Consider the following 144,179-nt stretch of genomic DNA (forward strand, 5'->3'; position numbering starts at 1 on the left):
GGACATTGATCCACCGACTTAGATTGGAAGTAGCATACACAAACAGCTTCCTGCACAAGATACATCGATCCAACTCACCAGAATGCCATTGTGGTCATGCAGAAGAAAATGTTCGTCATATTCTTTTGCAGTGCGTTAAATACGCGAATGAAAGAGAAATATTAAAGAACAAATTAGCAAGTTTGGACAGACAGCCCCTCACAATAAAGAAACTACTTGGACCATGGCCCGAAATGCATCTCCAGAAAAAGGCAATAATCTTCCTGACAGACTTTTTAGTGGAGACCGGACTGGACAAGCGCCTATGACTGATAGCCAGAGATGGGTATTATTTAAAATGTGGTCATGTATACACTGACATTAGATTAGTAAGGTGTGCGTGTAAGTAGTTTATGACTGTGTGAACTGCGCGAAGAAAACTGTGTATTGGCATAATATTTGAGCTGGTTTCAGTGTGCTATTATGTATTTCTTTTCTGTATTGTTAATTTTTGGGTACCGTTGTGTGTTATTATTTTATTTTTCGCTGTAGAACTTTGTGATATGGAGTAGCCGAGGCAAGAGGCACCTCAACCTCTCCACAGCAAAACAGCTAAAAGAGAACAGAACATAGCAGAACAGAACAGAGGATGTGAAAGTGTGCAAGTGTTTGTATGGAGACAACTCATATTATGCCGAGGGAGTTTGTGTCTTTGAAAATTGTTTTCCAGTAGTGCGGTTATGGTCTCTGTGTGCCGTGATTTTCATAGGATGAAAATAATTGACATTTCAAAGTCTATTACCATTGAAAAATGCCACATACTTGCACTTGAAAACAAAGGGGCTGTGATGAAAAAAGAGCAATCATGGTAAAGGCCCAAGGCAAGTAACTTTCATGTACAGCAATAGTTCTTCCTCAGAAGCATACATCAAAATCATAGTAAATATCAACAAAAAAATCACACCTACTTGCTGTGCAACTTTAAGGATCCCTCAGTAAGTACTGCAAAATTCATAGTCTGGTATGCTACAGCGTACGCACAAAAAAAAGTATTCGCGTGCGTGATCTCTTACTGGTATAAACCTGAAAGCGCATGCTTTCTCAATTCGAACAATATTTAACTTTTTCGAGGCTTTTAGCATGCAACAACAGAGACAAGCGCAAAACGATCTTACATATGTTCCCGTGTACACCTACCATTTCAGCCGTAAGATCATAAAGATTTTCTACTATATTTATGCACTCAATAGCTCAAATAGTAATGCCACTGAAGTTCTACGGCATTATTTGTAATGCGCACATTTCGATACGATACACTCTAGTTTCAACCGATCTGCGTTCCTGCAATTACGTATTCTAATCATGCCACCTACACAACAAGTATACAGTTGTGTAGGCATCAACAAGTATACCGAAAGTGCATGAAGAGCTTACAGAATAGAAAGTTTATTCCGGAGTGTGAAAAAGGTGCTGTGGTGCATTGTTCGGGTGCTATCTGGTTCTGAACCAGTGTTGTTACGCAGACACGGTACTGGGTCTTACACAGTCGATGAAACGCTTCAGCGTTTTCGCGATGTCTACAACAGCTGCTGCAGTACTCCATCACGAACTAAAAATACAGGCTGGCTGTTAAGCCGAAGCGACTAGAGTTTCTCCGCTTGTTCTTTTTGATGGCGTTACTGCGCTGGGAAAACAAGATTTGGAGAGGCTTAATCACGGCGTAGGCGCGCTGAATGTGGAATTCTAAGAGCATGAGACACCTGCGAAAATATAGAACTTGCTAAACTTTCGAAATATTTCAGGTGTTTTACGGCCGCCACTTGCACTTAGAAATAAATTCATTTCAAGGTGATGATTTACCCACCGTATGGCCTTAGCGAACGTTTTGGAACAGCGTTTTGAAAACATCGCATTCAAGAGAAACGAGAACTACGAAATACAATATCTGTTTGCCACATTTCGCGTCACTGAGGAGGACTGAGAGCGACATCCTATACAGGATACTTGCATTCCGAAAAAAGAAACACTAAAAAATATACGGGATGCATTCAACTTTTCTAGCATCTTTAAACATTGCAAAGCGTCTTAAGTTCAGCACCGGGTATAAGGGGTGTGGTGTCGAGCCAAAAACAAGGTGCAGCGGAAAAGTCTTGGCACCGCTTCAATTTAACTGCACTTTATTTAGCTGCCTTGTAGAGTAAACATTTATGTCGCGCTCACGGTTTTCCATGCGTAGCGATGCTTTGTTTGAGTGTTCAGAAACTATGACGTCTGAATTTTCTTCTCGTAGGAGATGTCAAATGCACATGCGTAAATGACAGATTGTGATTGATGTTTTCTGAGAACAGTTCTGCTGAAGACAAGTGTTTTGTCATGCATTTATTGGCCTTTAGGGTTACGGTGCACAACGAAGATTACCAGTGCAACGAAGTGCAAAGACTGACCAGTAAACTACTGCTTTCTTGTTCTCTCTTCTCCAATAAAAAAAAAACTTCACAACAAACAGTCCTTGCGAGATACGTCGTCTTGCATATCATCTAATTCAGTCTGCAGTACACACAAAACATGGTAACCTCAGAGTGCAGTTGATTGAGTTCACGACTGACATTTCAATAAATGAAAAGAGCAGATATTTCAAGCAACATTAACAATATCACCATTACATCACACAATAGATTGTTTCAGAAAATCACCAACTAACAAACGAATGCCTCTTCACTGGGACTTCTACAGACTATTCAAGATTTTCTAATGGAACACTAGGACAGCAATGAAACATGACCCTTGAAATACGTACAAGTTTGAGTTGTTTTGGGTCTGTCCTTGCGCAAAACAGTCCACTGCTCAGCGACTAAGCGCTTCATGGGAGCGAAATTGAATTAAAAAAATAAACGCTTAATATCTCGAAAGTCTTCCGAGCTCGTGAGTTCTGGGTCACCCTAGCTGGGAGGGTCCCTCATTGCAGGAATTCTATGGATGTGTTCACTTTTCTGGTGGCGAGTGGTATTTCAATGCCTGTAGAACACTCCACCGGACATCTTGACCTCCCACGTTTTGAAGAGGAGGCACTGTGAGTGGGCGTTACGGGATAGCGATTGCCATCATCGTGGCGTCGTGAGCCCTCGTGTGCCAGCGCGTATTGCACGTCGTACGTCGAGCTGTTGTATGCGTGAAGAGTCGGATAGGTTCAATGGGGCAAGATACCGTGCGTGTAAGTGTTACATTCAAGTCTCCGAAATGCTGAGGTTTCATCTTTAATCATCTTGGTGTGAGGTAGCCGGAACACCCTGCTTGCTAGGTGATGCGTATAAGTGCAAATGAAAGGTATTACATAGTAGATGGTTGATGTTTCCTGCAGCACCACAGATTTCACACGCCGCACAGTCTGTCTTCATCGCGCATAAATACATACATACATACATACATACATACATACATACATACATACATACATACATACATACATACATACATACATACATACATACATACATACATACATACACACACACACATACATACATACATACATACATACATACATACATACATACATACATACATACATACATACATACATACATACATACATACATACATACTGTGTATTCTCTCGGAATGTCAGAATTCGTCAGAACAAGTATATTTGCTTCGGATTGAAACACAACACGGAGTATATCTATGGTGTCCCTCTGCACAACCTTTTTATCAGGATAGCACAAAGAGTTGCAACAACATCCCACACGTACAAAGACGCTATCTTGAAATGGTTTGAAGCTTACTCTAATAACCCACATGGCTATGCGCAGACGTCTGAGGTGTTTCCTGATTTAAGAACAGCAAATTCTACTGTTTTCAGCAAAGAAGTGAAGTTTAACGCTGCTTTGCTCTTCCCGAGGTAGAAAACCCTAAAGCATGGATAATAACAGCTCTCTTTTTGCTTTTTCGTACGCTTATAAGGTTGAAGGGTTTGTGCCTGGGACACTGGAACACCCACAAATCTTTTACTCTGCCCATAAATGGAACGTTGTCAACACAGGGCATTATTATTCAGTTGTGAAAAGCAAACACGCAACTGCTTGCTTATAAGAACAAATTGGCGTTGATCTTAAGCTGGCATCGCTGATACATCGCTTAAGCCTGCTTAATGAGGGATTTCGGTGATAATTGGGAGAGCAGAACCATTCATTTGCATATACTCGTAAACCTGCGCGTTTAGTGCAGACCTGGCCATTTTTCATGCCAATGCCAAGGTTTTGTACTTTCTTCGCTTTATTTCTTGTGCCTTAAAGACACCGTAGCTTAATCAGAAGCGCCAGACCTAGACAAAGGACAGAAGGTGGGGGAGATGATCAACAATACCGCCACTTTATTTCATGCCGGCAGCCATGGACAACGAGTGCAAAATTATTATCACGGTCTCTATTATATTTTCATTTTTTTTGCCTCAGAGTGGCTAGTAGAGCACCAATGTAATATGAATGCAGTCTTCACGTTTTGAATCCTCATTTCGTTGCTGCCGCTCGCGAGAATATATACTTCTTTTGCTTTTAGTTGCGTGTAGTTTACCTTGAACTAGGTTATATTGATGTCTTTATTTTTCTTGCAGTTTTTCTATATTTTCTCTGAACTTTTCTCTAAATCTTTTTTTTTATTTGAGTAACATTTGTATTTTACTTTAACACTTTTGAAGGTGCTTGATGAATGTTTACTCCATCACGCATTTTCGTGCAACAAACTCCACATTTTTATATCTTTGCTAACTAATAAAACACGCTGCAGAAAACTTGAAACTTAGTTTTCTAATTCGAAAGTTTGTATATACTGAAATTGTGAATGTATAAAGGCAGGGCTAATGAAGCTGCAAGATCATGGCATAAACGAGACCCATAACGATAATATGTAGTATAATCACGTCCAAGAACCATGATCTCATTATGAAAGATGCCATAGTGAAGGGATATGAAAATTTTTACCATCTGGTATTCTTTAACGTGCACTACACCGCAGAGTACGTGGGCCTCTACCATTTCACCTCCATAATGCGACCCTTGCGGCCGGCATAGAACTCACGGCGTTCCGGTCAGGCACTGAAGGCTGACTATTCACTATGAAAAACATTGCTACAAAATTTTTTATTGGGGGATATTTCACGATTGCACAACCACTGATACTGGTGCTTGTACGTAGCATTACGTCTTTAACCAAATGAAAGAGAGTAGCTTGGCTACTTTTTAATATTTGTTTTGACTATTGTCTATTTGTCTTGACCGTATTGACTAGCCTTTCCTGAATAAAATATTAGCCATAGGGAAGATTTACGCTCAAGTTTTCGCTAACACTGAAGTGTTTATCATGCCGTAATGCCAGAAAAACAAAATATAGATAAGAAATGTTGTTTTTAGGTGGCTGAACACTTTTTCTGTAATGTCTAACAGAGTGGGTGTTCGAGCTAGTCAGTACTCGATAATCAACTACTTGCAGCGAACATTCTTTAAAACCCACAAAACAGACTCGTACAGGCGCCCCTCCATGTCTGTTTCGTAAATTACCTAAGAAGTTTGGTGGGAGAAGCACACTAATTCGTCCATGTAGAGGGCCACATTCAAAGAAAAGACAGTCACCTATTAGAGACGAAATGTAGAGAAATGTCGAACAAAAACGGAAAGGTTTATAAAAAGATTTCACATACTTCAGTCGGGAAGAATAATACTGACGAAATCCCAACGAATTGACGAAGAGAAAGATTGTTGTTGGAATTAAAGATGCCTCCCGGTGTTTTTTTTTTCACTACTTTCTGTGCTTTATTTCATGTTTTTTTTTCACCGATGAATACTTCAGCGGCGTTCTCCAATAGTTGTTTTTCTGTTCAAAGTTTTAACTTTTGCACAGGCTATCCTTGCTGAAAACGAATGAATCTCTAAATACTTACCAAGCCATGTCATTTTAAGGGCTATCGTGAACACTAATTTTTTGAACTAATTTTATTCGATGAATGCTGCTTTAAGGAGAAAAACAGAAAAAAAAAACTTCCTTTATTCGCCTACAGAGCAACAAAATCGATCATGTCGCGTTTATAGCTTGAAGCTGGTAGAAACAAGAACATACTTCAAATGAGATACGACTAACGTTGATATATTAGAGGTACTAATGATAAATCCACGCACATAAACGTTTTCGACACACGGTGCTTTCAGAAAAACGATTCGATGTTGAAACATAAGCATGTACAATTGACTGTATGCTTTCTATAAACGTGTAGGCAGCTTGTGGTGATATGCTGTATTTTAGAAGAAGTGTGTTAGAAATTTATCGAACGCTTCCTCAGTGATACACTGAAAGGAAAACTAAACTGAATAAAGTACCGTATTGTAAATCATAATACGCACGCCATAAAAAAAACAAATGGCAGTCCGAAATCTGAGCGGATGGGTTCACTTTTTTCTTCCAACTCCTTTCAAGCGAAGCACGTGAGGCACGATGATGGCTGTCATACTTCAACATTACCCTGTAGACTTCCCTAGAACGAGTTGAGACGGGGCGGCGTATTTGCTCTATCAAGCTGTTTGCAGCATCTGTTTTTGCTAGGCTGAGTGTCCGGAAGCTAAAGCGAAGACTGGGCAGTCATGAGGCGTCCTTTATTCACTCCTCGTTCCCAGTGCTGAAATATAACTGACGAACGGGAAAACAAACGGATATACTACCCACGCCTCGATGCTCTCTGAGGCACAGAGCGCGAAATGTAAACAAGCAAGCCGACGGAGAACGTCTTACATTGGCACGTCGAAAGAGGAAATCGTCACTACATTTGCCGGTTCCCTGCCGGGGGGAGTCTATTTTCAACATTTTTGGGTATATCCTGTTAATTCTTACTGTAGATGGTAGTGTTGGCATAAATTTTAATGGGGGCGAAATGTGGACCTGTATGCGGGGCCATTCTACCACTGCTTGACCAATGTGGGCATATCAGTAGGGACGAAACATTTGATTGATATGCGAAGTTGAACGTCTCAAAACCAGCATACGATTATGAGAGACGCCGTAGTGGAGGGCTCCGGAAATTTCGACCACCTGGGGTTCTTTAACGTGCACCGAAATCTGAGCACACGGGCCTACAACATTTCCGCCTCCATCGGAAATGCAGCCGCCGCAGCTGGGATTCGATCCCGCGACCTTCGGGTCAGCAGCCGCGTACCTTCGCCACTAGACCACCGCGGTGGGGCAGTAGGGACGAAGCATATTTCGAAAAGTCTGACCATGTGATTGCGTACACAGGGTAAACTGTACAGTGAGTAAAACAAGCGTAAAGTAGGCATAAAAATATCGCCCGTTAACAAGCCACTCAAAAAAAAACAACGCATAAATAAAGCCTACTGAAAACACTATCCTAGAAAACGCGCCAACTAATTCATGAATGACCTTTGATTTCAACTTCTGGCATAAATAAACAGGAAGAAAACTTTATGGGGTGAAAAAAAAGAAAGGTCATGCTTTAAGGCACCATAATTTCTAAACATCTGCATTGATGAAAATCTCAATGAAATAACATATTCTTGTGCATACTTTTAATGGAAATATTTCCATAAATCAGACCTTTTGAGACGTGAAAAAAGCAGCCATAACGTGTTGTGCTTAGTCACCTATACCATTTTGACTTGGAGCTTCGTATTTCGGTAGTCACATGAACTTTTTTAGTAAAGTGTTTGACGTTGAAGTTGTTAACGTGTCTATTGTTCTTGCTTTTTCATTGCGTTATTTTTTAATTTTGAGGCGTGAACAACAATGTCTTGCTATAGATATTTTGCTAAATTTGCAACGATGGTATACAACTTTCTGGTATGTTTATTCGGTGTCGTCTGTTTTAAAGGCTTCCATAGCCTCATTTTGAGCCGAAAATACGAAAAATACGTTGTTCTTTTCTGTCTCAAGTACGGTTGGGGCAATGTGGCCGAAACCCTCTGAAGCTTCTTGATTGAATTTCTATACCAGTGTGTACAATATTAGTAGCTATTTATCTAGTTTGGCACGTTTCTCACTTGAATGTAGGTTGATAGTTGAAAAATCTGTAAACAGGATTTGTGTGCTCGTGTGGACGTTTCGTCCAGTTGCCATGTTTTTTCAAGGATTGAAGAATATAGAGGAACACAAGCCGACTTGTCGAAACGACGGAACCAACACAAAACTCCCTGTTTACGCATTTGCTTTATTCCCTGCATTAGGACATTTACGAGAAATCAGCGTGGCCTGCCTCGAGCTTTATACAACGCAGTGAAATGCACGACGACTGTTGAGCTAATACACATAGCGGCTTTTTCGAGGTCGTTAGAAAATTACCACAGTATTGACACATACACATACGGCATACTTACTTCAATTCAAACGTATATAGAAGAAAACCAGAAAAGACATATCGTACAAACTCACCGGGAAGCACAAAACTTGCGCGCAAAAATATAACTGAAAGTTTAAATTATTTTAAAGAATAGATAGTTCATCTTTCAGCAGATAGGAGTCTACAACTTTAGCAAAGCAATAGTTGAACTTCCCTTTCATGATTCATTTCGCTTCTGTTTTCATTATTGAAAAACCGCTCGAGGAGTTGCAGAAACTGGTATTTATTATGCGTAACGTATGTACCAGTTTAGCCTGACACCTCAAATAAGAAAAAAACTTGTCCTTCATTTCTATATATATATATTGGAAGAAACAACTAGCAATCTAAATGCGAAGCATTTTTCAGTGAACTTCAGCGAACACAAATGTCATGAAAGAACATGACTACGTTTAACGCTCATGAGGCGCTGGCGACCGTTTCACTGGCGTCACATATACCGAATTCGGTATTACCGTACTTGAATGGATGACGAAGGTATGTGACTGGTGCAAACATAAAAATCATGAGATGCGTGTCAAGTGGAAACGTGACTAGTGCTACAGTCAAGGCACCAATACGTTTCGACGGGACGCGGTGCGCTTGCTCACCTGCGTTCATTTCGTCGCGTCACGCCTAGGGAGCCTTCATGTGCGCGCGTCTCCGTGTTTTAAGGTGATGTCAGCCTTTGACCCACCACTCGCCACCACCCGCTAAAACACAATGTTGCCAGTCGGAGTTCCTGTGGCAACAGGCGCCATGCCATGTTGGTTCTTGCGGCCAGGCGTTCCGGCTCCGTCGCACTGCACCAGCTGCATGCTGGCGCGGGTGTGCAAGCTGTGGTATGAGCTGCGTTTGATTACCCCATAGACGTAGCTTCCGCTACGAGACCATCCTCGCGCTAAGCGCACCTACAAGAACTTTGAAGCGTAAATGCCAGAGGGCTGCGTGCCACAATGCAAAACCATCTGGAGACCTTCCCGCTTCCCAACTTGCTCTAGCCAACGGAAACGCTGGGCTACACAAGTGAAGTGAGACTGCGTGGAGGCGACCACTTCTCGCCGTGTTTGTGAGGTGAGTACCCGTTGTATTGCGAGTGGGTTGAGTATATCACCACACATTTCGTGAAATGGTTGACTTAGCCATGCAACGAAAAGCAGTTTGAGCAAAATAAGCACGACAATGTGCACATTATAATAATGAATTAGGCTTCGTTCGGCTACGCTGTGCGAGCGGAAGATGGTTGAGTATGCTTGTTTATCTTTGTAGTCGAAGCGCAGTTCCTCAATCGAATGATATGACTAGTCGAATGTGTGGTCCTGCATGCATTCACTATCTGCACTTTGTCGGTTTTCGAAGCCGTCACTGCATTCGTCGCGGAAAACGCCAGGCCCGTAAACCACCTACAGACGCTCCCGTTCGCGTCTTCCTTTGCTGGCAGGAAATGTGTATGGACTCCGTATACGTGGTCGGAGCCGTGTATGATTTTTCGTCTTATTGCTTTACTCTAGGCCCACTGCGAGGACACAAGCTTCCAGCAAAGGAGGCAGGATGTCATTTAACCATATGGTGTAGTAGCGCAAATTCACGGGGATGAAGAGGACAAGAAGACACGACACTCGCTAGTCGTGTTTTCTTGTCCTCTTCGTCCCCGTGAATTTGCGCTACTACACCATATGGTTAAATGATGTCTCACCAACTAGCCCAGCTCTCAACCCTACTGAGGCAGGATGGTTTGAAGACACAAGGCCAGATGCCGTTTGGATGCTGTTTGCAATAAAATCTAGCCTGGAAAAACTAAATTTGTTCCTCGTTGCTCCCCTTTCCTTTTCCTCTAGCCTAATATACAGGATTGTGGGCACAGGGGGAGGGCGGTATAATGTGATTGAGTGCCCTACTTTTTCGGGCAAGGCTTACTGCTTATAAGATTTTTAAGCAGTCATTGTACAGATTCGTTCGCAGGAATTAAAACTTGTTGAAGGAAATTATATTACTGAGAAACTCAAAGTTTAGGGTATGAGAAGCAGGCTAGCTGAGCTATTCGGTTTACAGAGAACATCGCGAGCTACCCGGTTGTTTGTTCTGCCTTCCCTGCCGTTACGAGTTCCATCATATAAACAGCACGGTTTCGAGCCTTGCACTAAGAGGCCTTTGAGGTATTTGCAGTGCTAAGGTGAATATGCTTCCTGAAGGGCACGCAGACATTGAAGTCCATTCATAGTGACATCGAGGTTCTCTCCCTCGCAAATATAGGCTCCCTAAATAACCTCCCTCCGCCAATGCAGTGGGTCTACCAAGTGGGAGAAACGAACTGTTTTAACAGTATTTATACAAACTCGGGTCACGAACATGTCTTTCCTGTTCTACCAAACCGCGGCTAACTTCAGAAAACAACCCTTCATCCTTCAGCACTTGCTATATAAAAAATACCCTCTTTTCGTTGAAACCCACGCCGCCGTCAATGTAAGTGAGCGACCACTCAGAACCAACATGGCGGCCCATCAAGTATGGGGGCTGTTTTAGCCAGTTGTAAGCAACCATAATTGGAGTTCTCACCACCCTAAAACACGGAGACGTGCGCACATGAAGGCTCCCTAGTCACGCTGGCATTGCCACGCCAGGCACTGGTCCTGCCATATACTCGGAGGCCCGCGCCGCGCTGCGTTGCTTTGATGCATGCGCGTTTCAGCACGTCCGGCGTCCTTCGTCACAAAAAGAGGGATAGGCAGGGTTGTCTAGGTAACGCATCGGCTTAAAATGCAGCATGTCGTGTTTCCCACTGGTTGCCGTGGAGCGGCGCCGAAGGACGCTGGTCGCGCCTGCCGTGAGACTCTAAGTGCTCACGTTTTGCTCACGTAGTGTCGATGTGCCCAGTGTGCGCGTGCGTCAAAACAACGTTGGAGTATATAGGGCGCTTTATGATGCTCTCATGGCTGTTTTGCTAGCTCCACGTATGCCAAAGTTGGTGTTACTTGATGTCAATGGGTGATGAAATATACGACTGGTGCAAGCGTGATAATCCTGACATGCGTGTCATGTAGGAACATGACAACATACCACGTTCTTAGCGTGCTCGCAGCCATTTTGCGTGCTCCACATATACTAAACTTGCTATAACATTACGTGAATAGGTGACGAAGGTAAATGACACATCCAAACATGATACTCATGACACGGAAGTCATATACGGCATCATTTACCTTCACCTCGTAACGTTGTGCTGATTTGAAGCGACATATGATCATTTCTCATTCGTGCCTCGCGTATCACGGATTCCCAGTGCACGTGGGGTCTGCCAATTTTTGTCATTGCAATAACTTTTCTGCTTTTAATAAAATGAGTAGGGCCCTGGAGAATGCATGACGCAAAAAAAACACCCCACAAATTGTCTCCTTTTTCTTTTGAGTTTTCCATTGCGCTGTTATTATATAAGAAGTGATGGCCTACTTTATTAAGCAGCTTACGCAGTCGAGTTTTTCTTCCATGCAAAATATGTGCTTCAGTTGTTCTTAAACCAACTATTTGAGGCCTACTTGCTTCTATTTTCTGGTCAAAAGAGCTTCAATGTTATTTGGTTCACATTCACCTCATTGGTCTTGTGGTTATGGTGTTCGAATGCTGAAGCGAAGGTTGCGAGATGGAAGGCCAGCAATGGCGACCACGCTTAGGTGAAAGCGGAGTGTTATCGGTCTTTGTATTTCAATATATATGCATGGTAAAACCTTCAAGATGGACAAAATTCATAGAATTCCTTCGCTACGGCGTTCCTGATAATAACAATGTAATCTTCGATTTTAAAGCCCCAACAATTATTATGATTGTTTTGTGCACAGGTGTCGTGTATGACCACGCCGGCTCATCTGAAGAAGAGAAACTCTTGTGGCAAATGCTCGACCGAGTCAACCTGAACGCCAGCGACGATGGAGAGAAGCCACCGTCAATGGCTGGTAACACAGGCACCCACAAGTTGGTCGACTCTTCTAGCAGAGCACCACACCTCAGCCTGGCCATTGAGAGACTTGATCCGGAAGACACCTTCCAATCGGCAAAGAAAGGTGAATTCCCGTAGCATCACTAAGTTTACCGCAATAGTAGGCTAAATAGCCTACCACTACATTTAACATACATTGGTGTCTAAACTTCAAAAGAGGCGTGTCGAATGAACCAAGAGCAATGACGGAAGTGAAAGCACAGCCGCATATACTTTGTCTACGTGCAGAGACATTTCACTAAGACGGAATAAATATTACCTTTGTAAGCAGAGTTCACGTCTGCACGTCGATATCTGCACGTCACGTGATGCATCGATTGTGCGCGTCCATTTATGCACTGTTAACTGCACTCTTAGGTATGTCTCATGCAAGGAGCTTTGTAAGGCTTACCATTTGATCATTTGCTATCACTGGCATACCTGTTGCTTTTTAGTTGAAATTTAGACAAAAGAAACGTATATAATTTATACAATAAATCTGCGAAGTTGAAAAAATTCTCGTGCAATTAACCTAAAAATTTTGCATAGATAAGCACTTTTGCGAGCTTATCAGCTGGGCTCGAAATGTCAATAAAAAGCCATATTTTTAGAACTGTGGCCACGGTTTTAGAGCGTAAAAGGAAGGCCTGATGCAAACATCACTTCATTTGTTCCTCTGAAATAATTAGGAAGAGATACTTTGAGTTTGATATCTCCGCCTACTTGCATTTAGCACTCGGAACTCCGTAACACACAATTAGTATTTTTTTATTTTTTTCAGTTGGCGTCATTAGCTGTGTGGCGGGCAAATATTCTTTTATTGCAATGATGAGCAAAGTTAGCCCGACTCAATCAGAAAAAAATGCGAAAAATTCAAGTGCACTTGAGCATCGTGGGACATAGGGCGATGCATAATGAATGAAATAAAGAAATGTTCAAATTTATGTTTACTTCATCGCTATATACGTCCATCGAATAGCGTAATATTTTGAGGGGTGTTGGTTGAAGTTGCATGATATAGGAATTTTCATTTTAAAAACGTTAAGTTAGATTTAGAGGGCATGGTTGAAGGGCTCCTTAACCATCGCGAGTTCAAGGGCGAAGCAGTTGTGCCTGTCTCGCCTTCACTTTCCTTTCTACAATCGCTACCTCTCCTCGCCACGTATTTATTATAAAACACGAAGAATTTATTTATTATAAACCCGAACCACACGCTGCTACCTGTGCTTGCACAGCCGCAAACGCAGAACACGAAGTGAAATCGGTTCATCGCGCGCTATAGTCAAGCAATACAAGAAAGAAATAGCACGTGACATCATTGTAAACCATTGTATGAAACAATTCACAGCAAGCACATCTCTTATATTGAACAATCGAGAGCTTATTTCACCCTAACATCACGTGATCAAACTGCAAAGGTCGCGAACCGTGCCGCGAAAAGGGCAACTATGGTAGATAATAAGATCATTTAACCATATGGTGTAGTAGCGCAAATTCACGGGGACGAAGAGGACAAGAAAACACGACACTCGCTACACTCGCAACTAATTTTTATTTCAGAAGCAGCACTTCATATATATCCCATAACCCTAGCGACACAGAAAGGAACTACGAACACTGAATGGTTAAATGATGTCTCACCAACTAGCCCAGCTCTCAACCCTACTAGATAATAAGACTATGGTTTGATATTTTGTTAGAGGCTGTTTAGAGGTCCTCTAAATATTCTCAGTACAAAAATAGGGGTATGTCTCACTGCATATTTGAAATGTTCTCTATATTGACGCATAAAGTTTTTCGTGTATTTATTATGGCTATATAAATGAAACAAGCGTAAGCGTTTACAGTGTAGTTCACAATCTTCCCTTGGGCATACTAACATTTGTAATCACCATCATCGTGTTCCCTCGCCATGTGTTCGGTTTTCGGCTCACGCACCTTTGCTGTAATTACAATAATCGTTTTGTCATACCTGACGTCTTCTCACAAGTGGTGGAGGTTCGGGGATGGTAAATAAGGGCTGTGAAATCGAAATAGCGAAAACTTCTCTGACATGAGGCGTTGCTTCAAGATCTAGAAAGCAGCTTCACAAATGAATTATTCCTACCATGTACGCAAATAATTTTCCATACTAATGAAAAGGAAGCTGCCGCGCTAGTCGAATCGATATAAACATGTGTATTGTATATAGCCATCCACTCTTTTCGGAAGCTTAAACGTAAAAAGACACTAAAGGCAACTATTAAGTCAACGTTTATTGTTGAAATGGTGGTCCTGAAACCTCGTAGTGTTACTTTTGTGCCAATTGATTGCTATGTGGGGTTTAACGTCCCAAAACCACCACATGATTATGAGAGACGCCGTAGTTGAGGGCTCCGGAAATTTCGACCACCTGGGGTTCTTTTACGTGCACCCAAATCTTACTTTTGTGCCAAGAAAAGGCATATTAAAATAAAATCTCATTTTGGAGTTCCGCATCGGGTTGGCGCACTTCAAATCACTCGCCTGAAGAAACGGAAGGCCGGACCTTCTCACTGTCACGAGGCCGTTTAACGGGCATGCACTCGTGTAGGTTCGTGTAAAAGCAAAAACCACCGACGACATAACCATCATCGGGAAATGAGCTGACGAGACCATTTGCTCCCACCCAAATCTCCAACAGTCAATATATTTACAAACCCCTAAATAACAAATAGCAGACAAAGAACAAAGCATACATAACTAGAAAGAGGTTGGCAAAAAGACCAAACGGCTAAAGACGTGAACAGTGCATTACATAAATGTTCAGTTCAAAATAAACTTTGTCACGACATAGCTGGAAGAGGTGCTTGCAGCGAAAGCTGTGCTACCAATGCATGGACGCACTCACGTAAACGACGACAGCGGGGATGCGGGGCTTGCAACTGATGCGACCGAGTAATGGTGAAGACGCACTTGTGCAGTAGGTAAAGAATGGTGATTAGCTTGAGACGCTCACGTGGTTGACTGGCACGGCAGGATGCGTCGGGCTGGTCGAAGTCAGTGACCTTTCGGCGTTCGGCAACCGCAGCTCGCACACGAAGCCGGAGACGTTTCTTGGCCAACGCCAGAAGACCAGAACAAGCCTGGCCCACGTCAGGTGACAAGAAGAAGCTTAGTGTCCAGGTGGGAGCCCGCTGGGACCTCGATGCAGGAGCTCTGCTGGCCGCCACTCCCGCGCCCTGGCCACCTTCTTCACTCGGTCCCGACTCAGCCACGCCTGCCTGGCTTTAGGACTGTGGAACCGTCGGTGACGAGAGAACGCAGGCTGGTGGCGACGCGTCAGCGAACCAGGGTCAACCTGGCCAAGCAGCTGGGCGCACAGCTCAGGCCCGTAGCCCGACGGCTGTTGCTCGCCTGTTGAAACCAAAGTCCGCAGGTCCTAGAAAGGAGTTCAGGACCGGCTGGCCACGGTCCTCTCAAGCGGGAACACGACGGCAGGAGGCCCCGGCCGGTCGAAGTCCTGCAGGCTCGGGTCTGACGCCCGACGGCCCATCTTCAGCGCCTGGTCCGGTGACGACCTTCCGCTTGCCCCGTCTTCTTCGAACTCCCCTTGATCTGCCCTGCTCAGGCTTCTGCTGCCGCTCTCGCCCACTTGTCTCGTCCCGATTGGAGATTCTGTACTTTCGTGGTACCCAGCCATTGGGCCTTGAAATCTCCGTGGAAGGACCTCATTGAAGCAAAATTTTCACGCCCACATGTGCCACAACCGAGCGTTATCTTCATCTTCTTCTGGCTGATGGAGTGGCGCACTTTTTAAACGCGCGCAATCACATCACAAAGCCCCCCTTTCGAAAAGTTTTTTCCCGTAATGAAAAAACTGCAGATAAGTGCACGTTTCACCACACACAACACATATGCTGTCCAACGTTCACTGCCATCTTGCAATCAATCCACTTATTATACCTTGTGCGTTTGGACCGAATTTCCTTAAAGCCCAGTGCAGAGTTCACAGCCAAGCTACGGCGTGTCCTGCCCAAAACTAAGAAAATCACACTCCTTGTGAAATAAAGTTTTAAACACAGCATATTTACAACCAATGTAAGTCCTTGTGCAAGTCGTCTAAATCTAGATGTAGCGACCGGTTATTTAAACTCGACTCTCAGATTATAGCATCCCACACCAGACGAATAGAATGATTGTTTCTTTCATATGAATGCAAAACGAAAACCTTGCACATTTCCGATCAGAGATCTGCCTGTACTTCTGCCTCAGAATTTTATCCACATGGACATCAGCCCTGCCAGCGGCATCTGTCACTACAGCTGGCGCCATGCAGACAGACGCTGCTACAGACCCCTCCGAGTTTTTTATTTGGCTTGCAAACAAGTCACATGCTCCTTCATATAACTTCTTTTAGTTTTGCAAACTCAATGATTTCGTCGTCGTTTCCTGCTCTTTGAACGGAACGCTACAATATTTACTTTGACATGACGTAATCATTACGCCATGCTGAGGCGAGATAACTATGTTCCTCAATCTTGCCTGTGCCACTGCTTACATCTGGAAGTGTTACGCAGGATGACTCTACGGCTACCGCCTCAGAGTTGTCTACAAGGCATACGCTTCTTGCTATGTCACTTGTCTTACTTCGTGCACTGGAAGAATCGGCATCTCGTCTAGAGACTGTTACTTGGTTTTCGGATGTGCACTCTTCGTGAACATCAACCGCCCTTTCGTCAGGGTTGTCTAGAGGACTCCATACCTCTTCTATTAATGTGCATTCCGTTGCACCGGTTCGCGTAGCCATTCGACTATACAATAAACTTGACTGTTCCTTCTCTGACACTTCCTGCGAAGCCATGTTGATCATGGTCACCAAACCTTTACTGGTCTCGCCCTCGCTCTTCCCTTCGACTCTGCCATCCACTATTAAGAAATCTGCACCTAAGGTTTCATCACAAGCGTTCTGAAGACTGCCGTCGAAAAGAGAGACAGAATTACGCATAAAAGTGCTTGCATTTGAGAACAAATAATTTATCTGCTGTTTGGAACTCAGACACAAATATTCCTCTCGCCAGTCTCTATCTTTTAGTGTGCTCACTTCGGCAAGTCTAAGACGCAGTTGCAGGTTTTGGTTCTGTAATTCAAGCTGCTCCTTCTTCGTGCGTGTCTCCAGTTCGAGCTGTTTTTCTTTCTCGCGCGTCTCGAACCCAAGCTGCTCCTTCTTGGCCTGCGTCTCCCGTTCCAACTGTTCCTTTCAAACTCAATCTCCGCCTCCCTCTCTTTGCGAATGCGCCTCTCGCGTTCCTCACACCAAGCCTCCATTTCATCGCCTTTTAGACCCATGCGTCTTGCTAACTCCTCTAGGTCTGCCCTACTCATGGTCGTGTTCTAGTCTGGAGAGGTAAGTGGTAAAAATGGTCTCGTCCTGTCGCGGACGCCAATTTGTGACAGGTTCAGTAAATAAAGCTAGTCGAGCTAGCTGTGAAACGTTATTCTCTCACGAGAAAAGGAAGTGAGCGTTTGATTTGCAAAAAAAAATTGTACTTTCACAAACACACAAAAAAAACACAAAAAGGAAAATACTAAGATCAGAAAAATGTTAACTAATTAGCACTGTCAGCTTCGTTAGCGAGCGGAAACCTCTAAGAGTCTAAACAGTCCTTTTCGTTAATGTCCTCGTGTTTGAGTCCGGACGCGAAAGAAGACGGATACGGCTCACCAGCGGTTCACGCCCTTCAATGGTCCATTGGGGAAGCTGCCGTGGTGAGAGTGCATAAGCTCGGGCCCGTAGCCCGACGGCTTGCTCCCGCTCTCGGTAGACGTCATCTGCTGCGCTGTCTTCCGCTCGAACATCAGACCAAGGTCTTGCCAAGGATTCGCCAATAGCCGCTGCGGTTGAATGGTCACCAGGGCCCCGTGGAAACAGTCGCCCGCTAGGTGGATGCCCTGACGCCCAGGAGGTACTCGCACCCGACGAGGTCGCACGCCGCACCCTAGCCTTCTTTTTCCAAGCACGAGCCCGAATCTCCTCTTCCTCGTTCTTCGATGCCCTGGCTCTGGATTTTTCTCCCATTTCCTTGAATTTTCTTCTTTTTCCAATCGCCAGTGTTCGCCGCACTGGCGCAATACGCCATCTTGCACACATTGTCAGTAGTTCATCTTACGCGCCAAATTTGAAAGTCACTTGACTCGCGCACTTCACTCACAACACTCACGTCACTGTTGCCGTGCACAACGTCGCTCGGCTTGACTGCGCTAGTAGCAGCACACCGAAAGCAGCGAGAGCCACAGCAGAAATATATGCCATTGATCAATTTGCCGCCGTTGACTTCGAGATTGCAGACGCCTTTTTTTAACTGCGCCCCGCTAGATGGCTCCACTTGTGTCGTGTAACCACGCGAAAATTCATTTTTGAACCACTCGCAGCATTCCCAATACTAACGTCCAGTAATTCTTCTTTTCATGAATCAAACAAAAATGAAGAAGCAGCGTTTTATTGGGTCTCTTGATGCACAAAAGGTTCTTTATTTAGATCAGTTAAATCAATTACTAGTGTATAATTGTATGCTGGCCGTCTGATGTGATCGGGCTCATCTTGAGGATGTCCTGCAGCGGCACTTGTGCTCTTGTGCATTTACCTAATTTCTTGGTAAATAGGGCACTGCTGTTGATAATGTTGTCGTTTTAGATGTTGTCATACATTGTGGTTTCACTGTGACATAAATTGTTATTTGACTTTATTGTCCCTTTAGGCAACACCGTAATATCAGGGCATATAGGTCGACCGTGACGCAATGGGTTCTTTGTTTACACTTCACAGGGCAGCAAAAGAACACTTCCCTGCGGTGCTGTTTTGTAAACGTTCAATACAGAACATGAGAGAGATCAAACAAAATGACGCAAGAGACCAAACAGCAACTAGGCGACCTGAGAGAATGCAGAAATGCTTTCAATGCATGAAGACATATACAAATTATACAGCTCAACATAAATATCGACAGGCATTTCTTTCAAAGTTTGAGATTACAGAGCGGGATGGCCTTAAGAATTTATTTGTTGTGATGCTTTGAGTGCACGTTGCTGTGAAAATTTGTTGAGCCGTTCGGTGTTTTTCGACATGGGTAGCACGAGATTGGAGTAAGCCAGACTCAAAGCAGGACTAAATTGATTATCTGCGTTGGAGCATTTACGTTCCCATAGAATTCACGTAATCCAAGAGACCGTTTCTTATCCGTACTAGTGATAGAACGGGGCCTCGACCCACTCTATGCACATTCTATGGCTATTTTCATGCCTTGACCGTCCGAATGGCCTCGATGAATTCCGTGTGTTTGCCTTTCATCCCTCTGTTTCATACCACACCCAACAGAACGCTTACAAAATATCACCCCTGCTTTATCGACACACTTCCCCCTTCATAGGGTTTACTGAGCACCGGGCTGATTCTGCGACTTCCTTTTTAGAGATTCAAGTGGGTCCCTCATGGAAACCTATTCTACGTTTGTAAACAGCTGTAAGCACCGTCGACATATTAGGGAGTTTTAGTGCTGTGTACCCAAGCGGCTTGCGTACCCAGGACGTTGGGGCGGCGGATTTGCGCATGCGCGAAACCCCGAACAGATGCGGCGCAAGATCGCTGGGGCGATGGGGCCATGCGTCCGCGTGGCCATAAACAACGCTGCCACCACTGGCCTCCTAGCGAAGATAAGCTGCTCCGGCGCACATGCTGGCGCATCATGTTACCTTCACGGCGAGCAAAGCCGAGGCTGGCCAGAGCCACCACTTTGACTTTTAAGTTTTAAGCGCAAATATTATAGTGGCTAGCCACTATACAAATTACATGGCACAAAGGCGCGAAATCTCAGACAGCGTTGATCGGCCGCCTTGTAAGGTCCACCTTGGCAAGAACTGATGGTATCCGCACTGCGGATACTTTAGCCGTCGAGTTAAAATAGGCCAAAATGGGAGCACTTATAGCGATTTTGGCCAGATTAGGTTTTGGCCAGATTACCAAAGCTAGAAGGGCCTGCAACATAGAAACTAAAATTATGCCAGCCCCTGACCAGCTGAATACGTGACGCCATCTAGTGCGGTCATAGTGAAACAGACAACCATAACATTGTTATTGCAGAAACATTGTGCATGGTACATCTGTTGCAAAAACTGCTCAGCGACAAAATTACAAGTGCATAACCTTTTTATTCATTTTCACCTCAAAAAGATTACGCGTGAGCTAACACGTTCCTGACTGTGATTGCACGAAATGTCACAAGATGTCGACACTGTCGTTACAGTAACCTTGTATTTTTCACTTCTTTGCGTATACCAGGATACTGTACACGAATTTTAAGTCATAAAAAGAATTAAATAATACTTACGCGACAAGACGCTATGGCACTGCGGCGCGTGTGACTTTCATGCAGCTTGCGTTTGCGTGCGCGCCTCTATAAGGCATTTCAGTTGGGTATGGGTTGGGTACGCAACGCCACGCGCCCTCAAGCCTGCAGCGCCCCAAGAGCTTGCTCTGCTTGGGTACCCAGCGCTAAAACTCTCTATTTAGGCATTTGTATTGACGCCTGAATCGTAGGCTCCGCCCAGCTCGATGCTCGCCATGATCACTAGACTACTGCATGGCACAGCAGCTGCAAAGCTGCCTCTGAACTCGGATACAGCTTAGAAGCTTGGCGACATTCTGAGGCGTTTGTAGCACGACGTTACAAGCTGCTCAGTGTGTCGCCGGCGCCAAGCGCTGTTTACAAACATTATTAGGTCTCTAGAAAGAAAACAGCGCAGTGAGGGACGTACACCTGAGACTGTACGAGAGCCTATGGGCTGTTTCCGGCAAGTGTTACATGAAAGAAAAAAGATTACACGATCTCCCGCTAAATAGAGCCATGTGTAGATACGAACCAGCGGAATCACACTGGCGGCGACGTTGACGCGGGCGCTCATAGCGGCGTCGCGCAGGAGAGCAACCTATGGAAGCGTAAAACACGCAATGATGGACCAGTGTTTCCAGCTGAAACATTCCAATCGCTGACAATGTGCTATAAGAGACAGAAGACTCGGATTGGTCACAGAGACCCGCTGTCCGCTATTTTCAACTCGCATGCTGCAAATTTTTATTCTTCAGCAAAGTACAGGAGAAATTTAATCACCATACATTAAGGGTCAAGATGAAGTGCCTATATATATACGGGCGTTGCGTGAACTGTTGTGGAGCCCGAACAGTCAGGTTTTTCAATCAAGAAACTCGCTAGCAGACGCTACTTGCGTCGGCATTGCACGGCGAGAGAGGAGAGAGCGTAGTGGAGATATAGAAGAGGAAGGAGGGGACGCACAGGCGCATGGACGTGTATATGCCGCGCCGACGCATGCCAAGAAGAGAAGACAAGGCAGTGAGCGTTGGTTAGCAGATGCTCCCGTGCATCGGCATTGTGAGGCGGAACATGGAGAGCAGAAAAAAGGAGGGACGCAAATGCGCAAGTGGGGTGGTCATGCAGCACACCGGATTGAGCTCGACCCTAAGCTACTTCCCATCTAAAGTATGTAGTGATGAAATGAAGAATATAGCACACTTCCACTATATCAGTGTTTATCGCCGGTGTGTTTTTGCATCGGTTTGCGGTAGTTCTGAACACCTCTGCATCAAGATCCTCGGAACAACGAAGGACACCGAAAGAGGTTGTCATGGGCCAACTTGTGAAAAAGTTTTGCTCTGGCACTTTGAGCAGAGAAGAACGAAAGATTGGTATACTGATTAAACAGGCTGCGCCACCTGAGAACGCTGTCTTTCAAAGAGTGCGCTAAGCGCAAGGGCGCCTGCGGGTCGGTATAGTGGATGTTAGCAGCGTAGCGTTTGTTCGTTCACTCGTTATATTTTGTTTTACCTTGAAGCTAACCGACCCTTAAAATAGTCTACACGAAAAGCGCAAGCATCTTTTTTTAATGCGGAGTGTTTTTTTTTACTGCCACGATGTCGCGCTTTGGCGAAGGCGGCGCCATCTGCAGCACCACTGCGCATGCTCGTGTCTCGGAGCACTTAAGGAGCTCCGAGAAGAGGAGCAACCTTGAAGTTCTGACCTAGTAGCCATTGTCCGCGTGGCGTTACACTTTGTCGCAATTATTTTGTCGCCTTTTTGCTGAAAAAAATACGAAAAAATGCTCAACCACTTCTCTGAAAACGAGGCCAACGATTGCTCTAAGGTGGCCACGTCGTGGTTCCTTAACGCATTGAAAAATATTGCAGTTCCCCGATTGGAAAAGTGCCGTACGGAAACGATGCATCGATGCACCACGTTGCATGACCTAGGAAGCTCCAGCCATAATGAACCAGTTCACGTTATCGCTTCTAGAGGTCGACAACACCCTGTGACTAAGAGCGATGATGATTGATTGATTGATATGCGGGGTTTAACGTCCCAAAGCCACCATATGAATATGGCAAACAGCATAGCGCATGGCTTCAGAAATGTCGACCACCTGGGGTTATTTAACACGCACCCAAATCTGAGCACACGGGTCTACAGCGATTTTGCCTCCATATAAATTGCAGCCGCCGCAGCCGGGATTCAATCCTGCAAACTGCAGGTAAGCAGCCTAGTTCCTTAGCCACTAGACCATCACGGTGGGGCCCGCAACCAAGAGCAATCCCAGAGAAAGCAGTGAAACACAAAACACAGGTTTGCGACCACGGTCCAGTGTATAGGGTGCTGGACATACATTGTGATGAATTGCGAGGTGGTGTGTTCAACTGACATTGGTGAAATTTTGTTTCAAATGCGAAGGATTTCTTGGCAAATTTCGGCGGGTTAGACCGTATCTATCTATCTATCTATCTATCTATCTATCTATCTATCTATCTATCTATCTATCTATCTATCTATCTATCTATCTATCTATCTATCTATCTATCTATCTATCTATCTATCTATCTATCTATCTATCTATCTATCTATCTATCTATCTATCTATCTATCTATCTATCTATCTATCTATCTATCTATCTATCTAAAGCCTACGACTTTTAGCATTTCTGGCCGTTTGGATGATGAGATGTTAACCGAAATCGGTATAACATAACATGACGATACAAAGTGCATAGGTGACTAGTCATGACATGGAAGTCAGGACATGTTTCTCAGGAATGTCACGATTCACATGTCACGGTCTTGCTGCTCCTGCGGTGCTTCCATTCGCAAGACATATTGCAAAGCTGGTGTAGCATGACATGACTGCATGGCGAACACAAGTGGCAGGCCTTCAACCTGAAATCATGACATGCGGGTTATGTAAGAACAAGACTACATGCCATGCTGATGATGGCCTCGTGGTCCTTTTGCTGGCTTCACATACACCAAATTCGGTATTGCGGGAAGTGAATGAATGGCGAAGGTATAAAACTGATGCAAGCAAGATAATCATGACATGTGTGTATAAAGTACATGACCAGATATCTGGTTCATGATGCATAAGTGGCCGTTTTCCTAGCTTCACATACAATAACTTTGGTATTACGTGAGGTGAATGAATGAAAGAAATATGACTGCTGCTAAAATGTTATACATGACAAGCATGTCATGTAAGAACATGACTACAGGCCACGCTCATGATGCACTCGCGGTAGTTTCGCTAACTTAACATGCACCAAATTTGATATTACGTCACGTAAATGGAAGATGAAGAAATATCACTGGCGCAAACATGATAATCCTGACATGCGTGTAATGTAAGAACATGACTACATGCCACGCTCATGATGCGCTGGTGGTCTCTTCCCTGGCTCCACATACGCTAAATTTGGTAATGCGGGAAGTGAATGGATGAGGAAGGTAGAAAAATGGTGCAAAGGTGGAAATCATGGCACGCGTGTCAATAAAAAGCATGACTACATACCACACTCATGATGTGCTCGTGGTCATTTGGCTACCTTCACATGTAGTAAATTTAGTATTACGTGACTTGAATAAACGATGAAAATAAATGACATGCGCAAACAAGATAACCATGACATGCGTATCATGTTTGGCTACATGTCGCGGGTTCAAATCCAGGCTGCGGCGGCTGCATTTCCGATGGAGGCGGAAATGTCGAGGCCCGTGTGCTCAGATTTGGGTGCACGTTAAAGAACCCCAGGTGGTCAAAATTTCCGGAGCCCTCCACTACGGCGTCTCTCATAATCATATGGTGGTTTTGGGACGTTAAACCCCACAAATCAATCAATCAATGTTTGGCTACATGATACACTCTTAGCACGCTCGCGGTCGTTTCGCTAGCTTCACATATGCCAAACTTGGCATTACATGACGTGAAATGGATGACGAAAAAAATGCCAGGTGCAAAGATGATAATCATGGCATGAAAGTCATGAATGGCATAATTTACGTCCGCTTCGTTACATCGTGCTGATTTTAAAGTGACATATCAACCTTTCCCATTTGTCCTTCGCATATCATCGATTCCCACTGTACGTGGGATCTGCCATATCTTTTCATAAGATAATGTGCCTATTTTCTGGCCTTGTTTCCATGACGGAAATATGTCACCGGGGTATTGGTACACCCTGGCAAACAGTTTTTTTGTGTAAAAAAGTGTGGATTGCTGCAACTTGTGAAAGTCAGCTTTAATAAATGTGTTTTTCTTGCGGTACCTGTCATAACTGAGCCACTATTGCTATAAAAGCAATCACTCTTTCTCTTGCGTCGCCATTTCTACGGTTTACAGCTGGTCCCAGTGCCGTGGTGTGCGCCTGATGAGGGCCAATTGAAGAGAATATAAAAAGGGGCAACGTCGATGGGAAGTAACTTGCACTTTAATGACCAATGCTCACATCAGCGCTGGCGAATGTGATACGTGTAAGCTAGGCCCAGTAATAGAGACCTGATCCACGAAAGGGCATCGGCACTTCAATTTCTCCCTGGTTTATCCTTGTAAGTTTTGCGATAAAAGAGGCCGTGTAATCGTAATGTTGGTTTTGCTGCCACTGCCAGTCTTTCGCAGTTACCTTCTCAAGATTTGCGACAGTGTTTACTGCGGCATCATAAAGCAGCTTTATTATGGCCACGCCATTCGTGACGATGCTGATATATTTTGTTTAGATGGCTATCGTTACTACAACTGCGCTTCTGCGAATTCCACCAGAGCAAACGAATTTATGAAAGAACAAGTGCAACGAGTCCCTTTGCTCTTGTTTTCTCGTACCGTCTATCGTGCTGATGAAATTTCCAAATCTTGCAGCAACTTGTCGAGGCAAAAATATTTTAAGCAAATATAAGTTGCACACCTTGCGGCCACTTGCGCCCCTTATAAAGTATATTTACACTTTGAAAGAATATTCTTGGTTTCTAGTTGAATTACATGAAAGACTGTCACAATGTGGTCAAAATTTCAGTGGGGAAAAACAGTTTTTTTCTGAAAATATTGTTCCCTCATAGTTCGCCACTTGAATTGGTGATTCCAGAAATACACACACACATACATACATTGTGGTGATTTGTTCTTTCTTGCGTTCGAATGAATCACGAACATTGTCATGTTCAAATTTTTGACACTGCAATACACAGCAAAATAGACGATAAATGTTACTGGTGGAGCAGCTTCCAAAGAAGACCATATAAGTGGCGGCTCATGAGCTTCTGATGTAGCTAGCATCATATGTTTGAAGAGCGAAGCCTTCCGATGCAACAAGAAATACTGTGGATGTGGCACTATATCTGGTAAAGAATTAACGTGCTTTCGTTGGGACTAGCGTGAAATTTGATGTAAAATAGTTTTGGCGGGCCCCCTAATGGCGAACAACTCACAATCAGACAATTTCTTCAAGACTGCGCTTTAAGTGAATGCAAGCTAAACTGGCTTTCCTTTGAAGCTTAATCACATTGAGCCGTCTAAATCTAGCTTAGTGTGGTTAGGGGAACGACCTCGTAAGACTACTCTCGTCAACGTCTCTATAGTCCAGTGTACGACATGTTAACCTGAGTTTAGGAATGTGTCATACGACAATTGCATGCTGCCAATATTGTATTATTTTGTTGTCTCGGGGCAGTGTGCAGACTCCTGGAGAAAGGTGTTGTCGCAGTGCTGGGACCACGGAAGCCAGAAGCGGCGTCGCTGGTCGGCAGCGCTTGCGCTGGACAGCGTGTGCCACACATCTTCTTGTCTCAGGAGTTTCAGCCCAATGCCGGCGTCAACGCGGTGTCGGTGTCTGTTAGCTTGGCACCTCCTCACAGCGAGTTAGACAAGGCACTCCAAGATTTGGTGAAAGCTCAACGTTGGAAGAGTTTCACGATTGTCTACGAAAAGCCAGAAGGTGAGTACCGAGTCGCATAGTTTTTAGGGGCGAAACGCCTTATAGCGGCACTCCATCGTTCCTCGTAGCCGTTGTAGTGTATAACAAGCATAACATTTTGATATCCAAGATGGTGCCGCTGAGAGATTTCTTGTGTGCGTTGTTGAACAATAAAAAATAGTGCTCAATGTACATGCCAATGGCTGCTAAGGGGGAATGAGAGACAGGAGCATTCGGCTTTTAGTTAACGCGCACGCTGCGATCCCCTTTAGCAGCCATTGGCATGTACATTGAGCGCTATCTGACAAGAAGGGTTTGCTACGTTATACTCGCTGGGTGTAACCTCCTTAGTTTTAGAAAGGTTTAGCGAGCGTTGAGCTGCAGTGCCATGAATAAAATGAACTAGTATATACCATGAACTCGATGTGGTTAAAGGTGGAAAGTAGACCGGAAGCGCAAGCCGTAAGAAAGTGTGCGTGTGCCACCTCTCGTTTAGTCCTTGGAATGTCCGCTGGATGGCGGTGCTTCTATATGTAGAATATATGATGAAAAGATGCGAGATGGTGGTACTTGAAGTGTCGAATAGATGGTCGAACGGACACACAGACAGATGCATAGATGGACGCATGAACGGATGCATGGACGAAGGCAGGGACGGACGCACGAACAGACGCACGCACAGACGGGCAGATGGACTCATAGGCGGTCACACAGACGGACGCATGGACGGACGGAAGCAAGAACGACTGGACGGATGAATGCTTCACCCCACTCTCCATCATTCACTCCGTCGATATGCTGCCATGTTTTCGTTTTCTTTTTATTGGTGAATACTCATGGGCAGCCTGCCCACGTGTTCCCGTGAAATCTCAGTTTTTCGCAACACTTCCACATCACCGTGAGCAAATATGCTGCCATATATGCATACCGGTACAATGCCCACAATAAAGGGCGTCATTATTTTAAATTAAAGAAGCACGCCCCGCCGCGGTGGTCTAGTGGCTAAGGTACTCGGCTGCTGACCCGCAGGGCGCGGGTTCAAATCCCGGCTGCGGCGGCTGCATTTCCGATGGAGGCGGAAATGTTGTAGGCCCGTGTGCTCAGATTTGGGTGCACGTTAAAGAACCTCAGGTGGTCTAAATTTCCGGAGCCCTCCACTACGGCGTCTCTCATAATCATATAGTGGTTTTGGGACGTTAATCCCCACATATCAATCAAATTAAAGAAGCTAATGTATGCTTGCAATCTGGGTACTCGATTTTTTTGGTTATAGTTCGCCTGTCTTTCATCGGGAAAACGCAGTTCTGTATTTCACTATATTTATCTGCTCGCTCATGCATTCGCCTCATATCGTCCTTATGTAACCAGATAAATGACTGTTAACATGTGCGACGAGACACTGCCGGTCACAAAAATAGGTATTACACTCCGTCTGAGCAACTGAATTGCTTATCTATGAAGGCTCACTTTCAGTCCCTGTTGCTAATGAATAGAATGAAGGGCTGAAACATGTCGCTTTCACACCGAGTTCCGAAAGAAGAAAAATGTTTCTTGCGCAGAGCGTTTCAGAAGTCAGGTACACTCTTAGTCGAATCCTGGTAAGATAATAATTGTTGTGGTTTAACATCCCAAAACCATCATATCTTTATGAGAGACACCGTATAGTGGAGAGCTCCGGAGTTTTAGACCACCAGGGGTTCCTAACATGTGCCAAAAACCAAGCACATGGGCCTAAAGCATTTTCGCCTCTATCGAAAATGCGGCGGCGGCTGGGATTCGATCCCGTGAAGATCAGCAGCCGATTCCCTTAGACCATGGATCACCGTAGCGGGTCGATATGGTGACTAGAATACACGCCAGCAAGCAATAAAGCCAGTCAAATTATGGCCATTTCAAGTCAGTTCGTTGTCCAGAGGAAGCGGCCCGATATTAAATGGCCTTCGATATAGACGTGAAGGCACTTGGTCGGGATTTTAAGTCAAATAACAAAGAAATAAAGGTTAAGGATATCATATATAGAACTGAGATCAAGAAGAAGAAATGAACATGAGCCGGGCGCGTAGCACGTAGCCAGGATCACCACTGGTAACTTGTTCAAATCCACGGTCGCCTAGTGCAGACTTCCCAGTGCAGACCATCCACCCGTTACAAACGTCTCGAGCGTGCATTTGCTCTGCTTTTGATACATGTGATTTCTTTTAAGAAGAAGAAGAAGAATAAGATTTATTTGATCTTGACAACTTCAAGAAAGGTACAGGAGCTAAAGGCGAACAACGCCTGACAGGGGCCCCGGTACCCGTAACATGTTACAACATCATATTACATGGCATAATAGTAGTTCATTGGCAGTAAACAAAAATATAAAAAAATCGTTACACATTTGATATACAATGCGTTAGGAATACAAAGTCTTTCGCATTCGTACGTCCACATAGTTACTGTGCTATTTTTTTTTTTTTTTTTTTTTTAATAGACAGAGGCATAAGATAACAAAAGGAGTATTGATATCAGCACACAATCAAGCTCAATCAAACGCATGGAATGCAATAGTATACATAGATACATACACATACATCCATATATATATACATATATATATATACATACATATATACATACACATATATATACACATACACACATATATACATACACACATATATATACATACACACACACATACACACACATATATACACACATATATACACCTACATACACATATATACACACATATATATACACACATATACATACACATATATACACATACACATATATACACACATACACACACATATACCCACACACACATGTGTTGCAATAGTCATTCTCTCAAAGCCTGTGCAAGTAACAGTTCCTTCACCTTATTTTTAAATGCATTTCTAGTCGTGAAGAATTCAATATGACCTTCTAGCTTATTCAGGATCATTAGTACTTGGTGGCTGGTTGTTTGTGTACCATAGTTAGTCCTGGTTTTTAATGTTCGTCTTCTCTTCAGTCTCATGTCGTATGGGACTTCATTACTGCTGCTGTCGTCTAGATATAGTGCATTGGAATGTATATACTGCAGTAGTTTGAAGTCATAAACTTTGTTTGCTTGAAGCATTTGATATTTTAAAAATAACGGTGACGTGCTTAATTGGTACCATGGCCCCTGATAACTTTCATAAATGCGCAGTATCATTTTTTGTAGACGAATAATCCTATTGTAGTTGGTTTTTGTAGTGGTACCCCAGACCAGTATTCCGTAGCATAGTCTAGAGTAGAACAATGAATTATATAGGTTTTGCTTCAACCAGATAGGTATCAAGGGTGCAATTTTATACAAGCAGCCAACAGCTCGGGAGAGTTCAACGACTAAATTATTAACATGAACGTTCCACGAAAGATGCTCTTGGAACCAGACACCAAGAAACTTTTGCTCTTTAACCCTGGTTAACTCATGCCCTTGGAAAGTTAGAACTATTTCCCGGCTAAGTTGTTTGTTCAGAGCACGAAATATGACATAGTTTGTCTTTGCTATATTAAGCTGCAGTCTATTTTGGCCTAGCCAAGTCGAGAGCAACGCAAGGTACTCGTTGGCCTTAGTTTCCAAATCAGTTAAGTCTGTGGATTTAAAAAAAACATTAGTGTCATCGGCATACATAATAATTTCAGGAGAGTTTGCTATAGTTACAATATCGTTAATATAAACAAGAAATAAAAATGGCCCCAGTATGGACCCCTGAGGAACTCCTTGTGTTAGCTTTAGTTTCGATGATTTTGCGTTTTGTATTTGCACAATTTGAGAACGGTGACTCAGATAGTTTTTAATGAGCTCTAATGCTACTCCCCGCACCCCATACCTAGATAGTTTGTCGTATAAAATATTATATTTTATGGAATCGAAAGCTTTCTTCAAATCTAGAAATAAACCAAGTGTGAAATTTTTGCTATCTATGTTCGTAAGTATACTATCTTTGATGTAGCACAATGCTTTTTCAGTTGATCTGTTTTTCCGAAAACCATATTGGCTATTAGAAAGAATTTTGTGTTTGTCAAAGAAAGAAACCAGTCTTTGGTTAATCACACTTTCAAATATTTTCGACATAATGGGGAGGACCGATATCGGTCGGTAATTTGATAAATTATTTCTAAGGCCACCTTTAAATATAGCTGTCACCCGTGCTACTTTGAGTTTTTGTGGAAAAACACCAGTTGACAACATGAGATTAACAATATGAGCAACTGCCTCCGAAATAAGGTGGGATACTTGTTTTAATTCTTTCGCACCAATCTCATCAATGCCTGGTGCGACATTACTTTTCAGTAGCCTTATTGATGCCTCCACTTCAGCAGGAGATGTTGGTTGTAAGAATATTGTGTGTTCTATCATAGGTGTATCCGGGATATTAGTATCACGGTCAATGTCATTTGGCTCTTCATAACAACCGGCATTTATGAAATGTGCATTTATTGAGTTAGCCAAATCTTCAGCATATATAGTTGTACCGTTTATAGTCATTTCTTTTATATCACTGCACTGTTCCATTCTATTAGTTAGAGCATTTACCATTTGCCATACCTTCTTTGGGTTATCGTAAATGCTCTCAAACTTTGCTTTGTAGTAATTTTTCTTGGCTTTTCTTAAATCAGCATTCAGAGTATTTCGAATTTTTTTGTATCTACAAAACACTTCAGGGTCCCGACAACTAATGAATTCGTGGTATAATTTATTCTTAGCCTTTATGCGTTGATATAGACCTTTGTTTATCCATGGTTTCCTATATTTTTTGTTTCGCTGCACCATGATTTTCTTGAGCGGAAATGCATTGTCAAAACATTTATGGATCATCTCGAAAAACATGTCATAGGCAGTGTTGGCGTCTGCCTGGTCTAATATAATGCTCCAGTCAAGTCCTTGGACTAAGTTTCTAAATACTTCGCGCGAGATGTCATTTAGGTTACGTCGAGAACACATTTGCTCTTGAGGCTTATTTTCATATAAGGTGGCCAGTAAAAATACCGGCAGGTGGTCACTAATATCGGAAGAGAAAACGCCCGTTTTTATGTAGTCTGTGCAAAGGTTTGTAATGCAGACGTCCAGTAACGTGGCACTGTGTGTTGTGATTCTAGTGGGTATATCTACGTAATTTTTACAGGCATACGTGTCCAACATGGTAGTGAATTCCCTAGAGTACGTGTGTGATGATTTCAGATCAATGTTTATGTCACCCATAATAACAAATGAACCCAAAGTGAAAGAATTATCACACAGTAGCGTCTCGAAGAAATGAAGAAAGTTTACTTCCTTTCCAAGAGGTGGCCTATACACAACCACTGCGAGCACCTTGCCAATGCGTAGAGCTAAGCACTCGACGTCATCATTTATGACGGAAAGGTGAGGCAACTTTTCACAAGTAAGCGTGTCTTTGAAGTATATAGCAACGCCCCCTCTCTTCTTAGCGCTGCGGCACAGGTGCTCAGAATGGTACCCAGATATATAGGGCACTTCATTTCCGTGAATCCAAGTTTCTGAGAACATTATCACGTCAAATGATACGGTACAAGAGTGAAGAAAATTGGTAATCGCGTCAACTTTGTTCTTAAGGCTTCTGCTATTGATATGTAGAAGCGAAAAACGTTTTGCAGGAAGTGAGAATTCAGAATTGAAGGCATCAGTCGTGTAATAGTTTGTACCATGTTCTAGCTCAGGCATGGTGAAATGAGGGCAAAGATGTTAAAAAAGATGTTGCGCTAGGAAGTATGTCACTAGGCATTCAAAGCAGTATCAGCGCATATCTGAATAAGATCGGCCTGTGTGGCGATACGAACTACAGATGAGCCTTCATCCTTTCTAGCCAAAATTTTTCCGCTGTTCGTCCAGACGAATTTCCAGTTGGCAGCTTTCTTTTTTTGAATTGCGGCTGAAAGCAGTGCTTTATTAGCCTGTGTGAGATTCTCGTTTACGTAGATAGGCGTCTTCGCCTCACTTCCAAGCACTGAACTGTCTATCTTTTGTTTTCTGCATTTTGACAGAAACGCATTTCGTTTGCTTCGTCGCACAAAACGAGCGATAATGCTTTGCGCATTCTGCTTTGAGCTACGTACCCAGTGACACGTGTCGAGATCAGCTGCTTCTACAGCCTCACCCACGCTTTTCCCAATTTTTTGTATTGTAAGTACTGGATCATCTTCAGCTGGCACTCCCTTTATTTCTACATTATTGAGGCGCTGGTATTGCTCTAATTCTTCACACTTCTGCGCAAGCCTTTCATTTTCTGCTTTGAGTGCTTTGTTCTCGTTTACAATGCCATGCATTTCCTGTCTGAGCTGTTTTATGTTTTCTGCTATTCCCTTTACGTCATTACAAATGTCCGTACAGAACGACACGCTGTCTTTTAGTTCCCTCATGTCCGATCGGTAGTCTCGCTTGAAAGTGTCGAACGCTCTAATTAATTCCCGAAGGTCTTTACCATCCAACATATCCTTATCAGCATCACCACCAGTGTCTTTTGCAGCCCCCTTTGGCATCACAAACACTTTGCGCTGAGTTCGGCAGCAGTGCTAAAAAACTAACACTAAAAAAAAAAAAAAAAAAAAAAAAAACTCCGTGACACAAAAGGTCTCACCTGTAAGACAAAGTGAATTTCCCTAACGTGTGCGTCCTTCGAAGCACCGCTGCCGAACTGAGCGATAGACGAGTTGCTGCAGGTATATATCACAGACGGTTCCCTGGTGGCGTTTATGTCCGTTGGGTCTGCGCAGATCCGTCACGCAGGTTCGCTAGTCGCTTGGGCTGGTACCGTCCTTGATGTCCGGCAATGGCCACACGAAGCCCACCTCCCGCTGCAAGATGCTGCGGAAACCACACCAGTCGTCTTGCGATATCTGTAAGACAAAGTGAATTTCCCTAACGTGTGCGTCCTTCGAAGCACCGCTGCCGAACTGAGCGATAGACGAGTTGCTGCAGGTATATATCACAGACGGTTCCCTGGTGGCGTTTATGTCCGTTGGGTCTGCGCAGATCCGTCACGCAGGTTCGCTAGTCGCTTGGGCTGGTACCGTCCTTGATGTCCGGCAATGGCCACACGAAGCCCACCTCCCGCTGCAAGATGCTGCGGAAACCACACCAGTCGTCTTGCGATATCTTTGAAACTGCAGCCACCAGCAGAAGGGACGACCGATATTCATAACACCACCACGAAGGCTGGAACTTGAAGCAGCATTTCTTTTGAACAGCCGCAGTGAATTGAAACTTGAAAGGTGCCGTCACACACCATGGTTCATTGTCGGAATAAGTATACAACGAACGGGATGCGTCTTCGCGATAACGTAGCCACGAGTACATAATATTCTAAGCACTGTAGTGCACGCCATCTAGTTGATGTTCTTCACCAAGTCCTAACGCGGGGTAAAACACCAATTTGTGATAACTAGCGTACACTGTTCACCATTCTTTTATAGAAGGCGATTTTATATTCAAATATTTGTTTCATACAAATGATTGTGTGGTGGAACAAAACATTTCCAGAACAGTTCTCTTCTGTATGAACTGCAAGCGCTCGTAAATGTGGGCTTATGGTCATGCAACTTGATATTATCGAGCACAAGTAAACACAGGATGAACACAAGCAAATCAATTATCGAAAGAGAGCGAAATGAAAAGAAAAATTGGTGTAAAGGCCGTGTGACCAAAGGAGGGCGCAACAAAGTAGGTATTTCACTTTAGTACTTCTACAAAGAACTTTGCTTAAGTTGTGGTTCCTTGAAAGGAATCATATCGCACAAAATATCTTCGACAATGTGCGCATGCGTGTCGAATAAGTGGCCGTATGAAGCATTAAGTACTGCCATCGCAGTAGTCATCACACGCGCATCAGGCCCCGCCCAGTGTTGCTATGTGCACGTGATATCCTTTTCTTTCTTTTTGTTTTTTGATCTTCCTTTCCTACAAAACACAGTGGAGAACGTGGAGGAAGGAAAGGTAGGAGAGGCCCTGCTATTATTCGTTGTGAAGCCGCGATGAAGCCGGAAGTCGGCCATATTGACTGAGCGAATTCTCCTCTCTTGCCTACATCCGAATGTAAAGCAGAAAGCCCTACTCTCTCTCCGGCTCGGAAAGCACGTGGGCTGTGCAGCGCGCGTGTCGTGACGATCCGAAACTAATGAAACGGGGCTCAGCATTAGCCACTGTGCCCAGGGGCTAATGCTGAGCCTCGTTGCATTAGTTTCCTAATCCAGGAAACTAATGCAAAGGGGCTCAGTCCGGCCCCTGTGTCCGTATTCTGCGTGAAACTCACTGGCGTCAGCATTTTGCGACCGTGGTGACTTTGAACACGGTGCAAGTGACAGTTGAACGTGGTTGCTGTTAGGTTGAGATTACATGCAATGCTGGGGGAGAATATACGAAGCGAAACAGAAAAGGTGTTTTAATAGGCACATGCAAGTTGTCACTGTACACACAACACGAGAGAGAGAGAGAGAGAAACGAGAAAAGAGGAAGGCAGGGAGGTTAACCAGATGCTAGTATCCGGTATGCTACCTTACACTGGGGTTGGGGATAGGGGGTTGAAAGAAAAAGGGAGAGTTAAAAAAATAAATAAGAGAAAAACACCGACACACACGCACACACAAAATCAGTCCACTCAGAGGCGTTCCGACAGGCCAGTAGTTCGTAAGAAGCCCAGTAGCGCTTGCACGGCTTTCTTCTGTGACGATGAGTCATGACGATGGCGCAGTATCCTTTCTTCTGACAGCGGCTGGTCATCTAACCTGTTTGGTTCATTAGAAAGGTGTTGTCTTTCCAGGTTGTATTTCAGGCAGTCACAGAGGATATGTCGAATTGTTTCTTCATCTCCGCAGTGTGCACAGTCGGCGGTGTCGTCCATACCTATGCGGAACGCGTACGCATGGGTAAACGCGACTCCCAACCATAGTCTGCACAGAGCAGTAGCGTCGCCTCGTCAAATTTTTGTTGGAAGCTACATGCTTAATGTTGGATCAAGGGATCGAATCTTGCATGCGTAAAGAGAGGCTCATTCCAAAGAGCCATGGAGCGTTGGCGAGCAAACATTCAGAGCTTCCTAGCAGCGTCCGTTCTTGAGAGAGGTATTGACTGGTCGTTGTCTTCTGTATGGGCTGAACGGGCTGCTTGATCAGCTCGTTCGTTACCGATAATTCCACAGTGGCTTGGCAACCACTGAAATATAACGTGGTGCCCTTTCTCTGTTATGTGGTGTAGCATTTCTGCTGTTTCAAATACCAACTGCTCGTGTGGACCACGGCGTAGATTTGACAGAAGTGACTGCAGTGCCGCCTTGCAGTCACAAAAAATCGCCCACCGTTGCGTGCTTTGGTCGTTAATGAAACGCAGCGCAGCGCGAAGCCCTGCAAGCTCTGCTGCCGTTGTTGTGGTTGCATGAGCTGTCCTGAATTTGATGGTTGTGGCGTGCGTTGAAATAACGACCGCCACAGTTGAGCTGTTTGGCAGGACGGAGCCATCGGTGTAGACGTGGGTGCAGTCTTGGTACTTCTCGTAAAGCAGAAGTAATGCGAGCTGCTTGAGGGCTGGTATTGGGAAATCACATTTTTTCTGAATGCCTGGTATTGTCAGGTAGATGACTGGCTGTTTGAGGCACCATGGAGGAATTGAAGGTCTCGCCACGGGCGTAAAACCAGTTGGTAGGGGGAGTCACCATGTGTAGTTATTGTTCGACAAAAGGAGGTATGAGGTCTATCCACTGGTAGAGAGGCTAGGTGGTGATGGGGATCCCGGCTCACATGCCTTATGTGTATCCTCAAAGCTTGAATTTCAATATGGGTCTGCACGAGGTGGTCTTTGGCTATAGCTATAGTCGCCATTGTTGAGGCACCCTGAGGCAGACCTAGACATATTCGAACCGCCTGTGCCTGAACGGTTTGTATCATGCGTCGACTTGTTTTGGTGGCGTTTGATAATGCAGGCAGACTGTATCGTAAAAAGCCAAGGAAAAGCACCCTGTACAGTCGTAACATAGCATTAGGCTGCATTCCCCAAGTCTTTCCAGCGAGAAACATGAAAAGATGGCATATGCCTGTCAATCGCTTTTTCAAATACGACACATGAGGGCTCCATGATAAGTCTCTGTCGACTATGACACCCAGAAATTTGTGAGATCGACGATATGGTATATTTTGACCGTTAATTGACACTCTGTAATTCCACATGGGTTTGCGCGTTAATGCCAGAAGAGCGCACTTTCCGAAGGAAATTTCCAGGCCTCGATTGCGTAGATACAAAGCAGTTGAAGTAGCAGCTCTCTGTATTCTCGCTCGTAACTGCAGGCGAGTTACCGCAGATGTCCATATGCAGATGTCATCAGCGTATGTTGATAGATAAATATTGTTTGGTAGGTGCGTATGGAGAGCAATTAGTGTTATATTGAATAGCACGGGGCTCAGTACACCACTCTGAGGGACGCCACGACAACTGAAATGTGTAGACGTGTTCCAAGTCTCTGTACTCACAAAATAGGATCGCATTTGGAGATAACTGCGTATCCACTTAAACATTCGGCCACCCACTCCAATCTCTTCTAGTGCGGCAAGGACGGATTCATGTGTCACGTTATCATAGGCTCCTTTGACGTCAAGGAAGAGAGAGGCGCAAAGACGCTTATGGCCTTTCTCGCGTTCAACGTACGTGACTAGGTCGATGACGTTATCGATCGATGATCGACCACGTCGAAAGCCAGCCATGGCATTTGGGTAGATCTGATGATACTCCAAGTACCACTCGAGTCGGCCGAGAATCATTCTCTCCATCACTTTACCCACGCAACTGGCCAATGCGATCGGGCGATAGGAGGAGAGTACCAATGGTGATTTGCCAGGTTTCAGTAATGGTACTAGACGACTAGTTTTCCAACTTAAGGGGACAGTGCCCTCTAGCCAACAATCATTATATAGCTGAAGTAGAGCTATTCTCGCACGCTCACCCAGATGACACAGGGCTCTGTAGGAGATTCCGTCAGGTCCTGGTGCAGAGGTACGTTTGCATGAAGCGAGTGCTGCTTTGAGCTCCTGAATGGTGAACGGGAAGTCCATAGAGGAATCACGTGGTGGCGGACAACTGCTCGAAAGTGGTGAGCTGCTGATGGCTGTAGTTTGCCCTGATAATCCGGCACAGAACTCTTCAGCAACGTCCACATCTGGTCGATTTTGGTGAAGGGCTAAGGCCTTGAATGGTGACTTCTGAATGGGCGATGACCGCAAACCTCTAACCGTCGTCCATATGTGCGATAAAGGCTTACGAGGGTCGAGTGACTCGCAGAAAGTAATCCAGCGTTCGAATGCTAGCTTGTCCAACCGACGTTTGATCTTCTTCTGCATACGTCTAGCAGTCCGTAAATCTTCTATGTCCTTCGTGCGCCGGTACCTTCTTTCAGCTCGTCGTCGCAAGGCTCGAAGCCGCTCTAGCTCTATGTCGATGTCCATGAATCTTGCACGGCATGGGGTCGTACACACAGTCTCTTTTACAGTGCTCTGGATGGCCTCTTGTAAATCGGATATGTGTTTTTGGCATTGGTCTTTCATACGAGACTGAAATTTTTTCCAGTCCACTCTTTTAACCATGTCGCGCACTTTAGGAGGCGACAATCCTCTGATCTTGACGTATGTTGGAATGTGATCACTCCCGTGCGTTTCTATATCCGTGAACCATTCAGTATGTTTAACTAGGCTTCGCGAAACAAAAGCCAAGTCAAGACAGCTACTGTATGTGGAGCCACGTAAAAATGTAGGGCTGCCGTCGTTCAGTAACCAAAGTTCGTTGTCGGAGGGAAAAGACACCAAGCTTCTGCCCTTCATGTTGGTATTCTGACTTCCCCATAATGTATGATGAGCGTTAAAATCTCCGATGATAACACACGGGTCAGGAGTCAACGCTATGATGTCTCGTAGTCTTTTTTGATCGAAACGGCTTGATGGTGATAGGTATGCGCCAACCACCGTGATGTTCAGCCTCCTCTTTTTCACTCTTAAGCATACGTATTGGTTTCCGTCATGAGGTGGTACAGGTTGAAAGATGTAAGTGAGGTCTCGGCGAATGTACACCAGAACCTTGCTGCTTTCAGTAACAGTAGACGACATAAAAGGTTCGTATCCCGAGAGTCGTATTGCACTCGATAAGTTCGGCTCACAGATGACGATTACGGGAAACATATTGACGTACACAAATTGACGAAAGTCACCAATGCGCGATCTCAGTCCCCTAACGTTCCACTGCAGTATTGCTGCTTTACGAACCTCCTCCCTGAAAGACAGTGGTGTGTTAGCCATGGTCTGCTCTAGGGCTGCTAGCACTGGACTAAGCGCGTCCAGTACTTGAAGGGCACTTTTGGCTGACGGTGTATTCATGTCGTTTAACAACACGCGAATGGTGTCCACTAATGATCTTAGCATCACCATCACGCGATGATCTGGCTTCTTGGCTGTTGCAGCATTTTGTGCTTGTTCTTGAGGCGGCTTCTGTTGAGGCTCAACAGGTCGTGTAGGCGGCTTCTGTTGAGGCTCAACAGATCGTCTAGGCTGAAGGAGGGGCCATTTTTTTGGAGAGAGAGATCTTCCGGCATGTTCTATTTCAGCGCAGATGTTTGCCGTGCTAGGAGCCGCGCCTGTCGATTTCACCTGAGTTTGACTTTGTCGTCAGATTTTGCACTGTCCTTCGTGAGGACCTTCGACGATGGCGGCGCCTTCACCTTACCTTTTGCGCAGCTTCTCTGTGAGTCGAGTTGTCTCGCACCATTTGCCTCAGAATATAAATCTCTTTCTTAATCTTAGGACAGTCCTTGGAGGAAGCACAGTGAGCGCCTTGGCAGTTGGGGCATTTCAACGTAGTTGCATTACAGTCGTCCTTTGAGTGGTGTGCAGCGCATCGGGGGCACACTGCGGAATTTCTGCAAACGCCCTGCACGTGGCCAATCTTCTGGCACTTGAAACACTGCATAGGCTTCGGAATAAATGGGCGAACCTGGTGACGGAAATGGCCAACCTTCACGTAAGAGGGAAGACCGTCACCCTTGAATGTTATTCGCACACAACGAGAGTTGCTTAGGCGACCAGCATGCACAATGACGTTGTTTTCGCTCACTGGTTTTATCAGTACAGGAAGGTCTTCATTGGTAATTTCAGTGTCTATGTCATAGATAACTCCTGTTACGGTGTCACCATTTGCTGGTATGATGGATCGGACTTTGATGTTTCCCAGCTCCGACACATGCTGTAGCGTGTTCAGTGCACTCGGGTTCCTCACGTCGATTGCCAAAATATTCTTCCTCGTGTTTATCCTGATGTCCTTAATCTCGTTTGGCACAATGTTTTCAAGGTACAAGGACAGTGCTTGCCTGTTGAGGAAGCGTAGATTGGCAGTAATAGTCTGCGGCACAAACAGAATGGAGTGAGGCCATCGCTGAGGCGCTGTCCTCACAGTGGCTGTACTTGATGCCGATGATGCGTTCATGATTCTTCGTTTGGCCTTGCGGTAGAGCACAGGTTCGAAGCCGTCTTCCGAGGACTCGTAGTCTGATGCATAGTACGGCTCGGTGTCCTCGCTCTCACTAGATGTATTACCACGCTTTCTTGAAGCAATGCCCGTGAATGAACTGGTACCGGGCGGGATCTCCGGGGATTGTACATCCATGACCGCGATGTAGGCGGCTGGAGACCCCGCTGTTGCGCTGTAGAACGCAGAAAATACAGCACCGACCGAAAGATGTGTTCCACAAGAGAATCACTTCGTCTTCCTCCTACACACAACACGAAACTACGTATGTGCACATGGTCCTCATTGTGTCTTGCTGGGCTCAACAGCATCGTCCACGTTCACAAACAGGAGCACTGCCGAACCGTCACTGACCTGCAAGGCGTTCGTCGTCATTCCGCGGACGAGGACACGGAAAACAGGAGCATTACTTACCGTTCAGGTTCCGAGAACTTCTGAGCATGCAATGTGCGCATCATCTTGCATTGTTTAGTCGCGGTGACAGCTTTGCTCGAGGCCTGAGAAACATCACGAAAGGAACGTGCTTCTGTTGCCGTCACCAAGCACCGTTCACATACTGCAGCGTGGTGAACACAGTCTAGCTGCCAACACAACCCACCTACATGACACCACCGAAGTGTGGTGAACAGTCTGGCTGCCAGCACAATACACGCACATGATACCGCTGAAGGATGGTGAATACAGTATAGCTGCCAACATAACACGCACACACATGAAACCGCCGAGCAATTCAGAAACGCTGGTCACAAGGCAACGGAACGAAATAACTACGCCATGCAAGCTACAAAGTATACGTGAGCGCATCACCGCTGGCGGTATCTAGCACTGTAGTTCAGCCGTGCCGGCGGCGGCCAATGCCAGGCCAGGCCCACACTGCGGCTCTCTCCTCTTTCTTTATTGTTTTTTTTTTCGCCGTTACGCCCGCTGTGCCCACCGCGCTTGCGTTGTAAAGCTTTCATTGCAGGCGACGTAGCTCCTCAGACGCCTGTAGGCAGGGCTACCGCTTAGCGTGGGAATTCGAGAAGCTTCACGGATATCTTTTTTAACGCGAAATTGTTTTATGCCAGAGTTCACCACGGCACCGCAGACGTAATTCCGTCACAGGTATGACACGGTAAAATATGAACGAGTACTAACATATGAAAAAAAAGAGTCACTGGGGAGCGTTGAACCAGTCACCTCAAGCTCTTAGCACGCCACGCTCAACACTAAGCCAGAGAGCAGCTTGTACAGGGTGAGCCATTTATATACACGATGTGCCGCTGGCGTTCCTTAGAGCTCAGCCACTCCAGCGTGTTTTCGTTATCACTACCGAGATGGAACGACGGCAGCGCGTGTCCTCAAGGTCTTCGTGCCGCACCACATTACGCGTCGCTGTTTATTTGCCTCCACATGGCGTGCGTGGTGGCTCCGAAAAATTGGGTGGCTCGCTCAAGCACGCACTTATTTTCGGCTCTTTACCTCTTGTGCTCTCATCGCAAGTTTGCTTTAAAGTTACGGTAGTTAAAAATCACACAAACATCACTTCACACGCTGCTGCAGCCACGTTTACGAAAAGAGCGTGCTGCTCACACACGAAGTAAAAATTGTGGGAGTTCACGCTCGTCCTGTGTATACGCGTGCGTTCAATTTGTGCCTATTTCTTTCTGTTTGAGCAGCGGAATTTAAGTGTCGAGCTATGATTGTCGTTGGTCCGCACTCGTCCTCTGTATACATTCTTAGACGTAATTAAACCAGAAGACATCTAGGACCACGGGATGGCTTTATGCTCTCCCATAGTAGAGTACCTCGTACGCCAAGTCGTCAACAACTTTTTGTAAACACACCTCTGTATGCTCATTTCAGCCGCCTTTTCTGCTTGAGGTCCAAACTGCATGTTTCGAGCAGCTTGACACTTCAATTTCTTGCTTCAGCATTCATTCAACACTAGAGCATTCATTCCAAATGCATTCCACTGTAGCATTCAATGCACTATGAACTCTGAACTACCTCTGCCAGGACAAGTTTCACTTTCGCGTTATACCGATTCTTGAAAAGAGGGATCACCCATCCTTTTTTTGTTTTTTTTTTACAGTGAAAGCTGTTATGAGATTACAATTCAGGTCACGTGCAGTTGTTGTCCGCCTCCGGTGTCCGTAACCACATCACGCAAAATTATAAAAAAGTAACCTTCCACCAATGACACAGTGGCTTCAACCCGGGTCCGCTGGGTGCCAGCCCAACATTCTACCACTGAGCTACAGCTTTTTTTTTCTTTTTTGCCTTCTTGACTACAGGTCAAGCTATTCTGACGATCACCATCACGCGCGTTTTATGTGTGATAACGCCTCAAACAAAGATAGTACATCTTCAAAACAGTCGGTAGTCTTATACACATCTCGCACTTTAATAACAGCTTCCACGAAACACATGACTCGCAAGCACCAGTGTAGCTCAGTGGTTTCTTGGTCAGTGGCCAGGAGACCACTGAGCTACACCGGTGCTTGCGAGTTATCAAGCTTGCCTTAGGCAGGCTTGATGTAGGGAAAGCAATCACGTTAATACGACTTATAAAGTGTTTTACAAAAGCGAAAGAGCAACCAGTCGTCGCAAACTGCAAATAGCGTAACGAGTGGGCTGCCCAATGCTCTAAATCATCACAAAAACTTGTCTTGTTCCCCTATTAACTGTGACGCAAACCCACTTCACCCATAATTACTCATCGCCATCAGCCACTTCATGGACAATTGGCACAAAATTATTTGCATGTGTTTAGCGGATACCACGCTTCTCAGAAGAATGACAAAAAATAGCATAGCAAATGCTGGCCTACTACACAAAGAATAATATTATTGCCCTAGTGGGTACCTAGCAGGTTTGCTTGCAGTAGTTACCCAATCAGTGTTATTCTAAAAGCTCTTAAAGGCCCCTCTTGTAGCTTTTGCTGTGACTATGTTTCACCTACAGCGCATGCCTGGGTTTTTTAGGCGCGAAGTAGGGAAGTTTATTGCAAACTGGTAACAACATTTCAGGTGATTACAACTGTCTGGTCTAACAAAATCACTTCAGTGGTGTGTACAAACAAGAGAACATAGACCGCATGTAACACACAGCACTTCCAATATTCTCACAGATCATGAATCACTCAAGAAAACAAATAGAAAAGAAATGCAGAAAACAGTACATTGGAACAGATTCACATATTACGTGCGACGAGAAGCAATTTTTTTTTCCCAAGTTAAAACGGCAGTAAAGGAAGTTCAATATTCCCGTTCCGAACTCTAAAAAAACGTGTATGCCACCTTCTGATAAATGCTTCTTCACCCTGAGTTTCAATCTGTTCGGTAAGGTACCGAATCATGATCATTCTAATCTTCTGTAATGCTGGGTATGCAGCTCGTTGGGGTCGTTGCCGTGCTTCGGCCATACAGCGGCGACGCCACAAGACGAACATTGTGACGCACAGTACGAGTTTTTTTTTGAAGTTTATTCAGACAGTCATGGTCTGGGATGATATTCAGACAGTCATGGACTGAGTCATGGTCTGGGAGTTGTTCAAATAAGCCCCTTCCGCGCTGTTGGCTCGAAGGAATTGACACTCCGAATTGACGACGCACGACATGCCACACGCATTTGGCCGCTACGCATTCAAACAACGTGTGGCGGATCGTTTCTCTTTTCCCGCAGTTGGGACAGTGGTCATTGGGAACGACGCCCCACTTTAACAGTCTCTGACGAGTGCGCAACGCGTCCCATCACCGCAGCCAATCCAATTCTCTTACTATTTCCGGTACGTGGTTGTTCCGCCATTCCTTCCACGTGCTGGGCTTCCATTTTTGTTTTTTCCTCGTCAGTTCTGGAGTGACTGATTAACACTCCGCTAATGCGTGCGGATGCGAGCTTTGCAAAGTATTCTTCGGTGGCGTCGCCGTCAACCGAATGCTTGAGGCCCTCTGCTGCCTTATAAAAGGCATGTGGTTGTTCTGCTTGAGGTCCCCGGTACCTTTCCGAAGTGAACGCGGCTCCAAAAGTTCTGGTACAATACAGCGATAAGCTACGGCCAGGATAGTCATTGTCCTGAAACAATCTGTGAACTGTTTTAGCTGCAAGTACCTTTGTGAATGTCGCAACATCTGGCAGACTGAGTCCTCCACAACTTTTGGGGAGCTTCAGCAACTTTTGTTGAACTTTTGGTGTCTTCCCGTCCCATTGAAAGGCTCCAACCAATGACGCAAGGCGGCTCGCAAAAAGTTTGGGTTTGAGGGCAATGTTCCAGATATAAAAAGCATATGCGCATGCTTTGGTTTTCACCACCTTCACTTTGGCGTCAAGTGACGAATTGAAGTCAGTGGCATACGCGAAGACCTGCATGGCTCGAAGTACGGCGTCCTCCCAATTTCTTTCGGCCAACTCCCCGTCTTAAAAGTATACCCCGAGGACTTTTAAGGCATCCACGTATTGAATACCACCGGAAAAGAGCCGTGGAAGCTACCAAATCGAAGGGCTTTGCTTTTATCCGCATTCAGGAAAGCACCCGATAAACTGGCATACTCTTCAAACAGCTCCAAGAAAGCACAGTAACTGACTTAGTTTCGCACGAACACAGAGATGCCATCCGCATAAGCGGTGATGCTGACTCCAGGCCTGTCATTGGAAAGCCCTGAATATTAGGGCACTTTGCCACTTTCTTAAGGAGAGGATCTATGGAAAGAACAGCACCGGTGCAATTGGGCGTCCCTGGTGAACCCCTCTTGTTACTGGAAAGCATGCTGTCTCCACGCCGTTGATGAGAAGTCGGCTGGTGATGTTGGTGTATAGAAGCTTTATACAGCGAACGTACTGCTCAAGCAGACCAAATATTTTAAGTACGCAGTATAGGTAGTCATGTTCGACCCTGTCGAAGGCCTTAGCTTGATCCAATGACACGAAAGCACCGGTAACGTTTTTGTAGTTGGAATAGTAGAACAAATCTCTTATCAGATTAAGTGTTTGAGAAATTGACTTACGCGGCACTGCACACGTTTGCGTAGGTGACACTATATCGAGCAGAAAAGGTTTTAGCCTCAAGGCAAGGATCGTAGCTACAAGTTTTTAGTCCGTGTTGAGGAGGGTAATAGGCCTCCATGACCGTGGATCGTCAGGATCCATGCCCTTCTTTGGCAGCAAGACTACGCGGCCCTCACTGAAAGACCTCGACTTTTACCCATCCACAATGAACCCGTTAACAATGTCAGTAAGTGCGTCGCCTAGGGCGTCGAAGAAAGTTATGTAAAACCCTGTCAGTATTCCGTCTTGACCTGGAGCCGTGGTATTGTTCATTTTCCTCAAGGCTTGCCAAACTTCATCTTTCGTCGCCTCACTGCAGAGCGTATCAGACGCCTCAGGACACAGCGTGGGCAAGCCTTCGCAAAAGTCTGCGATTCTTTGATGCTGGTTGCTATCTTTGGAGCGATGATCTGCAGAGCAGAGCCTTTCAAAATGCGCCTAAAGACGTCCTCAGTTGATTTGATATCTGTGACGATGCTCCCGCACGCTGTCTATGCTGCACCAATAATACTGGGCTGGTGTTTCCTTACCCCTACTTGATGTGCGTATGCCAAGTTACCTAGTTCATTTGTGGGCAGGTGCAGTTCCTGTGCGCGTTTAAAAGCCTCGGAGCTCCCCAAACAAGAGGTCGTATTTAGCCTTTTTGGCCCCAATGTACCCTTTAATTGCGCCGGTCAGATTACCTGCGCACTCAACGGTTCGAATACACCTCAATGTTTCTATCATTTGTGATGTTAGACGTGCACGGCGCATTTTCCCGGCCTCCTGCGCAATCACACACCATCTGGCCTTCAAGAGATCCCATGCTGTCGACGTAAATTGTGGCGTGTCTTCCAAAGACACATAGATATTCATGCGCATTTCAGATACCGAAACTTCATCATTTAAAATTGATGAATACATTTGCCAGAACTTGGAGCAATGCCTTTCCAGCTGGGCCTTCAAGGTGAACAGCACTGGCATGTGGTCGCTGAGCTTGCATTGCCCAGGCGCTAAAGAAATGACACCGCATGTCTCTAAACTTGCAACAAGATCGTTAGGGATATAGACTCTGTCAATCCTGCTCTGAGACGTACCCTGAACCCGCGTGGATCCAAAGGTAGTCCCGTGAAGCGTTGTGCATGCATCGACCGGCTTCAACTCTCTACATATTTTCTGCAACTCTTTCGAATGGTATGTGCTTTGTCCTTGACTACGGCCTCGGACATCTCGAATTGAATGAAAAACACAGTTGAAACCACCTAACAACATGCACGGTGGTGAATTTTGCAGGAATGACCTGGCACCTTTAAAAAAGTCGTTTGCAAGAGACCTATTCACGGACGCGTAAAAGTTGGTGAATCGGATCCTCTGGTCGTTTATCAACATGTTCACCTTAATAGCATAGCCTTCTGCATTGAAGAGGCAATGCGCACCCCACCTGAACCTCGGATTGAGAAACACGACACCGGTGCCACGCGACGTCTGCGTTAAGGAGAAGAATGCTTCAACCAAAAATCTAGTACGGAAGGTCTTGATGTCGTGCCGCGTTCGAAAGTTGGTCTCTGGCAGAAAAAGCACGTCGATCCCGAGCGAGCGCACGAGGGTCATTATCTCCTGTTGTTGAACAAGATCTTTTAAACCATGAACATCGGAATTCGTGAAAGATAGCCTATCCATTTAAAAGAAATTTAGGGGGAAACAAAACACTCTTTTTTTCTCCTTTTTTTAACAGCGATGTGTAAGGGGACGGCACGGCCTCTCTTGTGTCAAGCGGCAGTGGATGAAGTCAACGTGATGACACTCGAAGGACTGGCGCTGAGATTTACTCCCGTGCACAGATAGAACGGACCCAGCAAGCAACACCAAAGCTAACAGAAATAGTACAGGCAGCATGCAACGTAAGTCACGTGATGCAGTTACTATAACAGGGCATAGCCACCACAGCATAGAGCTCACAGTTTGGCACACGAAGGTTCCATCGCGAATGACAGTAACATATGGAATACTAAACAGTTTGGATGCATCAGAGACAACAAATGTATAGTGGTTGTACGGCTGGGAAGCAAGCATTGCAACGGTACAGACAACAGCAAGCGGAAAGAATGGATGTGGGCAGCACAAATTAAACAAAACATTGAGTTCTTACCGGCATCAGGTGATGGATCTCGGTTTGACGAATCCACTCGGGGCTTTTCGGATGTTCCGGAAGTGATGACATCACTTCCACTGCTTGAACTACTAGGCCTGGTGCGACGCTGAGAGCTTGTGGCTCTAGACAACTTGTCGAGAGGACACGTATTTTCAGGAGACAAAGATACCGATTGTGAGGCTTGCGAAAATTTGTCACTTCTTATTTTTCGTGATGGGGACCAGCTCCTATGATGTCTGGATGTCTTGACGGACGCTTCTTCTTGGGCTTGTACAGTGTGTGTGTGAGGCGTGTTAGGCTTCCTTGAAGACGTGGCCTTTACTTCTTTCGGGGGCGTCGTCTTCACGCTACCTTCCAGGCCCACAGGTGGCTGTTCGTGGAGCTCGTCACTTGCACTTGTTGCCTCGGAAGGTCGGAGCGATTTTCCCGGTTGGCCAGCGCTCCGAGATGCTTGGGACGCTTCCTCTGGCGGTGATGCGTTCGAGGATTGTTCGTTTTCTGTGACCTTGAGTTCCTCTGATGAATACGTAGCAGACGTTCTCGGCATCTCCACAGCGTTGCTGGGCTCCTCTGACGACATTGTGGGAGATGACAACGCTGCGGTGTCCTCGGTCAGCGCAGAAACGTCGTTGTCACTCGTTGTGCATGGCGACGTAGCATCAACGCCGCTGGCGTCTTCTGTCAAGGCGTCATTAAATTCTGTGTCGGTTGCGCTGTCTTCATGCCAATAATCTGGAATCTTCTGTGGTCATGGTCTGGTTTTGTGTTGCAAAACTTCCGTGTGCCTTGAGGTTGCAATTTGGGTTGTTCTCTTCGAAGTACTCTCTCCAAGTTCTGGGAATTCTTTCAGTGACTGTGAAGTGTTCTGAGCTGCGTCTGCGTATGACTTGGGACGGAAGCAATCTTTCGTCGCGTGGTTCCCATTACAGCGCTTACACTTAGACACACAATCCTCAGATTTATGGCCGAAGGTGCCACATCGTTGACAGAAGGGTGTTGTGCAAGCAGCCGTAACATGACCTTTTCTGCTGCAGCGTGTGCATACTCTGCGCATACCACAATACTCGAGCATCACGCGGTGCGCGGTGACCTTAAATTGATAGGAAGTTAGGGGCGGGCTTGACCATCTAGATTCAAACGATGCGGGTACCAGTGTACGTTGATTGATGCCTTTGCAAGGCAACAAATGTGATACCCTTCACTTTCCCGTATGGCTGAAGAGCTGAAATAACTGCGTCATCTGACATGTTCGGTGGGAGGCGGAACACACTGACTTGTGTGCTAGGCGTCCCGACTGCTTCAACTTGTACCTTGTGACCTTGTACCTTGAATCCTTGGTTTACCATCAACTTGGTTGCTTGTGCAGCCGACCGAGACGCAACTATAAACTTCGAAGCTCCGAGGTGTTGCAGGAGAAGCACCGCTTCGCTCCCCATGACGTCTTCGCGGCCATCGATGATCTCGTCAACGGACGCCGTCCCCTCCGGGACGATGAAGTTGAAGCAGTGCTCCTTAAGCGGGAGCGCCGCAGGCCTAGACGCCACCTTCTTTGGTCCCGGCAGGGGCCGATGACGATGGGATCAGGCCTCAAAAAAAACCTGGCTGGCAAAGTCGCGAATGGACACCCGGCGGGAACGCTGACCGCGTTGAAGACTGGCACGCCAAAGCTCCTTATAGCGGCAACTGTCCGTGCCTCGTGGCCGTTGTAGTAGTGTGTAACAAGTATAACATTTTGACCTCCAAGGTTGTGCCAGTGAGAGATTTCTTCTGTGCGTTGTGGAACAATCAAAGTCAGTGCTCAAGGTACGTGCAAATTGCTGCTTAGGGGGAATAAAAGACAGGAGAACTCGGCTTTTAGTTAAAGCGCACGTGAATTTTTATTGTTCAACAACGCACAGAAGACAAGAAATGGTTGCTACGTTATACTCGCTGGGCGTCACCTCCTAGGTTTTAAAAAGCATTAGCGTGCGTTGGGCCGCAGTGCCATGAATACAGTGAACTAGTTTATACCATCAACTCGAGGTGATTAAAGGTGGGAAGAAGACCCGAAGCGAAAGCCGTAGGAAAGTGTGCGTGTGCAACCTCTCCTTTAGTCCTTGGAATGTCGACTGGATGGCGGTGCTTCTATATGCGGAATATATGATGAAAAGATGCGAGATGGTGGTACTTGGAGTGTTGAATAGATGGATGAACGGGCACACAGACAGATGCATGGATGGACACATGAATGGACGCAGGGGCGGATGCATGAACGAACGCAGGGACGACCGCACGAACAGACGCACGCACGGACGGGCGGATGGACGTATGGACGGTCACACAGACGGACGCATGGACGGACGCAAGCAAGTAGGAATGGACGGACGAATGATTCGCCACACTCTCCATCCTTCACTCCGTGGATATGCTGCCAATTTTTTTTCAGTGTGCTCCAACTAGGCAGGATTTTATTAGGTAAGTGGGTGCGCACTGCTGCTAAGCTGTTCGTTATCCAGTAGCTGGGTGAGAGAGTGCGCAGACTTATCAGCCTTTCTGAAAAGTTCTGCACACACAAACATGCGCACGCACGCACGCACACCAGTACTATGTAGTCCAAGTTGTCATTTTGTTCCCTCACCGCTTTGCACCTTGATAACAGACAGACAGACCGACAGACAGACAGACAGACAGACAGACAGACAGACAGACAGACAGACAGACAGACAGACAGACAGACAGACAGACAGACAGACAGACAGACAGACAATGAACTATAGTTGATCCTGAGGACCTTTCGCGGGAACCCCTATCTGGGACCCGCGGAAGCCGCTGGCCCCGTCCAAGTCGGGGCTGGGACACCGTGATGTTCCGCCCTTTCTTGGGCCCTCTGGATTGCCTGGATAACTCAAAAATTTTTATGTTCACTTTGTATGATGCACGCATGCTTTAGTCAGTGAGTGTTTATGCCTGCAGAAATAAAGAAAAGAAATGTCGCTATCTACGTGAAGGAATGATGATGAGGGGGGCTTATGGACAAAACCACCCACATTCACCCACATAACATATAAAGACTCGACTCGTCATTATAGAGATGTTTCTATATACACATTTACACACGATGATTATTATATACATATCGATACAATTACAAAAATTTATATACACACAAGGTGTAATCATTTACGTATGGATGAAGTTATAGAGTAGGATAACGGTATGGATTACAGAGCTTTGTGTAATCATGCTGATTCCTATTCAAGATAATAAATTATTGTCTTATCTGAACAAGTGACAAACAACTATTGCACTCCTTTTATTCTGCCTAGTGTCTGTTTTCTTTTCTTTTTCTTTTTTATTTCTCCGGTGAGTGGTTTCAACAATGAATATAAAACAATTCTCACTGAATTTAATCGTCGATTTTTGGCCGATCACCCTGAGTGCGTACGAGCCATGGCTGTGGAGTCATCATCATCATCCTCACCATCATCATCATCACCATCATCATCATCATCATCAAAGCTGCGGGATGCGTTTTCCTTTGAAGATGAAAATTTTGTAGTTCGTAAAGTATGAGGCATGATGATCTTGGATGAAAGGTGGTAGTTGAAAGCTGGAGAAGGCCATTTTGATACACGTTCCCTTGATGCTGGTTGGACGCTTGTGGTCGTAGGAACTGCACCATAAACCATAACCGGACATCATGCGCGAAACTATTCTGGTGCCGTTATCCACCTTGATGTCCATGTTGAAGTCTCCGATGAACACGAATGGACTGTGTTTAATTTCCACTTATCTTTGGGTACTGGAGCTCTCGACGCTCCCACCACATGCGGAACGATAAAGGTGCCTACTCGGTAGTGCTGCCGACGCTGACGTCTATCTTTGTTCTGGCGAGCTCTTGATTGATTTGTGGGGTTCAACCTCCCAAAACCACCATATGATTATGAGAGACGCCGTAGTGGAGGGCTGCGGAAATTTCGAACACCTGGGGTTTTTTAACGTGCACCCAAATCTGAGCACACGGGCCTACAACATTTGCGACTCCATTGAAAATGCAGGCGCTGCCACCGGGAATCGAATCCGCGACCTGCGGGTCAGCAGCCGAGTACCTTAGCCACTAGAGCACCGCAGCGGGGATCTGGCGAGCTCTTACCGCGGAACATTGGTGGTGGGCGCGCAAGCAGCCGCGTTTCGAGCTCTCCGTGCCACTGTTTTAGCTTTAAAGGTGTACGTACATTATAAGTATCAGCGTAGAGATGAAAACTCAGTGGCCTACCGTTTGTTTGAAAGAAAGCATGCCAAAAACGTTCAAGTCGAGAACTAGTGAACATGGCACGCCGAGTGGCTTGTGCCGAGCAAGAAGAGCATCGTTCTTGAAAAAAAATCCTCATTAGATTTCACATTAGTTCTACAAATCCTACGTATAATTCGAAGGTACCCCATGAGTCCTTTAACACGCTACGACATGATATAGCGGGTACGTGGTGCTTTGTTTGCAACCCGTTTAACAATAATAACTGTTGGCGCTTCTATCAGAAAAAAATTGATGTGATGCACAGAACACGATGGTATACACGACGTGGAGGGCTCCTGAAATACTGACCACCCGAAGTTTCCGACGTGCACCTTAACGTGAGTGCGCGGGCCTGTAGCGTGTCGTCGCCATCGGAAAAAAGGAGCATTACGGCCACCGCGGCTGGAATTAGAACCCTAACATTCTGTCAGATGCCGGGCGCCGTACCCTCAAGACCTCTTCTGGTGATAATTAAACGTTGAACTAAATAGTCAACTGCAAAATAGTAATAATTCTCGAAAAAATATTTGACTTCAAATTATTGCTCTCTCGTGAAGTTTTCAATTCGAGCTTCAGGTGGCACGTTCGCAACGGTTACGGTGCTCAGCTGCTGAATGAAGTTCGATCGCGGCCGCGGTTGCCACATTTCAAAGGTGGCGAAACAGGTGAGGTTCGTGTACTATGCAACGTCAGTGCACGTTTAAAAACACCAGGTGGTCAGAACTTCCAGAACCCTCCACTACAAGGTCCCTCATATACATATGTTGGTTTTGGGCGTAAAAGCACCCTTGCTTTTTATAGCTCAAAGTGGGGCGTTTTAGCTAGACTGAATAACGTGTCGCTTTGCATACTAACAATGAATGTATAGTGATAGTATAGGACATTGCACAAAGAAAATTATCTGTTGTTTCACTTGAAGCTTTCTTGCTTGGCTGTTGGAAAGCCTGTGCCCTAATTTTCAGTGTCTATGCTTAACAGTCTAGCAAAGTAAGTGGCATTGTATATCTAGCAGGTATTCATATGGTGCTGTAACGGGGTTTATTTGCAGAGCAGAACGCAAAAGGCGAAGCAGTCAGCAGCGTCCGGCCAAGCGCAGCAAGCACGAGCTTATGTTGATCGCAATGCCCCTGAGGCGCCGAGAATTACAATCGCCTTCCGCAGAAAAAGGTGCCATCCTAGAGGATTAGGGAGAAGAAACGACTAATGGGTCATATTATGGCTTGAGGCGAGAGACGTGCACAGTGTCGTGGCCGCGGTAGCGTAGGTCTGTGGATGGGATGATGGGCTCCACGATATATTTTACGAGTGACGTTTGCTGTACAACGCGGTATGGCCTGGTGTATTTGGGAAGAATTTTTGCGGAGCGGCCAGGTGCGGTAGCAGGTGCCCGAAGCCATACCGATGAACCAGGAGGAAAGTTTGGAGCCGAACGACCCCAGTCTGGCGGGATTGCTGCTGCCACTGGCCCTCAGTAGAAAAAGAGCGGGCAAGCTGGCGGCATTCTTCAGCATGTCGGGAGCTTCGGACAGAGTTGTACTTTCGGACTCATAATGTTTATATGGAAGAATAGTGTCTGCTGTATTTGAAGGTTTTCGTCCGTACACAAGAAAGTGTGGCGAAAACCCAGTAGTAGCTTGTACGGCAGTATTATACGCGTAGGTGACAAATGGGAGAACTTGGTCCCCGTTTGAATGGTCGGAGGCGACGTACATCCACAGCATATTGCCAAGAGTACGGTTGAAGCGCTCCGTCATGTCATTCGTTTGAGGGTGTTACGCTGTACTTGTGCGGTGCACGATTCGGCATTCGTTAAGTATTGCCTTCAAGGCGTCAGAAAGGAAGGCACGGCCTCTGTCAGTTAAGTGCTCGCGAGGGGCACGATGACGCAGAATGAAACGTTGCAACAGAAACGTCCCAACTTCATGGGCTGTGGCAGTCAGCAGCGGGGCTGTTTCGGCATAGCGTGTCAGAGGGTCTATCACAACAATAATCCAGCGATTACCAGCTAGAGTTGATTGATCGTAGTGGTCCGTAAATGTCAATGCCGACGCGATGAAAAGGTCGACTAGGACAGACAAGGAAGAGATAGTGACGGGTAGACTTGCCCGGGAGGTAACTTTCATCGTTGGCACTGAGCACACGAGCGAATGAATTTCCGCACGTAGTTATACATGCCGCGCCAATAAAATCTGAGTCGAAGCCTAGCGTATGTCTTGAAGAGACCTGCGTGGGCGCACTGTGGGTCTGCGTGAAAAGCTTCGCAGATAACAGCTCGAAGATGGCGGGGTATCACAAGGAGACACTTGCGACCGTCGAAAAGGTAGTTGCGTCGATAAAGAAGATCATCCCATAGGCAAAAGTTTCTAGCCTGGCGGCGGAGAGCGCGAGACGGCGACGGAGTGAGAGGATCAGAAAGAATTTTATGACGCCACTGATCTAGGGATCTTTCGTTGTTCCACCGTCATGTTTCGCAAGGCGGATGACACAAGTGCAGTCCTTGAGGAATGAGAGGCAAACACCTTCATTCGATATGGGTGAGCGAGAAAGGGCGTCGGCGTCCGTGTGCTTACGACCGGATCTGTAAATAACGCGCAGGTCGTATTCCTGAAGTTTGAGCGCTCATCGAGTAAGTCGTCCGGAAGGGTCTTTAAGTGTGGATAGCCAACAAAAGGCGTGGTGGTCAGTGACGACGTCGAATGCGTGACCATACAGGTAGGGGCGAAATTTTCCAATGGCCCGAATAATAGCTAAACACTCTTTCAAGGTCACGGGGTAGTTAGCCTCGGCTTTCGTCATAGTTAGGCTTGCGTAAGCGACGGCATATTCATGAAACCCTGCCTTTCGTTGCGTGAGCACAGCGCCTAGTCCAACACCGCTGGCATCAGTATGAACCTGCGTGGGAGCGGCAGGATCGTAGTGGCGGAGGATGGGTGGTGAAGTTAGCAGGCGGCGTAATTTGGTGAACGCATCGTCGCATGCTGGTGACCAGGTAGTAAGGTCCTTGTGGCCGCTAAGAAGGTTCGTAAGGGGCGCACATACGCAAGCAAAATTTCTAATAAAGCGTCGGAAGTATTATGACAAGCCGACAAAACTTCTAAGTTCCTTCAAGTTTTTTGGCTTCGGAAAATTGGCGACTGCTCGAAGCTTGGCGGGGTTGGGAAGTATGCCATCCCGCGATATGACGTGGCCAAGAATGGTGAGCTGGCGGGCACCAAAACGACACTTTTTGAGGTCGAGTTGAAGGCCAGTTTCGGTGACGCGTGTGACGACGTGTCGAGACGATTTAAATGGGTGTCGAAATCGGTGGAAAAGACAACTACGTCATCGAGGTAGCTTAAACATGTGTTCAACTTGAGGACTTGTAAAATAGTGTCCATCATTCTTTCAAAAGTGACTGGAGCGTTACAAAAGCCGAAAGGCATAACGGTAAATTCGTATAATTCAGCAGGCGTGACAAATGCTGTTTTCGGTCGGTCAGATGCTTCCATAGAAACTTGTCAGTATCCAGACCGTATATCCAGCGAAGAGAAGTATTCTGCTCCCTACAGTCAAGGGCGTCGTCTATTTGTGTAACGGGTAAACGTCCTTACGGGTGATCTTGTTTAAACGTCGATAGTCCACACACAACCGAATCGAGCCATCCTTCTTAACAAGAACGACCAGTGACGCCCAGGGACTGTTAGAAGGCTGTACAATACCCGCTGGAGCATGTCAGAAACCTGGTCGTCAATAACACGGCGCTCCGACGCTGAGACTCAATAGGGGCGCTGCCGTAGAGGCGTATGGCTTCCTGTGTCAATCTTGTGAGATATGTTCGATGCGCGATTGAGGCCACAAGCATGGCTGTCAAAAGAAGTACGAAACTTTCGCAGCAGGTTCACCAACTGGCTTCGTTCTGAAGAAGATGGTGCGACATCGATGGAGCGGTGGAAAGCGTCAAGGAGTGACTGGTTAACAACAGAGTCAGAAATCAGTGCGCTGAAGTCCGTAGAAAGTAAACTAGATGGAGCGTCTCAAATGTGACGGGCGTCGATCGGATGCACGTGACCGAGACATTCACCGTGGAATAAAGGTAAAGGCCCTTCTAGCATATTCTACATGAGCGTTTGCGTGACGCGATGGTGAAGAGTAAGGACAGCAACAGGCAGTCGAGAACATTTCCGTTCAATGAATAGGGCAGAGGGCGTAAATAGAACATCGCCGTCACCAGCAGAGAAGAGCGCGGTGGTACGGTGGTGTCGTCGAAAAAAAACAGTTTATGATACGGCGGGGAGGCTTCGACAGCGTCAACATCAGGAGGTGGAGATAGCTCAAGTTCAGCGCGACAGCAGTCAATGACGGCATTATTATTCGCAAGGAAGTCTCAGCCGAGTACCACGTCATGGGAATACGAGGGCAGAACTACGAATTCCACAATATACACAATCCCTTCGATGACTACTCGTGTGGTACAGGCTGCGAGAGGTGTTACACTTTGTGCGTTAGCCGTTCTAAGAGAGAGACCGGATAGTGGCTTCAGAACTTTGCGGAGTTTGCGGCACAGGTTAATGGAAAGGACGGCTAGAGCGGCTACGGCGTCGACAAGTGCCATGACGACATTACCATCGACTGACACTTCCATGACGTTAGCTGGACAGTGGCTAGAACTTGTGCATGGCGACGGGGACGCAGTTCCTGCCTCGGGAACTGCGGCCGTTAGTTTTCTTGGTTGGTGGGTTCGGAACGGCGACGCATCGGGGAAAGCGAACGTCGACGTGGAGATGGGGAGCGGCGGGTGGGACCATGTAGACAATCAGAAGGAAAGGAAGAGTAAGGAGGACTTGAAGGCGTAGACGAAAACTGAGGGTCGAAGAGAGAGAGAGAGAGAAAGAAAAGGCCGGGAGGTTAACCAGATATTGGCATCTGGTTTGCTACCCAGCGCTGGGGGTGGGGAAGTAGGGGCAAGAAAGAGGGGTTAGATAGAGAAAAAAAAAACGCACGTGCACTCATAAAAAAACGAAAACACACACAGGAAGGGCGTCCTAGCTACAACCGTTCAGTAAGGCCGGTCAATCGCAAAAAGTGTAGTAGCGCTTTCAGGGCCCTCTTCTGTGAAGTCGCATCCTGACGATACTACAGAATTTCCTGCTCCGACAGAGGTTGATCATCTAATTTGTTGAGTTCCTTGCGAAGGCATAGTCGCTGTTTACTATACGCTAGGCACTCACAAAGAATATGTTGAATGGTTTCCTTTTTGCCACAGTGGCCACAGGCTGCGGTGTCGGCCATCCCAATGCGGAAAGCGTAGGCGTTGGTAAACGCAACGCCCAACTACAGCCTACATAACAGGGTCTGGTCTGCTCGGCGAAGCCTCGACGGGACTCGAAGACTTAGCGTAGGGTCAAGCGAGTACAGTCGGGCATGCTTGAAGTGTGGTTGATTCCATTGCGATGTGGTTTGCTGGCGAGCTAGTCTGCGGAGCTTTCGTGCAGCATCTGTCCTAGAAAGTGGTAGTCGCAGTTCATGATCTGTGTGGGCTGAGCGGGCAGCTTGATCGGCCCGTTCGTTGCCGATTATTGCGCAGTGACTGGGCCACCACTGAAATGTACTTTGGTGCCCTTTCTCAGTCAGGTGGTGTATAACCTCTGCTATCTCTAGTACCAGCTGCTCGTGTGGTCCACGGCGTAAGGCTGACAGTAGAGACTGCAGTGCCGCCTTCGAGTCTCAGAAAATAGTCCACTTGCGTGTAGGTTGATCAACTACAATTTGCAACGCGGCACGAAGTGCTGCCAATTCTGCTGCCGTTGATGTTGTTGCGTGAGATGTCTTGAATTTAATTGTCGTGGCCAACCTTGGTATCACTACTGCTCCTGTAGAGCTGTCCGGCTGAACCGATCCGTCAGTGTAGATATGTGTGGAGCCTTGATATTTCTCATACAAGAGAAGTAGTGTGAGCTGTTTAGAGCCGGTGACGACGAATTGGCTTTTTTCTCGACGCCAGGTATGTTAATATTATTCATTGGTTGAGCGAGGCACCATGGCGGAGTCACAGGTCTAGCGGCAGGAGAGAACGAAGTTGGGATCGACTCACCATGTGCGGTCACTGTTTTGCAGTAAGATGTGCATGGTCAGACCACTGGTAGAGAGGCTAGGTGATGTCGAGGGGTTCGAGCAAGTTGTCGTATATGTGTCCTCAGCACTTCCACATTAATGTGGGCCTCGATGAGGTTGTCCCTTGTGATGGCGATAGTTGCCGCTGTTGACGCACTTTGGGGCAAGCCTAAACATATCCGGAGTGCTTGAGCCTGGACACTTTGAAGCATTCGTATGCTTGTTTTACTTGCGTTGGTTAACACAGGTAGGCTGTACCGAAGGAATCCAAGGAAAAGAATCCTGTATAGTCGCAACATAGCAGTTGTGGACATTCCCCAGTTCTTTCCAGCGAAGAACTTGAACGAATGACAGATGCCTGTCAATCGCCTTTTCATGTATGATACATGTGAGCTCCATGAGAGGTCTCTGTCAATTATAACACCTAGGAACTTGTATGATCGGAGGTGACGCATTCTTTCGCTGTTTATGAGAACGCTGTAGGGTTGCATTGGTTTGCGCGTAAATGCCACTAGTGCACATTTCTCAGAGGAAATTTCCAGACCTCGTTGACGGAGGTAAATAGCAACTTGAGTGGCAGCTCTCTGAATTCGCGCTCGCAGCTGTAGACGTGTTACTGCAGACGTCCAAACGCAGATGTCATCCGCGTACATTGACAATCTGACAGTACTTGGCAGATGCTCATTGAGAGCTATTAGTGTCAGGTTGAATAGTACAGGGCTAAGTATGCCACCCTTGGGAACACCACGGTGGCTGTAATGTAGCGAAGTGTCACCATCCTCGGTTCTGACGAAAAAGGATCGCTCAGAGAGATAGCTGCGTAGCCACTGAAACATCCAACCACCCACTCCTACCTCCTTGAGAGCGGTGAGGACAGCTTCATGTGTGAAGTTATCGTACGCCGCTTTAACATCAAGAAATAAAGAAGCGCAGAGACGCTTGCGGCCTTTTTCGTGTTGCACGTAGCTGACCAGGTCTATGACGCTATCAATTGATGTCTGGCCATGGCGAAATCCCGTCATAGCGTCCGGGTAGATGTTGTGATGCTCCAGGAACCATTCTAGCCGTCCAAGTACCATCCTCTCCATCACTTTGCCCAAGCAACTAGCCAGTGCAATCGGGCGGTATGATGTGAGCACCAATGGTGACTTGCCAGGCTTCAGTAATGAAACCAAACGGCTGGTCTTCCAATAACTGGGAGGGTGCCCTCTCGCCACGAGTCGTTGTATATCTCGAGGAGGGCACTCCTCGCACACTCACCAAGGTGACACAGTGCTCTGTATGATATTCCGTCAGGCCCGGGTGCTGATGTCCGTCTACACAAAGCCAGTGCTGCTTTAATCTCATGAATAGAAAAAAATTGGTCCATGTGGTGATCGTGTGATGTCGTGCCACCACATGAGAGCGTGGAGATGTTGGGATCTGCGAGTTGACCAGATAAGTTGGCAAAGAACTCTTCTGCCACGTCGACCTCCGATCTCTGTTGAGAGAGGGCTAGAGTATTGAATGGAGACCGCTGAATGGGAGATGTCCGGAGCCCTCTTATTGTCCTCCACAAGTGTGACAAAGGCTTGCGAGGATCTAAAGAAGCGCAGTAGGCTGCCCAACGTTGTGACTCTACCTTGTCTATGCGGCGTTGTATCTTCTTCTGAAGACGTCTAGCGATTCGTAAATCGTCGATTGCTTTCGTGCGTCGGTACCTTCGTTCCGCACGCCGTCGTAGAGCCCGAAGTCGTTCTAATTCCACATAATTCGGTTACTCTCGAAGAGCATGTGACGGTGCACACTGTGTCTTGCACTGTGGACTTGATCACCTCTTCTAAGTCAAATGAGGTGTTCTCTTGATAGCGTTCTTCCTTGAGAGATTCAAACTTGATCCAGTTCACTCTTTGGATAGTTTCGCGTACCTTGCAAGGTGATAATTCTCTGATCGTGACATATGTGGAAATGTGGTCGCTCCCATGTGTTTCTATGTCCGCAAACCATCCGGCACATCTGACGAGACCTCGAGAAACAAAAGCCAAGTCAAGGCAACTGCTGTATCCAGGGCCACGTAAAAATGTTGGGCTACCATCATTTAACAATCACAGCTCGTTGTCTGAAGCAAACGTTATCAGACTTCTACCCTTTGCGCTGATCTTCAGGCTCCCCCATAGTGTATGGTGGGCGTTGAAGTCTCCGATGATCACCCATGGGCCAGGAGTGGATGATAGGATTTGTCCTAGTCTTCTGTGGTCAAATCTACTTGATGGCGACAGGTATGCACCGACAACAGGGACAGTAAGACCCCTTTTCTTCACTGTTAAGCATATATATTGGTTATCATTGTCAGGTGGTACAGACCGAATAATGTAGGTCAGGTCACGTCGAATAAACAGCAGGACCTTGCTGTTTCCACTATAACAAGCCGACATAAAGGATTCGTATGCGGAGAGTCTAATAGCGCTCGATAAATTTGGCTTGCAGATGACGATGATGGGAAACATATTGGTGGAAACGAACCGACGGAAATCTGCAATGCGTGATTTCTGTCCCCGTGCATTCCACTGAAAAATTGTGGCTTTTTTGACCTCTTCCCTGAAAGACAGTGGCTGGTGGGCTATTATCTACTCAAGAGCCGCCAGTACTGGACTCAGAGCGTCCAGTACTTGAAGTGCACTTTTGGCTGATGTTGTGCGCATGTTGTTTAACACCGTGTGAATGGCATTAATTATGGGTCGGAGAAGAGCAATCACTTGCTTATCCAAGTTCGGCTGCTCCTCTGTTGTCGCAGCTTGCTCTGATGATTGCGGCTTCTCATGTGGTTCTTCCACATGTTGCGTGCGCGTAAGTGGCAGCCATTCTTCAGTAGAGAGAGATCTACTTGTTTTCTGTCTTCCATCGTCTGCGTTCGCCGCGGTGTACCCTGCAGTGGGCGCCGTTCCCAGATGCGTTGGCTTACTTCTTGTAGTTCACTGCGTTCTTCGCGAAGATCTTCGACGGTGACGTCGTCGTCTTCGCCGGACTTTTTCCGCGGCCTCTTCGTTGGTAGAGCTGTCTCGCACCATTTGTCTAAGAATAGTAAAGTCCTTCTTTATGCGTGGACAGTCTTTGGAAGATGCACTGTGGGCACCTTGACAGTTAGGGCACTTTAGTATGGTTGCGCTGCATTTGTCCTCGGTATGTGGTTCTGAGCATCGGGGGGATACTTCGGAGTTCCTGCACGCTCCCTGCACATGGCTGATCTTCTGGCACTTATGACACCGCATAGGTTTTGGAATAAATGGTCGGACCTGGTGACGAAAGTGGCCAACCTTCACATGGGAGGGGAGGCAGTCCCCTTTGAACGTAATTCTCACACAATGTGTGTTACCAAGGCGGCTGACATTCACAATGACGTTATCTTCATTTGCCGGTTTTCTTAGCACTGAAATATCCGAGTTTGGAATTTCAGTGGCGATGTCATAAATGACTCCTGTTGAAGTGGTGCTATCAGCTGGTATTATAGACTTGACATTGATGTTACCCAGTTGCGTTACTTTCTGAAGCGCGTTTAGCGCACGTGGGTTCAGCACATCGATTGCCAAGATGCTCTTTCTTGCGTTTAGACGTATTTCTTTGATCTGATTTGGCGTAATATTCTCGAGATACACAGAGAGCGCTTGCCTGTTCAGCCCGCGTAGACTGTCGGTAGCCTTCAGTGGCACAAACAGGATAGAGTGAGGCCATCGCCGAGGGGCAGTTTTCACGGTAGTCGTGCTTGATGCCGAAGATGCATTGACGATCCGTTGTTTAGCCTTGCGGTACAGGACGGGTGGAAGCCGTCGTCCGAGGACTCGTCGCTTGATGCGGAGTATAGCTCAGTGTCCTCACTCTCACTAGACGCATTTCCTCGCTTCCTCGAAGCAGTCCCAGCGGTCGAACCGGACTCGGACGATGCCCCGTGGGGTTGAACATCCATCACCACAATATATGGGGCGATAGACCCCACAACTGCGGCGAAAAATCCAGAAAAGCACAAAGACGAGCAAGATGTGTTCCGTAAACGAATCACTTCGCCTGCGGCGGGTCGGGCCGTGTGGACGATCAGAACGAAAGAAAGAGGAAGGAAGGCTTGAAGGCGTAGAAGAAAACTGAGGCTCGAAAGAGGGCATTCGTCGAATGTGCTGAGCAGCCTGGCGACGACGACAATAACGTGGCACGTGGCCAACACCGCACAAGCAAAACATATCGGACAGTTGTCGTAGGTCCGTCATTGGTCGGAGTAGACTCCGACTTGCGGCTGGGTGGCAGGAAACTGCGGCCGAGGTGGTATCGGGATAGGCGGCGGTGAATAGGTCGACGGTGAAAAGGGCGGCGGCGAATACATAGGCGCTGGCTGGAACGCAGGCTGTCGAGGTCGAGAAACGGCCTTGGCGTACGTGAGAGGTGTGGCGACAAGCGGCGGTTCACGGGCGGGAGGAAGAACTTGTGCAACCTGGTCTTGAATGAAGTCCGCGGAGTGTAGACGTCAATCTGCGTGGTTGATCGGGTACGCAGGACATCAAATAGAGCTGACGAGTGACCTCAGCGTGGATGAACTCTTGGATCTTGGAGAGAAGAGTGGCATGGTCTTCTCCTATGCCAAGGGTGGACAGGCTGGACAAAGAGTCGTCGAGCACCGAGGGACGTCGGGTGGAAATATTTTGCCTGCGCCACTTGTCAAATCTCTGGCATAACTCGGTGAGTTCTAGGACAGTGCGAGGACACTTAGAAAGCAACATTTCGAAAGCGTCATCCTCAATGCCCTTTATAATGTGCTTGATCTTAAGCTCTTCGGACATCGACTCGTTGACTGGCTTGCAAAGGTTCAGAACGTCCTCATTATAGCTTGTGAAATTCTCGCCAAGCTGCTGGAACCGAGTATGCAAGCGTTACTCGGCACGGCGTCTGCGTACATCAGGCCGTCCGAAAACTTGTATGAGGATAGTTTTGAAGACAGATTATGTAGGGAGTTCCGCTTCGTGGTTTATGAACGACAGCTTGGCCAAGTCCGACAGGTAGAAGGAGACGTAGGCCAACTTTGCGGCGTCATCCCATTTGTTTTGAGTACTCACTCGCTCGTACATTGAAATCCAGTCATCAACGTTTTTGTCTTCTGTGTCTGAGAAAACAGGGGGATCTCGCAGACGGAGAGAACCGGCGCAGAAAACAGTACACCGTGCCGGTGGAGGAGTTGGAGCGGCGCTTGCGTCGGTAGGCATAATGAATGGTAAAATGCGATTTCGAAGCTCCAGGGTGATCGAAATCCAGCAGACTCCACCACTTGTAACGGGGTTTATTTGCAGAGTAGAACGCAGAAAGCGAAGCAGTCAGCAGCATCCGGCCAAGCGCAGCAAGCACGAACTTATGCCGATCGCGATGCCCCTGAGGCGCCGAGAAATGCCGCCCTGGCCCTGTGAGGGATAAGGTTCGGGCAATCACGGCAACTTAAATAATCGTTGTCGAGACTGACGAAGACATTTGCAACTTGAGTTATAAGGCTTTAATGCCACAAAAAAAGAAAACAACGATAAAGAAGCTTAGCGTGTTACATGGCAACAGCGAAGAACTGCCTTAAGTACGAGCACGACAAACGTTCTCGAAAGACAAGTTCTGACGCTTAGCGTAGTCCCCCACTGCACTTCACAAGATTTGAAACACTTCACCGTGTGACGTCGAAGGCAGATGAGTCGATGCGTTGCGTTGCGTCTTACGCCGACATCAGCGATGCCTCAGGCATGGTCGGAGCGGAGCGTGAGGCAGAGTCGATGTGTGGCACGCACGTCCCGGACAGCCAGTAGAAGGCCCAGGTCTGGAAAACGCCCGGATCCGAGTACAACGGACCGGCGCCGGCTGCTGGATCACATGGTAGAAGGGAGCCAGGCTCGTGCGGACCACAGGCACAGGTAGGCTTCGGGACCACGACCCGACGAGCGCTTCAGCCGGCCACTGTTTCGTTCCGATCCTTCTTCTCCAACGCCCCGTCGTCGTCTTCCTCTTCTCTCTCCCCATGGCTTGGCTTGACCTTGACGACACGATTCCGCCTTTTCCTTGTCTCATCGTCCTCTTCGTCGGCGTACGGCACAGCACAAACTCACAAACATCGCGCACCAGATGAACCTACCGCGCATATCATGACAAAAGTCCCCCCTTTCAAAAGTTTTTTTTCTTTTTTAAAAAAAAAAACTGTCCAAAGTGCGTGGGAGACAAGACTTACGACAAAGAAATGTACAGAACTGTTGCACCAAGAGAATAGTCTGTATGTGAGAGTCCCTAGGCATATGGTACATCATTACATTAATGTGGTATAGCTAGCACCTACACCTGTAGCCTGCTCATATAATCAGCACCTACGTTCTCTGATCCTTTGATATGCTCAACGCGAAAGGTGTACTCTTGCAATGCGAGACTCCAGCGCAAGATCCGGCTGTTCAAATGCTTGGCTTGAGAGAGGTATCGTAGCGGTTGATGGTCAGTCTGAATGACGAAGGAGGTTCCATAAAGGAAGATATGAAATTTCGCGATCGCCCAAACTAACGCTAAACACTCTCTTTCAATTGCAGAGTATCTCTCTTCCCGGGGCATAAGTTGGCGGCTGGCATATGACACCGGGTGAAGAAGACTCCGTGTTCCTGCATAAGCACAGCGCCTATACACCTATCAGATGCATCTGTACGTAATACGAAGGGTTTCTTTATGTCAACAGCCTTGACTACTGGCGTAGATGCTAGAGCTTGTTTGAGGGTTTCAAATGCCTCTTCTCTTTCGGTATTCCACGCTAACTTGTTCTTTTCCATCTTTCTTGTCATTTCAGTCAGTGGTTTCGCTTTCTGGGCATAGTGAGGTATGAGGTCTCGGTAATATCCCGCCAAGCCGAGAAAAGAGCGAAGTTGCTTCTTCGTTTCCGGTCTTGGGGCTTTAGCGATCTTCGCTATCGTGCTTTCTACTGGGCGGATTGTACCATCGCCGAGGTGATGCCCAAGGAAGATGACAGAAGTCATTCCGATCTCACATTTTTGAGGTTTGATCCGTAGGCCTGCTTCTCGGATCCTCTGAAACAACTGTTTCAATGTCACTAGATGCTCCTCCCACGTAGCTGTGGCAATTAGAACATCGTCTATGTAATGCACTGTGTTTGGAATGCCGTGCAGTAATGTCCTCATCAATCGTGTGAATATGGCCGAGGCTGTCTTAATCCCAAAAGGCATATAGAGAAAATGGTAGTGTCCAGATTGCGTTGAAAAAGCTGTTTTCGGACGAGAACTTTCCTCTAAGGGTACTTGCCAATAGCCCTTTGTACGATCTAACTTTGAGAAAACCGACTTCGTGCCGACTTCAGCAAACATAATGTCAGTTCTGGGTATGGGTTCAGAATCGGACACCAGAACCTCATTAATGTGACGGAAGTCAATGCACGCGCGAAAGCTGTTGTCCGGTTTCTTAACCAGGACCAAGGGTGAGTTATACGGCGAATGGGATCGTTCAATAACTCCCAACTTCAGCATATCTTGAACCTCCTTCTCTACTATTTCCTTCATTGCAAACGGCAACGGATACTGTGACGTGCTGATTGGTTTTGTTGTAGTAAGCTCTAGCCGGCACTCTAGGAGGTTCGTCTTCCCAGGAACTTCGGAAAATATGTCTCGGAATTCCTCCAAGAGATTGCACATATCATCGCGTTGTGCTTCGTCTAAATTACTTCCGAGTGTGACCGACTCAATACCTTTCCCTTCATTTACTTTAAATGTAGGGAGGGGTGAATCCGACTCTCCTTCTTCGACTACAACGAACGATGAAGCTTGACTAGTGACTTCTGGTTGACGTTCTTCGTAGCGCTTGAGCATGTTTATGTGAAACATTTTCGTGGTGTGCCCAAGGTCCAACCAATAGTCGTGGTCATTCTTTTTTCCTGTAACCGGAAATGGCCCCTTCCAGTGCATAAGAAGCTTGTTTTCCCTGGTTGGTAGCAATATAAGAGCCCGGTCACCAACTTTGAGCTGTCGGGTTTTGGAGGTTCGGTCATAATACTTCTTTTGCGAGTGTTGAGCTCGGGAGAGATTCTCTTGAGCCAGCTTCAAGGTGCGTTCAAGACGTTCTCTCAGATCAAGCACGTATCCGTAAGTAGTCTTGATATCTTCCTCTAGGTCTTCCCCTGTCCAGAGTTCCTTCAATATATCCAGGGGTCCTCGGACGTGCCGGCCGTAGATCAGTTCAAACGGCGAGAAGCCCATACTGGCCTGAGGTACTTCTCGATAGGCGAATAACAGAGGCGCAAGAAATCGGTCCCATCACTTCGGCTTCTCTTGGCACAACCTGCGCAACATCTGTTTCAAAGTGCCGTTGAACCTTTCGACCAAGCCATTGCATATCGGGTGGTAAGGCGTCGAGCTCAAATGTCGAATAGCAAGCAGAGCATTCACCTCTTCCATCAGGCCTGACGTGAAGCAAGATGCTTGATCACAGAGGATCTCCCGTGGAAATCCTATTCGAGAGAACATCTCCAGTAGTCCATCTGCTACTGTTGCCGAATCAATTGCGGGCAAAGCCACCGCGTCCGGGTACCGAGTGGCGAAATCCACAAGGGTAAGAATGTACCGATTACCCTTCTTTGAAATCGGCGTCAGAGGTCCAATGATATCAACGGCCACACGTTCGAATGGCGTGTCAATCAAAGGCATTCGTCCAAGAGGCGCCTTGCCTACTTTGCCTTTGGGATATGTCCTTTGGCATGCGTCGCATGATTTTACGAATCTTCGTACCTCCTCCTGTACACCGGGCCAATAAAACGACTCCAAAACTCGATCCTTCGTCTTCTTGATACCCTGGTGACCAGATATCGGTGATTCATGTGCCAAGTGCAACACATGGACACGCAACGCCTTTGGAACCACCGCTTGTTGAACTGATTTACCCGGAGTCAAGTGGTAAACGCGGTACAAGATTCCTTTCTCGAACATAAATGAGTGGTATGTGGCTCCTTTACCGCGGATGAGGGTGTCGATTTTCGCCCTACAAACATCCAGCGACCGGTCTTTCTCTTGTTTTTGGCGAAATGACTCCTGTGTCACCTCTAAGTTTCCAAATTTAGCAGTCGTGAGCTTCCGGCGATGTCCTTTGCTTGAAACACCAACCATGACTGTGCTCTTCGTCCCGCATCCATCCTTGGATTTCTCTTCAGAATTCAATGCCTGATTAGTTTCCGACTTCAGGCCCGCTGACTCCTTCCACGTTGAGTCGGGGTCATTAGCGTCACGGGCGCCGGGAACATTTCCTACGATGACATCGTAAAGTGGCGACGCCATGCATTTGACTATCGCATTTCCGGTGAAATAGGGCGATAGAATCCGTACTTCTGCTTCCGGTATCTCGATGCAACTACCATCGGCCAATAAAATAGTGGCGGTAGTACCTGTCAGTGCATCATCGGGAACGAGGGAACATCGCACGACCAGGGTGTTGCTTCCAGTATCCCTCAAGACTGATACAGTATGTCCAAACACTTCTCCCTGTAACACCGGCAAGTTTCGTGTAGCTGTTGCGGTGCGCGTTCGGAGTGCACTAGCAACATATTCATCTTGTGATGAATCATCGGCACATCGGGGCGTCTCGGACTTCTGGTCAGTAGACACGATGCAAGATGTCATTTTCTTTGACCCGCCGTTGCTTGGGCATGCTCTTGCATCGTGGCCGGGCTTCCGACAGTGCCCACAGAAGACTCGTTGGGGTTTCGTGCGGCAATCAGATGCTCTGTGGCCGGGTCGATCACAGACGAAACATCTAAGAGGAGGCTGGGTATAAGTAAATCCTTCTTGCTCCTTGGGAATGTTGTTTGCAGACTTGGTACGAAATACCAACAAGTTTGTTTGCCGCTGGGCTTCCAAGAAGGTATCAGCTGCTTCTGCCATTTCTTTTACCGTCCTGCATTTCTTCTCCCTTAGACAAAGTGCCAGGCGATCGTGGCAGTTATTCAGAAACTGCTCAGCTACAATGAGGTTGCGCACGGATGCAAAGTCCTCGTCCGTTTCCGACATTTCCAGCCATCTATCGAAGTAACTCTGTAATCTCGTGGCGTACTGTTTACCAGTTTCGCCGTCTTCAGGCTTGCTTTGCCGAAACTTTTCGCGATAGCCTTCGGCTGTGAAACGAAACCTCTGGAGCAAGGCCACTTTCGTACTCTGGTAATCCATTGAGTCTTCTGGCGACAGACGACCGAAGACTTTCAATGCTTCCCCACTGAGGCATAAACTAAGCGCTGTCGCCCACTTCTCCTCAGGCCACTCTTGACCAACTGCTACGCGTTCGAACCTCTTGAGATACGCATCGAGATCGTCACGCCCCTCGTCAAACACTGGGATCAGGTTGTGAGGATTGATCCAGCACGGGCGGCTTTGACTCCTCTCAGGTTCGCGGTCCCGCGCTGTTGGCTCTCGGCTACCTTCAACCTCAGCTAGTCGAATTCGCAGTTGAAGAGTTCTCTCTTCTATCTCCAAACGTTCCTTCGCCGCCTGCCTTTCCGCGGAACGCTCTTCACGCGCTTGCACAGATTCCTCATGAGCCCGCTCTAACCGCGCGTCTACCCACGTCTTTAGCTCGGCTCCTTGAAGCCCCATGCGTTCCGCTAGCGTTATAAGCTCTTGCTCACTCATCTTCCCTATATATTTCAACCCAGTGCAAACGGCTTCGTCCTGTCGCGCGGACGCCAATTGTGAGGGATAAGGTTCGGGCAATCACGGCAACTTAAATAATCGTTGTCGAGACTGACGAAGACATTTGCAACTTGAGTTATAAGGCTTTAATGCCACAAAAAAAAAGAAAACAACGATAAAGAAGCTTAGCGTGTTACATGGCAACAGCGAAGAACTGCCTTAAGTACGAGCACGACAAACGTTTTCGAAAGACAAGGTCTGACGCTTAGCGTAGTCCCCCACTGCACTACACAAGGTTTGAAACACTTCACCGTGTGACGTCGAAGGCAGATGAGTCGATGCGTTGCGTTGCGTCTTACGCCGACATCAGCGATGCCTCAGGCATGGTCGGAGCGGAGCGTGAGGCAGAGTCGATGTGTGGCACGCACGTCCCGGACAGCCAGTAGTAGGCCCAGGTCTGGAAAACGCCCGGATCCGAGTACAACGGACCGGCGCCGGCTGCTGGATCACACGGTAGAAGGGAGCCAGGCTCGTGCGGACCACAGGCACAGGTAGGCTTCGGGACCACGACCCGACGAGCGCTTCAGCCTGCCACTGTTTCGTTCCGATCCTTCTTCTCTAACGCCCCGTCGTCGTCTTCCTCTTCTCTCTCCCCATGGCTTGGCTTGACCTTGACGACACGATTCCGCCTTTTCCTTGTCTCATCGTCCTCTTCGTCGGCGTACGGCACAGCACAAACTCACAAACATCGCGCGCCAGATGAACCTACCGCGCATATCATGACAGGCCCCTCTTCTTCACTACAGGGCTATGTTTACAAAAACATAGTTGAAAATAGGAGACAGGGTGACAAAAAAACTCGCTTTACTGTTTTTAATGTTTTTTTTTTCATTTTGCTTAAGTACCTCGATCAGAAAAGCTTCAACTTGTCGAACACAGTACACTGCTAAATCACCGGAGGGAACACAGCGTATAGAAAACGCGGATGAACAAAGATGACACACAGTACTGAGGGTGTCATCTTTCTTTGTCCTAATCTTACGCTGAATTTCGTTCCTTCAAATGTTTTACGAACACATCCATGGTTGTATACAGTGACTTTCATAGTGCTTGTGATCATATATTCTTAGAAGTTCAGATGTTGCTTGCGTCGGAAACGAAGGCTGTAAGATGCATCGGTGCAATGCTTGCAAACATCAAGAATGCCCACTACTCAACGAATATACTTGCGACTGTCCGCTGTATGACATTCCACAGACAGTCCCTGGCGGTCGTCTTTGCGCGCATCGGCAACAACCAAATGTCTGGGGACACTATTCTGTCAAGTGCCCGATTGAAGACATTGCAACCAAACCCTACAAATGCTCTGTTGAAATTCCTACGCAACACAGACTTGAACAACCGGCTGTAACAGCAATGTCACACACCGCGAAAGGCAAGACTGAACTATGACTGAGTGTGCGCGCGTGTGCCGCCGAATGTGCTGCGTTTATTTCTATTTTCTCTCTCCGCTCTATCTTTCATCTCCCCCTCCCCCTCCCATGCGCAGGGTAGCAAACTAGCCGCCTAGAGGCTGGTTAACCTCTCTGCCGTTCTTTTCCTTCTATTTTCCTTCCTTCCTTGCTACAGAGACCACTAAGAAGATCAGCAGGTGCTGTTTCCTTTATTTGTGAAAACAAAAATATTTTAGCCTTCAGACTAGCGCAAACTGCTTGGGGCAGCATTGTCTCAGCCATAAAAGAACTACATTTTCTGCGACGCACAAAATTTCTTGTTTGTCTCTCTGTGAAATTACCGTTGCACGTTATCTTTTGACCATAACAAACGGGCACTCGCTCTATAATAAATGAGGAGTTGCGGAAATGTCCTCCATGAAGCATGAGCGTCTCCTTGCTACACCCAAAAGCCCGTAATCCTCACTGTTTATCGTGGAGCTCGCTGCCCTAAAGCATGAAAGCAATATGAGAATTGTACGTTTGGTGAATCCCCTGTGCATGTAGCGTTTAAGCCTCAAGCGGTGTTGTAAGTGGTTAATGTAAGTTTAGCTCCGTCGCTCATTCACTAGAAAGAGACTTGGTCCACCTTCATTTGTCATGCAAGATGACAGACACACAGCTAGATTAGAGCTGAGCCTAATTAAAGCAGAAAGTTGACCTGCTTGTTCAAAATTTATCATAACAGGAAGTATGCGTGCAAACATGGATAGACAAAGGGCATTAAACAAACGCTTACAGCGTTTCTTGTTTCATAACTTTCTGCTCTTGTACCCGTACTTGTGAGCTCACCTTATGCTATGAGGGAATAAGTGCGCTTTCACTGACGGTGGAGTGAAGTCGCGAGATGTAAGAATAAAGCTGGACTATATAGAGAAATATCTGAAGAAAAATCACAACGCACTATATTTCTTGCATGATATTGTCACGGGGTCGGGACGTGGCCGAAGACAGGAGACTTCTTGTTGGGATTTAACTGTTTATTTGGGCGAACCTGTGCCCGGTAAACAGAAAGTCCAATTACAGCAGCAGTCTCACACAGATAGCAGTCTCAGACTGATAGCGGCGAACGGAGCGTCGGCCTTCGATCAACAACTGACAAGCGGCGAAGCGCGTCGGCATTTATACTCCCGCCGTCGAATGTTCTAGCGCTATCGCTGGCGGCGGCATACGTTCCAGAACAATCTGTACCATTCGCACAGTGGGCGTGATCTTATCGAAATGATCTACTACAGTCTGGAACCCTCTTGAAAACTGCAGGCGCGGTTCGCGCTGAGAATCGTGTGGTGTTTTGGGACGATAACAAAAACTTGGGAAATGGAACGTGGCATTGCCCCCCTCTGAAAAAAGGCATCGTCCCGATGCTTTACCTAAAGATGAAAGTACAATAATAATGCAAGAAAGTACAATGAATAAATTACGATACAACAATAATACAAAAAACTGGTTCAGTTTGTTAACGCGCATGAAACGGCTTGAGGCGTGTGACATGGACGACTTCAGGTCGCGATCGGCGTCATTGAGAGTTCGTGATGCCGTCGGGGACAACCTCGTAATCAAGTGGGCCGAGACGTCGAACCACCCTGTACGGTCCAAAGTACCGTCGCAGAAGCTTTTCACTTAGTCCACGTCGGCGTATCGGCGTCCACACCCAAACACGTTCACCGGGCTGGTATTCTACGAAGCGTCGTCGAAGGTTGTAACGGTGGCTGTCGGTCGTCTGTTGATTCTTGATACGGAGCCGCGCAAGTTGTCGGGCTTCTTCGGCGCGATGAAGGTACTCGCTCACATCGAGGTTTTCTTCGTCGGTGACGTTGGGTAACATGGCATCGAGCGTCGTTGCCGGGCTCCTTCCGTAGACCAACTTGTATGGAGATATCTGCGTTGTCTCCTGCACCGCCGTGTTGTATGCGAAGGTCACATACGGAAGAATGGCATCCCACGTCTTGTGTTCGACATCGACGTACATTGACAGCATGTCGGCGATCGTCTTGTTAAGCCGCTCGGTGAGGCCGTTGGTCTGTGGGTGGTACGCTGTCGTCCGGCGGTGGTTTGTTTGGCTGTATGCCAAGATCGCTTGAGTTAAGTCAGCAGTGAATGCCGTTCCTCTGTCGGTGATAAGGACCTCCGGTGCGCCGTGACGTAGGACGATATTTTCGACGAAGAACTTAGCTACCTCGGATGCACTGCCTTTTGGCAGGGCTTTTGTCTCGGCGTAGCGGGTGAGGTAGTCGGTAGCTACCACGATCCACTTGTTTCCGAAATTCGACGTCGGGAACGGCCCCAGTAGGTCCATACCAATCTGCTGGAAAGGTCGGCAAGGTGGATCAATTGGCTGCAGAAGTCCCGCTGGCCTTGTCGGCGGTGTCTTGCGTCGCTGACAGTCCCGGCATGTCCTCACATAACGAGTGACGTCGGTGGTAAGACGCGGCTGCTTCGTTCATGTACCGGACGCCCCCGTCAAGCCGTGAACCCAGCACACGTCGCGGAGAAGACACCGACGCCAACCAGGATCAGCGAACAAGCCGCCGACAGCAAGGGCTACCACCGGAGTACGGGCTTCTGCACGACAAGCCGCGGAAGACCAAGGCCATGACTGCGACTGCAGCGACAATGACAACCGCAGCGTCCCAGCCCACGATGGTCATGCATCAACCCAGGGAACCACCAATTTTCCATGGATCATCATTCGAAGACCCGGAGTCCTGGCTAGAGACATACGACCGTGTGGCCGCCCTCAACCACTGGGACCATGACGAAAAGCTGCGTCGTGTGTTCTTCTATTTAGAAGACACCGCAAGGACCTGGCTCGAAAATCGGGAGTCCACGCTCCGAACGTGGGATGCTTTCTGCGGCGCATTCCTGCAAACGTTCGCGAGCGTCGCTCGAAAAGAGAGGGCCGCTGCTTTATTAGAGACCCGGGTTCAGCTACCAAATGAAAATGTCGCGATTTTCACAGAAGAAATGACCCGACTATTCCGTCACGCTGACCCAGACATGCCTGACGAGAAAAAAGTTCGTTTCCTCATGCGAGGGGTCAAACAGGAGCTCTTCGCGGGGCTGATAAGAAACCCACCAAAAACCGTCCAAGAATTTGTAGCCGAAGCGACCACTATTGAAAAGACCCTGGACATGCGCACCAGACAGTATAATCGTCGCCTGACTGCAGACTGCGCTGCTGCTCAAGCCAGTAACTCCGGAGACCTGCGTGAAACGATCCGAGCGATCGTGCGGGAAGAGCTGCGCAAGCTGTTGCCTTCGGCGCAGCCTCAAGTGGATTCGATCGCCGACATTGTGCGAGAAGAAGTTCGGCAATCGCTTCAAATTCCCCACGCACCGCTGCCCGAGCCGGAAGCTATGAGCTACGCCGCTGCACTGAGCCACAACGCTCCTCCCCGTCCACGCCAAAACGCCGCCCCATCGCACTTCCGTCGACAGACGCCACCGCCGCCACTACCCCGCACCTCCACCAAATGTCACGGGGTCGTGACGTGGCCGAAGACAGGAGACTTCTTGTTGGGATTTAACTGTTTATTTGGGCGAACCTGTGCCCGGTAAACAGAAAGTCCAATTACAGCAGCAGTCTCACACAGATAGCAGTCTCAGACTGATAGCGGCGAATGGAGCGTCGGCCTTCGATCAACAACTGACAAGCGGCGAAGCGCGTCGGCATTTATACTCCCGCCGTCGAATGTTCTAGCGCTATCGCTGGCGGCGGCATACGTTCCAGAACAATCTGTACCATTCGCACAGTGGGCGTGATCTTATCGAAATGATCTACTACAGTCCGGAACCCTCTCGAAAACTGCAGGCGCGGTTTGCGCTGAGAATCGTGTGGTGTTTTGGGACGATAACAAAAACTTGGGAAATGGAACGTGGCAATATTGTAGTACAGGCTGTTGTTCAGGCTCTGATTATGCACTAGCACAGCCAAGTTGAAAATAGTCCTTGCGCGCAAGTTTTGAAGATTGCGCCCCTCCGGAAAATTCTTGTGGCCTGGCTTGAAGTTCTATGCGTCATTTAGTGAACCCGTGCGAAAGCCAAATACTGATAATTGTTTTCAGCACTTTATGAGCTTCAGTCGATATTACCCAAGAAGTTTGTTTGTTTTATGTTTTCAAGAATTTAGCCACATCATAACATTATTGCTCCATAAATGTTTAGCGCTCCTCCGCGGTAGTTCTCGGTGATATGATATATTTTGTCTTCTCAGAAGAGAAATGTCGTTTTGCATATCTTGTAATCACGTGGAGAATGCTTTTGCAAAACCAGCCTGAACTCTACAGCGAAATACTTGAACGAGGCTATTCCCATCAACTCCCCACCAGAAAAAAAAAGAGAAAACATATCACGAACGAACTTTTCAGTGTGTTCGTTGTAAATATCATGACTCTATGTGTATGCAAATATATTGGTTATTTTGTTTGTAACTTTGCTGTGTGTTATCACTTCTGGCTTCAAGAATGTCAGTGCCTCCCATACCTAAATAAAAAAGAATCATACTGGAATACTTATGAAGCATTAGCAATGACCATTACCCACATAATAATTGATATTTCTGTGGTACGATTACATCTGCTAGAGTAATTAAAAAACATTAAAAACATTAGACATTAAAAAACCACAGGTGGTCCAAATTTCCGAAGCCTGGCTTTCACTACGGCGTCTTTTATATTAACACGGTGGTTTTGGTACGTTAAACCGCGACAAGTAACATTTTTATTATTATTAATTGCACTTGAACCAAGAGCATGAATTTTGTGATAGCATATTGAATAATACTGCAAACCAAAATACCGTTTACCCTTGCTTTTTGGCCTAGAACTTGCAACACTAATTCACACTTCACAATGTTCAACTTATCGGCGCATCACATGACCTGGTGCGATTTAGTGATGAAAAAAATTGATGCACCCAGACTACGCTTTTTTACCTGTTCCGTGGGTATCACTTTGCATTCAAGCGGTGTTCACTTATTTTTCGTTCAGCTCATTGCTTCCAGCACGCTGGAAGTATTTCACACCTTTTATCAATGTGTCTAGGGCACTGTAATAATACCAACTGGATTTGCCGAAAGTACAAGTTCTGAATGCACTGGTGCACAGTCTTTCTTGAAATGCAGGCTTGTGCATATTTTTGCGACATTTATCTAAGGCTGGCGCAATCAGTGGAAAGATGGACATTTTTTATTTCCTTTATCGAATTCGCAGCGTTGGTGCGGCTGCGCGGCCTCTTACACTTGACTCAGCCTGGCAGTCTCCCGATTCCGGTGTCGCTTCGGTTACTTCCGGAGAAGATGAACCCCGGGATCGTTCTGCGGGAGATCGCCAAGAACGGCGAAAGCAACATCGTGCTCGACGTGGCGACTCACAAGCTGGGTGATTTGTTGAGACATGTACGTGAGCATTTCTATTTTGATATGAGTATAGTGTACGCGTCTGCTTACGTTTTCTTTACTGTCGTTTTCTGGGCCATCGGGTCTTTGAATTTAATATTTCTGCCTTACTCCAATCTGGTGAACTACTTTTCAGTCGCTATATTTGAACTACCGTCCGCACGACAAAAGTAAACAAATCTTTGAACACCAACCTTCGTTCGTATATCACCCTTAATTAAGCGAACAGTAAATTGGTACGTACTCAATTACGTCGGGTTATATAATAGAATCATAACTTTTTGTCACTTAATGCTATCGGCATTTTAGCAGTTTTAGAGAGTTCCATGCGTGTTTCACTTGAGGTATTCGCGAGCGCAGTTTCGAACAATTGTTTTGTCGGAAATTCTAGATGTGCTAATACATACTCTTGTCTTCTTCCGAAATTCCCTTATTCTGTGAAACACACATCGCGTCTCACATAATGTGAAAATATTTTACAGGCACAAAGAGTTGGAATCGTGAATGAGTATCACAACTTCATTGTCACCACACTGGTAAGCGCCATCGACGAGTTTTTGCAATGACAACGTTGTCCTCTCTGTCGTGTTTTTCGTATGTTATGCTTACAAATATTAATACAGCATGGGCAATAAAATTTTCGACTACAAAAGCTATCTCTGCGGACTTGCTCATCCATCACCCAGCCCTGGTCTTTAAGAACGAACCCTTCCCGCGTGATGTCTAAAAAAGTGTTCTTCACAGTAAGCCCCTACAAACATTACTGAAGAAATGCGGCACATCAAAATAGTAGATTCTATCTAAAGGCCGATTCAGTGTACACTAGCATTGATACTTGAAGCCTGCAGAGTGTTCCTACCATAAATATAAAAAAAGAACAAAGACTGACCTTCCCGTGGCTTCATCTCACTTTTTATCGCTCGAGATGTAACTTTCGGTTGTCTGTCTACAAATGTGTATCGCCAAATGCCTTTTTCGACTGTTAGTTTGTTGTGTTGTCATGTCAAGATATAGGTTTATTTAACCACAGGTTATCACTTGGTTTTGCATGATATCCGGAATTTCTTGTACATTACTGCATTTCAAACTAAAAGGTCGGAATGAGCATTCCTATTACATACCACGACAAAGCGTAACAGCGATCAACGCCTGACAGTTATATTCGAGCTTTTGTGAAAAAATGGTATAGAGATACATTGTCGCCCATTGTCAGTGATAAAGGAATAATATGTTCTGCACTTGGCGCGTATCAAGCCTCAAATATTATTAAGCTCTAACAGTAAACTTATGTCGGAAGATACAATTTATAGAAGTGTTAACTGCACAAAAAAAGTTGCGATTTTTACGAACCTAGATTCCAAGGTTTTGTTATTTAAATCGAGTATCTGGATGGTGCAGGACCTCCACAGTGTCGACCTGACAGCCTTACAGAAATCTGGGACGAATTTGACTGGCTTCATGCTCCTGAAGAGAGAGGTCTGGGAACAGGACATTGGAGCTGTACGTGAGAAGTACACAAAAACTGGTTTATACCCACTTTTCTTGACTCATCGGGCCTCCTGGAAACAAATAAGGGTGAGTTATTAAAGCAGTATATTCTTATCAACGCTGTTTGCAGACTTGAACGCCATAGTTAAAAGACTGAAGCTGCTTAGCAAGCAGACTGGAAAATATTGGAAATAAACATTTTTGCATCGTTTTAGGTGTCTCAAATACTCTCTATATCTTGTGACTGCATTCAAGAAAAAACCGCGCATCAGTTGAGCAGCTTGAATTACGTAGTTATTTAGTAATGGTTCAATTTCTTCTTTGAACATTTATAACAGTCACAGAAAAGACTACTTCATACTCAAACCACATTTCGTCACAAGTAGGTATATCGTGAAATTTATATACTTAGCAGTCATAGAATCGTCATTAAAATTACTTGTTTATATTAGGAGCATCAACCACAATCTGTTATAGCGAGCACTCTGTGTCTCCATCAGTAGAAAATAACACGGTGTGTGCTACTCCCGTAAGAATAGATGTCACTTTGTACATCGAGGTAGATATTGGCCCCGAAGAAACTGCACTCTTTCGGCAGATTATGCTAAGCGATGCACTGAACCTTAGTCGAAGATTGTGTCATAAAGGACAAGTGAAATTTGCTTGTCCAAAATCAGGCATAGCTCACATAGAAAATAATTATTTGTGTCCAATACGCAAGTTTAACACAGCACAATAGTTGCACTGTAATGTAATGCTGTAGAAAACGCAGAGTTCTCAAAAGCAGTGTACTAATCGCGAAAAGCTGTGCACTGAAAACTCATATCTGCAGCTGCTACCACGTTTACCATGACACAAATAGCTCTATAGTTTTATAATACTCTTCTCACATCCAATGTCTTACTTCAACTACCCGGAGAAACAGAAAGGATAATTGTTTTTTCCTGAATACTTGCTTAAGACTAACCAAAAATAATGGCAGCATAAAGCTTTGCCTTTAGAAGTTGAACACCATCGCAACAGTTTGTGCCTAGTGCGTATTTCAGACATTTAGTGCATGAAACCTTTCCGAATTTGCTATGAACCCACCATACGTGGCCATAAAGGAACAAGTGAAGTGCAATGTGGGCCTTTTTTAGGCGGTTATCGGCTTTCAACCATGGAGCTATTATGCTAATCACACATTCTGACGCCCTTTGGCAATGGACACTTGTAGCACGCATTATTACTGCAATATTTCATCTTGCATTTCAAAGAATGTGTACAGGATGCGTGTGTATGGGGAGCATGAAAGCTACTTTCAGTGAATTTGCAAGCAGACAAAGTTCTTGTCGCTGTTTCCACAAGCAAAGGTGTGGTCGTGTGGTGGAACAACCGCTTGCCTCACAAACGACCCAGGTTCGATCGTCACTCGGACCCAAACAACCGTGGTGTGGACCTTACTCTTCTTCGGGATGTTTTATCATTTACTTACATTATTCGCATCATTCTCAATTTTTGAGGAAAGCATAAGATGATGATTTTTCGCTCACTACCAATGATGCCAACACCTGAACTTTCGCGAAACGATCTCTCTAGTGCTATCGCGTTAAAATATTATCTTGTTTACGGCAGTGCAGAAGTGGTTCGGAAAAAAGTTGACAAGACATAAAAGACGCCCACTTGCAAGTGAGTCTGTATCTTGTCTTGTGCACTTTCTTCCGAACAGACTTGTGGCCTCCTACGCAAGATACTCCGCCAACGGACCCAAGAATATAATATTTTGCAAAATTACAATATGTATGTGTTGTAAAGTGAAAAAAACTGCCTGAGTTGCTTGAAACTCAGGGTGACAAAGCATTAAAACGGGGACGAGAATGCTGGGTCGAGAAATATGCAGGACGCAGGACTCAGTGCATCTCCAATGTATTGATGTACAGCCATCGGCATTGCTGTCTAGAATGAATCACAATCGCTTTAAGGCAATCTGCTTTCAGCCAAGCACCATCACGTCATCTTGTTTCGGCAACTTCCTCGGGCTCATGACGTACCCGTATCAATTGAATTTACTTACCCACTCTCAGTGAAGATGAACCAAGTAACTGAGAATGAAAGGCACGGAGGTTAACCAGTTTAGAGCAACTGGTATGCTACCCCACATATTGGAAAGAGGATGATGAACATTGCAAGTTGCAAAGTATTGAGCATAATAAACACGTGGTGTATGCTAAGCGTGTAGGTATCAGTCACAATTAGATTATTTTTTATAATTCTCTCCTGACGCAGAAACCGGTCTTTACCATGGATAATTATCAGGCTTTCTATATTGTCGTCGATGTGCTGCGAATTCTTTCATTTCTTCCACTGAATAAAATGACAATAGATGATGGCAATACATTTTAATAATAATTTTATTATAAAACTTTTAGTAAATACGTATTTACAATAATAAATTACTATAAACTTCGAAATATGGTTGGCAAAGTCAGGCATGTGAGAAACTTCCTAATGAGCACTTTGAATGAGTGTTATTCACGGCGTCGCAAGTGAACTGTCGCAAGTGAACTGTCGTAAAAAGTACTGGTTTTTCCGTCCAGACAGACGCGGCTATCACTCAAGATGCTCTGATCGTTTTGGTGCGAGCCATCCAGAGCCTAGCCAAGGCGCGTGCATTGGAAGCACCACCACGATTCAGCTGTCGTACACGCTCTATGGAAAGAAACCTGACTCAGTCGAACATGCTTAAAGAGGCAGTGAGAAAGGTAAGTCCAATATCTTAAATTTACTTCCACACAACCAGTTGGGACATTGTTATATGAATGAAAAACACTTTATAGGGGTCCTCAAGGATTCCAAGCATCATTTTAATACGATGGTTACCTTGGGTGCAACACATACATAAAGAGGTTTGTTTTGAATACGAAGTGTAATAGTTATTTTGAACGTAACAACGCGTTGTGAATTTGCTTCATCAAACCTTTTCAGTAACTGCCCTCAAGTTTTCAATTTCGCAAAGGTAGGATTGAAATGTTCCATGTCATTGTTGCAATATAGAGTTAACACATGCGGAATGCGCAGGCCAAATGGGTCTTCATAGAAACCTGCGTGCAATAGAGCAGCGAGATTGCTCATATTCGTTAGGTATCGTGGGCATTCATTGCAGAATAAAACTTTGTCTCGTGCTTTGGCTCAAAGCCATGCTGTGCGGCGGACGCCACGCAGTTTTTTTTTATTTTCAGAAGTAATCACATCATGAATCCGTCCAGTTGTATTGGAGATTTTGCTTACTTCGTACCATATAAAGTATCACCTCCATATAATCGGCCATATGACATGGACGGTACACCGAATTAAATTTTTACATAGTCATCCTACTAGTAGTAAGACTAACCTGGCTTCTTTAAAACTGCACTTTGTAGTCCCGTTTATTTATAAGCTATAATTGTAGATATGATCATTTTTGTGCCAATGATATATTTCAAGGTTTGTTGAAAAACCTATGTTCCATATTTAGGTACTAATGGGAGAAAACAATTCGCCCATGCTCCATCATATGGTTTGACGCTGTTGAACTAATAAGCCCTTGAGACCACGGCCTTAATTTTGCGCATATCACGCAAGAACCACAAATTCTCGTAAATCAAATATGTCAAATAGAAGTAATAGCTTAAGCCCTGAAGGAGGTGCCCTTAATGTGCAATTTTCTTGTTCACAGTGGTAAATTTGCCGGCTGTGGACATGTACGAAGTTCCGTCACATTGAAGCGCTATTGATGTATGAGAGACAGAAAAGAAATGGAAAGAGGAGATGTTTTATTTCGAGGTTAGAAGAAAGCAAACGTTACTAAAATTTTGTGATTTTCGTAACAAGGTCTATTGCTTCACAAATGAGGGGATATTATTCAAACTAACAGGAAGTGTCTGGCACCGAACATTGTCTGAAATGTAGACAAAGATCTTTTTTCGTGGTTTGGAAAAAAAAACAGAGGATAACTAGGATTTAGGGATTCTGATAGCATAGTCTACATCTTCACAAATGAGGAGTTTACTTAAAATATCAGTAGTGAAACTGATAGAATATATTTGGTAGCGAAACTTGTTAGGAACTATTACAGAATATACAATAGGAGATATACAATGCCAACTTCCTGAGCGTAAATCAACAATGTGTGTAGTGCTCATTCGTATACATTGACCTCGATAATCCCTCGCGAGACTTCATATGCCAATTTGATAGCAAGGTGCAAGCTGCAGCCAGTCAGGTCTGCTAAACTAACCCGCTTGTGGCACCAACACTATGGTCCCTAGAATATACCTTCTGAGTGCTAGCATGACATTAGGTGTTGTTGCTGCAACTTAAACCGTTGAGTCACCTAACACCGTGAGGAAGACTAGAAATGGTACCTTGTCGTTCGCGGTGTTCTGCACTATGAGCTGTACCAACTTACACACCTTTGCACATTGAACCTTGCTAAGTCGTACTCTCGTCACCCACACTTTTTACGGTACCTTCAATAATTGCATGTAACAAGATAACTTACGGCAAGCTTCGTTTTCCATTACTTTCTCCAAGTACTGCTTGCTAAGAAAAGCAAACATTTTTCTCGTTTTCGCCTTGTAAGATGCAGTCGTCACGAAATAACGAAAGCAGGCAGTCTTTAATCACATTTCTTTTCATGAGTTAATGGTAAATTTTTTCCATCCCAAATGTGAAGCTATCGCTGGGCTTAGCAATGGCGTTATTTTAAGACACGCCTGATGGCCACAAATAAAGGGGGGGGGGAAGGAGTTCAATTATGCTGTTCCTTTATCTGTACTGATGCTCTTGTATATCAACTACTTTTGCTGTAACAGTGTAGATTTTAGTAAGACTAAAAATGCTCGGCAGAAATCTCTGTTAAGGCTGTCATACATGTAGTAGCTGTGGCATATGGAATCTTTTTCTCTAGCTTTTGCAGCAACTCATTCATCTATAGATGTGGCTGTGTTAATTAGTACTCGCCGTACTTAGCGGCCATGCTCATATGTAGAGAATATGCTCATCGCTGTCATGGTGTGGTAACGCAAAGGTTGCTGGGCTTATGTGGCTGGGCTTATGACGGCAAAAGACCAATCGTTTTCGCCTTCAAAACAATGACTCAGGAGAAGCCACGGCATCTTCTGTGTCAAGTGCTGTTAGATCAATCAGCGTAATGATATTTGAGGAACTTACGCTGCGATTTACCCACGCGCACAAATATAACAGACAAAGTAAGCAATGGTCGTAACACCAGGAATAGCACACACAACATGCAACGTAACACACATGATGGAAGTACTATAACATGGCATATCAAGCATAGCAGAGAACCAACTTATTGACGCGTGAGAGGTTTATCATGAATGACAGTGACATATGGGATACTAGATAGTTTGCGCGCATCAGAAACAACAGACGCATAGTAATCATAAGGCGGTGAAAGCAATCAGTACAACAATACAGGAAACAGGACGTGCAAGGGATAGGTGTGGGCAGCACAACTAAAGCATTCAGTCCTCACCCGCAACAGGTGATGAATGTCGGTTTGGCGGGTTCGTTCGGGGCATTCTGAAAGTTCCGCAGGTGTTGACGTTACTTCCACTGCTTGAGCTACCAGGTTAGGAGTGACTCTGTGAGTTTGTGGTCCATGACAACCTCTCGGCTGAACACACATTTTCGGCAGACAGAGATGTCGATCGTGCGGCTTGCTAAAATGTATCGCTCCCTCATTTTTGGTATAGTTGCCGGCTCTTACGAAATCTCGATGCCTTGCCGGTCACTTCTTGGGTGTGCACAGCATGTGTGCGCGACTCTCTAAATGCGAAGCATTTCTTAGCAAACTTCGGTGACTTTGAGGGTATCTATCTATCTATCTATCTATCTATCTATCTATCTATCTATCTATCTATCTATCTATCTATCTATCTATCTATCTATCTATCTATCTATCTATCTATCTATCTATCTATCTATCTATCTATCTATCTATCTATCTATCTATCTATCTATCTATCTATCTATCTATCTATCTATCTATCTATCTATCTATCTATCTATCTATCTATCTATCTATCTATCTATCTATCTATCTATCTATCTATCTATCTATCTATCTATCTATCTATCTATCTATCTATCTATCTATCTATCTATCTATCTATCTATCTATCTAGCCGTCCACGACTTTTAGCTCTTCTGGCCGTTTGAATATAGGTATCAATACCAAACTTGGTATGGAATAACATGACTGCATGAAGAATATATTCGATTAGTCGTAACATGGAAATCATGAGACGTATGTCATGAATGTCATGACTTACAATTCATGGTCCTGTAGTTAGTGCGCTGGTTTCGTTCACATGACATTTTGCAAAACTGGTATGGTATGGCATGATTGCATGGCGAACACAAGCGGCAGACCCTAACATGAAAATCATGACATGCGTGTCATGTCACAGCATGATTACATGCCACGCTAATGATGCACTCGTGGCCGTTTCGCTAGCGTCACATATATTAAATTTTGTATTATAGTACGTCAATGAATGACGAAGGTATGCGAAGGGTGCAAACATGATAATCATGAGATCCTGTCATGTACAATATGACTACATGCCACGCTCACGATGCGCTGGAGGCCGTTTCGCTAGCTTCACATGTACCAAACTCGCTATTACGTGATGCGAACGGACGACATAGGTAAATCACACATTCAAACTTGATAATCATGACAGGCGTGTCTTATAACAACATTACCACATGCCACATTGAATGCGCTCGCCGCCGTTTCGCTAGCTTCACAGATGCCAAATTTGGTATTACATGACGCCAATGGATGACGAATGTATGTGACTGGTGCAAAAATTATAATTATGAGATGCGTGTTATGTGAGAACATGACTACATGCCACAGTCAAGGCGCCAATACATTTCGAGATGAAGCGATGCGCGTGCTCGCCGGCGTTTAATTCTTCGCGTCTTGCCGGCTTTGCCACACCAGGTGCCGGACCTGCCATATACTCGCAGGCGCGCGCAAACGCTGCGTTGCTTTTACGCATGCGCGTTTCAGGGCGTCCGGTATCCTTTCGTCACGAAAAGAGGGAGACGCAGTGTTGTCTGGGTAACGCATCGGCGCGAACTGCAGCGCCGGAGTCCGTCGGGCTGCGCCCACGGACGCTGGTCGCGCCTGGCGTCAGATTATAGAGTGCTCGCGTTTTGCTACCGTAGCGTCGCTGTACCCAGCATGTATATTGGGCCCTTCATGATGCACTCGCGGCCGTTTTGCTAGCTCCACATATAGCAAATTCCGGGTTACATGACGTCAATGAATGACGGAATATATTACTGGTGCAAACATGATAATCCTGACACGCGTGTCATGTGATAACATGGCAATATTCTACGCTCATAGCGTGCTCGCGGTCTTTTTGCTAGCTCCACATATACTAAATTTGATAACAAGTGACGTGAATTGATGATAAAAGCAAACGACACATCCAAACATGATAATCATGACACGGAAGTCGTGTATGGCATCATTTACCTTCACCTCGTTACGTTGTGCTGATTTTGATGTGACATATCAACATTTCTGATTCGTACTTCTTATATCATCGATTCCCTCTAAACGTGGGTTCTTCCAGTTATTTTTTGTATCTGACACCGGAGCTTTTCTCTCTCAGAGGAATAAAACGGCCGTCACAGCCTTTCACTGTGCAGGTCACTAGATATTATTTAATTTTATTTACAAAAGCAGCTAGCAGCTGCATTATAGGAGCGGAAATAAATATGCTAGAACAACAAATAAAGGGAGCAGCGACCAACGTTTGTAAATATATCTTCCGCTCCCAGTAATAAGGAACTGGAAAAAATATATGCGGCTGTAAGCGCGCTAAGCAAGCTTTTTACGATAAGGACACTGAGTACACACATGGTTCACTAAACTTAGTCTAATATTTGGGCACCAGAGAAGTCGCCGCCTGAAGGGCTGTTCTGAATAATACATAATCACGGTTTGGTTGTGATAAGCCATCTTACCAAACTCTGCACTGTGAAAGCGTTTAAAACGCTGAATGAATAGAGCCACAGGCGATAGAAATATATTCAGCAGAAACTGACTAATGAGGAGCTCGTAGCTGTACACGAGTTCCGAACAAAGCACAACCAATTACCGGCGCTGTGTATGTATGCGGAAGTTGTGAAGATTGCTTTTTCGAACAAAGGTTTGCTGCTATTTAGGCAACAACGTATGATGCTTTTCGCGTTTATTCAAAGTACGTCTAGAATACATGCTCATACTTACTATTCGCAGGAGGGCCGTTTTTTTTATTTGAATTTAGGAGAATATCGAGGATGTTTTCAGGGACCCGAATATTTTATGCAGATGTGAAGGCAATTAGGCGAAATGTTCAGTTTACGTTATCCCACATAAAAAAATCAGGAAGACGTCGATGAGGCGACTCGGTTTTCACGACAACGACGACGTTCATGCACGCAAATCATCTCGTTCAAGACAGGTGTTTTTCAACACCAAATAGATGAGCAGATATTTTGTGAGTACTCTTGCTTTAAGCATTGTTTATGAAAAGAGGTTTCGAAATATATCGATCAGCGGAGAACAAAGATAGAGAGACACTCAATGAGAAACATTCCTCCTTGTTTTTTCTTTGAAATATCACATTCTTTACTAAAAGAAGCAGCCCATTTTCATATTTTAAGCTTTCACTTTATTAAAAAGTGGCCTGGCAGTGTGAGTTTTGCGGGCTTCGAAAAGGGAGACGCGTGGAAGTGTTATTTGTGAAAATGTTCGCTGGAGGACATTGTGAGTGTAAACACACATTGCTATCGTTTTGGTAAACGATAGCAAGCTGCTGTCAGCCTGAGCAAAGCACAAGCTTAATTATTGCTTTGCATTCAAAGTTGCTAAGCTCAGATAAACGTTACCCAGTTAAGACAAGGCGAGTATAACTTTATTGATGGTCCTCATTGATGTCCAAAGTGGGCAAGGTTGCGACTTCCTTGCTTCTCCTCTCGCATATTACCCGGTGGCCCTTTTTCACATTGAAGAACTGGTTAAAATTTGTTTAATATTTCATTTCACTAAATCTTGTTTCTGGCAGATTCGTTTCTCGGGCTTGAGTGGACCATTGTGGCTGGATTCTTCAAGCCAACGGAGAAACGTGTCCCTGTACGTGGCAAAACTCAAGCGTACGGGACTGACTTCAGTAAGTGATGTCGAATTCCAATAGCAGACACAAGCGCTGGCCCAGACAGCAAAGAGAGCGCGCAAATCCAAACTGGGTATCTCACAAATCTGTGATTTGAACGCATGCATCTCGACTAAAGCAGTTAGTGAGCGGAAATCAAGCAAATGAGCATGTCAGGGCGCGAAGCGTTTTACGGACATCCATTGTTGATTGGATGAAAGACGGGCTCACAGAATACGTCACGTGAACTTCCGGCCATATCCACCAGTTTTGTCGGAGCGAGAATTTTCGCTCCAAAGAGCAATCCGTGATCTGCGGTTGCTCTTAGTCTGCCATTCGAACACACAACGCACGCTTTTAATCTGCTATTGAAATGTGATTGCTCCGCTTGGAGCAGAAAACCTTCATCTAGCTCTGTCATTGGAATTATTTCAACATTGAATGCTTGATTTTTAGCATTGACGTGGTTTACAAGCTACATTTAGTTCACATGTCACGTACAATCTTACCTTGAAAATATGTATTTTTTCATCATAGTGTTGAACAACACGTGCGCTTATTTTTCTATTGGGAGGGATGCGCGAAGAGTTAAAATTACATGCAATCGTGCCTCGTTTTAGATGGGTGCACCTATGTTTCGTAGGGTAACAATTTTATACGCGTCTCTTGAGGACTTGAATTGTAAGACATTGAACAGAATAAAAACATTTAAAAATTTTGGTCCAAGTGAGAGTCGAACTTGTACCTCCTGCGGCTAGTTGGTGTTCTGCCGGAGAGCCACTTCCGCCCTTCAGGCTGCATAAGAAAAAGGTTATGATTATGTTATCTACCAAGGGGCCATCAAGATGAAAGAAGCATCACGTTGCAGAATCTTACCATTGCACCAGGCGTCAAAATGTGCAAATTGCGCAGTGAGTCAGCTGTTTAAAGCAGCCCTCTCATTGCAAAGTGGGTTGTTGCCGGGATGCGCATGGCGCCTTGCGGGTGGGTACTTCGCCAATTTTCGAATCGAATAACTATGACGTAGGGGGTACATCGCAACTGCTCTTGCAGTAGGCATGCTGTAATAGTTTGAAAAAGCCAATGCCACGTGCATTGCCTATGACATGGTGAAGCATGACGAATTGAAGGACGGAATGCGCCATCCCATCCTACTTCAGAAGGTGAAAGTCAGAGGTGCTCGAAGTATCTTTTTTTTTTCGTTTTCAAATCGTGCGTACAAACTAACTTTAACTTAAAGTGCCCCCCTAGGAAGATTGCAAATAATTGTATTTTTACGATGGCATTTCTTGCTTAATCTTAGTACTTTTAATGCTTCCGTGTTTATTCTCAGGTTGGAACGTGGAGTATGTCATCGGGGCTAAACATTACTCGAGCAGAAAAGATGTTTGAGGACGAAATACTCAGCGTATTGAAGAACAAGACTCTGAGAATAACGACGATATTGGTGAGACCATCGTTCACTATTAGAACCTGGTGGAAGTGTCGGCACCTGGCTTAGTTATCTGTTTAGTAGGTGGTCGCACTGGTAAAGCTGTATTTCGTGGGATCATATATATATATATATATATATATATATATATATATATATATATATATATATATAGTTTTGCCTTTTTGAATGTGAAAGGTTAAATTGGCCGACAGATGCAAGTGTGAAAGGCTGTGAGTGTTAAAGATTGTGTACCCAAAACAAGAGTACAAAATTAGAGATTTCAACCAAATTGGCAAAACGGGTATCTGCATGTTAGACACTGTCAGAAGCAGGCAAAATAAATTACATGAAAAGTGTTATTTGGCTGCTAGAGAGAGAAAGAGATAAATAAGGGGAAAGACGGTAAGATCACTCACAATCAAACATCTGGTTTGCTGCCCTCTATTTTTTGAAGGTGAATATACAGGGGAAAACAGCGGAAAGAAAAATCGGTGGAAAAAGACGGGCTACAATACAACACGTTAAATCAATCACTTCAGACCCGTAAAGCAGAACAATATAAATATAGTGTTCAAATGAGCTATCACTTCAGGTAATGTAAAAAAATTCATGCGGTTTCGCATATTTACCAATTTTGTTTGCATTTACGGCAGCTCGAGCAAACTTTGCAATCAACGAAAACCTAGTAGCTAGTTTAAACGTGTTTAGTATGTGCCAGCCGAATGTGCGCAAGTATAAATACTTGCGTAGTTGTGCTCCTTCTTGTGCATAACTCTGCATGGTCATTAAAGGCTACATTCTAGATCACTTCAATACAAAATTATCAAGTATGCTACACAGTAATAGGGGCTCTTAGAGTATACATATGTTGTCTGACGTAAATGTGATATCGAATACCATCATGAATCAGCGCTTGCGCATGTGTTTATGAAACTTATACTGGCTTTCACGGAACGTAAACTAATCACCAGGTATTTTTCACGTCCACTACAATACATAGATTTTGAATTCGCCTTCGTTCACGGCTACTTCCTCGCTTGTTCAATGGCTAAGGCAATCGACTGCTGACCCGTAGGCCACAATATCGAATCCCGGCAGCGGTGGTCGTATTATCGATGGAGGTGAAATAGCTTGAAGTGGATGTGCTTAGATTTACGTGCACGTTAAGGAACTCCATGATGTCGAAATTACCGCATTCCTCCACTACGACTTTAATTATTATAATAACGCTAAACCACAAGAATTATAATAAATTTGAGTGATCTACAAAATAGAAGCCCTAAACTTCAGTGATATAAAGCCCCTTAAAGGTCGGATAGGTTGTGCCACCTATAGCGGGGAAAAAAAAACCAGGCAAGCACCAAATTATTTTTGTAGAAACGTGTTGCAGCAGTGTAGTTAAGAATGAGTGTCCTTCGTAATCAAAAGGAAAAAAAAAACGTGTCCACGACTATGGTTCCACAAATGTCGCAAGATTTCGGTACCACCGGTCGGTAACACGATATTCCAATGCCCCTATGAGTAGCCTGGGATACACTACTCGGTAGAAACGTGCAATGTTATTTTTCCGCAATGGTGACTGCTGGTTATCCAAAACAAAACGTAGTTTGAATACTGTTATAAAGGGCTTTTAGCTTGTATGTATACTTCTTTAGGTTACCGCGTTATCAGACACCAGAACTAAAGTGCGCATGCACAAGCCTCTACAAGACGTGAAACTTTTTAGACCGTATACTACTCTCCCGGAAGTATAATCCTTTTTTTTTCTAACGCCGTGCAGCTAGGTGGGGGACCGCCAGGGGGCCACGGAGTGCAGACACGCATGTCGCGTCGGCTCCGCAGATTTTCAGTGATTCTCAGCGTGAAATCGAAGAATTGACGGACGCCTTCTTACAGTGAAGAAAGTGGAAGTTCCACGGAACCCCGCGATACCACTCTCAAGTAGGTGGACGTTTAATTTTCGGCACATTGACCACATTTATGTAACACCGACGAACGCACGACGCCGTTGCCTCCTGCTGCTGTGCATAATGCGCTTGGCCTAGCCCACGGACGCTGGCGTCTTGAGCCCCTTTAAGGCGGCGTCTTATCGGGTTAATGCCACAGGATGGCTACGATGAGCGTGGATGGCGAAGATATCACGCAACAAGAGTATGAGAACGACGCAGGTTGGCGCCTTGTGAACAGAAAAGGACGAGCCAACAAAGAAACCACAACGCATGAAGCCAAGGACCAAGAAACGCACTTCTCAAGCGAGAACGTGGTCAGTAATAGATGGAGGAAGGGACAGAGAGCAAGACAAATTGCGGCTGCGAGCAGGATGCCCCGTCTGCCGAAGGAAGATTACAAGATAATTGTGCGCCCACGTGACGGCTTCAATGTCACTGACTACGGGATCAATCGTCTAGAATGCTGCATCGCCAACGCCGCTAAAATACCCAGGAATGAATCGGAAGAAGACACGGTATGTGCCAACTATAAACAGAACATTCTAGTGGTCAGCACACCATCAGAGGAGCGCGCCGAAAAATACAGAACCATCGCTAAACTGAAGATTGGGGACAAAGAATTCGAAGCCAATGCGTACGAGTCAGCTCCGGAAGATACATCTAAAGGGGTGATCCGAGGTGTAACGCAGGACGTGTCTCCAAGAGAGATCGTGGAAATGCTGGTAACCCCGAGAAATCCGACAGTCCTCATGGCCAAGAGGATGGAAAACACCACAAACGTCATCGTCCTCTTCGATGGGCATCGCGTTCCAAGTTATGTGAGCTACGGAAGAGCACTGGTCAAGTGCTCACTATACTGCAAGAAAATAGACGTGTGCTACCAGTGTGGACGCCTTGGTCACAGAGCTGACGTCTGCCCGAGCCCGAATAACAGAATATGCAGCGGGTGTGGTACTAAGAACCCACCGCAGGAGCACGAGTGCGAAGTGAAGTGCCAGCTGTGTGGCAAAGACCACCCGACGGCAGATCGCCATTGCAAGGCCAGATTTAAGGTACCGTATCTGGTGAAACGACGCCGCTGGGAACGAGCCCGACGGGAGGAAGAAGAAGCACTTTACTACGAGACGGAAGCGAAAGCACTTCACAGGCAAAGATGGGGTGACTCAGGTCAAAGATCGGAACATCGGACACGGGACGCATCCGGACCAGAAGCCTTCACCAAGCTTCAAGCACAAAACAAAAACCGCTCTACGTTTACTACCACCACATCTATGTCGAGATCCAGATCGAGGTCCAGATCGAGGTCCAGATCGAGGTCCAGATCGAGGTCCAGATCGAGGTCTAGACCCAAGACCGGCAACACCGGGTCTCCCCGATCAAAGGAGGGAGGAGGATCCCAAAGCTCAAAAGGACCGAGCGGCGTCCGTGGCACCGCGGGACCCTTCCAGGTGAGCTGGGCTGATGTGGCCTCCGGGGCGCGCGCGGAGGCAGAGGCTGCTTTTCAATGTAAAATTAAGGCGCTAGAGAACGAATTGGCGCAGATCAGGCAGAACAATGTTGCATTTATGAATGAGATTAGAAAACTCAGGGAAGAAAATGATTTTCTGAAAAACGGAGGGGTTACACGCAACGAGGAAACCTCACAAGTTATAATGAAGGAAAAAGGCGCAGCAATGGAGGAAGAGGTAGCAGCCCTCACCCCTGTTAAACGTAAACCAGAGAACGCTCCGATTAAAAGCGTGGTAAAGAAACCAAAAGCAGTGGCGACGCCACAAGAAAGACAGGAGGAATTCGCAAACACCATGGAAGCCACAATGGAACAAATTGAAAAAAAATTGCAAACTAAGCTCGAACAACAAGAAGTTAGATTTGAGGCAAACATAGAGGCCAAAATTGAGGAGCTAGGCAAGACGATATTGCAGAAAGTGCAGCAAATGGTGGCTGATTTCAACGCCAAGCTAGCAATATGGGGATCGCAGTCAAGTGGTGGGGGCCCAGTTAAGACGTCTTTTAAACCGTACGCTAGGACCTCGGTGCCCACCGAGGGATTAGAGAGCCTGTAACGCCGCCATGAACAGACAAAATAGCTACACTATTTGGCAATGGAATTGCCGAGGATATAATCGAAAACGATACATTTTGCAACAACATCTTAAAGACACCAGCACCCCGGATGTTATAATGGTGCAAGAAACGCACGGGCTGGTCAAACTGTCGGGATATAAGTCATTCGGCAGTGCTGATGGGGAGACAAAGGTATTAGCAACGTTGGTTAAGCGAAATCACGCGGTGGTGCAACATGACATGGAAATCAAGGCAATAAATCACATTCTCCTCGAACTCATACCCACGCGAAAAACAGAGGACAGTCTTTTCGTATTGAATATTTACAGCAGTCCTAAATGCAGAAAGCACAAATTCCGCACGCTGTTTCGAAAAACCCTCGCTATAACGGGCAACCGGGCGCTAGTGATTGGAGGAGATTTCAACGCCCCACACGGTGCATGGGGATACAGGATCGAAACCCAGAAAGGCAGGAACTTGTGGTTGGACGCACAGGAGGAGGGCCTGACGCTCGTGACCGATCCATCCATTCCTACAAGAACAGGTACTAGCGTTTGCGCGGATACCACGCCAGATTTGACGTTCACCAAAAATATACTGGACACGCAATGGACCAATACGCAACATGACTTGGGAAGCGATCATTTTATACTTGAAATAACGGTGAGGGCAGGGCCGCGGAAGGCAAAAGGCAGACAACTTAAACTTGTCGATTGGGACAAGTTCCGAAACATCAGAGAGGAGCCCGACGAAATGATACGGAGTATTGAGGAATGGACCGAAAAGTTAAAACGAGACGTGGAGGCCGCTACGCAAACGGTGCCACCGGAGGCGCAGCTAGAGTATGTAGACAATAAGCTTCTCCACATGTGGGAAGCTAAGGAAGGTTTACAACGGAGGTGGAAAAACCAAAGGCACAACCGGACACTTCGTAGAAAGATAGCTAAATTGAACAGAGATATAGAGCAATGCGCCCAGCAGCTGTGCAGACAACAGTGGGAGGAAAAGTGCAATGACATGGACAACCAGATAGGAATGGCGAAAACGTGGACCATCCTTAGACATTTGTTAAACCCGGACGGAAACAAGTTGGCAGAAAGGCACAATATTAATCGGTTAATACAAAGATATCAAGGTACAGAGCAGGATTTCCTGAATCAAATCAAGAAAACATACATCTCTCAAGCGCTTCCCGTTACACACCCTGATTACACAGGGCTAGCAAATGATGATTTAGACAACGAGATCGGGGAGGCAGAAGTGAGGGCCGTCTTGCAAAAACTCAATACTAGATCAGCACCTGGACCAGATGGCATAACTAACAAAACGCTACGCAATTTGGATGACGAGTCCATAACTAAGTTAACTGAATTCATTAACAAATCATGGAAGGCAGGACAGATTCCGCAACAATGGAAGACGGCAAAAATCGTGTTAATACCCAAGCCAGGCAAGCGAGTGCAGATTGCGGACTTGAGACCCATATCTCTCACATCTTGCGTGGGGAAACTCATGGAGCACGTGATTCTGGAGAGGATAACTACCTATCTAGAGGACCGGGATGCGCTTCCACCCACAATGATAGGGTTCAGGAGGAACCTCTCAACGCAAGACGCAATGCTACAGTTAAAACATCAGATTATAGATAATCCGGGAACAGCGACAAAGGCCATTCTAGGGTTAGACCTCAAGAAGGCCTTTGATAATGTAACCCATGCAACGGTGCTAAAAAGGGTAAACGATCTAGATCTGGGACAACGGACGTACAATTACGTGCGTAATTTCCTGACGGGAAGGAAGGCAAAGATCATGATAGGGGACCTAGTTTCAGAGGAAATTGAGATGGGCAGTGCAGGTACGCCGCAAGGCTCGGTATTATCACCTATGTTATTCAATCTGGCTCTAATTGGACTGCCAACCAAACTCCAAGCAATCGAAGGACTGAATCATACTATATATGCAGACGACATCACCCTATGGGTGAGAAGTGGTAGTGATGGCGAAATAGAGGAAACGCTTCAAACAGCAGTCGAAACGGTCGAGCGGTATCTGGAAGGTACTGGGCTAGCCTGCTCTGCGGAAAAATCAGAGCTGTTGCTGTACAGACCTACTCGTAGAGGTCGCAAACCAGGCAACTGCCTGCAAGGTCTTGCTCATAGAGAAGAAATACAGTTAAGAACAGCCGATGGAAAAACCATACCCATAGTCGACAGGATCAGAGTACTGGGTCTGCTTATCGAAGCCAAGGGCAACAATGGAGAAATCCTCAGGCGATTGGATGCAACTGTAGCCCAAATAATGAGACTCATAAAAAGGATAGCAACTAAGCACAGCGGCATGCGGGAGGAAAACACGATAAGGTTGATACAGGCATTCGTGATTAGCAGAATAGTATACGTAGCGCCATACTTAAAATGACAAGTCGCGGAAAAGATCAAGCTAGACTGCCTCATTCGAAAAATATTCAAACTAGCTATAGGGCTACCGATTAGCACAAGCACCGACAAACTGTTACAGTTAGGCCTGCACAATACAATAGATGAGCTTATTGAGGCGCAGCGTACGGCGCAATATGAACGTCTCTCTAAGACACGAGCAGGAAGACATATTCTAGAGCGACTAGGTATAACGTATCACACGCAACACGGCGTTAAGGTGGACATTCCAAAAGAGACCAGGGAAACAATGATGATACCACCCTTGCCAAAAAACATGCACCCCGAACACAATAAAGCTAGACGAGAGACAAGAGCAAAACAAATACAAAAAAAGTTCGGTAATGACAAGGACGCAGTTTTCGTAGACGCTGCTCGATACAAGCGCAAACGGGGGTTTACCGCAGCCGTAATCGATAGCAACAAACGCTGTATGACATGCACGACGATACGCACCACAAGTACCGAGACAGCGGAAGAGGTAGCCATAGCGCTCGCTGTAGCTCAGACAAACGCAACCGTGATAGTCAGTGACTCTCAAACGGCAGTGAGAAACTTTGCCAACGGCCGCATCTCCCCGGAGGCACTACGTATTATCAAAGGAGGGTGTCGAACAAGCCCCAGAAATACATATATTATATGGACACCTGCTCATGCCATCGCGGGGGACAGCAACAATGGGGCTGTACATGACGCAGCTCGAGGGCTCACCGACCGAGCTGCCCTCTCAAGTGCCGCCCCAACCTCCTCCGGTGATTACGGCGTGGCAGACGAGTGGGAGTGGGAAGACAGAATGACCAGATACAATGAAATTACAAAGCATTATAGATTACAGAGGGGCATATTCCCGCCACCTCACCCAAAATTAACAAAAAGACAGTCTGTCGAATGGCGGCAGTTACAAACTAGGACATATCCGAATCCTGCACTATCGCACATTATATATCCTGATATATACAAAACGGACAGGTGCAAGCGTTGCGACTCCAGAGCCACTCTGGAGCATATGTTATGGGAATGTAGAGGGATTAGTACTCATAACAAGTATGCGGCCTCTGCTGACAGCCTTCGCGCGCGCTGGGAGGCCGCAATGCTCAGTTCCGTCCTCGAAGACCAAATGTGGGCCGTCCAGCGGGCCGAGGAAGCCGCCAGGATTCAAGGACTCCTGGCCGTAACCTAGGCGGGGCCAGTCGCCCACCCCATCTACTCGCCGGACTCTGAATAAAGTTATTTCCTCCTCCTCCTACTCTCCCGAAAGGTCTTACGTTTCTGGCCCTATCTCACTAAGTCACCTTCATTCGTGGCTAAACATGGTTTGTAAGTGATTCTTAAGAGAAAGAAGATAAAAGTAAGCCCCGTAACTGTCTGCATCGTAGTGCGACACCTCAAGAGTGACTCACGGAGGATGGCGGTAAGGAGTATATAAAATGAATATGGATAGAGATAGGGGCAAAAACAGAGAAACCCACATACAGAAGAAAGAAGATGGTAAACATGGACACGGTCGTAGGAGTCCGAGGACAGGGCACCACTCAGCGAGAGCTTCACGGCGTCAGGAGTTGGCGGAGGACAGGCCGGTCGGCCATAGCTGCCCTGTCATTGGAGATCGAGGGGGCACAACAGGTTGGCACGGTATCTAACGAGCGAGTCCAAGCCCGGTTTCCGCCTTGCGGAGATTCAAGCCGCAAATTCGAGTGCGAGTTGTTATCAGCTTGCTTCACCCACCTTGAATCTGGAGGACCTGGAATGCCGGAAACATAAAGGTAAGAGACCTAAAGCCCGCCAAAACGCTGGATAGGAGGCGCCATCTAAGGTGGTCAAGCAAAAACAGGAGAGCACAAAATTATTCTTGATTGACTGATTGATCTGTGGGGTTTAACGTCCCTAAACCACTATATGATTATGAGAGACGCCGTAGTGGAGAGCTCCGGAAATTTAGACCACCTGGGGTTCTTTGACCTGCACCCAAATCTGAGCACACGGGCCTACAACATTTCCGCCTCCACCGGAATTGCAGCCGCCGCAGCCGGGATTCGAACCCGCGCCCTGCGGGCCAGCAGCCGAGTACCTTAGCCACTAGACCACCGAGGCGGGGCACAAAATTATTCTTGCAGAAATGTCATGCATCCTATTTCTTGATTAATTGCTTTGTAGTGGGACAGTGACGGAGGAATTTTTTTTACTAATATTTCCTTCATAACATTTTGGAGAATGATGTGTTTCAGTACGCTTTGGGAGTGTGTTTACTTCGTATGTTTTTGGATGTAACCCATCTGCTGTAATGCTCATTGGGGCGATGCAGGTATACAATAAATAAATACATAAATAAATACTAGGTGCTAACAAATGTGCCTATTTCATCAAGTGGTGTCAATACCATCGTCCGGTAATGCAGTGTTTTTATACAACAGCATGCGCTAAACAGTAAAAACATCTATTATTCTGCCTCAGTTATAATTCAATTTTAACTAAATCAAATATAATGTGAGACGGTGTCAGGTAAACGAAGGAGCGACCATTGTATTTTCAACACAGATGCGTGAGCCAGCAACCAAACACGCGGCGAGAGACTACGGCGATGATGATCACGATGATTTGTATGCGCAGGAGATGAACGACAGGGTCAGTACTCACACTTTTCCTCCCTACACGAAAGCGGTCAGCAAGACGCCCATTTAGTAAGGGTACGAGCGTCGGATATAAGGCTTCAGGCAAGACACATGAACAATCTCGGTCCCGTGACGACGGCGATCAGAAGCCGAAGTAACCAGATTGACGCGATAATTCATGGCCGATGTTCGTTCAAGCACGGTGAAGGACCAAAGTATCTGTAAATGATTTTTTCACAGAGGCCGGGTGTACGAACAGGTGTCCAGAGGAGCATATCGTCGCCTGGGTAGAAGGACACAACTTGACGTGTCAACTTGACGTGAACTTGACGTGTCCCATCACAATGAACTTTTTGCTGGGCCTGAATACTAGGTGTTTGCGCGGGCGATTGTGCGGCAGCGGTTGACACGGGCAGCGAACTCTTCCGGAAGGAATGCAGATGAAACAGAGGACGTGGCCAAGAAGCTGCTGTCTAGAACAAAAGATGGTGGACGGCCATCGAGGAAGTACAAGGAAAAACGGGCTGTAACTTGTAGTGCGTTGAATGACAGTGTTGTAGGCGAACGTGACGAAAGGTATTATTGTGTTCCAGTTACTGTGGTCGGATTGGATATACATAGAGGTCACGTTTGACAAAGTTCTAGGAAACGCTCAGTGAGACCATTTGTCTGCGGGTAATATGCGGAGGTGGCCTTATGGATGATGTCAGAGGCCTGTAGGACTTCAAAGAGCACATTAGAAAGAAATGTCCTGCCACGGTCACTCAGAAGAACACGAGGGGCGCCGTGGCGCAAGATAATAGCACGCAGAACAACGTCGGCCAGTATGGAGGCAGCGCCAGAGAAAAGAACTGCCGTCTCAGCATAGCGAGTAAGATGGTGTACGGCACTAACAATCCAACGGTGACCGGTGGGGGTAAGCGTAAGGGGTCCGTATAAGTCTATACCGACGAACTCGAAGAAACGCATAGGCACTGGAGAGGTTGTAAAGGGCCCGCGGGAGGAAATTTCGGATGTTTTCGATGTTGACATGGCGAACAGGAAGTGGCGTACTTGGCAACATTAGTGGAGAGTCCAGGCCACATGCAGGTAGTCTTAATGTGACCGTAGGTTTTATGAAAACCTAAGTGGCCAGCCGTCACGTCGTCATGACACGCTTCTAAAGCTTGGAGTCGAAGTGAGCCATGTATAACACGGACCCGTCGGCTACCGAGAGGATGGTAAATGAACCGAAGTAGTGTCCCATCATGAAGTTTGAAACACGCGAGTTGTCGTCGTAAGTGGCTGTTGGGAGCACGGGGAAAGCCGGTGAGCCGATCGATGATTGTACAGCAGTATATGTCTGCACGTTGGAGCGAAGTGAGGTCTGCGGACTGAAGGAGGTCATACGGTGCAGTGAAATTGATAGGACTAAGCCTGGTCATCTGCGTAGTGGGCTTAGGAAAGTGCAACACAGTGGCCTCCTTGTCGAGATCCGGTTTGATGTCAAGCTTGCTGACAACGTGACGTAACATTTTGATGCTGCGGCTCGTAAACTTCATGGTATTTAGCTGGAGACCACGTTTGGCTAGGCATGTGAGAACCTCGTATAGATGTTCTAAGTGTTGCGAGAAGATTGATGAAAAGATGACGATGTGGTCCAGGTAACAAAGACAGGTCTTCCATTTTAGGCCCCGAAGCAAAATGTCAATCATTCACTCAAATGTGGCGGTGGCAATGCAGAGCCCAAAAGGCATCACATTAAATTCGAAGAGGGCATCAGGAGTATAGCAAACGCCGTCTTCACTTTATCACTCATGCATCAGGATCTACCAATAGCCAGATCATAGGTCGAGGCTTGATAAGTATTCTGCACCCTGTAAGGTGTTTGGGGCATCGTCAATCCGAGGCATGGGATATACATCCTTCCGGGTCATTTTGTTTAGTGCCCTGTAATCAAGGCAAACTCGCACTGATCCGTCCTTTTTTTAACTAGGACAACAGAAGACCAAGGGCTTGCTGAAGGCCTGATAACTTTGCGTGCGAGCATGCCATTGACTTGCTCCTCGATAACCTTGGTTGGTACTGGGGGTTTAACGTCCTAAAACCACCATATGCTAATAAGAGACGCCGTAGTGGAGGGCTCCGGAAATTTCGACCACCTGGGGTTCTTTAACGTGCACCCAAATCTGAACACACGGGCCTACAACATTTCCGCAGCCGCCACCACCGGGAAAATGCAGCCGCCACCACCGGGATTCGATCCCGTGACCTGCGGGTCAGCAGCCGAGTACCTTAGCCACTAAACCACCGCGGAGGGGCTCCTGATAACCTTGCGTTCTGAATGCGACCCACGGTAGGGGTGACGGCAAATGATACGAGACCTGTCTGTGGCGATGCGATGAGAAGCCGCCGTAGTTTGACTTGAGCCATCCGAACAAACGTCAGAACAAGCCTGGTGTTTTGTGAAAAGAGCCAATAACTCATTAGTTTTCGTTGAAGAGAGATATGGACTAAAAGTAGCTTCAAGAGCATTAGATAAGCCTCCTGGTGGCGTACACTTGGCGACTGACGACGGAGATGATACAGTGACGATATATACAGGTGCTATGTCAATAAGGCTGGCAACAGTGGACCCCTCTCACAGTAGTTGTGGCTCTGTCATCGTGTTGTAGGCGGTGAAACTGGCATGACCCTGCGAAAACTGCACTAAACAACAGGCGATGGCGATTCCTCGGAGAATGCAGCGATGATCAAGGTCAACCACTGCGCCCCCGTCAATGGTACCGCTCGACCTAATGGTGAGGATGTGTCCTTGGGCCGGGGTACATTACAAAATCTGCAGCTACGACAAGGTGCGGCGATGCAGTTTTCATCACCATTTAGTGGTTTGCACAAACGAGAAGGTATACGTTTACGTACGTGCATAAAAGTTTACGCATGGGGAGCTAAAACTTTACCAAAACATGCGTCCCTGTATTCCCGTGGCATGGTAATGTAAAAATGCATAGACACAAGCTAAAAGCCTCTTGAAGCAGAAAACATGCAGGCGATATTGCCCAAACTTCAGAGTGAAGCTCTCGCGTAAGCCTTACATGATCATTACTGCAGAATGCACCGTACGTCATGCTCAAGAAATCCGCGCACAAGCTCGAGGGAAACGACCGCTTCGAGGGTTACTGCGTGGATTTGCTCCATGAAATATCTGCAACGCTGGGCTTCCGCTACCGGCTCAAGCTCGTCAGAGATGGCGCCTACGGAACCCGTGACTCACAGGGCAGGTGGAACGGCATAATGCGCGAACTTGTGGACATGGTAAGTTTTGATTGAGGAAATTCACTGCGTACGCCAACAAATGGGTGTAACGGTAGACAGCTTTTAGGACAACTGTCGTACTTGCTTGTGCAGATTGCAATTATAACGCTTCGCGTGCTTCTTAAGCAGCCCACGCAGTACTTCAAATAGTTTGGTTGTGTTCCGGCTCACAACATACAACCGTTATGCACTATCTTGTGCTTTAAAAGCTTTGTAGTCTTTTGAATAAATGGTATTTTAAACATAAAACTATCGTCCAGCTTCTGCCGCTCTTAATAACATCAATAACTTTTAACAGACTAGCAACCACGTTAGGCTATTGTGCTTCTCTATAAAAATCATCACCATACCGTAGACTTGGTTCACATACATAGACAGCTTTCACCCGTTGTGTCATATGCGTAAAAACTCAGTATGGCTAATGTGCCATGCATCACACGTATTTGCCCTCGCTCTTTGTTCACCGCATTTACACGCCAGCCTAATGAAAAAAGAACGCACCCAGTTGTCTAAGTCAGGCTAAGGGTCAAGCAGCCGCAGTGCTTAATAGTTGATAATATTATTAGGACTTAAGTTATCATTTTTAAGTTATAGACACTGAAGTCCTAACCACTCTCATTTCGTAGGAATAAATTTAGACACGTTCGGTCATGTTCTATTCATTGTGAACAGAACGCCGTGTTCCAAAGCTTTGTTTTACTTGACCCTATGATTAGGGATGACGTTACCGAGGACAAGTGGGTAATCAGTGAAATGACACCATCTCGTTGATTAAAAAAGAGGCTTGTAAGCCTCAGGTGGCTCGATTTAGACTCTTTAGCTAAGATTAGTGAAGTTATTGAGACATTACAACCATAAATATTTCAGGGCAAATATTGCCTACTCTTCATTTGCAAATACTCCGCACCATTCACTTTACGGCTTTTATTTGAATGTGCCAACCACCAAAATCATCTGAATTTTTTTTTGAAGTCAATGGTAGTGTCATATGTTTTTCGGTATTCAAGCGTACTTATAACCCACCTCATCTCTAGCAAATGCTCCTTATTTCGATCGGCTCAACTGTTCGACGATTCCTACGTCTTCGCTGCAGGAGGCAGACCTGGCGATTGGTGACCTGACCATCACCTCAGAGCGCGAGCAGTCTGTCGACTTCACTATGCCTTTCATGACGTTGGGAGTCGGCATACTCTACAAGAAGACCGACCAGAAGCGTTTCCTCCTATTCTTCCTGTCTCCGCTTTCGGGGGATGTGTGGCTTTGTGTCGCCGGGGCGTGCGTCGCTGTGAGTGTAATTCTGTGCTGCGTCGCTCGTGCTCAGAGTGCAGTGTGCCACAGAAATAGTGCCATATCGCGACGTTATGGATGCTTCTGCTGCGGAAACAGTTTAGTGCGAAGTGATGTAGATTGGTACACTGAAACGGACAGTGGCCGTGCCAGGCTCGACATCATCAAGGGTCAGGAAGCAGTCGGTTCCTCCGAGCTCCAACGAGAGACGTCATATTCTGACCGCCGGAGAAATAGTACTCTGCCAACGGTGCAAAGTGACTTCACTTTCCCTAACAGTTGTTGGTTCATAGTTGGCGCCATCATGAGGCAGGGATGTGGTTTATTTCCTAGGTAAGTTGAAAATTCTTTCTACCTCTACCTTTTGTGTTTTGCACAATAAAGAGAAAACTTCAACTAATCAAATGTCGGGTTTTCGACCTTATGCTGATAAAAGAGATTGTTAAAAAAAACAAGAGCTAGCGCTTAAGAGATTGCTTCATTTTGTTGTGTGAGATATGACTACGCTGAATAAATAAAATAACACCAATTTTTTTAAAGTGCGCATAGCTTTCCAGAGTTATTAACCACGAAGTTGTATGTTACACCTTAAGCCTAAAAAATAACGTTAACTTGAGCAGATATCGAAACTCGGCTGACAGATTGAGGAGATATGTGGCTAATAGCCTTAGTGAATTGTTCTCGCTCGGAAAGACGTCCTCCAGTCTCGCTTGTAAGAACTGGTAATTCTTGTGACACACCTTAGACTTTTGCCATCTCGGTTGAAATAATCCATGTCACGTGCTCGAAGTACTATCGATGAGAAGACGCTGACCCATGATAGACAGCAACAAAGTATTTAATGGTGACGTGAATCCAACATAAATATTCAAAACAAAACAGGGAGAACATACTTTTACATTTATGATATTTCGCAGTACTGTTGTGGCCTGGTGAATTTTTCATAGCAAAAATTACAGAAAAGTAGTCATTTGGTGTTTCTGTTCTTCAGAAAGTAACAATTTTTGTGCATATCCCGACTGTTGGTTGGCTATTTTTTTTACACGTTTTTAACCCAACTCTAAAAATAATTTCCAATGTTCGCATTATTTACATTGGGCTCGTTTTTGATTGTTTCCTTTGTTATTTATTCCGATTACCCTCCGGGCTCATAAAGGCGTTACAGAGGGGATGAGTAATACAATACAAAATGCAGTAAAAGTAGAACATAAAAATACGAGTCAGTGAGATTACATGTTTAACAACAAAAAGTTATTTAGGGTGCATAACATAATTTGTCAGTGCAGTTTTGAATTATTACCCATTTCTGTTAGAAATCAGACAGCATGCATCTACATACCATATGCAAAACATATAGGGTAGCACACTCCCTATAGAATGGCACTGTGTCGACAAAGTTACACCCTGTGGCCTGCTTGGGCACCGTTATTTGTTCAAGATAATTTTACATAACACGGCATAATGTGCAGGGCAGCTTCAGCACGCATTATTGCTGCAACTTGGTGGATCTTCTCTTTCGTGCTGGTTTCCTCTTACACGGCTAACCTGGCAGCTTTCCTGACTAAAGAGAGGCTTCTGTCACCCATCGAGAGTGCCGAAGACTTGGCGAAGCAGTCCACCGTGCGCTACGGATGCGTTCGCTCAGGATCGACTAACGCCTTGTTCAAGGTATGGCACCATCTATCGGCGACGAATATTATGATCGGCTCCTGATAAATGCATGCAGTATTGCTTCTAAAGGCACTATGCACCAAACATAAAGCAAGTGGTCTCGTTAAAATAATATATTTCGTATTAAACAGCATTGTTATCACAATATCAATAATTATCCGATTGTCGTGCTGTTAGTGAAGTTATAATTCTCCGAAAACTGAATTCACTTTTTTGATGGGGTTACGTCCTAAAACTACAATACGATTAGCAGAGACGCCGCAGTAGAAGGTTCCTAAAATTTTGACCACATGAGCACATGAGATTCTTTAACGTGCGCGCACCTCTAAGTACACGAGCTGCAAGCGTTTTTGAGTCTATCGAAAATGAAGCCACTGCAGCGGGGATCAAACCTTTTGAAGCTGGGGCATATCAAAGCGGATGTCTATTTCGGTGATGGCATTGCATGGTACTACGTATGTCCTGTAAAACAATTGATATGTTCGGAAAAGACAAAGGTGTGAGTACTACGTACGTTCAGGAAAAGACAGATGAAGTCACCTACGGCCACGTAGCCCTAAAGAAAGTTCCAAAAGAAAGAAGCTTTTGTGCTGATATACATGTGAGCTAATTATTTTTACACAGCCAAATTCTACTTAGACACAAGTTTTAAACAAAGGCTTACAAACATGTGTGGCTGAACTTTATCAACGAGACCTAATTACGTATCAGGTGCTTTGAAAGTCTTCGCTGCATAAAAACCCCTCGCATGATGAACTTTACACAAACCTGAAGGGTCTGAATAATAGTTTTGGCTTTTGGGGCCAAAAGTGGAACAGTCAGGCGAGCCCGACCGTCACATCGTGGGCCCTCTGGACAGCCCACAGTGATCCCCGACATTGGGGCTCTTCCTAGCGGATAACCACTTTTCTTCATTCGATTGGTCCGTGCCCCACAACGCCAGAGCATATGGTCTACGCTAGCGAATTCGTTGCAGTACCTGCAAGAGCTCTTAAGATAAATGTCGGATTAAAGTTTTGAGCAATAAAGGCGAGCTGACATACCAACCAATGTACAGTAGCCCGAGAGTCAAAGCGTGTGCTCGATTTACCTTATTAATGGGAAGATGAAAGTTTCTCCTGCCAAGATAAAAGTGATAGGTAATTTCATTATAAGTGGTCGGTTGATCCTTGTTCTCCACAACTGCGGGGTTCTCCGAGGTCGCGGAAGGCGAGACCTCCCGCCATGGAGTGGGCCATATCGCTCAGGTTTGTGGGGACTCCCCTGATGGATACCATATAAGCGGGCAAGCAGCTGCGCTTCTTTCTGCGTTGCCTTCGATATTGACTTTGCCAGCGCCTTGTAGCACTGTACATGCGATTCTCATGGGCCACATAGAGAAAAACGTGTCGTTGAGGTGAGGCTATGATCCCAGTGGTTCATAAGAAAAGTCTGCACTTTCATGTAATGAAATAAATCAAATTTCAGTATGTAACCTTGCAGCTGGCGGGCTCTTACTTGATCTCAACGTATTTCGGATATCATATTGCAACGAGCGGGTTCACGTAAAAGCACTTGTTATTAATCAAGAAGCGTTAGCCGCAACAAGCTGGTACAGGCAGCAACCCGGCAAGCACGAGCCACACGGACGTCAACGTCTTCTTTCACGGTGGCACAGTTCTGGTGCCACTATGCTCCGGTACAATTACTCCTCGCGCAGAAAATAGCCAACCTGGCGATCTAAGGAAATTACACGACAGGGGGGTCATAGCACGGTTTGAGGCGTGATACGAGAACCGTCTCACGCCCACGGCAGCGTTGGTCCGAAGATGGATCGATGGGCTCAACTTCATAGTTGACGGGAGATGTTTGTCGCAGCACATGGTAGGGACCATGGTATTTCGACGAAAGCTTTGAGGAAAGACCTGGAGGTGTAGACGGGACCCAGAGCCAAACCAACATTCCTGGGTGATAGTGGGCACTAGATGCACAGGCATCGTGGCGAGTTTTCTGGCCCCGTTGGTCTTGCGCGGTAAACGAGCTAGCGAGGTACGACACTCTTCGGCATAAGCAGCTGCTTCGGAAACGGGCGTCGCTTCTGAAACGTCAGGTCTGTACTGGAAAATGGTGTCCATGGAGCATGATATTTCACGTCCGTACAGGAAGAAGAAATGAGAGAAGCCGGTGGTTGTTTGTGGCGCAGAGTTGTACGCGTACGTTACAAAAGGGAGCACTTGGTCCTAATTAGTGTGGTCGTCAGACGCGTCCATGGCAAGCATATCTCCAAAGGTGCGATTGAAGCGTTCTGTTATGCCATTGGTTTGAGGATGGTATGCCGAGGTTTTCCGATGAACAGTGCGGCATTTCTTGAGCAGCTCGTCGACGGCGTTCGAGAGAAACACGCGTACACGGTCACTGAGTAATTCACGAGGGGCACCGTGCCGCAAAATCAGATGGTGAAGAAGAAAGGATGCAACGTGTTTCGCAGTGGTAGCAGGCAGTGCAGATGTTTCAGCGTAGCGTGTCAAATAATCAACGGCGACGATAATCCACCGGTTCCCTCTAGGAGTGTTGGGTAGAGGACCATAAATATCAATTCCGACGCAGTCGAATGGTCTCGCTGGACAGGTTAAGGATTACAAAGGGCCATTAGTGCTGTAAGAAGGTGTCTTGCAGCGTTGCCATGTAGCACATGACCGAACGTACTTGCGAACGGGCCGATACATGCCGTGCCAGTAGTATCTTAGCAAAGGCGAGAGTAGGTCTTAAATACTCCAGCGTGGCCACACTGGGGGTCATCGTGAAAAGCAGCGCAGATGTCCGAGTGCAAATGACGGGGGATGACAAGGAGCCACCTACGGCCATCCGTCTCACAATTGCGGTGATACAACAAGCCTTCACTGACCGCAAAGTGCCTTGCTTGACGAGAGAGTGACCGTGAAGTCGATTCTACCGAACTGTGAGAGAGGAAGTCGAGCAGAAAATTGATCCAGGGATCCTTGCACTGCTCAGCTGACAAGTCGGAGATGCTCAGCGATGACGAGTCACAAATGGCAGTTGGTAAGCAGGCAAGATTAGGAGGCAGCGGAGTACGAGATAGGGCATCGGCGTCTAAATGTCTGAGTCCTGAGCGATAAACAACTTGGATGTCGTATTCCTGAAGGCATAAAGCCCAACGAGCGAGACGGCCAGTAGGGTCTTTCATGGACGCTAGCCAGCATAAGGCATGATGATCGGTGACAGCATCAAACTGGCGTCCGTAAAGGTAAGTGTGAAATTTTCTTATAGCCCAAATATAGCCAAGCACTCCTTTTCCGTGAAGGAATAGTTGGACTCTGCCTTCGTTAGGGTATGGCTGGCATAGACGACAACGCACTCTTCGCAGCTATCCTTGCATTGAGCGAGAATGGCACCGAGGCCGACACCGCTAGCATCCGTGTGAACTTCAGTAGATGCATTGGGATCGAAGTGGCGGAAAACTGGGAGACGTGAGTAGCCGGCGCAGCGTCGTGAATGCGACATCGCAATGGGAATTCCAGCCCAAGAGGTCCACGCAACTGGGAAGAAGATGAGTTAGGGGGCGATTATATAAGCAAAATTGCGGATGAAATGCCGAAAATACGAGCACAAGCCTACGAAGCTACGGAGCTCCTTTAGGGTAGTAGGCTTGAGGTACTCAGCAACGGCACGCATTTTGGCAGGGTCCACCGATATTCCTTCTTTAGAGAAGACTTGGCCGCGAATTGCGAGTTTGCGGGCGCCAAAATGACATTTTTTGAAGTTCACTTGCAACCCGGCTGCTGTAAGGCACTGGAGAACTTGTTCCAGACGGGAAATATGAGCTTGAAAATTTGCAGAGAAGATAACTATGTCATCTAAGTAGCTAAGACAGATGTGCCATTTAAGTCCCCTGAGGACACTGTCCATCATCTTTTCAAAAGTCGCCGGCGCATTGCAAAGACCGAAGGCATTACAGTAAATTCATAGAAGCCGTCAGGGGTCACAAACGCCGTTTTTGGACGGTCTGGTTGGGTCATTGTTACTTTCCAATATCCAGAGCGCAGATCGAGTGAAGAGAAAAACTCTGCACCTTGAAGGCAATCCAGGGCGCCAAAATTGCGTGGCAGGGGATAAACATCCTTGCGTGTGATTTTGTTTAGTTGCCGATAATCTGCGCAAAACCTAACGGAGCCATCTTTTTTTCGCACGAGGACCACTGGCAAAGCCCAAGGACTGTGTGAGTGTTGAATGACACCACGTTGGAGCATCTCGTTGACGTGTTTAGTGATGACGTCACGCTCAGCCTGCGAGACGCGGTAGGGGCGCTGACAAAGTGGATTATGATGACCAGTGTCGATATGGTGAGCGACCACTGACGTGCGTCTCAAGGGAGGCTGTCCGTGGTCGAAGGAGGCGCGGAAACGGTCCAGTAGTTGAATAAGTTGATTGCGCTGGTCTTGCGTAAGCCCGGGTTCCACGCTTCGCGACAGAACGTCTTCGTCGGATAGTGAGGGTGCGGTGGCAGCCGTGACAGCATCCACGGACATCGACGTCGTATCGCAAGGGGTATCGAAAGGAAAGATGGCATCATAAGCGTCAAGATGCCAAATACATTCGCCATGTAATAAGGTAGTGGGGCAAGGGTACAAATTGCACACGTACACGGCACTGGAACCATCGGCAAGTGTTATGACGGCAAACGGGACGACAAAGTTCTCGCGACGAGCGCATTCTTGCGACGGTATAAAGAGGGCAGTTGAATCAGGGACGGTGTTGCGCAAAATAGACACCGTGGCGACCGAAAAAGCAGATATGACGACGGCAGTGGCGACGGTCACCTTTTTAGGTGAGCAAGGGAGATCTATGAATGTTTTGCTGAACGGAAACAAAACGAGTTGTGCATGGGCGCAGTCGACAACCGCATGATTAGCGGAAAGAAAGTTCCACCCCAGGGTGATTTCATGAGAGGCATGCATAAGGACGACAAATTCAACAGTTTACAGCACCCCCTGAATCACAACACGAGCAGTGCATGTGGCAGAAGGCTGGACGCGCTGCGAACTCGCTGCGCGTAAGGAAATATAAATCAGTGGAGTCGTCACTTTGTTCAGTTTGCGGCATAACCCTTCACTCAGTACACAAATAGCGGCACCTGCGTTGACAAGAGCAGTTGTGGTGAAACCGTCCACCAACACGGCAATCTCTTTAGGGGGCGAAAGTTGAGGCCTTGAAACTTCTGTCGGTGGCTCAGTTCTTGCCTCGGGAACTGCGACTGTTAGTTTTCCTCCTGGGCATGGTGTGAACGGCGAAGCATGGGAGAAGGAGACCGAAGACGGGGTGAAGGAGATCGACGTGGGCTGAAGTCTGGTCGACGTGAGCGGGGGTCAGGTGCATCAGGTGTAACATGCGATTCTGGTTGCCGATGAAAGTTGCCTCATTAAAATAGAATCTACGGTGACGACAGTAGCGCGTGACATGCCCTGGAATACCGCTGTTGTAGCAGACGGGCGGTTATCTGGAGTGCGCCAAGAGTTAACAGGTGCTCAAGGTGGCGAGAAGAGTTTATTCACCGGATAAACTGAAACAGGCGACCTGTAGTAGTTGGTTGCTGGACTGTATGAAGGGAGCGGTGGTTGGGCAGGAGGTCGGTGGACGACTTCTGCATAAGTCAGCGGTGCAGTACCTGATATTGGGGACGTGGGCGAAGGGACAGCCACGGCAACTTGCGTCTTAATAGCTTGGCGAAGTGAGTGGTCCAGTGCTGTGGAGGTCTTGTTAATGGTAGCCACAAGAGAGAGCTGGCGAGCAACTTCTTCGTGGATGTACTGTTAAATTTCGGGCATCAATACGGTGTAGTTGGGGCGAGTTCTTTTGCACTCAAAAGCAGAAATATCTGCTGTTTGCGCATTAGTGCGACGAATAGAAATTCGGTACTTGCGCAGCTCATTAAAACTTTGACAGAGCCTAATCATTGCCGTGACGGTTTGTGGGTCTTTGGCCACAAGCATATGAAAAGCGTCGTCATCAATGCCTTTCTTTATATGCTTTATTCCATCAGCCTCCGTCATCCTCGCATCCACTCGTCTACAGAGGCAGATCACATCCTCAATGTAGCTCGTGAAGCTCTCACCGTTTCGCTGAGGTTGTCCCCGCAGGCCAAGTTCAGCGCAAAGCTTGCGCATAGCTGGTAGACCGAAAAACGAGGTCACGGTCTCTTTGAAAACCAACCAGGTGGGTATGTCGGCTTGGTGGTTGGTGAACCATAGGTTGGCCAAATCTGTCAGATAGAAGATGACGTGAGTGAGCTTCGCTGGGTCATCCCGCTTGTTAATCGCGCTGGCATGCTCGTACTCTGGCAGCCAGTCCTCGACATCGTGATCTTCAGTGCCGTTGTAGACTGGTGGGCCATGCAGACGAAGTACACCAGGGCACATGACAGGCGGTGACGTGGAAGAGGCTTGTGGGGGATCGACACGCTCGGTCATAGCGGAATCAGATGGTAGCTTACGGCTGCGGAGCTCCAGGATGTTACCCAGCACGTTTAGCCTGCACAGGCAAGAACCCGGCAAGCACGAGCCACACGGACGTCAACGTCTTTTTCACGGTGGCACAGATCTGGTGCCACTATGCTCCAGTACAATATGTATTCTGTACAATCCTTAGCTTCGACCATTGCCTCACTATATATTTGTTTATTTATTGCTATATCCTAACATTCGAGCTGGATGAACAACTTAGACTTCGCTGGGGACTTATTCCGTTGTGCTCTTCGAAAAACCTAATGTCACTAAGAGCTAGCGCCATGAAAACACACTCTTCTTGTGTTTCCGTTTATTACTATTTCTGGTCGTGAGTGTCACTTTGTTGTGTAATCTCTACTTGTCACAATATTGAGAAGGGTGAACATATCGGCATTGATAAAAACAAGCACAATGAACCAAGCTCGCCCTTTAGGGTGAAACTTCGCTTGTGGTGCGCTTTGAGACTGTCCAAGTTTATTTGAAAAAGTCAGAAAGCAGTCGTACCCTGCTCATGCATCACCAAAATAAATATGTTTCATTTAAAATATTGGAATAACTGGTTCACAGGAGTGGAAGCACGAGACGTACGAGATGATGTGGCACGCCATGAAAGAAGACCTAGTATCTTCAATCGCCGAGGGCATTGGGCGTGTGGAACGCGGTGGCTACGCCTTCCTCATGGATTCTACGAGCATTGAGTACGTGGTACGAAGACGGTGCCAGCTCAAGCAGATCGGGGGTCTTCTAGACTCCAAGGGTTATGGCATCGCAACGCCGCATGGTGAGCCTTAACTTGTACAACGTGTCTCATTTTCATATTGATCATAATAATTGTCATTTTGCTATCATGAGGCTTACTCCACTCACCCCAGGAGGACAGGTGCCTCTTTCTGGCTCCCGTTTTGACCAAATAATGCGACGCCGTGTTTGCTAAGGCCTCGTTATTCCTGTAGACTACCGGTAATGTCCTTTGCCCAACTAACTTTCTGCGTCCTCTTCGAGCGCCTGACCTCGCGCTGCATGCCCCTCCCATGCTCATTTCGTCGTGTTATTGATTCTGATGTTAATAATGAACATTTATTTCCTCGCTCCACTCTGCTCTTTTCTTGTCTATAAATGTTACACCTATCATATTTCTTGCATTGGCTCGCTACATAGTTCACAATTGTGCGCAAACCAAACTTTATTGAACGACACATTGCTCATAAACAATCATGTCATTAAAAGCTCCATGTAATAACCATGTAATGAAGGTGATGTCAGCGTGTCTTTTTGTGGATAGTTTATCTATGAAACTGCAATCTTATAATCGCATGACGTTTTTATTTTATTTTATTTACTTATTATTATTGTCAGCCCTCATTTGAGGGTCATAACAGAGAGGGAGTACAATATTAAGTACAAACAGAAAACCAAAACAACTGGCAGTCAAAACGTGATGCACACAAGAAACCAAAATTGGCACTAGTTCAATTCAAGTTGATACGTAATTACTAAGATCTATGTTTCATGATACTTCCTCTTCTGACAATATTTAAAGAATTTCAAATGCACGTCTCTTTCACCCAATTTTAATAAAGTTTAGTGCATAAAGAGGCCAAAAATCTTACAGGTGATGCATTTATTGAGTGTTTAGTCAATTCAAGTTACTGTACTAACATTCCATCAAAGTTATGTATGCAGGTAAATATGCTCTGCCAATAGTTTTTGACATTGTCCTCTCTTTTCTCTAGAATGTCTTATTTGCCAATGAGCGCGTAATGGAAAAATTTAAAGCTGTGTTTGTCTTTGAGGGCAATTTTTTAAAGATCGTGTTGTATTGTTGTCTATAAGCAGGTCTGGTCGTACTTAACATATAGTGAGTAATGCAATATTGTGCCATTTACCCCATGTTACATGTTGCCGACACACAGCTTGTGTCAAAACGATGCTGAATTCATGTCTGTAAAGCAAAAATGAACGGGTAATTCCGACGTCACAGCAAGTGGCATAACACGAAAGCAAAACATGTTGTTCCCGAAGTAGTTAAATGCTTACTGTACGTTGATATAAGCGAGCTTGCTCAATGTCTGTTGTTTTTTGGTACTTATAGCACTGTTCAACGTAGATCAACGCACGTTGGCGCCTGGTTGCACATTTTTGTGCCGACAACCTAACAGCATGATCAAAGAATAAACAGAGCTATGTGGTAACTGTAGTAGTTACCGCTGAGAGCGCAAGCAGAGAAAGAGGTGCGAAAGCCAGAAGAGCGTTGCTGACTGGACTCACATCTTGGGTCAAGGCCACCATCCCGTGGCATTTTGAAGTGAAATGCAACGCGCGTTGATTGTGTCTTCTAGCCTGGCAGCGATTTTTCTCAGGGTGAACGTTAAGTGCGAAGCACAGCGTTATATTGGTGGTGTTGTTGCCAGTGTGAATTAGGAACAATGCGAATTCAACATGGGGACACAAGAAGAGACTGTACAGCGCTTGTCAGTGTTTTTCCTTGTGTACCCGTGTTGAATTTATGCTGTTAGTACTTCGTAATGCTAAACCAACTAACCCAAAGCTTCACTTACTCAAGTTTTAGCCAGGTAAGTCAGGTGTGCGTCGTACAGCTATGATTCGTATGGATAGATTGTATGAGGCAAGTAGAAGCTTGGGCTAACGTCGCCAACTCGTGGTGGGCCACGAGGTTAACGAAATTGCGCTTCTATCATTGTAAAGTCATCGAATGAAACGGAAGCATAAGAACAATGCCCTCCAGGAACTGATAACGGAGGTCCCGGTCACGATGCATTGCTTAATTTTGCTGCTTGCAGATGGTGACATCATCCTGCTCACCCAGTTCACTGCGACATGAAAGGGTACGATATAAAAGAGGGGTGGTAACGCCATCAGAGTATGCGACCACAAAACGATGTATACGTGTCTCCGCGAATGGAGACTTTCACTTTTAAGATGCACGCAGGTACACTTGCTGTGAAGCCAAGCAAAGGACAATATTATTTTTCTTTGACGTAAACTGCCGATTGTGCCGAAACCGTGAGACAATTGATAAAAGTTTCATTGGTTTTTAATAGGAAGTGCTATTTAGAATTTTTCTGCAGCAAAAAATTAAAACAACCCTGAATTCGATTCCGTGAACAATAAGCCCGTCAACACGACCATAAATAGCACTGCCATTTATTTGCGTTCACTTTTCTACGCCATTTTCGGGACGGAAATACGTCACAGCAGTCTTCGTGCATCCCGGAATAAAACTTTATTTTCAACAAACCTTGTCATATAATGGTTTATTCGTGCAGGATCTCCGTACCGCAACATCCTGTCGTCAACATTACTACGGCTGCAGGAGCGCGGCACCCTGCAAAAATTCAAGGATCGTTGGTGGAAAGTACGGGATCCGCTCAAAGGATGCCCTGCTACCGAAGCCGGCAAATCTAGGACTGATGCAGCTAGCGAGCTGGGCCTGCGAACAGTCGGTGGCGTGTTTGTCGTTCTCCTTGCTGGTCTTGGTCTGGCCTGCCTCATCGCTTTCGCCGAGTTGTTCTGTAAAGCAAGATTAGGACGCAGTTGAAGGGGTGACTGAGCCTTTTACATCTCAGCGCATGAAGTGGGCTATTTAGCTTGTGTACATTTTGAACAATGACCGGCACAACGAAGTTCATGCAGGATACACAAAAAATTGCTATTTATCCTTGCGTGGAATTTTGTGTTCGACTTGAGACGGTTTGAAACCTTGCTGGCTGTATATTGTACGGAGAAAGAGAGGGGGTAATAAAATATGCGTGAAAATGCTCAGAGCTCCTGCAAGATTGTCCAGTTTTTTTCTGTTTGAGCACTGATCATTAGCCTAATAAAGTGCATTTTCATTAAGACTACCAATATTTTGCAGTATAGCTGCCCATCTAGTCAATGTGACCGGTAGTGCATTTTGTGAAATTGGGTCACACGTGGCTGTGTCAACAATTAAAGGAATACTTAACACCGGCATCATTATTTACGTCCCCCTTTGAATTTTGTAATGGCTCCTTGTTTTCAAAATTTAAACATTTATCATATCTTAAGAACATCTTTATGAGGGCTTATTATTTCAGTAACGAAGCAAGTAGCCCTCACGAAACTATCAAATGTTTACAGCTTTAAAAGAGCATGTTCTATCGGCAGCCATATAATCAACAAAACGGACTGTGTGGCTGAGATTTTCGTTTCAGAAAAACGTTGTTATTTAGCCTTTTATGCCATCTATGCTCTTGTACAACATTAACGCCACTAAAGCCTTTGTGGTATATTGAAAGAAAAGCACAGAAAGCTGGCACGTTTTTGTGTGAACACAATGTTGAAGAAGCATGGTTAATATTCATTTATTGCAAGACCATCCACATAATACAAACTTGTTCAGACGCCGCTGTTTATGAACTGCGATGAATAGTTCTTCCAACAAGATTGTATCTTGACCATTGCCACCATTTGAAAATGCGCTGGGACATCGTGCGCCTTTTTTGGTCCTACGAAAGCGTATATACGAACACCTTGCTTCCTGACGGTTTTGCGGCAAGCACCACAAAACTTAAGTACAAAAGTATCATCTACCCACTTCGTATATAATCACTACAGCTCCACTTTCTCCTCACTCTTTCGACGCAATTCGTTCATTTCTGCTTGCTTTTTGCATGCTGCATTATATTGTGTACCATTAGACAAAACAACGCTGCATCGAGTACCTGCAACAGACTACATGTTTTCCCACTCACTTTATTCCAAGTGCCAGCTTCAATAATGCACACGCCATTGAAATAATCTGAGCGCCAAGCCAATTAATCCATGTGCCAAACATTTATTCCAAGCGCCAATTCAGTTAGGCCACGTGCCAGTGAGTTTAATCCAAGTGCTACCTTGCTTATGCCAATTGCCAAGGGCTTTAGTTCAGGTTTCAGTCACTTTAATCCCTGCACAAAAAGCTGAATACGGGGCAATAAAACGGCAGTACAATTGAAATGCTGTTCCTACGATATGTATTATAATAGTTCAATGTAGAACAAGTCAGTAGTGTTTGTATTCAGCGCTAGTGTTTGTCAAAAAAAAATTCTACTGTTCTTCGCTTGAGCCGTGTTTTTACTTTGCTTTGTACAAGTTGGTAGATAAGTGCCTGGCCGGCATGAAATCCTTTTAATGGCAATGAAATAAAAGGCACGCACATGCTAACAATTTTTTTGTGTTCGTCACTAAAGCTTCTATTGGGATTCGTATATCAATAGATGACCGGGATAGGTCATGTAATGTCAAGTTCAGACTATGGTTATTAGAGTGCCGAAATGCATACCAAGATATGAAATGCATACCAAGATATGAAAAACCTGGCCGTGGGCAGCGATGGATAAAAAGCAAGTGCATACTAAAGAAATCACGAGGCCCTAACAGGGCAGAGCGAAATAAAAATGATTCTAATAGGCTTTAGTCTTGCAGTGCACATAAGACGTAAAGTCGTGATCCTGATGTAAACAACGGAAGTCATTTTTTACAGTCATATTTGCTGTTATCGTTTCATTAAAACAAAATTACGTGTATCGAATGACTACACGCGTGTTTCAAGTAAACACGCTTGAGCAACACTAGCGTCGTCTGCTACATGAAAACGGGCGTATTTCTTTTGATGCTTTTATAAAAAACTGAGTTCATCATAAACACTTATAAATGAATGTTTTGTTTTTTATGATCGTTTTGGATTTATGTTGCCTGCATCGTTGATAACGAAAATGCTAAAGCAAATCCTATTCTATTAGTGATTCTGACTGAGCTACGAATCTTTTAAAACCTAGGCTACACTTGCCGGTCATCTTGTTTGTGTGGGATCCTGAGAATGAGGATTTTTTCTTTGGCTGTTGCATATACTAATTGCGGCTCGATATTCGCTGGAAGGAAAATTACGATTTATATCTCGCACATAATCTTTTTTTTTGAGTGCTGATGTCGTTCGCACTATTTAATGCTTTACATCCCGCCTCTCCTGCAGTAAGACGAATGCCGGAAGATTGCGGCTTAGAAATGCAGATTTAAGAGCAGAATAAAGCCGGGCAATATTGAAATTTCACTTCTCGCATTGAAAAAGAAATGCCGTAATGATTTTAACGGCGATGAAGATTTATAAGCGTCATTTGCAGAGTGTTATCGTGGGTCTCTGTCTTTATTTCTTGTGAGGGGAGACAGTGTGCGCACTGCTAGCGAGAATTTGTATATAAATTCGAGAGAGCATTCTTAATATTTCTTATATTTCTCCCGTCATTACCTCTGTTCTACAGTTTACTTTATTCTTCCTTTATTCACTACCATAGGTTTGTTTCCGCACTGCGGTATCATTTTTTGTCTGAGATGGGCTGCCGTAGTTTTGTTTAGCTCTTCAGTTAAATAGAGGAGCGCTGCGCTGTCTGCACAAATTATCGGACCACCTAGTTCCGCAGGCACTAGACCCTGTATAATCTCCAAATGACAGCCTGAGTGGACATCTATAAGGACATGGTCGACTGGGTACTTACGGCTGAGCATAAACCTTCTATATAATTTTAGGTTGTTGTCAAAGATTTGTTTTTGTTTGTGTGTGAGTCAGACAGCGTTTATTTATTTGCGATAGGAAGAGCAAGACTTCCTTTCATGTGTTGATCTAACAGGAACACATAATGGCCTTCATGCATGGCTGCTTCTTTCGCAATCAAAAGCATATTTATGAAATGGGTGTACGCAGTGCTGTTGGCCTCTATTTTATGGCAATGAATGTATGTCACAACGGTCCTTCTATGGCAGTTGTGGTCTTGCGAGAGCTCCTAATGATGGAGTGAACACGCCGATATTCTTTTCATGTATGTATGTATGTATGTATGTATGTATGTATGTATGTATGTATGTATGTATGTATGTATGTATGTATGTATGTATGTATGTATGTATGTATGTATGTATGTATGTATGTATGTATGTATGTGTGTGCGTGTGCGTGTGTGTGTGTGTGTGTGTGTGTGTGTCAAGACGATGCCATTACGTCTTAGGCTCATGCGCAGTTGCACTTCCGCGTGAAGTACGGCTTTAGTCGCACTACGTGCACAATCTCCGAGCAGTGCCTTCGACACCGTGGCTAGAAGGCCTTACCAGGGACTACGTCGTAGTTGACGACAAAGTTCCTTTAGACACTATCGTAGACACCATTGAGGATAGGCCTGACGAATGTATTGTAGGCTTGGAGCTTTGTTGGTACTATTGCCATTTGAAGTGATCTGCGAAGAATAAATAATTTTTGCATGACAGATGTAGTAATGTTTCTCATGTGCTCGTCCCACCTTAAGTTGCACGAAGTTCTTAAGCCTAGGTATTTGTGTTTGTGTACTGTGCTCAGAGCAGTGCCATTTATAATGTAGCAAAAGTTTGATGGCTATCTCTTCCTTTTAACACAAGAAGAGCAAGAAACACTAGACCTCATGCACTGAAACCAATTTTTGCTAATGCTGTCACACCAAAATAGCTTCTTTCCCAAAACAATAGAGGATTGGAACAGACTTTCAAATTCAGTAATTACGTCGCCGAACTTCCTCAAAGCTCTGGAAGGACATGTAATTTGTTAGAATATTTCTTTTCTCAGTGCTGATGCTGTTTTATATTCTCTATGTATGAGCGTTTTTAATTTTATGCTTCAATTGTTACTTGTTCAAATTAGTTCCAAATTGTACCATCTTAAGAATTAAGCCATCCTTATATTGTGTTCTTATATGTGTACTGCCCCTCCTGCTATGGCCAAGTTGGCCTGCAGTATTTAAAAATAAAAAAATAAAAAGGCACCGGCGGACACGCCAGATTCACAGGACACTCAAAAACGTCCATACTAATCAGTGTATTATTGAGAGCATATTAACAAATCATTCTTAACAAGAATATTTTTACTCTGTCACATATACAGAAGAAACATTGAGATGACGTTAGTTTGAGTTTACGAAATCTCGCGCTTCAATAGGATTACCTTGGTGAAAATAATTGTCGACTTTCAGTCGCCTCAGATTGCTATTTAAACTTGGCTTTGCCACGTGCTTCACTCTGAACTGACCCTGAAAATAATACCTTCATTGTGCGATGTGAAAACAAAAATTACGTGAGTGAATTGCTGTTTCGTCTCACAATAACTTTCGTCGAAGCCTCAAGACGGAAAATCTTACATATTTTACCATAGTACCCAGTGTCTCTTCTTTGTTGACCTCGTCTTCGCCAGCGCTAAAATACCACCTATTCAAATATGCACCAATAAGCTTACATTGCTCCACTTGGAGGAAGAATGACTATTTCACTTAATTTATGCACAATACAGAAACAAACATTTACATGTAGAAGTGAAACAATATAGAATCCTGAAACTCCTCAAAATCCTCACTTTTCTACTTTCTCGAAGCAAGCTTCAGCAATTTCCTTGGTCCCCCCCCCCCTCCTGCGATTCATGCATTTAAATATATAAGTGAAAGGGTTCTGCTACAGTAAGGTGAAAGTTGTGCGCAACACTAAATATATGAAACTGTAGATTGAACGTATATAAATGTTGCGTATAATCATCCGAAGCACACACTCCAAAAGCCCAAAATTATCCCATGCACACAATTAGTTATAGTACACAAAACACTGAATCTCGCCAACAGCCCATATCTTGATCTCAGAGACATTCTGTTAAAAACAAACTAACGCTCACACTTACTGAATGTCATGAACGGCTGCCAGGTCTTCAATCTTTCCCTTCTTTAGAAACAAGAAAATGGGGTTTCGTTCGCGTGTTCATTATTTGCTGCTTGTTCTTGAAGTGGTGGCGCAGCCGAAAAAATTAGGACATCCGCAGATTTTTCTTTTTAAGCTACCTAAATTCATCTCCGCGGGCGTTTGTTATCACTTAAATTCGTCGACGTGTGTCGGTCTTCTAGTGATTTTGCTTTGTAATTGTTCATACTATACGTGATTGCTCTCGAATATTTGTTAGTTATTGTGCCTATGTGTACTGCGATACCATGAGTTAAATATTTTCCCGAATTGGTGCATTCTCACAGGCTGTGATCCAGAAGGAAATTGCCGAACAGTAACGTTAATCTGCCGAAAACTTACAAACACAGCAAAGCACGTCGTGCGAAAATTACACCAACATTTGTTGCCTCTCTGTTTCTCTCTCTCCTTCCAAACAACTGATATTTGCTCTTTCTGGATGTTTCTTTAAACTATCGAGAAGAATAAAAAACCTCAATGAAGTTTCACAAATGTGCTGAAAGGTGACAACTATCGCCGAAACCAGGAAGGGGCTAGAGTGAAGAGTTCAAGCAGTTCAGTCACTATGAATTCAGTATATCCTGCTTTTTACCAGCATGATTCTATTTCGAAGGCCTTAGTTACCGGTAAATTGTAATACACGGTTTCTTTTTTGTTATTGTTTTTGCTGCTGTTTTACTGCTCGGTGCGAAAATGGAGCACATACCAAGCAGCAGAGTATGAATGTTTTTTTTTTTTGCTTTGCTGAAAGTTCTTGACTTCAGGAGGCCCCATAAAAATAGAAAAAAGAAAAACAGAAATCCACTACAAGCTCTTCTATAGTGTGCGCCTGAACAGCTGCGGCCACGCCACAAGCACCTCATTCTTTCAGATAGTCTTTTTTTTTGTTTCTGGAGATCATTGCGTCTTTGATACAGAATATAAACACAGCATTACCCTCTCGGGAACGCGTCAATAGTTCATAAAGAAATGCGAAGAAGATAAAAGAGGAACAGACATGTTTGGCTGGGGATGAGTGAACATCGTCGTGCAACGCACGGACAGACAGAATCGATCCGCCAGTAAGGCGATTTTCGCTGCATTCAAAGGCACAGTGACTCTCAGGGCACCTTTTCCCTTAATCGCGTACGTCACTTTTTCTAACTGTGGTGGATGAGCGCAGATGGTTATAGAAAAACGAATGCGTAATAGATGTGAGTACAGTGAGGAGGAAATGAAAACTCGACATTGTTCGTTTCTGGGATTCCTTTGAGCTTTATACAGATTTGCAATTTGACGAGCGATGGCATTTCAGAATAACGCTACAACGCCCAGTTTACATACAAAGCGAGAAATGGAGCAAATAGCAAAAAAACTGGGCATGTATTATACGTAATACGAGTGCTTACGGTGCAACAAAGGACTACTAGAAGAAGAAATGTTGCTGTTGATTTGGTGCAACGCACATATACACATGTTTCTCGTTGATTAATGGCGCGTTGTTAGAGTATCAGTACTCTTTATTTCTCATCACAAATGCGAATATTTTCAGGCTCACAAGGATTTGTTATGACTCGAAAGCATTTCCTTTCCGAGAAATTTCGTCAAAGCTGTTGAGATACAAGCGAACTGTGAAAGAGTAATTTGCAAGAATCACAGATTTTCGGCTGCTTGACCGTATGATTATTCAAAGCACCTGGTGCTCAAATGTGGCCGAGTAATAAAAACGGCGAGTTAAATTACGTATTCAGCTGCTCCCTCTAGGAAACATATTGTCTGTCCAACAATACCAAACTATAATAGAATATGCAACTATGATCTTTTCAGAAGTTTCGGCGCTGGTGTTTGTGATGTTTCTTATACGTCGGCGCTTAGTTTCTGTTGTTTCTGATGTGTCTGTCGTGCTCATAGCCGAACAAATTAATAGCCTGATTACGTGAACTAATATTATGAATGTATTCGCCAGTTTTACGTACGTTCCAAGCGGACAAAGCCAACAAATCGGTTGTGTGGTGATCTAAGCTTTTAGCCTGGCTACGGCGATAGCCATGTTGATACCCGTCTTAGCACGCATTGTGTGCCATTACATCGTTGGCGCAATGAGAATGGACCAGTGTGTTAACTCTTGGGTGCTATTTGTTGCAGCAAAAGAACTAAACGAAAGGAAATGAGGTAGCTGCCACGTTGTAACCACCAGGGCGTAATTTCAAAGCACAAGCGCAGCTGGGCTTATCAGACTGGCAATATGACCGCTAGTGTACTTCTACCGAAATTTCGCTTGATCTTTGTGCCTTTATAAGAAAAAGAAAACAGTGAATACATATGAGAGGGTGAGTAATTCTTTGGAATTTTTAGTGGGTGATTGTTTATTGTACAAGCACGTTACGCATCATTCACTGCAATGTAGTACGGTCCTGCTTCTTGCAGCCGTATTTAGAAGTCTTTAGGTTTCATCTTTTTCTTGCTTCATCCTCAAGTTCGCATTTCAATATACAGCCCCTTTTTTTTCTTGTTATTCAAACTAATGCTACGTGTGCTTTGGCAATAAGGTCAACTAAACATTGTATGCTGCTGATTTCGCCATGTATGCTGTTGAAAGCAATGTTAATTCCAAGTAAACGTCAGCCGAGCAGTTCCACAGAGAGTTTTTTGTTAATCAAAGTACGTAATCATGTTTTGTAGGTGAACGTCATGGAAGCAGGACGACATCATTGCTTCTCATTCATTTGTCGCTAGACCGCCATTTCCACAGCGTAGAAAGTATTGAACTGTGGTACATCACCACTCATTTATTATACTTCGAATGTTCTTGGTACTTTTGTGTATTACCTTCTCAATGAATCATTAAATGGTATTAAGCTCACGTAAGCTTACAAACCTTCATGTGCAGTGAGGAAAACCTAAAACTTACCATATTTCTGACGCTGAAGCAATCAAGTGGGGCCAAATTGCCCCATGTTACGGAAGTTAGGCGATGGCCTCCGACTAAACTCATCAGAGGTCATTAGTGAGTTCGCACAGAAGAAAACAGGAAGCGATGCAAAAAGTGAAAAAAAAATCCTAAAGATGAAACCCTTCAACCGAAACTTGAACTGCTGAGAATTCCGCTGAGCGCGGTTCATGTAACGATGCTGTTGGTTGGGTGAACCCGCCTGCATGGTTGTTGGTAGTTTTCTTAGCAAATTTTTATGTTGCGGAACGTTATTGCGCAAGCAGTCTCGTGTAATTCTTGAATGAAAGAATGTAAGTTCAAGATATTTCTTCCCTGAGAGCAATCAGTGAGAAAGAAAAAAATCACAGCATATCCACGGACTGATTGATCAATGAGGTGAAGCGTTCATCCCTCTGTCCAAGCCTTAGTGTTCCGTCCACCCGTCCGTGCTGCGTCCGTGCGTCCAGGCATGTGGTTTTCTGTCTGTCTGTCTGTCTGTCTGTCTGTCTGTCTGTCTGTCTGTCTGTCTGTCTGTCTGTCTGTCTGTCTGTCTGCCTGCCTGCCTGCCTGTACGAGTGTCCATCTGCCTGTCTGTCGTCTGTCTGCCCGTCTGTCTGTTCATCCGTCCGTCTATCAGTCTGTCCATCCGTCCGCCCGTCCGTCAGTCTGTCCTTCTGTCTGTCAGTCTATCTGTCTGTCTATCCATGTGTCCATTCATTCATCCGTCTGTCTGTCTGTCACTCACACTCGCGCCACCTGCTGAGTGAGTCGTACAAATAGGGGGTTATGAACGGGTCACAGACATACACTGACAAACCCACGGATTTAGGAGCTTTGCCCCTAAAAGTGCATGATGTAGTGGAAAAGCAGAAACGTTAACCACGTTATGCTTGATTTAATACACCATAACAACAATGAATGGAAAAGTGACCGCAGGTAAAATGAAGCAAATATAATGAAATATATAGAGCCGAATTCGCACGCACACAATTTTCTTCCAAGGCGTAAGCTGTCCCGTATGGGACTCTGTACCCAATGTTAGCGGTTATAAATCATCATATGTATTCGCGCACTAAACCTTGCTTAGTGTAGGCCACCTAGACTTAAGAAACTCTGTTTCTCCGTTAACATGGTACGGTAAAGAGAAAAGATAGCGATACTTCTGACCGGCAATCGCATTTACAACTAAGGCATAATCTCTAATACAGAACAGTAATGAATGACTATGTCATCATTAAAGTGCAACCTTAATAGAAGCACATTCTCAGTTTCCGAATATGATTTAATAACTGAACATAGTTCTTGTTATGACAAAGTTATTTGACGCTGAAAGAGTCAAATGTACAAAATTCTGGTTATTTCTAGAATTGTGTGGCAGGCCTTCTTTGTTTCTTCAGACAATGTGTTGCTTCTGTCTTTTTCTAAGAAGTGTTTATGTGCGTGTCACATTCAGTCAAAAAAATTGGTCCCGTATCTGCTTGTAATCTGCAAATGTTGTCGAAAAATCACAATCTTGCGTGTAGAGAGAATGAACAATTTATTTGATGTTCTGTGCAAGATAATCGGTGAATAGTATTCTGTAGTCACTGCGTTAGAGTGCCTCGAGCACGCAGCGGAGGTGAGCGAGTGCATAAAGTCATGTTACACGTGAGACATGAGCGCCATCTGGTAGTTTTCTTGAAAAACGAAGCGTGTGGCTCTGAGATGGGTGTGCACGCCCGTCTCAGAGGTTATAAGGTGTAGAACGCAAAGCTACGTGTAGGTGCCACCACCGTCTCGTCTTATCAAAGCGTTGGAAACACTCGCCTTTTCGTGCAAGCGTTGCATGGTCAGCGCCGCGTGATAAGCGCTACGGTCCTTAAAATTACTTGTGTATTTCTTTTCTTGTAGAAGATACGCATGCAGAATATATATGGGTTGTTATAGTGCCCCAGACATGAGCAATAATTGCCTAATAATTGACAATTGCGCAAGTCTGAATGCTACCAACTTTGGTGGGCGCTGCGGTTGGGGTCGACCATTTCAAGCACCTGGTGCTGTTAGGTCTGGACAAACAGACAATTGTACAGACAGACAGACAGACAGACGAAAATTTTTGTGTCGAAGGTCCCCAAGAAAGACTTTCGTCTTTAAAATAAAGGCACAAAGCTCCGAAGAAGAAGTGAACATGAAAATATGGGAAATACTCAAAAATGGAGTGGTTCTGAAGCTTATGTTTTGACATGTGCACTCGTGTTCATCGGAGCAAGCTGCCTTGATATCTTAGCGATGACGAGTTCACTCGTCGAAACACTGACTCTAGCAACTTTGGATGTTCAATGACTCTCAATACCTTCGAAGAAAACAGGATGATTCGACGCCTAATCACACTCCAAGATTTTAAAAATAATGCGTTACTTGTCGCTATGTACTTTAGAAGTTTTATGTTGATCAGGGTGTCTTGTCGTCTCTTGTGGGCCTTTTTTGCTTCCTACACACTTATCGTTTGCACACAAAGAACATCAGGTCAGAAAGTGCACGCCCTCTTCGAGGGATCAAATTTTGTTCTAGCGTCGCGGTGTCACTTGAATAACGGCGCGTGTAGCCCGCTTTGGAGAACTACACTTTCTTATGTCAAGAAAGTGGAAAAAAGACACATTGATTGTAAGCAGGCTCGTAGAGCCACGAAAATATGATTCGCACAAGAGGAAAGGTGACACAGTCAGACGAAAAAACATGTTCCAGTCTCACAGCGCCACGTACATTGTTTCATGTGCCGAAAGCATGAGGTGATTCAGGTACAGCTTAGTGGTGGCTCAAGAAATTGAGACAATCTGCCGTTTTCTAACATGTTCGGAAATCAGACAGTGAACGGTGGGCTAGTAGCACTTTGCATGGTAGGTCGGATGAAACCAACAATTTCCGGGTCAGCAACCAACCGCCATAGCGACTATAATATTGATGTCTATGAAAAATTATGAATCAGAGAATAATGAATAAAGAATGAAAACATACGTGACAGTTCAACAGTATCCAAATATTTAGAACTCTTGTGGATCCAAAAGAAAGGAGGCTGAGTTTTCTAGTGTCCGTGTCACAGAAGCCTTGCTTTTAGAATGAAGAGAAAGATTGATGTACATAGTAATATACCAGGTCCATTGATCCAACTTTCTTGTGTCATGCACTTTTAAGTTTTTTTTGTTTGGAATAAAGTTTTGCCACCACCAGTTCAATTTTTCCTTTTTAATTCTCCACTCAGTATGATGTTTTTATATCAGCAAAGACTGCCATCTTCTATATCAAAGGCACTCTGTCAGAGTAAATGGTTCCCATGGGGTTACCCAGAAGGAAGACTTTTTGAGCAGTTAATTGAAGAGGCCATCCACCCGTATGACTGAGACTGCATCACGATAGTCGAGAGCGATTGGTTTGCAGTTATTCAAATGCTGTCTCTTTTTTGTCGTTTGTGCATTTTCTTGATGCTGTCTTTTAAAACAAGAGTAAAGCTGGCTCAACATGGTGGTTTTACGTGGTATTTTTTCGAACTGTGTGGCCGTGGTGATTTCTTCCCAACAATTAGTGCAGGCTTTTAAGCCGCACTCGGAAATGCACGGAGATAATCAAGTTTTCGTTTCATAATTTTCTCGTTATGTTTCCCAATACAGGCATTTATATTCAGAGGGGTTGCTGTTTTATGAAGGTTAGGAAGTTGAGATTCTTTACACGGATAAGGAATGTTTATAATGGTCTACAATTTGCATCCTTTTGACAGTGTGCTTTTACTATGCTTGATAAGGAGATATCAAGAACTTATAGTAAAAGGAGAATATCATAAAAGTTTTTCGCTGTTTGCTGAAGTTTTCAGTACCGAAATATTCACATGATTGTGACGTGCACCGTGCGCACGGCGTCAGATATTTTTGGAGTCCACGGTTTCTCAACGTGCAGTCTAAAGGGACCTACGCATTTACCCTCCTTGAAATGTGACCACCGTTGCTGTGATCGAACCCATGACTTTCGCGTCAGCAGTTACGCACCGCAAAAAATGTCCCACCAAGGTGGCAGTTTTTCACTCATTCGGAGCTTTACTTTAGGCAACACTCGAATAGAATGCGCGTCAATATTTCACGTTACCGAACAGTTGGCCAGGACTCTTAGCAGGTAAAATGAACAGCAACGCGACATTCACAGAAAAGAAGGCCACGTGCACAGCGTAAAAGTTCAACTCAATGTGTTATTTAGAAGGACACGTATTTTCGTACAATACTAATACACCAATATTATAACCACGAGAACAAGCACAAAGCAAAGTTGTGTTCTAGGCATTGCAAGTTCTTACCACAAATAACACAATGAGAGGCAATACTTCAATTACCTGCTCTACAGACAGATGTCCAGTTTTTTTTTAAGTATATACTGGAAGAATCCAACTGAATATTAGGCTCAGCTTTGCGCAGAGAACTTGTGTTATAATCATCTCTTGATAGACAAACCAGTCACTTTCTTCACTGAAAGCCAACCATAAGCGATAGAGATATACAGAACCGAATGAACAGAAAGGCTCTCACTATCTTTATCACTCTGATGTTCAAACAATGACATATATTCTTGTTAGTCAGCTCAAAAAGGCGAAGCGTGGCGATTTTTTTTGTACAAGGCTTCACAACAAAGTTAGCCATTGAACGTTGAAGGAGGTACCTTCTTTAACGTTGAAACTCCTGATTGAGAAGCGTTAAGTCAGGGGCTACTTATGTCGAATTGCCACAGCGCTGTGCAGAAATCGGTGCATCAGGCTTTTGGTTTGCTGCGCTATGCGAAATGGAGAAAATACGTCGAGTAACGAATATTTGAAGTCGTAAGTTCAGCAAAGAAGATTCGCAATAAACATTGTAGCACTTTTCCAGAATGTTATAGGCAGATTGTTGTGAATGGTGCGCTGATTCGTCGCCCGTAGAACATGTGTGACCGAGAAACATTTTTGTCCCGAAATCATTTAAGTTCTACCTGATTTGGAATGCAGGTGACAATTCATTTAACTTGGAATTATATAACTTAGCTTAAGTGTGTCAAGCAATTGTCCGAGATTAGTAAATCGTAAATGCATATTCATATTTGTGGAAAATAGATTTTGCTGAAAAATTGGGAAAATGTATGCACATGAATACAGAAGGTAAACGGAAGACCGAAAATTACAAATAGGTGAGAGCTAAGTTAGCTCGTAATCGTAAAACGAGAGTAGTGAACGTATGAACGGAAATTACGCCCTTTGTTGACAAGAATATGCGACTTGAAGAGGTCGTTTTCACGTGCTGTTGCAAACTGTTACAGCTTCCGCGAGAGTTCCCATATGGCTTCCTATGGCTTTTCCACAAACATTTCTTTATTTTGCATTACCCTACACGTGCTCAAAGAACAATACCTGTGGTGACAGTCAAGCGCAGCCGGAGCACATTTGCTGGTCCGGCTTTTATCGCCAGCTGGCTCCACGTTGCTGCTCAAAATAAGCGCTGATGCCATTTCAGAGTAACGCTAAACGTGGCCATTAGGACCATGACCCGTAATTTTCCTGTGATTTCGCACCACCTGCGTGTTAGTGTGTGTGACCTCGTAATGGTAAGAATTGCAGTATCAACACATTAGCTTCATCCACACGTTAGTGAAACACATGCAAGAAATTATATGTATTTGTAACAAGCCTCCCATCAACTAGTAAACGGTGTCTCAGCATGCTATGTTTAAGTGTGTCGTGACTGAGACTAGAAGTAGAGAATTGGAGAACGTCAAACATTATCAATGTGATGGTCGCATTGACAGAATAAGGTACAATATTCTTGGTATTCCCATATTTGATTTACACAAAGAAGCACCACACGAAATGGGGAAATAAATCATTTGTTTTTTTTTATTGGTGAATTGCTATCATAGAAAACAGAAGAGATATTTTATAGGCGCGTTACGTAGCTAAGCAATCACTTTCTTGCCAATGCGGCTGCTTTTAGATGAAGTTCAGATCTCTGAAACACTGGTGGACTATAAATTTGATCTTGGAATACCCGTATGCGCTGAAAATTAATCAGAATTCACATACTGCACAATGCTTTGTAAATTTAATACGGTTTATCAGGTACGTGAAGCCCCACAAGTACTTAACATAATTTTGTTCTTGTACAGAGTCCACTGAGCTACACGATGCCTGAATTTTCAAATTTGAAAGTCTAGAGTGTGCGAGATTCAAACAGAGAAATGTGTGACTACTCTAATCTTTTCCGCAAGTGCGTCCTTTGTGTAGGTAAAGCAGTAAACTCTTTAAAAAATTAAGTGCAGTGATGTTAAACGCGAGTATTTGTTTTAGGTATAGTTTACAACGTTAGCATCATCCCTGTACTAGCCAGCATCTGTGAATTTTGCCGTTCACAACCAGCTTTTTGAGCGCATGTAACTATAGTCGGTTACAACCTCAGAATAAATAACGGCTCCGCCTTAAGTACGGCAGCGCGCCTGTCATTGATCTCTGCAACAAAACAACGATTGGCAATTCCCATTCTAAGCCTAAGAACTTTTTCAATGATCATGCCAATACTCTGCATATTATTTATTAACAGTTCCTCGTTTGTTGTTAAAAGTTTTACCTTTGGGTGAGCAGTGAAGTCAGAATTTTCGATGAAATTTGTGAAGTAAAAATTTTGTACCGAAATCTATCGAAATAAAGATGTGCCTGAACGTCCAAGTCTCGTGTCTCAAATACGTCAAAACTCCTGACGTCACGTAAATAAACTATAACACTTAGTGGGGTGTATAAAGAAATCTTGTCTGGGTCGGTCGATTACTCCTGTGGGCGGAGCTTTCGTTCATTCTTAGGCTGTAACCGAATATAGGTCACTACTAAGCCACCTCTCTTGCCAGATGCTTCGTAGATACAACATTGTATTATGCAGTAATTGTTAGAAACTTACGTGAAGTTTAGAGAAACTTCAATTTTCGTGTTACGCAGGAATAGCGCTTTTAGGTTACGTAATGGCGCATATACAGCCTTCAGCACCTCTAACTCGAACGCTCCGACGCATGGCTCCGTCTCGCTTAGACTGAGGTCAGCACCACCAAGCGTTGAAAATGATATAGTTGACGCAGTTAACGTAAGATTGAGCGTGCGTCGGTTTTACTAATGAATTTCTGTTTTCAGTCTACCTGGCTGGTGGGTCAAATGCACTCGCTTGGCATCCCGTTTTCACTACGTTTCTCTCTTGGCAACGTTATCGCGTGCACCGACGGCGTTCCTTGTATACTAACCTCAAATATGAACCGTTGCGTGTGACAACTTCTGCACCTTTCGAGTTTGTATTCACAGCTGTGGTCGAAAAAACTCACATGTATAAAAAACAAAGCAAACGCGCGTTCATGGTGTTTGTAAAAAAAAATGCACCCCAAATAAATCTGAAATGTGGTGGCGTTGTTCGTGCTTTCATTCATTAATTTTCAGATAGTGTGAGTTGAACTATTCTCGCAATTCTGAGTACGCCTTCATGTTCGGTTCATACTGTACGGAAAATGTGGTCTTGTTTTTTTTTACATTGTATCCACGCACCTTTCTTGCTTGGAAAAGGCACAAATGAAATGTTAGGCCTGCGTACTTACATTTAGGTGTACAGTAATGAACCACAGTCAAATGTATGGAGCCCTAAACTACGGCACCCCTAAAAAAATGTGTTTCTGGGACGTTAAACCACAGATACTATTATACGAACAAATCTTGCGCTCCGACCCAATCTTCCGTGCAGCGTAAACCAAGCAGGAAGCGTGAACTGAAGAGGAAATTGCGAGAACAGTTCAATTCCCGCTGTCTGAAAATCATTGAATCACAACATGAACAACGCCAGCGCATTTGAAATTTATTTATTGTGAGACTTTTACAAACAACACACACGTTTATTTGCTGTGCTTTTATGTGTGTGATTTGTTTTGAGCAGCGCCTGAAAATTGAATCTGGAAAGGTGCATAAGCTGTCGCACGCAATGGTTCATTGTCAAGTTAAGTATGCGACAACGAATGCCGTTGGCGTGCGCGATAACGTATACAGCAACGAGGAAAACGGGGTGAACACGGAACGCTAAGTTAGTGCATTCGACCACCGGTCAGTCAGACTGGATGCATCCAGGTAGACTGAATGCAGGAATTTCCCAGTGAAACCGACGCGTTCTTCTCTATCGTTAACTGCAGCTAACATGTCCATTTAGACGCTTGGTGGTACTGACCTTAATCCAAGCGAGCCGAGGCCAGCCGTCGGAGAATTCGAGCTAAAGGTGCTGATGGCTGTAGGTGCAGTAAGAAGGTAGCAAGTAAATGTACACAAATAATGAACTATACTTCCAAAATAGGTAACTGGTACACAGCGTGCTATTGAAAGTACCTTCATAACCTTCAAGCTTCTGCTAGTGCAGATAGAGGGTACATAGAAGCCAATATCTGTGCGCGCCTTTCTGTGTGTTATCGTTTGTCGTGCGTCTATGAAGTTATCTACATTGTTGCGGTGTATATTTACCCTGTTAATTCTCTCAAGGTATCAGCATACCTTAATTAGTGAACGAGGACGATGCCATTTTGTTTTTGAAGCTTTTTCTCCCATATGCTTATACAAGAGATTGAACTTCATATGACATTGAACACCGACATGTACCCAACAGAGGAGTAAACGTGTAGTTGGTGAATTGTAGTTAGTGCAGTTACTAAGGTGTAACTGTAGTGATAGACTAAGCATTTGAGTTGGTGCTATTCTTGTATTGACCTGGTAACAAATTTTACTAACTTGCATTTTACTACCTTTCTTTACCAACACGTTATTCCTTTTTGAATCAAGCTAACGGGTAGTATTTATTTATGAAATATACCAAAATTTTTCGAAAAAGTGCAGGCTTTCACTCGTGAACCACTTGGTCGTGGCTAGGCTATTTAGTTTTTTTTCATTCACCACCCTAACAGATGAGCTTATCTTGTGGCTACGCTAACTTTACAACCACATTGCCATCGACAAATTGGATACGTTTTATATAATAATGCGCATTTAAAAGCTACTGGCGGTTATACCACACAGCATTCTTGACTATAATTTCGGTGAAGTCACGCGTTGTAAGCCCCAAAACACCCTCTTTTGCTCACTGTAGCAGGCCAAAAAAAGCAACTGGCGAAGACAACATGCAGAGCGGCTGCCGTGTTAGGTGTTCTTGTTCGATAATCCAGCCAGATAGTCGAAATACAAGAGAAGTAGTGACACAGAAATACAAGGGAAGTAGTTGTAAGAAGAGTATGAAAAAATATGAAATTAACATAAGGAGAAGCGTGACGAATGCTATAGCCATGACAAAAATCTGCCTCCGTCAGCAAACATGCATGCCTTTATGAATGTTTGAATATTGATCACCAAGTACTCGTTTGGTCTGATCTCCTTGGGATAACGTCCACGGTCTTTCACGGCATCATTTGGCTCTGCCTTTTTCTCAGATTTGTTTGTCGTAAGAAGAATAGTCTTTCGTTTTAGTCCTTAATGGTAGCCAAGAAACTCTACATCCAGATCGCATATCAAAGGGATACGAGTAGCTTGCTCCACGCCCTTTAATATCTAAGGTATTAGGCTGGGATGCTTCCTAGTATTTTCTTGCACTTCCACGTCTTTGAAAGCCCGTGAAGACGCACGGCAAAGATTATATGCACTCTCAGTGACATAGCGATCTATTCTGCAGCTTTTCTCATACCTATATATGCGTCGCTCGTTTTCACCCTTTGCACATTGCCAGTTTGCAAGCCTATGGCGTCTTCACCTGGTCTGATCGGACATTTTGTTTCTGGACTGCGAATGAAATGTTCTTGTTTTTACAGAATATCAACCGTGCTCTCATAAATATGAACTGGCGGTATAAATTCCCAACCTTGTTTATTGGTTTTAGGGTTGCGACATTAGCTCTTCACTTTACGTTGCTGTAGGCCTTTGCCTGTTCATTAGTGGAACTTTGTCAATACCAGAAAAGCAGGATTAAGTAAAATATTTTGAAGTAATATGAAAATTACTGATATCATTTAGAAAAAAAAACGTATGTCTTTCTTTTATCAAGTCTAGAAAGAAAGCAATGGGTAAACTCTAGGCTTCTTTAACAAAGCGCCAAAGTGACTCGGAAGGATGCGAGTATTGTGTAGTATACTATACATAAGATAGCGGCCGCGTACTAGCTCGAGTGCTGATGCCTTTCACTGTATCTTTTATACTTCTAATTTTCAAAGTATGTCCCTAAGCACCATACTCTTAATGCCGGATTTTTTCGGTTTAACAAGCGGGCACCCTCCACGCCCAAAAATAAATAATTCTTTTGAACATAGATTTAGCAAAACAATTCTTCATTGGGCATACAATTGTAGCCTGAACTATTTTTGCTACAGTTAAAAATGCAAGTCCACACGTGAATACTTAGTTTGGCAGATTGTTCTACAATCTGAGCTAGTCGTTCAGCACTGTTGCCGTCGGATATCGATTTCAAAAGGAGTCAGTCATTAGGCCGAAAGTAATCAAAGTAGCCAATCCCTAGAACTTTATCGCCAGTGTTTTACTTGAAATATTGGAAAGATTTATTATAGCAATATCTTTTTGTTTCAACGATGAATATTATTATTTTGAATCAGCAGCAAAGTAAAAATAAAAGCAGTTCTTTTCCACTCTTGCATACTATTCAAGCAATAGGCAAGCTGCAAATACATTAAAAATTTTAAGTTGCGTGTGCCTTTCGCATTGACTATGTAGAGGAGATGGAGCTATTGCCAGAGATCGGTTAGGATTAGAACATTTCAGTGAATGAGTCAGTAGAAAAAAACTTCATTGTCTATAGAAGCAAGTCACAGTATGTGATGCTTAGTAGTAACTGTATTGCCAGTCTACTTTCGTTTTGCTGCGGATATTTTTTTTTTGCAAGTTTACACTCGAATACTTGTGATGCATTAGCATTAGCAATTTCTCGTAGCATCAGTGTCGGTAAAAGGCAGTTTGAACAAACCTGCTAGCTAAAAGACGAAGTTAAACTTTAGCACTTTATCTTTATTTTGCCGGTATTACCTCCTCGTTTTTAAATTCATACACATTATGGAAACCATCCTAATTCTCGGCAATCTCCCATTTAAGGTTTGAAGGTTAAGTGAGAAAGAAGAAGAGCTCAGTGGCTCTGTCTTTAGAGGCACACTTTGCTTGGGTTTAGGTGTCTCGATGGGTGTATACCAGGCTGTTGACGAGCAGCAAGACAGGTGAATGCATGGTGAAAAAGTTTAAAACGAAAGATTGTTGTTAAGCTTGCTTAGTATTGCTCTGCAAAATACAAAAGAACATAACTAAATGCGCCAAAATAGAAGTTTAAGGCCGCCAGAGTAGACATGATACTAATAAAATATTATTGACCTTAACAGAATCGTAAAGTTATGAATTAAGCGCAACGTTGGAGCCCGGCAACCCTGTCGCCTTGCAAAGAGGCAAGACTTAAAATTTCTAAATTATTGACCAAAAATATAAAAATAAATAAACACATTGTTTTCGCTTTGGCAGTGAATTTTAAACATCTCGTGTTTGTGTGATTCTCGTGTCGAGTGACAAAAACTTAAGCACAAAAAAGAGCATTCTAAACATAACAAGCATTGCAGTATTCAATGTCACTATGTGTATGCTTCGTGAAACAAACAAACGAATTTGTAAAGTTACCCCTGGCCACAAGCAAGCTTGAATGAGCAAATAGGTTCATTTGTGTGATGCATTGTGCATTATTTGTTTTGTGGACACATTGCTTCTGAAGCACGTGAAGTATGCTGCGACACCACAACGCGTACAACCAGCTTTACTTCTACAGCTCGAGAAAACCCAAATTAAGTGTGACAGGCATGTAGCAAATACACCGCAATGCCTAAATTTATAGGCAACAAGTCAACGCCATACTCTGGATTTTCACACAGTTCCAGTGTGTAATCTTGTAAATTTGTGTTTACAACATAGTGGGTGAGATTCGTGCAGGAGAAAATCCTGAAAACAGCAGAGTAAGGAAGCGTCACGCCGCCCTTAATGAAAGGCTAAAGAAGTAAAAATAATATCCGAACCTACGTCACCGCGCGTAAACAGGAATTACGCTGACCTTTCTGAAGCGTCGCGGCGACATTCTCAGTCGTGGCACTCGCTCTTGCCGGCGGCCTATATGAGCAACGTAAAGGAATGTACCAGAGACCAAATATTGACTAGATGAGAGCCGGCGTCCGGGCCTTTGACTCCGGTGAGTAAAAAAAAAATCAATCCTGCTAAGCTTCCTCTCGACAACGGGCGAGAGTCACGTACGAAGAGGCTGACGCATTAGACAGTGCCGCTCTGGAATTTCTTCCATTGAAAATAGCCTCATAGTAGCGGTGTCCTTGAAGTAAGCGACAAAAAGCAGAACGATCGCGTTTAAAGTAAGGAAATAATGAAACTTGACACCGTCATTTCTCAATCAGTTGTGAGTTTGATTTTTGTGATGATGACGACAACGATGAATATGGCGCATTTGAAATTTTTACTGGTGCAGTTATTCACTAATCACACTTATACAAGAGAGGCTCCTATCAATGTGAAATGAAACGTCATGAATACTATAAAAGCGCAGAAAATAAGACATTTTTTCTCCACCAATTTGTTACCGGCGATATTTTGCAGAAAAAATACATTTTATTTCATGCTTTGATTTACCTTCTCTCTAAAGAAAAAAAATGCCACATGAAAATCAGCCTTCGGGAAGAAATCCGGCAGCGGCGAACGTGACAATTAAATTTTTTGCGTCCCCGCCTCTCAGCAGTTGGGGAAAACTTGCGTTTTGGGAAGGTTTCTTCGTGGTCAGAGAGAACGAGCTGAACTGCAGGAATTCATGACTTAACATGGAAGCTATACGCCGATAAGCACGCGCTTTGTAGATAACGCAAAAGAGTGTATTTCGACTGTCTTTAGCCCTACGCAAAAAAGATGTGCGATAAAACTTATAATTAGACATGAATGTGAATCAGTCAGCTAGAAAAACTTTAGTTGAATTTTGAATGCACCCTCTGAGCAACTACATCAACGCGCCTGTCAGCCAAGCAGAAAAAACCAGTCCGTTTTAATCAACTTTTTCATTCAGTCGTGAAATGTTTATTTCATATGATAATTTTCTCTGTCCCTTCCTGTCTTTCCAGTTTATCTCGCTCTCCCCCCCAAATAGCTCTTCAGCAATTTTATACGCAAAATAAATTATCTCCTTTTAAATATGAAGTTGTTTGTCTTTTTTCCCTGTGCCAATGAACTGAGTGTCCTGTAAAAATGAATACTCAGTGAAGCTGAATTATCGGCCATATGTTGTCCTTCACAACAGCCTGGACCGATGGCTTCATTTTCGAAGGAGAGCCTAGCACGTTCACAGATGTGTACATTAAAATGTAACCACGTCCAGAATAAGGCAGTCAACACTTTACAGAAGCCAAACTAAAAGAGCAAGTGGTGCTTCGGCAACTGCATACTACAAAACTACTTGTATGAATCCATCTACTTCGTGCCTCATTTGGCCGCAAAGAGAGTCGCTGTCGTAAATGTTTGATAATCAGGATATTTTTTTCATGCTATAGGCTCACTTTGCTACTTTTGTCCTTCTAGATGCCTTCGAGACCGTTTTCACTACGTTATATCAAGGCTACTCTACCGTTTATTCTGCTTCGCTTCAAAAGTCCATGTGGTTGCCCATTCTCAGTCCCATAAAACAAATGACCGTCTTACAACTCTCAACGTGAGCCGAGTGACCATCGGTGCCGTAGACACACCGTAATGTTCCGAAATGAGGTCACTTCTATTATATTGCACGACGCACCACCCAATCTAGATGGTAGTGCATAAATCGGCTCTCTCAGTACACTATATTATTAGCTCGAGAGCTGTGCTCAAGAGATCTGTATATTAGGTATGTCTCATTTTTTACTGAATCAAAATTAAAAACAATGCTAATCTGAACATTGAGAATGCACCTGTATTGGTCTTTTGTGTTTCTACAGCATATTTAACAAGGCCTTAAGCATACTGTATACTACAAATATTCCTTTTATACATAAAAATGCTTAAACAGGGAATGTACAAAAGAGAAAGAAGACTGACAGAGTTTGAAAGAGGGAATATGTTCTAGGTAATGAAGAATGGGAGTAGATCTGCGGCTCAATTCTTTCAAAAACACATCCAACGCTAGCAGACAGGGACGTATTTTTGGATACATATAGGTTCTGCCCCCTAAAACTAGTGCTGTTGAAGTTAGCGCATAGGGGTGACTTTCTTACGTACTTTTCTGCGAAGGCTGAGCATGTTTTTCAGTTCCGAAACGCGTCCATGGGAGTGCTAGCTTTTTGTTAGACAACCCATAAAAACCAACGTACACTCAAGCCAAATAGGTATTATCATCAACAACAACCACATCATCATCATCATCATCATCATCATCATCATCATCATCATCATCATCATCATCATCGTCCTGACTACGCCCAATGCAGGAAGAAGCCTCTCCCTTGAGTGGTCTATCAAACCGGTCTTGTGCTTTCCGTTTCCAAACTATACCCGCAAACTTTTTAATCTCGTCGGCCCACCTAACTCTTTGCCTCCCTTTTGTGCCTTTGCCTTCTCTGCGAATTCATTCAGTTGCCCTTAATGACCACCGGTTGTCCTGCGTACGTGCTACGTGTCCGGCCCATGTCCATTTCTTTTTCTCTATTTTAACTATGATATCCTTAACCCTGGTTCCTTCCCTGACCCAGTGAACACTCAGCCAGCAAGCTTCATATACTTGTTTTACCAGTCGAGCCATGGCAGATCGCTTTCGCTTTCATTTTAATATGTGTTTCTGTATATGCAATTCTAAGTGTGTTAACTGTTAGGGCGAGCAATACAGCATGATATGTTGTTATTACGCCTGCCCCTTGAAACTACAGGGGTGAACTTCGACCCACTGACAAAGCAGAGCACTTTATATGAGTATGGAAATTGTGTGTTCGCTTGGCAATCTGGAGAGTTACGGTGAGTGCATTATAACAAGCTTTAGGTCATTTCGTGGTCTTCAAATTTTACTATCCATTTTATTAATCGAAGTGGCGGAATGCCAAGTCTTTTGTTTACTCTAATGTATTTTATTTGTAGTTATTTCAGTTCTCCGCGAACAGTCGCTTCGTGGCGCTATGAACTCATTTTTAGGCGGAAAGACATGGGAGAGTACAGGCGTAACGCTTCTTTTTTGTGGTTGTGGTGCATAAACCAGTTGGACTTGGACCAAAAGTGATTGGAGCAGTACGAATACTTGTACTGGGAGAGGACGTTATGCATCCACCCACATCATCATCATCATCATAATCATCACCAGCCGGACTACATCCGCAGCAAGTCAAAGGCCACTCCCATTTTCCGCCAGTTACCCCGGTCCTGTCCTTGCTTCGTCCATTTTATACCCGCAAACTTCTTGATCTCATCTGCCATTCTAACCTTCTGTCTCCCCCTAAGCCGCTTGCCTTTTATAGGAATCCAGTTAGTTAGCCCTAATTACCAGTGGTTATCCTGTCTACGTGTTACATGCGCGACCCATGTCCATTTCCTCTCCTTGATTTCAACTATGATATCCTTAACCCCGTTTGTTCCCTAATCCACTCTGCTGTCTTCTTGTCTATTAAGGTTACAACTACCATTTTTCTTTCCATTGCTCGCTGCGTCGTCCTCAATTTAAGCTGAACCCTCTTTGTAAGTCTCCAGGTTTCTGCTCCGTAGCTTAGTACCGGCAAGATACAGCTGTTATATACCTTCCTCTTGAGGGATAGTGGCAAACTACCTGTCATAATTTGAGAGTGCTTGCCAAATGTGCTCCACCCCATCCTTATTCTTCTAGTTATTTCAGTCTCGTGTTTCGTCTCTGCGGTTATTACCTGCCCTAAGTAGACATAGAATTGGTACATGTGAAGCTAACTTATTGGCCGTGAGCACATCATGAGCGTCGAATGTAGCCATGTTCTTACATGACACGCATCTCATGTTTATCATGTTTGCACCAGTATCATACCTTCGTCATTCATTCACATGCCGTAATACCAGATTTGGTATAACTGAAGCTAGCGAAACGGCCGCCAGCGAGTCATGAGCGTGGCAAGTAGTCATGTTGTTACATGACATGCGTCTCATGATTATCAAGTTTGCACCAGTCACCTACCTTCTTCATCCATTCACGTACTGTATTACCAAACTTGGTATATTTGACGCTAGCGAAACGGCCGCGAGCGCATCATGAGTGTGGCATGTAGTCATGTTTTTACATGACATGCATGTCATGATTTTCATGTTAAGATCTGTTGCTTGTGTTCGCCATGCAATCATGCTTTACCATACTAGTTTTCCAGCATTCCATGTGAACGAAACCACCGCAAGAGCAGCAGGACCATGAAATGTTAATCATCACATTCATGACATACATATCAAGATTTTCTTGTTAAAACTAGTCAACTATGTTCTTCATACAGTCATCGCATGTCATACCAAGTTTGGTATTGATACCATTATCGAAACGGCCTGGAAAGCTAAAAGTTTTAGGCGGCCAGATAGATACATATATAGATAGATAGATAGATAGATATATAGATAGATAGATAGATAGATAGATAGATGGATAGATGGATAGATAGATAGATAGCCAGACAGACTAAAAGTGCCCACAGTTCACTAGAAGCACTTTGTGTTTAAAACGATTTTTCGTAATAGTTTTCAAAAAAACTTTGGGCGTCTGTCGTAAAGATCTTAAAATTCATATTACTAGTGAAATATTTAGTTTTACGTGTGAAAGGCACGCTATAATGCACGTCATTTGGCGCACTTCAAAATTATTAGAGCCGCTGTAAGTTTGTCTCTTCCTGAAATATTAAGCTGAAATACCAGCGCAGGCTTCTCTCTACGTCATATTCCCATCCATGTGCTCATACCCCAGCTGGTCAAGAAACTCATGCTCCCGTGCTTACAAAAACTATGCCATTCCTGCTTATTCATCATTCTGGTACTCACTTACGACTCATTCCGAATGGGAGGGTGGTAAAACACGGACACCAGCAATAAATCATGAAACCTACAAACTCTGACTGTTCAGTGCCTTGTATTCTTCGTAATTCTCAAAAGAAATATTTTACGGGCGTTATTGTAGAAGGTACCCAATATCAATGCCGAATGTGTGTGAAAATATTTGTAAGGAATTCTCTGAATTTCTATGCTATTGATTCCGTCTCTGCCAATAAAGCAGACGTTCTGTTACTTCCCAATACGCACACACTGCTTTGCAAAAAGGTGCTCTGCTGAATAAGCAGCTTGATGGGTCGCTCATTAACCATTGTTAATATTTCAACGTCTGCAACTCCTTGTACGTAAGCTTGCAATATGAGCAGGTTGTGTACTTCACATGAACTCACCGCTGGATTTACGGCAAGCAGGACCGTCTCCTCCTTCTCTAGGCTGCACACCGACACTGGCTGTCTCAGCGAGCTGGTGCATTCACTTAATCGACCTCTGGATTGTTCAGACATGAGGCTGAGAACGTCGGTGAATGTCCGCTTTGCAGCACAAAAAGCGCTTGCACGTAACAAGAGTTTTAATTTACACCAGCCAATGATCGCCTTCTTCTCAATGTTCACGTTCGTTTGTGGCTAATACCCTCTGTGAGAGATAGGCAAAGAATTTGGGGGTCTTAATAAATCTTATGGAGTTGTTGTTATTCTTGTACCATTGATCGCCTTCTTCTGCATGTTCACGTTCTTTTGTGGCTAATACCCACTGTGGGAGATGGGCGAAGAATTGGGGGGGGGGTCTTAATAAATCTTATGGAGTGTTGTTCTTCTTGTTGTTGTTTTTGTCCCAACGCATGGTTTCTACCCACTGAAGGGGATTGGCCAATTATAAGGGGAATTCTCCTAATTTTCCCTGGATTGTTTAATTCCAAAAAACAATTGTGTAGAGGCCTTCCCAGATTGAAGAGCTTGTCTTTTTCTATAATGCGCAAAACTTGATGGAGACAAGGGCCCATTATCAATACTTGTTCCTTTCCACTATTCACTTTACGGATGTTTTAGTTTCTCAAGAAGAACATCGAACAATGTACTATATTTTAATTAAATCTTTCCTTCATTCGTAATGAATTAGAAATAAATGTTTTTATGCGGTCATTTGCGCAATTACCTCCGTTTGATATTTTTTATTTAGGATCATCATCATCATCACCATAATCATCATCATCATCAACCTGACTACGTCCACTGCAGGACAAAGGCCTCTCCCATGTTCCGCCAGTTCACCCGGTCCTGTGCTTGCTGCTTCCAATTTATACCCGCAAACTTCTTAATCTCATCTTCCCACCTAACCTTCTGTCTCCCCCTAACCCGCTTCCCTTCTCTAGGAATCCAGTTAGTTACCCTCAATGACCAGCGGTTATCCTGTCTAAGCGCTACATGCCCAGCCCATGTCCGTTTACTCTCCTTTATTTAAACTATGATATCCTTAACTCCCGTTTGTTCCCTAATCCACTCTGCTCTCTTCTTGTCTCTTAAGGTTACACCTACCATTTTTCTTTCCATTGCTCGCTGCGTCGTCCTCAATTTAAGTTGAACCCTCTTTGTAAGACTACAGGTTTGTGCTCCGTAGCAAAGTACCGGCAAGGCACAGCTGTTATATTTCTTCCTCTTGAGGGATAGTGGCAATCTACCTGTTCTAATTTGAGAGTGCTTGCACAATGTGCTCCACCCCATTTTTATTCTTCGAGTTACTTCAATCTCGTGGTTCGGCTGCGTGGTTATTACCTGCGCTAAGTAGACATAACGTTTTACAAGTTGAAGTGCACTATTACCTATGTCGAAGCACTGCTCTCTTCCGAGATGGTTGTACATTTCTTTCGTTTTCTGCAGAGTAATTTACGACCCACCTTTCCACTCTCCTTGTCTAACTCCGTAATCATGAGTTGCAATTCGTTCCTGAGTTACACAGCAATGCAATGTCATCGGTGAAGCGCAGGTTACTAAGGTACTCTCCCTGAACTCTTATCGCTAAGTGTTCCCATTTTAGGCTTCTGAAAACCCCCTGTAAGCACGCGGTAAATATCATTGGGGACATTGTGTCCTCCTGCCTCACACCCTTCTTGATTGGTATTCTGTAGCTTTTTTCATCAAGCACTATGGTAGCAGTTGATCCCCTGCAGATTTATTTCGGGATGTTTATCTATGCTTCATCAATGCCCTGACTCCACAGTGTCTTCATGACTGTTTGTATTTCTACTGATTCAAACGCCTTCTCGTAATCAATGAATAATCAATAGAGGTATCTATAGTGGTTGGCTATATTCTGAGCATTTCTATCTTACCTGATTTATAGCATGAATGTGGTTGATTGTTGAGTAGCCTGTTCGAAATTCTGCTTGTTCCTTTGGTTGATTGAATTCTAATGTTTTCTTTAATCTGTTACCAATTACCTTTGAAAATAGCTTGTATACTACAGAGAGCAAGCTGTTCGGCCTGCAATTCTTCGACTCCTTGTCATCTCCTTTCTTATGATATAAGATGATCTTAGCATTCTTCCAAGACTGTGGTACTCTTCCCATCAAGAGACACCTCGTAAACAGGGTGGCTAGTTTTTTCTAACACAATCTGTCCTCCATCTTTCAGTAGATTTGAATTACCTGATTATCACCAGCAGCTTTGCTTTTTTGCATGCTCTACAAAGCTTTTCTGACTTCTATTATTGCTGGTGGCGTGTCATTTGGGTTACTGCTAGTTTTATAGTATTAGGCTTGTGGTTTTCCTGGCTACTGTGCATATCTCTGTAAAACTCCTCCGCTTGTTTAAATATCCAATGTATATTGGGAGTTATTTGCCATCTTTGTCCCTTTGTGCATACGTCCGATTTTTGCCTATTCGAAGTTTCCTCTTCACTGCTCTGACGCTTCGTCCGTTTTTCAGAGTGTGTTCTATTCTCTCTATGTGATACCTGATTACATCAGATACCTTACGCCTATTATTAAACTTCGAAAGCTCTGCCAGTTCTGTTTTGTCTGTTGTACTTGAGACATTCATGATTTTATGCTTTTTAATGAGATTCTTTGTTTCCTCGGAAAACTTACCAGTGTCCTATCTAACTACCCTGCCTATATCTTGCACTGCACACTCTGTAATCATACACGTCAGATTATCATTCATTGTATCTACGCTAAGGTTGGTTTCCTCACTAATAGCCGAGTACCTGTTCTGAAGCGAGACGCTGAATTCCTGTACTTTCCCTCTCAGGGCTAGCTCATTGATTGACTTCTTGCCTATGAGTTTCTGTCGTTCCTTCTTCAAGTCTCGGCGAATTCGAGGCCGTACCAATATATGGTCACTGCATCGTACCTTACCAACCACTTCCACATGCTGCATGATGCCTTGGTGTGCACTCGTTCTAAAGCCTACTTCGTTCTTATTTTCGCCATTAGGGCTCCTCCATGTCCACATACCGTTTTCTAATTTTTGTTATAGGCCTCATCTGACCTCCTCACCTCAATCAGCCCTATTAAATCCCATTTACCACCCTTTAGCTTCTGAAATAGTACAGCTAGACTTCCTTCACTAGATAAAGTTCTAGCGTTAAACGTTCCCAAGTTCAGGTTCCAATGGCGGCCTGTCCGGATCCAGAGATTCTTAAAACCCTCTACTGCGTTGCAGATCTGAACGCCGCCGTGGTCAGTTGCTTCGCAGCTGACCACGGCTTTGGTCACGTGGGCCTCCACCTACTTGGTCCACTCTAACTTGTAAACCCGTGAAGACATTGATGCTATAAATTAGAACCAATGTAGATAATATAAAACTACCGGAGTAAATTTTCAATTGAATGCGAAAATCAAAGGCAGACAATTAAACGAAAAACGACATGAAATATGCTTATGGCCCCATAAAACTCGACATTCGTATTATTAGCACTCTATCAATGGAGTTGTGCACCAGCCGGCAGCTATTAATAAGTGTCATCAGTACTGGTCAGGTATTGTGCGTAGGCTCTACTACAGCACTTTATTGGTTAGTTTCTTGCTTAGACATTTCTCACTTCGCATCTGCAAAAGCGATAACTATAGTCTGCTTCATCTTCTGGATCACCGCCTATCATTCTTCCATTAGTGTGATATTTTCTTCTTCTGTTATTGTTAGATATACTGCCTAATGTTGAGGCAATCACATTTCTGTATTGACTGGAGGAATACCACATAAATATATCTCACTCTTTTCTTTTCTCTGTGACAACACTTAAAACGCTTCTTGCGGAACTCGATGGTGGTTTGCACTTGCATCAGCTCACATTGGCAGCTGCTGTTTTATTGATATTTCTCGCCTAGAGAGTAATTTTGCATATTACAATGTTGTGTTCTCTCTTACAGTTTGTTGCAGTCGACAAAAGCCACACTCGCCACCAGTTTTATTTCTTCAGGCTGCAAGCCCAAGCTTCTGAAAACATTATGCTGTGCTCAATACGTAAGACTTCTCTTTAGATAAAACCAGCAAATGGGAAAACTGGTTGTTGATAGTTGCGTAAGGACGCCACCGCTAACGCTCAATATACCAGCGCAGCAGCGGTACGCTCAAATGTTCTTGTTAGGTGTGTAGTGCTGATTGCACGAAACGTAATGTTGAATCGTACACCTAATTTTATTATGATTTTTTTGCTTTTAGGGAAGTGTTACGAGAGGAATCGACGTTAAGTGGATTTGTTGCGTGTACATAGTGATTCTACCAGGAACATTGAGTACTCGGGCGTCTAGTGGTGACTACACTGCGTAACTTATGATCTTAGATGACGTCAGCGCTCATGTTGGAGCGAAGCTTTCAGTTTTATTGAAACAAAGTGTGCTTTACAGTATCGTGGTATGAATATCACACGTAACTTTCGTTTGCACTGCTTGAAAATAGTTTGTGGAATTCTAGAAACACAAATGAAAAGATTCGTAAACTGCCATGAAGTAAAGTAAACATTGCAACCACAATTTACGTTTGCATGGTATAGTGTAAGTGTTACACGTTGACAAGAGTAATCTTGATTGATTTGTTATAATGTTGGATAGCCAGCACTGCAGCCTAAGTTAAAGTTGCAACGACCTTATAGAGTACCTCCTTAAAAAGTAGTTTCAAGGCGTGGCACGGATTTGTGGTAGAATACCTGATTGAGTCGCATAAAGCTTGTGTTAACTTTCTGCTAGCATGCAGATTTTTTTAATGTTTTAGTTCGTCGATTCTACAGTGCCGATGTCAGTTTTATCCAACGCTCCCAAAATAAAGTTACTAAGGTGTGTCCTCTCCATTCCGGGGTAGCAAAGATGGCAATCACATGTGGCGTACATCTGCGTATCGCGGCGAGTTGTCCACAAACATGTGCCACACATGACAGGAGGACAGGTCTAGCCTGCGTACACAAGAGCGTGTTAATGTTATTCAAGTCGTATCCAGGCAATCATATTCCTTAACCTATATTACCTTCCATAGAAGATTTAGCCTACACCAAGCTGATAAAACAATGACAAGAGCACAGAGGTGTAGGCGCCGATAGATAGATAGATAGATAGATAGATAGATAGATAGATAGATAGATAGATAGATAGATAGATAGATAGATAGATAGATAGATAGATTGAAACGCTGAATAGTCTGAAGAGATGTAAAAATGCCTCTAATTAAAAAAAACGATTGAGGTGGCAGGCGCGCAAAGTCTCTTTTGTTTTGTGTAGCTTTCCGAATTGCGACGTTTGTGCTTGCCCGTGCGCGGGCTAGATATATTCCTTCACACAACTGATGCCTTACCTAACTACCGCTATCAAGCTAAACTGCACACCTAACAGCCACGTCACAATGAAGATTTGCATGGCTCTTATATGTAGCTTTCCTGGAGAAAATATCTAGGCTATTATCTTAACATTTAATCACTTTAGAAAAAATAACAGCGCTCTCTTTTGAGAAAGCTGCATGCTGCCTAGTTCCGAATTGCATTATTAAAAAACATTCATTGCTGAATTTACAAAAAACTTGGTGTAATATATAACTGCTAAGTTGCAGACAAAAATATTGGCAATTTAAATTATTCTTGCTGCCTGCCTCCAATATCCAAGTGCGTAAAATTGTCTTATGCACGACTCAACTCCTAGTATTTGAGTATGTCAATTTTATTTCTAAATATTCTTTTATTTATCAAATAAAAATTTGTGAAACGAATCTCGAGTTTTATCCAGTGACACAACGTTGACATCCTCATTCCTGCTTTCTTTCACATTTTCTCAGTATACGACAAGCTGTTACATCTCTTTAAAATGACTTCGCATTTAAAAACAAAATAGCTTTTCTTTCACATTTTGCATCATTTGGAAACAACTCACGTAAGCT

General features: G+C 45.0%; 1 protein-coding gene across 1 annotated transcript; it reads left to right on the forward strand.

Moving 5' to 3' along the window:
• Positions 1 to 12,188: 12,188 nt before the first annotated feature.
• Positions 12,189 to 112,942, forward strand: LOC119185981 (glutamate receptor ionotropic, kainate 2-like). Its single transcript, XM_075895856.1, has 13 exons — positions 12,189 to 12,405; positions 26,329 to 26,592; positions 74,965 to 75,149; positions 75,632 to 75,685; positions 76,548 to 76,724; positions 79,214 to 79,378; positions 85,754 to 85,858; positions 87,174 to 87,287; positions 99,423 to 99,626; positions 100,720 to 101,246; positions 102,383 to 102,581; positions 109,652 to 109,865; positions 112,372 to 112,942. The coding sequence occupies exons 1-13, from the start codon at positions 12,237 to 12,239 to the stop codon at positions 112,641 to 112,643; spliced, it is 2,649 nt and encodes an 882-aa protein (XP_075751971.1). The 5' UTR covers positions 12,189 to 12,236; the 3' UTR covers positions 112,644 to 112,942.
• The last annotated feature ends 31,237 nt before the right edge of the window (positions 112,943 to 144,179 follow it).

The sequence above is a fragment of the Rhipicephalus microplus genome, chromosome 5, assembly GCF_043290135.1.
Source record: "Rhipicephalus microplus isolate Deutch F79 chromosome 5, USDA_Rmic, whole genome shotgun sequence".
NCBI lineage: Eukaryota > Metazoa > Arthropoda > Arachnida > Ixodida > Ixodidae > Rhipicephalus > Rhipicephalus microplus.

Excerpts from the sequence above, each read along its gene's own strand:
- LOC119185981 (XM_075895856.1), top strand. The coding sequence starts at position 12,237 with ATGCTCGACCGAGTCAACCTGAACGCCAGCGACGATGGAGAGAAGCCA. Across the intron at positions 76,725-79,213 it reads CCTCCTGGAAACAAATAAGG|ACAGACGCGGCTATCACTCA; the intron begins GTGAGTTATTAA and ends TTTTCCGTCCAG. Across the intron at positions 102,582-109,651 it reads CGACTAACGCCTTGTTCAAG|GAGTGGAAGCACGAGACGTA; the intron begins GTATGGCACCAT and ends ACTGGTTCACAG.